The sequence below is a fragment of the Bos javanicus genome, chromosome 2 (assembly GCF_032452875.1).
Source record: "Bos javanicus breed banteng chromosome 2, ARS-OSU_banteng_1.0, whole genome shotgun sequence".
Classification (NCBI taxonomy): Eukaryota; Metazoa; Chordata; class Mammalia; order Artiodactyla; family Bovidae; genus Bos; species Bos javanicus.
Window position 1 is genome coordinate 89585668 of NC_083869.1, and position 144179 is coordinate 89729846.

The following is a 144179-nucleotide window of genomic DNA, read 5'->3' on the forward strand; positions in this document are numbered from 1 at the left end:
AACAGATGCTCAACATCACTCATTATTAGAGAAATGCAAACCAAAACTACAATGAGGTATCACCTCACACCAGTCAGACTGGCCATCATCAAAAAGTCTACAAACCATAACTGCTAGAGAGGGTGTGGAAAAAGGGAACTCTCTTGCACTGTTGGTGGGAATGTAAATTGATACAGCCACTATGGAAGACGGCATGGAGATTCCTTTAAAAACTAGGAATAAAAACCACCATATGACCCAGCAATCCCACTTCTAGGCATATACCCCGAAAAAACCAAAACTGAAAAAGACACAAACATGTATCCTAATGTTCACTGCAGCACTATTTACAATAGCTAGAACATGAACGCAACCTAGATGTTCATCGACAGATGAATGGATAAAGAAGTTGTAGTATATATACACAATAGAATATTCAGTTCAGTTCAGTTCAGTCGCTCAGTCGAGTCCGACTCTTTGCGACCCCATGAATCGCAGCACGCCAGGCCTCCCTGTCCCTCACCAACTCCCGGAGTTTACTCAGACTCATGTCCATTGAGTCAGTGATGCCATCCAGCCATCTCATCCTCTGTCGTCCCCTTCTCCTCCTGCCCCCAATCCTTCCCAGCATCAAAGTCTTTTCCAATGAGTCAACTCTTCGCATGAGGTGGCCAAAGTACTGGAGTTTCAGCTTTAGCATCATTCCTTCCAAAGAAATCCCAGGGCTGATCTCCTTCAGAATGGACAGGTTTGATCTCTTTGCAGTCCAAGGGACTCTCAGGAGTCTTCTCCAACACCACAGTTCAAAAGCATCAATTCTTCGGCGCTCAGTGTTCTTCACAGTCCATCTCTCACATCCATATATGACCATTGGAAAAACCATAGCCTTGATTAGACGGACCTTTGTTGGCAAAGTAATGTCTGCTTTTGAATATGCTATCTAGGTTGGTCATAACTTTCCTTCCAAGGAGTAAGCCTCTTTTAATTTCATGGCTGCAGTCACCATCTGCAGTGATTTTGGAGCCCCCAAAAATAAAGTCTGACACTGTTTCCCCATCTATTTCCCATGAAGTGGTGGGACCGGATGCCATGATCTTCGTTTTCTGAATGTTGAGCTTTAAGACAACTTTTTCACTCTCCACTTTCACTTTCATCAAGAGGCTTTTTAGTTCCTCTTCACTTTCTGCCATAAGGGTGGTGTCATCTGCATAGAATAGAATATTACTCAGCCATAAAAAGGAACATATTTGAATCAGTTTTAATGGGGCGGTGGCGGGGTGGGGAGGGGGGGAATGAACCTAGAACCTATTATACAGAATGAAGTAGGTCAGAAAGAGAAAGATAAATATTGTATTCTAACACATATATACGGAATCTAGAAAAATGATACTGAAGAATTTATTTACAGGCAACAGTGGAAAAACAGACATAGAGAATAGACTTATGGATATGGGGAGAGGGGAGAAGAAGGTGAGATGTATGGAAAGAGTAACATGGAAACTTACATATGTAAAATAGATAGCCAACAGGTATTTGCTGTATGGCTCAGGAAACTCAAACAGGTGCTCTGTATCAAACTAGAGGGGTGGGATGGGGAGGGAGATGGGAGGGAGGTTCAAAAGGGAGGGGATATACGTATACCTATGGCTGATTCACGTTGACGTGACAAAAAACAAAATTCTGTAAAGCAACTATCCTTCAATAAAAAATAAAATTTAAAAAATCTGCTTGTCAACATAGAAGACAGGGGTTTGATCCCTGATCTGGGAAGTTCCCACAGGCTGCAGAGCAACTAAGTCCTTAATGCCACAACTATTGAGCCTCTGCTTTAGAGCCCAGGAGCTGCCAACTACTGAAGCACACACACCCTAGAGTCTGTGCTCTACAAGAGAAGCCACCGCAATGAGAAGCCCGAGCACCACAACTAGAGTAACCCTCACTCGCCATAACTAGAGAAAGCCCATGTGCAGCAACAAAGTCCCAAAACAGCCAAAAATAAGTAAATAATATTTTTTAAAATAACAACTTTTAAAAAAGATATTGAAACAAGAACACAGTAGACTGGACATAGATTTGCCCTGAGAAAGACTGAAGCCTAGTTTCAAATCAGCTCAGTATCGGATTGGATTAAGATGATCTGTCTTTCCTCTATGTGGATACCTAGGAGATATTGCTGGTTTGGGTCTAGACAACTGCAATAAAGAGAGTACCATAATAAAGCAACACACACTAATCTTTTGGTTTCCCAATAGTGCACATACAAACTATGTTTACACCATAGTCTATTAAAGTGTTCATTATTATTATGCCTACAAAGCAACATACGTATCTTAATTTTATAACTTTATTGCTAAAAATAAGGCTGTATATTGTCACCTTGCTTATTTAACTTGTATGCAGAGTACATCATGAGAAACGCTGAGCTGGATGAAGCACAAGCTAGAATCCAGATTGCCGGGAGAAATATCAATAATCTCAGATATGCAGATGACACTACCCTTATGGCAGAAAGTGAAGAACTAAAGAGCCTCTTGATGAAAGTAAAAGAGGAGAGTGAAAAAGTTGGCTTAAAGCTCAACAATCAGAAAACTTAAGATTATGGCACCTGGGCCCATCACTTCATGGAAAATAGATGGGGAAACAGTGGCTGACTTTTATTTTGGGGGGCTCCAAAATCACTGCAGATGGTGACTGCAGCCATGAAGTTAAAAGACGCTTACTCCTTGGAAGCAAAGTTATGACCAATCTAGACAGCTCATTAAAAAGCAGAGACATTATTTTGCCAACAAAGGTCCGTCTAATCAAGGCTATGGTTTTTCCAGTGGTCATGTATGGATGCAAGAGTTGGACTGTGAAGAAAGCTGAGCGCTGAAGAATTAATGCTTTGAACTGTGGTGTTGGAGAAGACTCTTGAGAGTCCTTTGGAGTGCAAGGAGATCCAACCAGTCCATTCTAAAGGAGATCAGCCCTGGGTGTTCTTTGGAAGGAATGATGCCAAAGCTGAAACTCCAGTACTTTGGCCACCTCATGCGAAGAGTTGACTCATTGGAAAAGACTCTGATGCTGGGAGGGATTGCGGGCAGGAGGAAAAGGGGATGACAGAGGATGAGATGGCTGGATGGCATCACTGACTCGACGGACATGAGTATGAGTGAACTCCGGGAGATGGTGATGGACAGGGAGGCCTGGTGTGCTGCGATTCATGGGGTCGCAGAGTCGGACACGACTGAGTGACTGAACTGAACTGAGGTGGCTGTGCCAATTTCTTAAACCAAGAAAAGAAAGTTTACTGCATCAATTCACCCTTCCTTTCATGAAGGACTTCTCTGTATCAACCAGTGCAGTTAAGACAGTATTTTACCCAGTGTTACCAGAACTTCTTTCAAAATTGGAATTAATCCTCTTAAACTCTACTAGTCCAACAACTAAATTTATGTAATATTAATATCCTGTTGTTATATTAATAGCATCTCCACCAAGAGTACGTTCCATCTCAAGAAATCAGTCTCTTTGCTCACTGAAAAGGAACACCTCCTCATCCATTCAAGTTGTATGCGAGGCTGCAGCGACTCAATCACTTCTTCAGGCTCCAGTTGATTCCCTATTTTCACCACATCTGCAGTTATTTCCTCCACTGAAGTCTTGAGTCCCTCAAAGTCTTCCAGAATTGGAATGTCTAACTCTTTGATTTTTTTACCTCTTCCCATGAGTCACAAATGTTCTTAACAGTATTCAGAATTGTGAATCCTTTTACAGGTTTTTTTTCCAATTGACTGTCCAGGATTTATTAGAGGAATCACTATGACAGCTGTAGCCTATTACTTCTTAAATAATAAAAAGAACTAAGTTGAAATTACTCCTTGATACATGGGCTGCAAAACGGATGCTGTTAGCAGGCATGAAAACATTAAATTTCATTGTCCATCTCCCCCTCAGCGCTCCTAGCTGTGTTGTCAATTCTGCTATTGTGCTAAATCGCTTCATGTTGTCTTGACTCTTCGTGACCCTATAGACTACCAGGCTCCTCTGTCGATGGAATTCTCTAGGCAAGAATACTGGAGTGGGTTGCCACGCCCTCCTCCAGGGGATCTTCCCAACCAAGGGATCAAACTTCTACTGCATTGGCAGGTGGATTCTTTACCACTAGCACCACCTGGGAAGCATTGTCAATTAACAATACTATTTTGAAAGGAATCTTTTCTGAGCAATCAGGTCTCAACAGCAGGCTTAAGTTTCAGTAAACATGTAAACAGATACGCTGTCATCCACGCTACGTTGTTCCTTCCATTTACAGAGCACTAGCAGAGTAGATTTTAGCCTACTTAAGGACCTGAGATTTCTGAAAAGGAAAAATGAGTTAAGTATCCTAAAACCACCACAGAGAATGGCAGCTTTTACTATTTACATGGTACCACCCAGTGTAGGTACACTGCTACAAACTCAAAAGAAGTGAACTTGAAAACTCTTGAAAAAGACTTAGCAGCATTACTATGTAATTTTTACCCCAGTTCCTTCTGAAATATTTGTATTTAGTCTGTCTTTGCCCGGTTCATAGTTGTCTTTATCATATTTTTTACAAAAGCCCATTTGAAAAGACTATGTATGTGATTCCAACTATTCCAATGATTCCACATTCTAAACAAAACAGTAAAAATAGCAGTGGTTGGGAGATAAACGAGTAAAAATAGTGGTTGGGCAAGGTTAAGGAGGAATAGAGCAGATTTTTAGAGCAATGAAAACACTTTATATCCTATAATGCTTAACACATGAGGGATGTGGATAATGGGAGAGCAGGGGAGAGGCTACCTATGGGTGAAGCAAGTGGTATACTCTTTGTTTGGCTAATCACTAGTTCTTGGTATTCTATAACTTGGTTTCATTACATTTGGTTCAGAGAAGGAAGGTGTAAGTTCCAATGCTGGCAATCCCTAAAATGCAAACAAAGCCAAACATTTCTAGACTTAATGAAAACTCCAGAAAGATATATACACCCATTCTTATAGTAACAGAACATGATGCTAAAAATGAACTCTACAGCTTCATATAAATTTCATAAATATAAGAAAATTTATTCTAAATAATCATTTTATACAGTTAATTACTGAAAAGGACATTCATTACTTTACTATTTACTTAAATGATCCAAACAAAATAAACATAGCAATACAAAATTGCAAGAAATTTACAAAAGCTGTACAAAATAACTTAACATTTAAAAATGGGACTGATACAGTCCATATGGTCTCAAGGGAGCTGTACAATTACAGATTTATGTAGCTTTTTTAAGGGGGTAAAAGAAAGGATGCTTTAAGGCTTCTTTAAGAGTGATCCTTTTAGCTGGTTCATACTCCAACATTTTCTGAATAAGGTCAAAGAGAAGCTCATGTTCAGCATCTTGGGAAAGCATAAATTCCTGAAAGGAGAAGAAATACAGTCAATAGCCTTTTCTACTACCATTTATTTTATTTACCCACCATGAAAGAAACTCAAGGTTTTGATCATTTAAGCAAAGACCCAGGCTTACCTTCAGAGGTTTACAACGCCTTGAAACGTATCTGCCAGCAGAACTATGTTCATCCCAGTCTAATCGATCATGATGGAAATATTTACGTTTCCTAAGAATAAATTGATATCCATTCATGTTTATAATGTTGACAATGAAAACTTAAAAAACATCTAGCAAAGGTGACTGACTGATGGCACCTTTTCTTAAACATACCTGGTTTTCTGTATCATATGTTTTGGTAAAGGCCCAAGAATCCTTTCCATCATTGCCAAATGTTCCTTACTATCATGCGTCTAAAATAATAAAGAAAAGTTATTAACTACCTCTACTTGCACATTGTGTTTTGCTCTTATTTAACAGAGCTGCTCAATTTTTAGTCAATGGATAATTACAGGTCACCAAAGAATGTGATCTCTAAATCAGATATACTTATAGCAAGTTATAACTTACCGGAAAAAAAAAAAAAGCCTACAGAGTACATTCACCATATATTTCTTAAAGATAATTATCTGTAATATTCTTAGAAAAGTTTTAAATAAAACAAATTATGGAGGAAATAGTGTCAGAATTACACATAAAAAGGAAAAAGTGTTACCTAAAATGCACGTATACTTTGTGTTAAAGTGTCCATTCATATAAACAGACAATTTACTTTGGCAAAGCTATTGAAACAGATCATTGTCACTTACTGGAAATACTGTAAATCCAAGGTAATATTCAATAAGAATACATCCTATACTCCAGACATCACATGGCTGGGACCATCCTAAAGCTGCAAAGAAAAGCAAACTGTTGATGAAAAAATTCTCAATATTTCTTACTGTCTTTGATATTTGAGCTGGAAAGATCCTAAAGCAATCACTTAATCTAAGCTTAAACATAACACAATAGCATAGTATGTTAAGAATCCCGGCTCTGGAGACATCTGGTTTCAAGCCCTAAATCAGGCTTACTTTTTTGGAACAGACTTGGGGAAGAAAATTTTAGTCAAAGTCTCCATTTATTAGCTAGTAAAATGGGAGCAAGCTATACCATGCAAACACTAACATAAACTGTATGGAATATAACAGGCACTAAATTATTATGTTTAAAAATCCCATCATGTATTATAAATGTGAAAACTGAAATCTATCAGAATTAACAAATCTCTCAAAGTCTTAAAAGAGTTGACTATTTGGAGTAAATTTAAAATCCTTAATGTGTTTTATTATATTAACCCTAAAATGGAAAGAGAGTCCCACGAACACCCAGAACAGTAAATCTTAAAGTTGGCTTCAAAACAGGTCTCAAAGCATAGTTAAGAAATTCTTACCTAATATAACTTCAGGTGCCCTATAATGTCTTGTAGATACCAATGTACTGTGATGTTCATCATCATATGTTGCACTTCCGAAGTCTACAACTTTAATATCTGGATTTATTAAAGTACGTTCATCACGTTTCTGAAAATCATAAATGATGGTTAAGAAGGCATGTTAAGGAGGCATAAAATATCAATTTCGAAGTATGAATATCAAAGACTTACCATTTTGGGATTATATGCCTCTGTGTAGTCAGACTGTACAAATAAGATGTTTTCAGGTTTTAAGTCTGTGTGAGTCAACTTATTACTGTGCAAAACTGAAAACAAAACAGAAAAAGTTCCCATATTATAAAAACCAAAAATCAAACTCCAAAGCTCTGCAACAAAAATTCTCTGATTTTCATATGTCCAAAGAAGTGGTCAACATTCAATTGCCTGTTAGAAAACCATCAGGGACTAAAACCTACTATACCTTTCTAAAGTTAGTTCACTGAAAACCAACTGTTTAAAAAGTGAAGTAGTATACTGTTGTCAAGATGGTGAGATTTGTCATTCCTTTATTTTTAACCCAGTGGTTCTAGATTATCATTTTTAGCAATCAGAAAGGCTAATCAGTGTTATACAGGATAACATGTTATTATATGCTGGACAATATGCTTATTTACTGAATGGTATGCAGTAAACTGACCAACAGCTTATTATCAACTGTATCTTTCTCCTACCTACTCTTAAGGCAGTCTACCAAGTAGTGTAGATTTTTTTTCAAATATCCAAATTGGTCATTAAAATCAGTCTCACTCTGGAATGTTAAGTGCTTACAGTTCACAGACTTGCATATCTGGTATGCCATCCTCCTGATATGATCCAGTCGAAAGGGCAGAAAACCATTTTCCTTAATAAAGTCATAAGTACTAAGTCCCAATAGTTCAAACACAATGCAGACATGACCATGATGCTCAAACCACTCCAACATCTGGACACAGCGGCTATAAACATAGGAAAAAACAACTGAGTACAGCCTCTCACAATTCCAATCCACCTGAGGCCATTTCCTAAGTTCTATTTTGATACTTACAATGTACTGCTAGGGTCTGTTGTATTTAAGTGTTCCAGAACTTGTATTTCTGAGCGAGCTGCTTCACAATATCTATCCACATTTTTAACTATTTTTACTGCTACATGTCTACCTCCCCTGTTAAGAAAATTAAGTCCACATTAAAAAAAATAAAGATATGTCCAATTCCATTTTTTACCACTCTTCAAAGTGTCCCACTTCTATTCTGAAGCAGTATTTTGTTTTTCCAATTTATGGTCTGGCATTCAGTTGTCTAATTACATGTAATTACAGACATATAGTTATGTCTAATTATATGTCCAACTTCAACTCAGTGTAAGCAACTAGAATGACCTCTGGAAATATGATAGGGTTGATACAAGTTGCCTGACAAATTTTTTTTCATTAGCCCATCTAACTCATGTGACCTTTTTTTTTTTTGGGGGGGTCTTTTAACTATGTACCAACAGTTCTAATTTAACAATACTGTGACATTATCACCTCAATTTACATTCCAATTAAGACATAAAACAAATATACATGGAGTAGTTTTCTTCCTATAGTACCAGTCACTGCCTAATCTTCATTTGGACCAGGTTGCCAAAGAAGTTGGGAAATAGTGGCAGTAAAATAAAAGAGTGCTAGTTCTTAGAACCTTACCAACCAATAGCAGGAAGCCTCCCCTAATAATTCATTTAGAAAAGCTTTGTCACCCCTAAGGAGAAAGAAACTCAAACAAGAGACAAAAGAAAATTTCTACCGTATTTCAATCAATTGTTTGAAGGGCATGGATAAACTCATGACATTAACCTAGAAAGTGTTTTTAGCCCTAGCTTTTGTTATCAGTATCAGATATGTTACTTTCTAAAAACACAGATTCCTGAAGACTGGTTCAATATCTGGGGTAAGAAGTCTCCAGACTCCTAACATGAAACCAAGGCTAAAAACTAATCTAGAAAAAAACACAGAACTGTGCCCAGTGGGACAACAAAAAAATACCTCTGACACAATAAAAATCTATTCTCAGCTTGTAGAAGCAGCTTACATGCACTATAAACAGCTACTGCTTAAACACAAAGGGCTAGCAACTTTACTGAGCATTTCCTGTATCTAAGATTAAAAAACCCTAAGCTAAAAGGGTATAATGACAACAAATGATTCATGGTCAGATCATATCCTAAAACTAAATGTATTTTCTGTACTGTTCACCTTCCCAAGTCCAATTCCAGATCAAGAAACTTACGCTTTATGATCAATGCACTCCACAACTTTTCCAAAAGCTCCTTCACCTAAAGTATCAACAATTTCATCTAAAAGAGACAAATAAAACTCAGTTATACCAAGAAATGAAAAGAGTTTACTTATAATAAAGGCTATCAAATGCAGATTATTCTAGTTGATGCTACAAATTTCCTTATCACTAGATAGTTCATTGGTCAACACTGCCAAAAAACATATATAACTATTTTTAGATCTAATTTCATTCTTAAGCTACTTTCATTAACTTTGATTTACTGTTTTGGAAGTTCTGTATAACATTAAATTTCTAAAGAAAGCAAAAACACAACCCCCCCACCAAAAGAAATGGAAAAAACAAAACAAACAAAAACAGAGAAAGAAAAAAGATTTCCAAATCCCTGAAATCTTAATCTATAAATAGATTATGTTATCTGAAAAGTTAATAAGTGTTGAAAAATATTCTATACATCTTGCACTTAGTACGTCTCCACTCTGACAGATCAGGTGACCCTCCTCATCATCCTCTACACTCCTGGTTCTTTTCCTTCGGTGACTCTTCTGGAAACGTCAAGTGCGCGGCACCAAGATCATCCAGCCAATCAATATACCCGAGTGAATTCAGGGCAGAATACGAAATTCATTCAGCGGGGAGATATTCAGGCATTCAGATACACGCCAGGCCACAAACGGTTGGCAGGAGCAATTTCAAATTCAGTCCCCAGAAATTCACAGGGCACATAGTTTATGTTAACAGGAGAAAAACATGGCAAGGAACAGATTTTCAGATAAGATACTCAAAGTGGCAAGGTAACAAAACATAATACAATTGTTTTTCTTAAAAAAAAAAAAATGCTTAGTTGTAGCATTCACTGAAACATAAAACTTAAGTTTCTAGTGTCCTAATTTAATGTTGCAAAATTGTAGAATGTAATTATTTACTTGTCAAAAGTAGACTGTGGCCAAATTATAATTTCCTAGCTAATCTAAGAAAACAAATATCGAAACAGTAAATAAAATAAAAATTCTAATGTTGGGGAGAAAAAAAAATTGGCATACAAGAACACTACAGTATTTAAAATGTCATCTGAGCTTGAGCTCCAAATTAACACATAACCAACCCATAATGTTCAAATCTGTTTTTTAGTGATAAAAGGATTAGCCAGAACAAAGGCAATGCATAATCCTCAATCATACAAATATAAAAACCATACTTGTAGGTAAGACTTTCATTTATCAAAGCAAATCAAATTTCTTAAAGTACCATAAAAATATTTTCAGAATATCTTGTAATCCCTGCTATAAGCTAATAGACATTATCTACACTATTTCACAAGAATGACAATTAGTTGCCAATGATTAATAAAATGTTACCATACAATTAAACATGTACTGTATTTCAGGAATTTCCTATCCAATGCACAAAGAATCCTGTAAGTTAAAACTGAGATGACTTCATCTTAAATAGAACTTTCTCAAATGATCAAACACAATTTCAAGTTTTCCTGTTCCACATGGGAAATAAAATTTCCAAAAAATTTAAAAGAGCTCATACCCCATGTGAACAATGATAGGAAGTGCTGTCGTGAATTCTGTGTTTGCTTTTATAACTACTTCTTCCACTTCTACCAGAGGACTTGCTACTATGGTTCTGATATCTGCTTTCATAATCTTTATGTCGATGTCCAGGTTCACATCCTTGACTGTAGTCATTTCTGTATTCATCAATGTAGCGTCGACTATGATAATCTTTCTCATTTAAGGATCTGCTTTCCAGGTAATAACTAGAAAAAGAATTTGTTTTTTTCAATGCTTTTATGTTAGTATCAAATATCCTCAAATTTTCAGTAAATCTCTTAAAATAGTACTCATTAAAATTTTTTTCCCACCAAAAAAAGACTTCCAATTTTACAACCATAGCTGAAAATGGCAATCCATCAGTTATTTTAAGTCAATTCTAGTTTTAATAATGAAAATGTATTCCCCACCAGTTTTACTGAAATCAAACTGACATGTTAATATTGTAATGAAAGTATTTTCCTAAGAACCCTCCTTACCTATCAGATGTTTTAGAGTAATTATATCTGCAGCGCTTGTTCTCCCGTGCACTGCTATGCGATCTCTTCTTTCTTTTATGACTGCCGCTGCTGCTCTTCCATTTTCCATAATCCCAATCTTTTTCATCCCAATCAGGACAGTAACTTCTTTTTGAGTGTCTCATCTACATAAAAAACAAGTTTTCCCGGTTAAGGTGTATCCCACATGTCAACATTTTAATAAAACTCGTCCTCTAAAATTCATCCGAGTTGTGACGTTTCAATTGTTCTTTTAAATCAAAGCTCAAAAGTCATTATTACTCAACTATGAGGGAAATCCTTTCCTGCCGAAACTACAAATTCCTAACAACTTGAAAAAGACGTTATACAAAACGACTTTTCATCAACTACCGATCATACCCGTACTAACACCTGGGCTCGATTCCATACAAAAACAAGCGTCGAAATCAAGACGCTCCAACTGTTCCGAGAAGGGGCGGCAGGAACACCACGCCTAAAAGGCCCGATCACCCGACTTCTCACAGGCTCCTTCAACTACTCCATATTATTCCTGTCTCCTTGAGTTCCTAAACCTAACTTTTGCTTTCACCACTGAGGGCAGACACTCGCCATTTTCCCTCGAGTCGCCTTACATCGGGTCAATGTGTTCTTTTCTTTAAGAACACAGATCCTCAGAAGAGCGTGACTGAGGCACATTCCAGGACCCAAGTCATCGCCAACTTCCCCCACCCCACCCCACCGCCATCTTAGAGCCCGTCCGAGGCCAGCCGTCGCAGACAACATGGCGGCCGCGGACGCCCGAGCTCGGCCCTCCCCTCTTCCTCTGAACGTTCTCTCAAACGTTCGAGAACCTCTGCCCGCCCAGCGAACTCTTCGTTGCGGATCACACAGAAAATCGCAGCGACGGCCTGGACAAAGCTTGGAAGACGAGCGAACCATCTTTCTGCAGCTAGGGGAGAGGAGCGGGCGGCGGAGAAGAAAAGATCACCGCGCCAGAGACTGCGGGCGGCCAACAAGCCTGTGGGAGAGCTTCACGGGCGTTCTCAAGACACAAAAGGGGGTCCCGACATCTAGCCCGCTTCTCCCTGCGTCTTACCGTGTTGGCCAAAGAGTCCAAGCCTAAGGAGGCAATGCTTGCAACACAACCACGGAAAAAAACCAGCTCGCTGCGACAAGCTCCCACGGCAGTATGGAGCTAACAACCGCAGCGTCTGGACGTCTGGAAAACAAGATGACTAGGCAAGCGCGTCTCCGCCTCCGGGTGGGGCGGGGCGTGCAGCCGTGTAGGGCTGAGCTGGTGAGCCTTATGCGCAGGCGCTGGGTAGGGAGCTTAGAGACAATAGGTGGACCGAGGAAAGGCTTTGTCAGCGGCCATTTTGGCCCGCTCTCTGTTCTCTGAGAAAACATTGTGTTGAGTAGAAAAGACTTGTTCATCCTCACTAAAAATTGTGTTCGTGAACACTAGAAATGAAGAAAAGTGGGGGAAGCGGGTACAAAGTAGCGTGTGTCCTGATTGCAACCGCTTAAACTGAAAGATTACACCATTTGCATCAAGTAGCCCGAAATTAGGAATTGTCTGGATTTGGGCTTTTGTTCTGAGACATTTTTAAAACTAGTTACATCTTACGTGACTGAGACCCACGCTCACTGAGGTTAGATTGTAAAGATTTTTACCGAGGTTTTAAAAATCCAAATGTGAGAGCAAGAGCCTGGAGACAGGAAGTGGGAGTCCACAGGTAAGCAACATTTCCGCGTTAAGTGAAGTTTCTAGGGTGAAAAGTTGAAGTAAGCTGAAAGGGGAAAATGGAAGGTTATTAGAAGAAGACCGAATTATCTGAAAACAACTTCTGAATAACAGAAATCAAGCTGCAATTTGAGAGAACAAAGTAACTGCCTATCCTGATCGCCGCCCCTCCTCCAACTTGAAAAAAGAGTTCACGTTACTCCTTCTATACTTAGTGAAACACATAAAATCATCACGCATGAAGATGGAGCATACTTGTGTTTTTTGCACAGGAGAGCAACGTAGATAACCTGCCCGTTACAGATGCAGTACTGTAGGGTAAAGTGATGAAAATGAATACACAGAGGAATTCCAAAAAACCTATGGTGGTTTGCATTTCTTAAGCCTTTTCTCTGAAAATGCTTTAAAATCGTTAATACCTAGATTTCTATATGGGATCAGGATTACTAAATTTAAGGTTAGTGTTTCGCTTGTGAGGGAGAAATTTCTCACAGTAACTTGTGAAATTTGCTGTGAAGTACATGCTTCTCAGCACATTTAAATGTTAACCAAAACATAGGGAATCCCATTCTTTGGAGTATAAGTGTTAATCACATTGTGTTAACACTGAGCATAGGTTCTCACTTAATCCTAACAGCAATCTAAATATGGGTATTAACCATATTCTGCTAATACAGGTCAAAGTTGCAGCAAATGACTGTGCAGAGAGCAAGTTGAGTTCAGTTCAGTCGCTCAATCGTGTCCCACTGTTTGCGACCCCATGAACCACAGCACACCCAGGCCTCTGTGTCCATCACCAACTCCTAGAGTCTACCCAAACTCATGTCCATTGAGTCAGTGATGCCATCCAACCATCTCATCCTCTGTTGTCCCCTTCTCCTCCTGCCCTCAATCTTTCCCAGCATCAGGGTCTTTTCAAAAGAGTCAGCTCTTCACATCAAGTGGCCAAAATATTTGAATTTCAGCTTCAACATCAGTCCTTCCAATGAACACCCAGAACTGATCTTTAGGATGGACTTGCTGGATCTCCTTGTAGGCCAAGAGACTCTCAAGAGTCCTTTCCAACACCACAATTCAAAAGCATCAATTTTTCTGCACTCAGCTTTCTTTATAGTCCAACTCTCACATCCATACATGACTACTGGAAAAACCATAGCCTTGACTAGACGGACCTTTGTTGGCAAAGTAATGTCTTTGCTTTTTAATATACTGTCTAGGTTGGTCATAACTTTCCTTCCAAGGATTAAGCATCTTTTAATTTCATGGCTGCAATCACCATCTGCAGTGATTTTGGAGCCCAGAAAAATAAAGTCAGCCACTGTTTACCCATCTATTTTCCATGAAGTTATGGGACCGGATGCCATGATCTTCGTTTTCTGAATGTTGAGCTTTAAGCCAACTTTTTCACTCTCCTCTTTTACTTTCATCAAGAGACTTTTTAGTTCCTCTTCACTTTCTGCCATAAGGGTGGTGTCATCTGCATATCTGAGGTTATTGATATTTCTCCCAGCAACCTTGATTCCAGCTTGTGCAAGTTAATATGTTTAATTTCTTTAGGAGAATTCCTCATTGTAAAATTGCTGGGTAAAAGGTGAAGAAATCTTGTACTTGTTTTCCAAAATGATTTTAAATTTAACAGCCCATATCTAACCAATTAGTGATTTGAGATATACCCAAAGTTTCATTAATTAAATTAGCTATTTTAGTGTTAATGCATGTTATGGGCTGTTTGAAGGCCTGTGTCTCCACCTCCACACATATTCATAATTTTAAGTCCTAGCTCCCACTATTTCAGGATGTGACTATAGTGTCAACTGGAAAAAATGCACAGTGTAAGAGTTGTTGTTCAGTTGCTAGTTTGTGTCTGACTCTTTGTGACTCCCATGAGCTGCAGCACACCAGGCTTCTCTGTCTGTCCATTGAATCAGTGATGTCATACAACCATCTCATTCTCTGTCACCTCCTTCTCCTCCTGTCATCTTTCCCAGCATCAGGGTCTTTTCCAATGAGTCAGCTCTCCACATCTGGTGGCCAAAGTATTAGAGCTTCAGCATCAGGTGACCAGTGGCTCCTGGGTGGATGATTGGCTCCATGGCTGACAGTGACTCCTGAGCATCGGATTGGCCCCAGGGCAGTCAAAGGCAGCAGTGAGTCCAAGGTGCTGGACATCATCCAACATCACCTCCAGCCTTCCCCAGACCCCCTTCCCAGCCACTCTAGTAGGGCCTTTGTCTTCACTCCTGGCTGCACGTTGACTGACACCCAACAGCCAGTTAAGGTTTAAGCAAGCTCAACAGACACCAACAGTGGGACAGCCAGGGCACCAGGCATGTCATCCAGTTGTGTTGAGTGGCAGAAGGGCATGTCTGCTAGTTAGGACCGGACAAAATATGGTCCACTGGAGGATGGAATGGCAAACCACTTCAGTATTCTTGCCTTGAGAGTCTCATGAATGGTATGAAAAGGCAAAAAGAGAGTTGTGAGTTAAGTTTTATCTGAGGCAAAATACCTAGAGACAGCCTCTCCAGTAGCTCTTAGGAACTGCTCCCAAGAGGTAGGGAGAGAAGTCAGTATTACATATGGTTTTACTGAAAGGAGTTAGTGCCAGAAAGCACGTATCTTGGCAGAAAGTTGTTGCTAGTGACAGAGAGGCAGATGTTTCCATTAATGATTTTAGTGCTTTTCTACATATGAGAAGATGCAAGAAATTGAGCTCAAAAAGTATTTTCCTGAAAATACCTATTTGAAGGTCTGTTCTGCCAGTTTCTCCCAAAGCAGACTCCTTTCAAGGTCAGTGACTGCAGTGGCTAGTGACTTCATTCTTATACTGTAGAACCAGGTGGAAAGCAGCATTTTTCAGTTGGCAGTAAATAGTGTCTTTATAGAGATAATTAGGAGTAAATGAGGTCATCAGGGAGTGGCCTAATTCAATTTAGCTGGTGTCTTTCTAAAAAGAGACTAGGAAACACACCCAGAGGAATGATGAGGTTAAGAAAGGAGATGGCCATCTACAAGCCTCAAGAGTAAACAACTCTGCCCACACCTTGACCTCCCAACTTCTAGTCTCTAGAACTTTCTAGAAAATTTTCTGTTGTTTAAGCCACCCAGTCTCTGATACAGTACTTTGTTTTGGCTGCTCTTAGTGCATAACATTAAAAATTGTTATGTTGGTGGATACTGAACTTCTAACTTTGGTTTCTAATTAGTGAGGTTGAACATTTTCTCTTTTCTCTTGTGACTTGCCCATTCATATCTATTCCTTTTTTGAATGTACAACTCTCTTTTGTCCTATTTGCATTCAGTTAAACCCATTTCATCTTTGCCTTTATCAAGTTTGTAAACTGAGGAATTCTTTGAAATGTTTTAGGTTTTTCTTGTGTATTCTTTAAATAGGCAACTCTTTTACCTATCTGGAATTTTGGTATATCATGTGAATTCTTTTGCTTTTCTCTGTGTCATTTACCAGTTACCCTAACACAACTTATAGAATAACTTCTCTTTTTTAAAAAAAATGATTTTGGATCTTGCTTTTTTAAAAATTTTTAATATTTATTTATTTATGGCTGTGTTGGGTCTTCGTTGCTGTGTGTGGGCTTTCTCGAGTTGCAGTGTGTGGGCTTCTCATTGCAGTGGCTTCTCTTGTTGCAGAGCATGGGCTCTAAGGTGCATGGGTTTAGTGCTCTGAGGTATGTGGGATCTTCCCAGATCAGGGATTGAACCTGTGTCTCCTGCATTAACAGGCGGATTCTTTACCACTGAGCCACCAGTGAAGCCCCTGGATACTGCTTTAAATAAACTATGTATACACTGTTAAGTTTCCCAACCAGGGATTGAACCTTCCTCCCTGCATTGGAAGCATGGATTCTTAACCACTGAACCACCAGGGAAGTCCTACACTATTATTCTAGCCTCATTCCTCACATCTTAACACTTTTAATATTTGCTGCTTTATAAAAATTGGGATTAATTCCTTTTCATATTTTTAAATTTTTCTTATAAATTTATTTTAAAATTATTATATGGAGTTCCCATCACTTACCTGAACCACAGTTGATACAAATTGAATTGAAAAAATGCATCAGTTTTCTTTTCAACCCATTGGTGAAATAGTAACTAATCTATCCACTTTACTAAATTGATTAATAAAAGTTGAGTTCTATGTATAAAAATTTATCTATTTACATGTCTGTTAGCTTCACAGACTGAGCTCCCATGGAGTATGCACCTTTGTCTCCAAACCTGGAAGAAGCTTAATGAATGACTAGTTTTAGTAATTAAACAAATCTTCAGAAATACCCAACATAGAAAGTATAAATGTGTTACTAAATGGATCTGGAAATTTCCAAGTTCAACCAAGATATAAATTTTAACTACTCAATTTGCCATTAACCAAAACGAAAGGTCTGCAAGCCTTCTACTCAAAAGAGAACTCCAAACCAAGATCTAACAGGACTGAGGAATTCTAATGAATTCAGGTACATTTCTACAGCAGAGAAGGTTTCGGGCATAGTTTGTTTATACTATCCCTTGGATTCATCCTACTTCTCTGCTGTGAAACCATGATTATCTGGCAACTGCTGATAGTCTGGGTCAAGGGTTGGCAAACTGTTTCTGAAAGGACTAGATAGTAAATATTCTAGGCTTGCAGGATATTTGGTCTCTGTCACAGTCAATCAACACTGCTGCTGTAGAACAAACAGCCAGACTCCCTGCATAAACATAGGAATGGCCAAGTTCTAAGAAAATGTTACTTGCAAAAACAGGTGCCCAGCCCAAGGGCTGCAGTTTCCCAACCTCTAGTCTAGATGGGGAATCATGTTAATTTCATTTTAAAGAGAATTTGGGTTGATCAGCAACATTCTAGTCTTCTTAGTAGTTTACGGGCTTCCCTGGTGGCCGACAGTAAAGGGCCTGCCTGCAATGTAGAAGACCCAGGTTCGATCCCTGGGTTGGAAAGATCCCTTGGAGAAGGGAAAGGTTACCCACTCCGGTATTCTTGCCTAGACAGTTCTATGGACAGAGGAGCCTGGTAGGCTATAATCCATGGGGTCACTAAGAGTTGGACATGACTGAGCAACTAACACTTTGACTTTCAATATACGGAACAGATATCAATCACCCAACTGCTAATGTGATCAGTAAACCAGTTAATTCAGTGTGAGTGGACAGAAATCAATGTTCTGAGTTTTGATCCTCGCTACCTACAGGAGGCCCATGGGTGCTGTCAATATACTTCCTTATCTGAGATCTTATGGGTACAGCTGAGCAGACCTAAGAATGAGTTCAAAGAACCCAGAAGTTACCATATTGGCAACACTAAAAAACAATGGCACAGTTTGGAATAAAAATTGAGGGAATGTCAGTCAGTACAAAAACATCCTGACAATCAGTAAAATACTCTTAAGGGTGGTGACAAAATTCAATGATATGTTTGGAGAAGAAATATATCAAGGGTAAATGGATTAAGAGACTGTCATACAGAATAAAGTAAGTCAGAAAAAGGAAAACAAATATTGTATATTAACACATCTATGTGGGACAGTGAGTAAAAGCAGAGACCTGATTTTCCCAGTCACATGCTTGTTTGAGGGGTTATGTCCTTAAGCAGGGGGACAAAAAAAAGTCTTATCTGATCTACTGAAGACTTATTTTTCTGTATTCTATCAAATATCTTATAAACAAAGATGTTCACATTAGGTTTACTCTGACAGATGAACTCTATGTGAAAACAGGGTAAAGAAAAAAGAAATTGATAAAATAATATTTTAAATACCAGGTTTATGGAAAGACAATCACTTCAGATTGTGATTGATAACTTATATTCTAGGATAATTAGACTGACTGAAATCAAATCACTGTCTAAACACCTTACAAAATTCTATCACAGAGTCAGAAGAATTCAGACTATTTCATCATTACATATAAACAAAGCTGCAGAAAAATGCGCAAAGACATTTTCTCATTGTATGAACAATGTGAGGTCTTACTGGTCATAGGTTAACTATTTGGTGTATTTTATATTTTGAAATTGCCACAACATTCCTATGGGAAACAACATAGCCCTTATTTTTGTGGTTAAAAGAGAAAAAAGATACAAAGTATAAGAAGTGGCAAACCAAATTCTGACCCAAAAAAGGCCTTAAAACTAATTCTAGAAACTAATGATTAGATTAAAAAGTTGAAACAAAAGTTGAGGGCACTGATATAACTGGCCACTCAGTTTATTGGAACGTACAGGAGACATCAATAGTAAAAAGAGGATAACTGCAAGCTAACTCCCAAACTGCACTTAAGAATCAAAACATTAATTAGATTAGCCATCTGCAGAAATGATACAAAGAAATGTTCTGCATCATTTTGAGGAATACCCAAAGTCTAATCCAGGTGATCTACACAGTGAATAGGACATAGTTCTTGATCAAATCAATGGTATAGTCTGATAAATGACTGATTAAATGAGAAGCCTGATATGGTTAAGAAGGCAGCCTCCATTTATTGGCTACAGAACACTCCTCCACACCAGAAGCTTTACACACACTGTGTCATTTAATCCTAACAAGAGTCATATGGAGGATTGTTTATGAGAAAATTAAAGCTTGGAGATGTTAACTTGCCTAGTTAATAGTAGGAGGCAGAGCTGTGATTCAGACCCAGACCAGGACTCTATAACTAGTTGTATTTTCCAAATGGATCATCTGTAAAACTCTTATCCTGCGTTTGTGTATTCCTTCATTTTAAAAAATGATACACTTTAAAAAATGTTCGGATACCATTTCACACCAGTCAGAATGGCTGCGATCCAAAAGTCTACAAATAATAGATGCTGGAGAGGGTGTGGAGAAAAGGGAACCCTCTTACACTGTTGGTGGGAATGCAAACTAGTACAGCCACTATGGAGAACAGTGTGGAGATTCCTTAAAAAAATGGAAATAGAATTGCCTTATGATCCAGCAATCCCACTGCTGGGCATACACACTGAGGAAACCAGAAGGGAAAGAGACACGTGTACCCCAATGTTCATCGCAGCACTGTTTATAATAGCCAGAACATGGAAACAACCTAGATGTCCATCAGCAGATGAATGGATAAGAAAGCTGTGGTACATATACACAATGGAGTATTACTCAGCCATCAAAAAGAATACATTTGAATCAGTTCTAATGAGGTGGATGAAACTGGAGCCTATTATACAGAGTGAAGTAAGCCAGAAGGACAAACACCAATACAGTATACTAACGCATATATATGGAATTTAGAAAGATGGTAACGATAACCCTGTATACGAGACAGCAAAAGAGACACTGATGTATAGAACAGGCTTATGGACTCTGTGGGAGAGGGAGAGGGTGGGAAGATTTGGGAGAATGGCATTGAAACATGTGAAATGTCATGTATGAAACGAGATGCCAGTCCAGGTTCAATGCACGATGCTGGATGCTTGGGGCTGGTGCACTGGGACGACCCAGAGGGATGGTATGGGGAGGGAGGAGGGAGGAGGGTTCAGGATGGGGAACACATGTATAATTTTTTTTAAATTAAAATTGAATAAAATTAAAAAAAAAAAAAAGTTCCATGGGCAAATCAGTTAGGGAATTCTGAGTGTTCACTGTACTCCAGGACTTCTCTGGGCCTTTACTATAAACACCAGAGGAAATACCTAATGGATTGACTGGCCTCTCTAGGCTATCTATTTACCTTTCCTCTAACTGTACAAAGTAAATAGTTAATGGAAATATTTCTAGGATGTGGAGTACGTTAAGGCTGTATCTTGTCACCCTGTTTATTTAACTTTTATGCAGAGTACATCATGTGAAATACTGGACTGGATGAAGCATAAGCTGGAATCAAGATTGCTGGGAGAAATATCAATAACCTCAGAGAGGCAGATAACACCACCCTTATGGCAGAAAGCAAAGAACTAAAGAGCCTCTTAATGAAAGTGAAAGAGTGAAAAAGTTGATTTAAAACTCAACATTCAGAAAGCTAAGATGATGGCATCTGGTCCCATCACTTCATGACAAATAGATGGGGAAACAGTGGAAACAGTGACAGACTTATTTTTTTGGGCTCCAAAATCATTGCAGATGATGACTGCAGCCATGAAATTAAAAGACACTTGCTTCTTGGAAGAAAAGTTATGACCAATCTAGACAGCTTATTAAAAAGCAGAGACATTACTTTGTCAACAAAGGTCCATCTAGTCAAAGTTATGATTTTTCCAGTAGTCGTGTATGGATGTGAGAGTTGGAGTATACAGAAAGCTGAGTGCCGAAGAATTGATGCTTTTGAACTGTGGTGTTGGAGAAGACACTTAAGAGTCCCTTGGACAGCAAGGAGATATAACCAGTCTACCCTAAAGGAAATCAGTCCTGAATATTCTTTGAAAGGACTGATGCTGAAGCTGAAACTCCAATACTTTGGCCACCTGATTCAAAAAGACCCTGATGCTGGGAAAGACTGAAGGCAGGAGAAGGGGACAACAGAGGATGAGATGGTTGGATGGCATCACGGACTCAATGGACATGAGTTTGAGTAAACTCCCAGAGTTGGTGATGGACAGGGAGGCCTGGCGTGCTGCAGTCCATGGGGTCACAAAGAGTCAGACATGAATGAGCAACTGAACTGACCTGAATAGGATGTGGACTAGATATGGTAGGAGTATGTAATTAGGGTGCTCAAAAATGCCTGGATTTGACACTCAGCATTTAAAAATGAATGTTTATATGAAAATACAAAGTTAAACACAGGGTTTTTTTTTTTAATTAAAGAAATGCATTAGATAATATTCATAGAATATGCTCTAAAAATAGGACTAAATACTGTTTGGCCCCTCTTGGTACCAGCAACTCATAGACGATCTTAGTTATAAACAAGCTACAATCTTTAACATAATTAAAACTGAGTAAACCATAATAGGTGTGTTCCTTGAATAGTTAGCCAAGTATTTGTCCAGGTCTATTATAGCTACTGGGCAAATGGGTTGGCATGAATAGTTATGTCCTTAATGTGTACATCATTAAGAGGTCGATATGTCTTCTCGTTTACAGGTAACTTCTCCAGTTCATCTAGAGTCTCCAGACCATCTATCACCCTGAAAGAGAAACAATATAATGTTTGAAAATTTCCTACAATTGAAACATAATATCCAAACACCTACAACAATTACAGTCTAAGAGAAAAAGACCAAGTCATACAGTTTTTTGAGTTCCCTTGTTGAGTATATAGTAAGATATTGCTTTGATTTTCTGCCATAAGTAGGACCCCAAATTCAGAAACAAAAATTCATGTTTATGCCTTTAGACAAAAGTAGCAATGGGCGGGAATATTCCCATCAAAGTACCTAAATGATGTATTCTGCCTCATTCACATGGATTAGCTACAAATGGGGCCAATACAACCAGTCAGAAGGTTTTCTTTGCTATAGCAAAAGCCTGGAGAAAGTATGTAAGGATGACAGTTATTATGAGTATTGCCCTGCACTGAAGGTTCTGAAGTAGGTAGCTCCTTTGTACTTTAGTGTTTAAACGTGGTGTTTTTATTTTTTGCTTTTAAACAACAAAAAGAAATATTGAAGAGAAGATCGACAGCTAAGCCCACTTCATGTTTCTATCAGAAAAAAAAAAACAAAAAACAGCTGTTTTTCTAATATGTTCTAGAAACTTAGTCTACTAAGACAAAGTGGCTTTTTAGATTATACTTCCTGGTGCAATTTGAATCAATTCCTAAGACTTAGAGTAGGTACTTTAAAAATAACAGATTCCCATTTTATTTTACATTTCCACTAAAATGTTATTATAGCCAAAGCCTTTTGATTTTACGCCCAAAGGTAGGCAGTTAAGGTCTTTAAATTGTAAGTTTTAAAGGCTTTCCCACCTTCTGGGTCAGTAAGAGAAAAAAGAGGGTGCAGGAAAAAGATTCCAGGCCAAAAAGGGCATGTAGAGTTGAGGTAAGTTAAGTATTTGGGAATGGGTACCTTTGAGAACCAGCAAAAGCTATGAACCATTTTCTCAGAAAAATGTGTGTGCATATACAGAAAAGAGTTCCAAGGAGTTACTAGACTAAAGGTTAAGAATACTTGTTCTAAATGCTACAGCGTTTTTTAACCAATTCAGTAAGATAAGTCCTACTAATTACTAATCAATAATTCTGAATGGTGGGTTAGGGAGAATATAAAAGAAAGGGAGTATAAAGATTATCCATAATACACACAAAAACTACTAAAGGCTATAATATTCCTTTTCATCAAGTATTAATCTATAAATTAGACATGCATATGGAATGAAAAAGAAAAGTTGTAGACTCTTGTATTTTTAATTAAACTAGCTTGGCATCCAAACTGTTAAATAAAACAAACTATAGAACTCTGCCTTGGTTTATTGAACACAGTAAATAATTTGTTGACAAACTGACTTCCTGTTGATTTATAAAAGCAATTCCCAGGGATACTGTATCTAATGGACTTTCTTGCAGAGACTGCTAAAAGTCTCCTCAGGATTCCATTCCCCTTTCTTCTTATTTATAGAGGCCTGATTTTATTGAGATGGCAATGTATCTAGCTGAAAAACATTTCCTACCCTCTCTTGTAAGTAAGGTCTGGGTCTTCCAGGAAAGTTCTTTAAAAAGGGACTGATTCAGCTGGCAAGCACTTTTTGCCTTTCCTCCTTCTTTCTGCTTGGAACACAAATGTTCTGACTGGAGCTTTGCTGTCCAAATTATAACCATGAGGTGAATTTCAGAATGAAAGCTAATGATGGCTGAGAAAAAAGAAAGGCACCTGGGACATCAATGACATACTAGAACCACCATCCCAGTTCATCTTGTTTAAGCAACTGTTTTTCAGATGTGTTGATACAAAATGCTATTCTGAATGAAAACAATACATACTGTTAACTTGCATAAGATCCTGGAAAAAAAAAAGAGCTGGTGCCTCTTTACAAAATAACTGAGGGTGAGAGAGGTTGTAAATAACTCAAGGTCACATGGCTATTAAGTGGTGGGTGTAAATTTCAAGTACATTTAGCTCTCATACTGCTCTTTGAATACTAGTTACGCCATGATCACAGCCACTCATGCATCCTTTGCAGTGAAATTCCAAACCAGAATACTCACTTGCCAAATACTGTGTATTTCATGTCCAGATGTGGCTGCTTCCCATAGGTGATGAAAAACTGAGATCCATTGGTATTTGGGCCATTATTAGCCATAGATACAACACCTCTAACACTGTGCTGAAGAGGACAGACCAAAGTATTAATTGTTTTTATGTAAACATTCCAAATATAGGACTGAAACAAGACATACACTCTTTACCTTCCCAATATTTAAGAGATCAAGAAAACATGTAATCAGTTTCCATCAGGGCTAGTCCAAATGTTCAGTTTCTGTATGATCTGTATCTCTGGAAACTTGTATGTAAATTGTTTATATACCAAATCATACTCTTCAATTTCATCTTTGGAGAAGTAGAGCCACGAACACTTTCAGCAACACCAATGTATAATAGAAATAATCCTTACATTTATATTAAGGAACAGTGTGCTGGCATGAAACCATCAGGCAGACAACAAAACCAAAATCCCCACAATCTCTTCACATATACACTGGACTCTGGCTAGTTTCTTTATCTGTAAAACAAGGGAGGTTGGACTAGTTCAGGGGTTTTTTCATAATTCAAATTCTCACAAGGGTTCGCAGATAATAAATTGATAATTGGGCAGAATGTAAACATTAGGGAATGGTGGAATCTGGCAAAAGGAATAGTGTATCTCTTGCCTCATGACATTTATAATGTTTTTAAACCAATGGCTGTAAAGAATGAATCTGTGGGTCTTCCACCTATGGGCAGTCAGTTCATAAACCCAGGACTGGATGATCTAAGGAAGGCCTTGTCTAATATTCATTACACTGTTATACAAGGGAATGTGTACAGGAGTTAAAAGGACTTTATCAATAAGATTAAAGACAGAACTGTCTTACAGGGAGATGCCCAAATATAAAATATACTAAAAGTAACTCCAATGATTACTCTGTCTGATGCTATTCATCAGCAGACACTAATGAGACAAACCACAGAGATGCAACTACATAGATATTAATGCTTTACTGTCTCCCTAAAAGGTGACTACCAATTAAATGTATTTGATGCATCATAAGAATATATGTACTACTTACAGTATAATAAAATAAGCAACCATTAACCTGTTTTCAAGCTTTAAGAATTAAAATTTACCAAATTGTTGCATATGCCTATACGCTCCTCTCAGCTATTACTTCAGCCTCTCAAAGTGGTAACTAGTATTCTAATATCTTTATAAATGCCTGAACAATATATTGTTTCCTTTTGCTGGTTTCTGAGTTCTATAAAATAGTTCATACTATTTTTAGTCTTCTAGAAAATGATTTCTGCAGTTAACATAATGTTTCTAAGATTCATACATGTATTATACATATTTCTTTCACTGTATACTATTTTACTACTGAATATACTACAATTTGTCCACCCAAAGATTGATGGACATTGTTTTTCGAATTTTGTTATTACAAGTAGTACTCTAGGGACACTCTTGTACGTTTCCTAGTGCACATGTACATGAATTTCTCTAGGGTAAATGTGTGGGAACGGAAGTTCAGGGCTAGAGTATGTGACTATTAACACATCCTTAATTCTGGTATGTTAGAAAATAGTTCTTAACCTTGTTTGTGTGTTTGCGTAGGAATCACCAGGGAACCTTAAAATATAGTCACGGTCCTAATCAGTTCTCCTGTTTTTCTCAAGATTTAGGGAGGTAAGGCCCTACTCTTTTTTTTTTTTTTAATTTAAAACTTCTACAGGTCAGTCTGTTAGCAGCGAAGTTTGAAAATCACTGGTATAGGATGACAGATCAGTACCATGGAAACAGTTATTAATTAATGCCTAAAAAACTGTTTCATTTCCGATTCAGGAAAAGGGTGACTTTTTAAACAATTTATCACCTCCTAATCCCAACTTGGTAACAATATTTATTTATGATAGAAAAGCAAAAAGATAAATTATTCCTAGTCACCATCCAGAGATAACACTGAAGTGAATATTCTTAGAAGTTTTGCTGAGTACATTTTACTGTAACTTCAAAACAATATACTAAATTACATATTCAGATTGAAAGACCACACAATAAATTATTAACTGATGTCATCTCTGGGAAATGGAACTTTTTTTTAAATGAATATGTACTAGTTTTTTAACTTTTAGAAAAAAGAAAATTCTTTAGAAAGTTTGAAAAAATACAAAGGAAATATAAGTATCTAATTTTTCTATGCTGCAGATTTATTTATGTGCACTTCTCTGAGACCTAACTGAGATCTACCATACACATTAAGTGAAATTAAAACAAATATTCAAATATCTAAGAGAAGATGATAAAAAGCCGGCGACTGATAATAGGCAATATTGCAACCAGAAGGTCTGACAGTCTCTCCTCCCCACTCTCAAAAAAGACCAATGATTCATGTCATTCAACATGAATTTTATAGTGAGACATGAAGCCCCACAGGTATATTACTGATTAAACATTTCAGATTGGACCGAAAGATGAGCTCACTTAATGTCAAGATTCATGTGATGGTGAGATTCCACTATATATTAGGCTAGAATTGACATTTATATTTCCTCTCGACATCACTTATCAAGAGTGAAAAACTACAAAAAAAAGTATATTTACTAATTATTTTAACCTGTATTATTACAACATATGTATCCGTTTCCAAGTGTAAACACAGCATGAAAAAATAGATTCTGAAGTATTTTGGATATACCTTAAGATATTCACTATATTCGTCTTCAAATTTCTTGCCCCAGATACTGTTACCTCCCCTTCCAGTACCTATATTACAAGACAAACAAATGAAGTATCTAATTAAACGGAGAAGGCAATGGCACCCCACTCCAGTACTCCTGCCTGGAAAATCCCATGGACGGAGGAGCCTGGTAGGCTGCAGTCCATGGGGTTGCTAAGAGTCAGACACAACTGAGCGACTTCACTTTCACTTTTCACTTTCATACACTGGAGAAGGAAATGGCAATCCACTCGTGTTCTTGCCTAGAGAATCCCAGGGACGGGGAGCCTGGTGGGCTGCCGTCTATGGGGTCACACAGAGTCGGAGACGACTGAAGTGACTTAGCAACAGCAACCCTTTAAGTACAAATAAAATCTGATATATCCTTTCTTTCTTCCCCAAAATGAACTTTAAAGAACATAAAAATAAAGTATATCTACAAAACCCCCCAACCCTCCTTATCAGTATTGTTCATATTTTAGGGCTTGATGCCAGTAGCTTCTGCTTAAAAATTTCTTGCTAAGGTAAGTTATAAAAACCCCACATATTTTTATTTTTCTATTCTTTATCTAGTCTCTTCTTTACACTATATATTCAATTCCTTATGTATTACTGGAATCACTTACCTGTTGGATCTCCCGTTTGAACCATGAAACCCTTGATATTTCTATGAAATATACAGCCGTTGTAGTAATTACTGGCACAAAGAGCCAAGAAATTCTGGAGAGTAAAAATAATAATTGAGAAATGTAGCAGAAACATATTTTAGATAACAAATGAATTGTATTTACTGAAAATACCGCAACAACCTATTTAAACAATGTCTTTGAGGCATTACTTTGGATAAAGTCACTGACTAAAACTCTCCAATAGCTTCCTTCTGTTCCTGAAAGAAAATACAAAACCCTCAGCAGAGCCTAGCAAGCCCTGCATGACCTAGCCTACTTCTGCGTCTCATGATAATCACTCCTTCCCTGCTACTTACTGTGTTAACCCCATCAGCCTTCTGAAAGTTTATTCAAAAAACACAGGCTTTCACACCTTGAGGCCCTGTACCTATTTCTATACCTGGAACGTTCTTTTTTATAAGTCCTTCCACGGAGATGCCTTAATTACCTTTCACACTCAGTTCTTAAAGTGCAGTACCACTTTCTTGGCTAGCCTTGCTCTCATCTCTTTTAAATAAATCCCTTCCCATTATTCTCCATCTCAACACTTTATTTCCTTCAAGGCATTATTTCCCTCTAGAATTACTTTTTTTTCTAGAATGAAATTTCCCCCTGCCTATCAGGTAAATATTAGCTCCACATGAGCAAGGAATGTCTCTTGTTCATCACTGAAGTTCCAGATGCTGGCAAGATAGCTTCTTATAAGCAAAATTGCTGAATGAATGAATATATATAGCTGACTCTCTTTTTTTCCCTTCTTGTATTTTTTTGGCCATGCCACGCTGCTTATGGGATATTCGTTCCCCAACCAGAGACTGAACCTACGTCACAGGAGGGAAAGCACCAAGTCCTAACCACTGGACGCCAAGGAACTCCCTTTTTCCTTCTATCCTTGTTATTTAAACAAGTGAAATAATATATGGAACAGTTCCCCTATATTTCTTGAGAAAAATGAGCCAAAAGAAAAAGATACCAGCCACAGTATGGTAAGAGAAAAATTATCTACCCTTTCTTTAATTCACTTTAACATCAGAAAAAAAAGTGTAGGACTTCCCTGGTAGTCCAGTGGTTAAGAATCTGCCTGTCAATGTTGGGGACACAGGTTCAATCCTTGGTCTGGGAATATTCTATATGCCTAGGGGCAACTAAGCCTGTGTGCCACAACTACTGAGCCTATCTGCCAAGGGCCCATGCTCTACAACAAGAGAAACCACCACAAAGAGAAGCTGCTGCTGCTGCTGCTGCTAAGTCACTTCAGTCGTGTCCGACTCTGTGTGACCCCATAGACGGCAGCCCACCAGGTTCCCCCGTCCCTGGGATTATCCAGGCAAGAACACTGGAGTGGGTTGCCATTTCCTTCTCCAATGCATGAAAGTGAAAAGTGAAAGTGAAGTCACTCAGTCGTGTCCGACTCTTAGCGACCCCATGGACTGCAGCCCACCAGGCTCCTCCATCCATGGGATTTTCCAGGCAAGAGTACTGGAGTGGGGTGCCATTGCCTTCTCCGCAAAGAGAAGCTGGTGCACTGCAAATAGAGAATAGCTCCTGCAACCAGAGAAGCCCTACATGCAGCATCGAAGACCCAGCACAGCTAAAAATTAAGTAATTTATTTAAAAGAAAACAAAGTATAAATTAGATCAGAAATTATGATTGATGGTTTTTCTTGACAATGGTTTCATAGAAAAGTTTTCTATTTTTCTGGGGGGAATGCCATTTAAGTTAGGTGACTCGATTTCAAAATGGTTACCCTACTGAGTTAACTCATCTTTTATGCATACATTATGGTACTCACTTCACATGTTTTGGGTGTCCTTTCACAGAAGACTTCTATTTTAATATCACCTACATCTGTATGCAATGTCACCGACTAAAAAGGAGAGAGAATGTGAGAAAAATGAGATTTCTTCAGGTGATTTTGTGCATTGTATCATTTCCCTAACTAGATAATAAAGATGACTATCTGAATAAAAACAGAAACACCATTTCAGAGATGATCTATCCATACAATAGCTCTTGAGAGATAAGTTGCATTTCTTCAAAATTATTTCAGCAGTAAGAAAAAAAAAAAATTCCAGAGGAGAAAGGTAAATGTTTAGGTAAAATGGTATCTATGCTAAAAATTTGGGAGCAACTACTATGATGGCTTCCCTGGTGGCTCAGAGGATAAAGCATCTGCCTGCAATGCAGGAGACCTGGGTTCAATCCCTGGGTTGGGAAGATCCCCTGGAGAAGGAAATGGCAACCCACTCCAGTATTCTTGCTTGGAGAATCCCATGGACAGAGGAGCCTGGCGGGCTACAGTCCACGGGGTCGCAAAGAGTTGGACATGACTGAGCGACTTCACACTCAAACACACTATGATGGAAATAATTATCTTATTCGAATTTTTCATCAATAAAAACGATTTTTATGTTAGCATGACTGACTTAAATAAGCAATTCACTAAGTCATTAATATTTATTGAAAAATAGTAGGAAAAAGACTTTTACAAACATAGTTTTTTTTTTTTTAACCATTTCCCTTATATAATTGTGAGAGTTGAAAAACAATTTCTTTCTCCACTAACGACATCAGACATAAAAAGCATCTGTGTTTTCAGATCCTAAATGTGCAGAGGTAACCAGAGTACTCTCTTACTTGCCTTTTTGCTTCATCTGTTCATTGGTAGTCAAAATACTCCTTTTGTTACCCCATTCCAGAGAGGCTAGAAAGCTTCTTAGACTTCTTTTTTAATTTGTCTTTTTACAATAGTATCTAGCAGTCAGAGTATGACTAAGTTGAAGAAAGAAGGCAGGAATGTGTGTGTGTGTGTGTGTGTGTGTTGGTGGGGCACACTGCTTTCTTTCGAGATATCTCCGACTCCAGTGTCCACCTTAGACCAAGAGCAAAAGGATCCAATGAAAATGATCACACCTGACTATGCTCTTCTGCAAGAAGCCCTTTCCATCTCTATCTGTCTGGTATCTTTTTCCATATAAAGGTAAATTCTGTGTTGTTTAAGTGAAAGACATAATTTAATTTTGCCTTTGCTGGTTTTGTTTAGAATCATTTTACACTTTATAGTTCTTCAGCTTATTATTTCTGTTTTGTCACTGAAATTTCCATGCAGTTTTAATTCCCTTGATTTTCTGAAAAAAAATTTTTTTATGAAAGACATTCATAAGAATTCCATAAAATTTACCATTTTCTTTCTTGATGGTTTCAGGAAGCACTGTTACTTTCTCAGAGTTTATTGAGAGAAGTTCAAGAACGAGCCTCTATTTACAAAATAAAAAAGAATTAAATTCATTTCCCTCTCTTGACTCACACAAGCTCAGTTTTATGGCATATTTAAAAGAAAAAGTGTCAACGAGTACCCATTCTACCCAAGTAATAAAAATTCGGTTATGGAAGCCATCAGGCGAAACTAATCGACTCCAGACCCTCAAACTCCTCTTTCCCTGCTCACTTCTCAAGGGCCGAGTACATTCCCGCCTTTGGGTCCAGGCACTGGGTGTTCCCCTCGCCTGGAACATGTACACTCAGACATCTGTACAGCTAGTTTCCTCACCTCCAAATCTCTGCTCAAAAGTCTGGTTAAACCTGCCTTAACGATTTCCTTTTCTCACAGCACTTACCACTAGTATACTACATGCTTTACTAGTCGTCACCCTCCCCGCACAGAAAAAATACTAACTGTAAGCAGTCCAAGAACTAAAACACACAGCGCTCTGCAAGCACGAGTTGAGCTAATGAAACAATAAGTGACGTTACCCCATACTTACTTAACTTACTTAACTTCGATTAGCACAGTTGTTGTTAAAACAGCAAAGATGCAATCGTAGGTGCCCCCACGGGTCTGTAGATTCGAAATGCCACCGGAAGTCGAGCAAGAGACCCATTAGAGAGAATGCCCCTAGCCTGTTCGCGTCCTCCCTTCCCCTCTCCCTATCTGTAACCCAAACGAGAAGAACTAGGGAGAGAATGTAGGATTTATTCCCCACCAGGAACACATCTGACCTTGAAAGGGGGCTCTTTCAATAATTACACTAGGACAAGAAGCGTTAATTCTGGGCAACTTCTAGGATTGTCTTGGGCTCAGACGTAAAATGGAAGTGCCTCTTCCGCCCGGCTCCTGCGTCCCGCCTACTTTCACAACACCAGGAAGTTCCGCGCAGGACCGGAAGTAGCTCTTGCGGAGTCCCGGGACTGGTGAGTCTTGGGAGAATTAGATTCCGGCGTGGGTAGCTGAGCCTTCGGTGGCGGGCTGTGGCAGCCCCCTGATAGCCACAGGGCAGAGGTGGGCGCAGAAAACCGGGTTGCCTCGAGATAGGATAGGGTTCTAGAGGGGCCGGGGCCCTGACTCTCAGGTTTACGGCCTTGCAACCTGCTCTCTTCATTGTCCTGGAAAACGTCAGAAGTGGGACTGAAAAAAGAGGGGCGCAGTTTGCAGGCTGTGAAGTGGCCCTGCTAATGATACTTAAATAGCGCTGACTCTAGGCCAGGCACTTTCCCGCAGCTTTACGGTTAAATCTTGCAACAACACTGTGAGCTGGAAACTATTATTTCTATCCTTCAGATGTGGAAACCGCCAACAGCTGTGGCTCTGGGAATCAGGCTGGTTTTAGAGTCTGTGGTCTTCAGCAGGCTGGGCCGCTTCCCATTCTTGTTAATTGTGGCTTCAAGCTACGCAGCTTCGTTGTGAATGGGGAGTGTTTTGTTACCTTTAAGTCCTACAAATTTAACAGTAAATAAATCAACACCGGCGTGGTAGACCACTAGAGCTTCACTTTAGCCCTTGCCAGATTTAGAAAAGTCTTTGTAAAGTGGAGTAATTAGTATCCGGACCTGGAATCTGGAAATAGGAAGAGGTATGTGCTGTGGTGTGCGACTCTTTGTGACCCCATGGCCTGTAGCCCACCAGTCTCCTCTATCCATGGGGATTCTCCAGGCACGAATACTGAAGTGGGTTGCCATGCCCTCCTCCAGGGGATGTACCCAACCAGGGGTCGAACCCAGCTCTCCTGCATTCTCCGGGATTGCAGGCGGATTCTTTACCAGCTGAGCTACCCGGGAAGCCCGCAAGTGGTATAAGGACACTTAGAAGATCTTCCAAGACCCCAGTTCAAGGGTTTGTGGAGGTTCTGCATCACTCCAAACCATATTTTGAATAAGTGCATTAAATATTAAATATTCTTTGTGTACAAATAAAAGTTTAAAAAATTGTTTCCGAAGTTAACAAGTTACAAGTATTTCAAAATTTACAGTTGACTGCTTTCTTGCTAATTTGCATACCATGAAATGCTTTTCTTCAAAAAAGTTTTCATAGATACTCAATTTAAGAATTGAGCCAACAGTGTTACCTTTTGTATTGGATACAGGTGTCTAGAAGGGTTTGACAGACTCTGCGGACAGAGTACCCTACATCTTCACCTCGCCCACCTCTTGATTCTGGCCTTTGTATGGCACCAAGGTATTTGTTCAGGGGCAGCATCTCCTGCCCCTTTCCTGCCTTGACCTTGCCCATTCACAGTGACCCACCTCTGCATCTCATGGTTCTGGCTACTGATAAACCACTTAATTTTTTATATATGGTATCATTACTTTTTCTTGATAAAGCACCTTTTTTTTTGGTCATGCCCCACAGCTTGAGAGATTTCAGTTCTCCAACCAGGGATCGAACCTGAGCCACAGCAATGAAAGCCAGAATCCTAACCACCAGGCCACCAGGGAACTCTCTGATAAAGCACTTTTTAATGTCAGTATATACCACCCCAACTCCAAAGTCTGCTATGATAGGGGAAGGGAAACTGTGTCTATGTATAGTAAGCATTTAGTGCTGGCCAATATTGGAGATACTGAGATGCAGAAAAGATAGTTCCTGTTCTCTGGTAGCTTTAGGGGAGACCAACAGGAATATAACATTAATTAAGAGAATGTCTGGAGCAAAAGGGGAGACACTGAAAGAGAAAGTTTGTCAAGAAAAGCTTTATTTAGAAAGTCGAAGTGGTCTTGGAAGGAAGTGTAATATCTAGAGAAATGGAGAACGATGGTTGAAGGGTGAGAAGACTATGAACAGAGGGTGTGTGGGGGACAGGGAGGAGGGGATGAATGTAATTGTGTGTTATGTACCAAGCTTGTGCTCTGGAGAAGGGAATGGCTACCCACTCCAGTATTCTTGCCTGGAGAATTCCATGGGAAGAAGAGTGTGGTGGGCTACAGCCCATAGGGTTGCAAAGAGTCAGACACGACTGACGGATACATACACACACACACACACACACACTCCAGGCTTGTGCAAGGTGACTTAAACATATTAATCCATTTACTCCTCTAGATGACCTATGAAATAAGTTATAGTATCTCTGTTTTGTAGATGAGAGAACAAGCTCAGAGCACTTAAGTGACTTATCTGTGATACCAGTGCTGGTAAATGATAGAGCCAATATTTGAACTCAGGTATGGCTTCCCTGGTGGCTCAGCAGTAAAGAATTTGCCTTCATCGCAGGAGATGCAGAAGACATGGGTTTGATCCCTGGGTCAGAAAGAAGCCCTGGAGGAGGGCATGGCAACCCACTCCAATATTCTTGCCTGGAGAATCCCATGGACTGAGGAGCCTAGCTGACTGTAGTCCAGTGGGTTTCAAAGAGTTGGACACAACTGAAGCAATTGAGTGGGCTTCCCTGATAGCTCAGTTGGTGAAGAATCTGCCTGCAATGCAGGAGACCCTGGTTCGATTCCTAGGTCAGGAAGATCTGCTGGAGAAGGGATAGGCTGCCCACTCCAGTATTCTTGGGCTTCCGCTGTGGCTCAGCTGGTAAAGAATCTGCCTGCAATGCGGGAGACCTGGGTTTGAAGCAACTGAGTACGCATGCCATCATGTTTGGTTTTTTTTTAGTGTAAGACTACAGCTCTTTTGCTCATATACTTTGCTGTCTAAAAAGGTTTGAGTCTGTAAAGTGTATATGTGCTCCATAGTCTGTGTTTGACTTCAGATACTCAGTTTTGCCTGACTTCTGCATGTTGTCATCTCGTGTACGCCTGGTCACCACGACAGCCCGCCTGGTGCATTCCCTGATCTACAGTTCTTCCCGTTCCTTCATGGATCTGAAGGCTCTCCTTTCCTCCTTGAATGACTTTGCATCCCTCTCATTTGCTGAGAGCTGGGACAATGTTGGATTACTGGTGGAACCGAGCCCACCACACACTGTAAACACGCTCTTCCTGACCAATGACTTGACTGAGGAAGTGATGGAGGAGGCGCTGCAGAAGAAGGCGGATCTCATCCTCTCCTACCATCCGCCTATTTTCCGACCCATGAAGCGCATCACCTGGAAAACATGGAAGGAGCGCCTGGTAATCCGGGCACTGGAGAACAGAGTTGGGATCTACTCTCCTCACACCGCCTATGACGCTGCTCCTCAGGGAGTCAACAACTGGCTGGCTAAGGGGCTTGGTGAGAAGCCTCTTGTTCTTTCATATCTAGTTTTTTCCCTGTCAGTGCTTTGGAATTTTATAGAGTGTCTTTTCAGTAGTGTTTTAACCTCTTTAGGGATGGGGACCATTATTCTGTTTTTATATATTTTAAAATAATCTTGCTGAAACCTGACAATTAAATTATATTTAAAAATGAAATTATATTCTTATTGAATAAAGACCACATTGGAAATCTTCATTTTTGGCTGAGCTTTGTGATTCCTTACTCAAGTGGCACAGTGCCTAGCACTCAGGCACTCCAGAAAAGCCTGTTGAATTGAATTGAAAGCTCAGGCCTCTCCAGAATATACTTCATATATCAGTCAGATAGTTTCACTGGATTAGTACTTATGCCCAGCACAATGAGGGAATTCAGTGTATGTGTTTTTAGCTTTATTTTTGGTAAGCCTTTTTAGTTGCCTTGTGCTGGGCTGAAGCTTCTGTGATAATATAATCTGGATTAGTGTGGTCAAGTGGATTATGAGCTTTGTGACCTGAATCATAGTTTACACAAGTAAATTTAGTAAGCAGTCACAATTCTATATGTCATCAGAAATTCGTGAGTCAGTCTTGTCCAACTTTCTGTGATATTTAAGAGTCTTCTGGAAAATAGTTCTGAAAAGAAATATGATTCTGTATGACCATACGAAATCCTTAGGTTATGGGGGCTATTGGGTGTATATATAAGGACCATGTTGTGTGTGTTTATTATAGAAGCATCTAAGAATGAATCTTTTAAAGAATACTCATTTCTTACAGTAGTAGTTTTTCTTTTTAATTTTTAAAAAACCCCACAAAATCTCTTTTAACTCCTGACAATTTTTTTTTCTAGGTGTTTGCACCTCCAGGCCCATCCATCCTTCCAAAGCTCCTGACTACCCCACAGAGGGAACTCACAGAGTAGAATTCAGTGTTACCCACACCCAAGACCTGGACAAAGTCATTTCTGCACTGAAAGAGATTGCAGGTGTATCTGTTACTTCTTTTTCTGCTAGGTACAATATATTTTCCTCTTTTTGTGTATATGTTAAGAATCTTTCTTACAAATTCTATAAGCCTGCTATTTAAGTTTACAACAAATCATTTTCCTCAGATGGAATCATTTTCCTTCGGTAGGTTTACAAAACAGCATTCTTCTCATTTGCTTATGGGTCCCTGAGGAGGAAAACTGATACAATACAGTAAATAATGATAACGCTTATTGACTATTTTCTATGCAGGAAGGACTATACCACACATCTTACAGTATTTCTAATCCTCCTGACAGTGTTGAAAGGTATTTTTACTTTAGGGTATGTAGATAAACCCTTGGAGAAGGTGATGGCACCCCACTCCAGTACTTTTGCCTGGAAAATCCCATGGATGGAGGAGCCTGATAGGCTGTAGTCCATGGGGTCGCTGAGAGTCGGACACGACTGAGTGACTTCCCTTTCACTTTTCACTTTCACACATTGGAGAAGGAAATGGCAACCCACTCTGGTGTTCTTGCCTGGATAATCCCAGGGACGGGGGAGCCTGGTGGGCTTCCATCTATGGGGTCGCACAGAGTCGGACATGACTGAAGCAACTTGGCAGCGGCAGCAGCAGATAAACCCTAGTGATATGCTGATAGTATAGGTTTACTTTTATCAATTCCCAGGAAATGATGATTCCTAAACACTTGAAAGGAAAAAATACGTTAAAATGCCTCTCAGAAATGCCAATCATTTATTTAATTAGATCTGAGATACCAAAAAATGTTGGGACTTACTTACGCTGCTGCTGCTGCTGCTGCTAAGTCACTTCAGTTGTGTCTGACTCTGTGCTACCCCATAGACGGCAGCCCACCAGGCTCCGCCATCCCTGGGATTCTCCAAGCAAGAACACTGGGGTGGGTTGCCTACTAAAGCATTGTAAAAGGCACATAATATAGAGCTAGGACTTAATAATTATTAAAAAAAACAAAGATAAATATAGTGGCCTTTTAATAAAATGGAAATCTGTTAGCAGTAATCATGCCTTGGGTAAATCTCACTGGCTGTGATACTGCCGTTGTGCAAAGCTAAAATGGAAATCCATATAGGCTACCCCAAAAATGACTCTTGGGTGAGTGGTTTTTATGTGTAGATACATTATACTAAAGCCATAGTGAATGTCCTATAATAGTATTGGGGGATTTCAAGAACCTTAAGAAAAATTATTTATAAGATTTTGCATAGATTTCAGTCATAGATATCTTTTACCATTCTGCAATACTGTGTAAACACTGAAATTAAAATTATGCCAATAGAGCATGAAAACTTCAAACAATACCAAAGTCCTCCTTGTCCCTTCTACTCAGTCCCAAGATCTTCAACTCAAGTTGTCTTTTCTTTTGTTTTCGGAGAAGTGGGTATCTTTCCAAACATGTATAGGGACATGAAGAAATGTATAGTTTTCTTTTAGTCATTGTTTTTTTAAAATTAAATGGTATGCTGTATTTGCCTTTTCAACTTGTCATAGTAATCTTTCCATGTAGATTTCTTATTATGAGTGTACTGTAATTTCTTGAAGCATTTCGCTTCCTAACTGGTGGACCTTTTAAAGAACTGAAACACCTTTAGTTTGGTTCCAGTTTCTCCACATCACAGGTAGTATCTGGGACTTAACAATTAGACTGGGGACCGGGCATTGTTTTTGCTTTTTCGTTTCAAATCTCTGCTGATGGTTCCAGTGTTGAAACTCCACTTCCACATTATCTTGTAAGGTATCTTTTAGTTCTCGAATTCTGTGATTATATTTAGAGTTTATGGTTAAATACAAAACTTTCTTGATGTTAGTTTTTTTGGAGGCTCTCGGATATTCCTTTAAAAAATTTTTTTTGGCCATGCCCCATGGCTTTTAGGATCTTAGTTCACTGACCAAGGAGTGAACCCAGGCCCTGATAATAAAAGCACCTAGTCCTAACCACTGGATCACCAAGGGATTCCCAAGGGTATTGCTCTTTAAAGGGTGATTCAGGGACCCTCTGAATCATACGCATAATGGGTGCTTTTGAAAAATGCATCACATTGTGTGGCAGAAACCAATGCAATATTATAGCAGAATTATCCTTCAATTAAAAATAAACAAAGAAAAATGAAGATTTTTTGCTTTATCCTAGATCTGTGTAATTAGAATGGGATTTGCCTGAGAATCTGTCTGGGAAATTCTTGTATTCAATGATGTTTGAACATTAACTTTTCTAGGGCTTTAAAAAACTTGTTTGCCCCAGCCCCATTCATAGATGTTCTGTTTCATTGAGTCTATAGAAGAGTCCAGCAGCTGTTTTTTTTTAAGAAGCCAGCAAGAGATTTCTGATGCACCACCAGAACTGAGAACAGTTCTAGAACAGGGGTTTCAATGTGAGGTCCCTGGACCAGCACATCAGTGTCACCTGGAACTTGTTAGATAAATTCTCAGCCCCCACTCAGACCTACTAAATCAGAAACTCTGAGGGTACGGCCCAACAGTCTGTTTTAATAAGGCCAGGAGATGATTTTGATGCATGCTGAAGTTTGAGAAACTATTCTAGAAAACAGTTTGGAATTAAATCCTAAATTCCATATAAATCTAATCTCCTATTACAGGAGGTTGTAAACTATGGATTATTTTAAATATATAAATTTATATATATGTATATTTTTATAAATTTATTTATTTGTTTATATTTATCCTAAACCAAGTGACTTTTTTTTCCAGGACTGATGATGAAGAACAAACACGGCTCAGTCTGAATTGTACTCAGCAAGCTTTGATGCAGGTGGTGGCTTTTCTTTCCCAGAATAGGCAGTTTTATCAGAAGACTGAAATTCTGTCACTAGAGAAGGTAATAAAAGATATCTTATGTTACAGTGCAGTTTTGTTTGACAAATTCATATGTAAATTGTTAGTTTAACAGGTTATTAACTATTGCCTAGAGTAGCACAAAGTGGTGATGAAAGCATGTTGGGCCCTGGAAAGTTTATTGAAAAGGGGAGACGTTTCAGGAATACAAAAATGTAGATATCTTAGTCCATTCAGGCTGCCATAACATGTTTGGACTTCTATAACAGAATACTATAGACTGGATAGCTTATAAACAACAGTCATTTATGTATCACAGTTAAGGAGGAAGCAAAGTCCAAAATTGTGGCACTGGCAGACTCCGAGTGTTGCCGGATGGGAGCTCAATACATGCTTCAAAGATGGTGCCTTCTCTCTGTGTCTTCACACAGTGAAGGGGACATGGGATCTCTCTGGAGCCTCTTTTCTAAAGCACTAATCCCAGTTGTGTGGCTTCCAACCTCATGATCTGAAAGCACCTCCCAAAGGCTACACCTCCTAATCTATAGGTTAGGATTTCATCCTATGAATTTGAGGGGGCCAGAAACATTCAGACCATGATGGTACTTCTTCATGATTACAGACTCAGTTACAGATTCAGTCTCTTATTTTATACCCTCTGCTTGGACCATTTTATTCATTCCTTTAACTTGACATGATGATCCCTATGTCTTTACTTCCTGTCTCAGGATGCTTTTTTAAGGTAAAAGATAAAAATTTTTTAAAAATATATTTGCAGCCATTCTGAACATTTTCCACTTACAGATCTCGCAAGTATTTAAAATCCAATATATACAAAAACTGACCTTATCCACATAGCATGTTTTTAAATACGAGTTTTTTTCTGTTTTATCGGGGATCCTAAGAGCTGTTTTATTTGCAGGTTTGCACAACTCTCCCTTGCTCCCATATATCCAAGCCCTGTTGATTCTGTCCATAAATCTACAAGATGTTTCTCCTGTCTGTTTGCTTTGCCACCACAGTAGTTGAAACTCTCATGTTCCCTCCCTTGGGATGTAAGACGCAGTAAACTCCTGAGCGGGCACCTCCAGGAGATAGTCCAGGCTTTTTGGCCTTTCATGACCAGCGAGGAACCCTGTCTCCAGCTTCTTCTCCCTCCCCACCCTTGCTCTGCATGCAGGCTATACTGTCTGCTTTTAGATCTTCCCTGTGTGCTCTCTCACACCTTGGCACCCTTGTACATGTTCTCTCTGTTTAGAATGCCTCAATAAATAAATAAAAAGGAAAAAAGAAAAAAATGGAATGCCTCACCACATCTCACCATATCTCTAACCCCCCACCCTGCACTTGACATCACTCCTTTCTTAACTCCTTTCTGGTTTGTCTTCAAGACCCAAGTCCTTGCAGAAGCTTATTTTACTCCCCTTACTTCAAGTACACACCTTCCCGCCACCTCATCTGTTTTGTCACTCTTTTGTGATCCCATAAAAAAATAGTACCTGTCTTGGACTTCCCTGGTGGTCCACTGGTTAAGACTCCATGCTTCCAATGCAAAGGGCAGAGGTTCAATCCCTGGGCAGGGAACTAAGATCCCACATGCCACTCAGCCAAAAAAAAAAAATAGAAAAAGAAGAGAAAACTACCTTCTCAGGAGACTGAGCTCCTAGAAGTCAGAGAATGTTTTTGTCAGGTTTGCATTCCTAAATTTTAGCTTGGAGCTACTTTTTAAAAGCTTTATCTATTCATTTATTTTTGGCTGTGCTGGGTCTTCAGTGCTGCATGGGCTTTTTTCTAGTTGCTGTGATTGGGGGCTACTCTCTAGTTGCTATGCATGGGCATCTCGTTGTGGCGGCTTCTCTCCTTGCAGAGCACGGGCTCTCGGGTGCAAGGGCTTCGGTAGTTTCGACTCTCGGGTTCCAGAGCACAGGCTTAATAGTTGTGGTGCATGGGCTTAGCTGCCCTGCAGCATGTGGGATCTTTCCAGATCAGGGATCGAATCTGTGTCTCCTGCATTGGCAGGCAGATTCTTTACCACTGAACCACCAGGAAAGCCCTGGAGCTAGTTTTATAGCAAGCTCATAGTACCCTTGTTTTGTTGATCTCAGTATTTGCTCTTTGCTCTATGGGATTCTTTTCTAGGACTTAGGATGTCCAGTTTTCCTAATTTCTGTTTCTCTACAGCCTCTACTTCTCTATACTGGGATGGGACGGTTATGCACACTGGATGAGTCTGTCTCCTTGGAAACTATGATTGAGCGAATCAAAAGTCACCTAAAACTATCTCATGTTCGCCTTGCTCTTGGAATAGGGAAGACCTTAGGTAAGTATGTCTTCTATATTTGTCCAGCATACCTACTGATAATATTGGGCAAAAATGGAAACTTTTGGCTATATCAATATGATAGAAATGTGTTAGCAGCTCACAGAAGATGACTGGTTTACTTTATCGGTCAGAGTGGACAAGGTTATGCTGTGGTATACAGCCCATCGGCCTAAACAAGATTTATTTCTCATTCACACTCCAGGTCCATCTCAGATCAGCAGGGGAGTCTGCTCATTGTAGACAGGTCTTGAGGAGGGTCTTAAACTGCAGTTAAACACTGTAGTCTGGAAATGATACATATTCTGTTCAACTCATTGTTCAGAGTCAGTCAATCCAGGAAGAGCATGAAGTGCAGCCCTACCACATTCCAGGAAGACAGCTAGAAATCGTGATTGCTCCAATTACAATGCAGATCTTAAGTTTTACAATACTGGTGATAATTTTTAGTAGGTTCTGCTATGCTTGGTGATGTAATTGCGGTTTCTGAGTTTTGTAGCCACTGCCTTCTCTCTTGGTTTTCTCCTGTACTTTGGGGAACAAAAGGAATGAGCAGAACATTTATTGGGCCCCTGCAGTGAGCCTAGGACTGTTCAGAGTGTCCTATGTGTGTGTGTTTCCTTTGCGAAGGCAACAAGCGGAGTGCAGTTGTTATGAGTGTGGAGTCGGATGCCGTGGATTCATGTAACAGTCATGTCTGCTGCATGACTTTGGCAGACATGGAAGTGGTGATACAATTCACGTGGCTGGCCCATGTTAAGTGCACTGAATGCTAGCTATTCTTAGATGTCTGGAAAGTATTGATTTTCCTGTTGTATAGGTGAAAAAAATTGAGGTTTGCAGAGGTAACTGACTTAACCAAAATCCACAGTTGGATCAAACAACTCATGAGTGCTCGTTTTCAAAGAAGGTGGGTGGCAGAGATGGAATAAGACTTCTGACCAGCTCCATTGCCCCTTTTGTGAAATACAACTAATGAAGTGTCCATTCTAGAAATTAAGTGCTCAACACTCGTTGGATTTTGTCTTGAAAGTTTCTCTATTTCACTGTCCAGAGGATGCTCTTTTAGGAAAATACCATATTAAAAAAAAATGTCAATTAACAATGTTGTGTTAGTTTCAGGTATACAGCAAAGTGATTCAGTTATACATATGTCTATTCTTTTTCAAATTCTTTTCCCATTTAGGTTGTTACATAATATCGAGCAGAGTTGCCTGTGCTAAATAGTGGGTCCTGGTTGGTTATCCATTTTAAATATAGCAGTATGTCCATGTCATGCCCTAACTATCCCTTCTCCTTACTTTCCCACTGGTAACTATTAGTTCGTTTTCTATATATCAACTATACTCCAATATAAAATCAAAAGTTAAGAAGATATGTGTCAAATCCATTCCATAGCATCCTCTAACTGGCCTGTTTAGTTCCTTAGCTTCCTTACCTGGGGACAGAGACAAACTTGCCTGCCTTTCACTGTCACCTGGAGACCAGGTGAGGTTGCTTAACTGAGCAGCACTGTGGTGAAGCCTAAAACCTAGTGCTGCTGCTGCTGCTGCTGAGTCGCTTCAGGCGTGTCCGACTCTGTGTGACCCCATAGACGGCAGCCCACCAGGCTCCCCCGTCCCTGGGATTCTCCAGGCAAGAACACTGGAGTGGGTTGCCATTTCCTTCTCCAATGCATGAAAGTGAAAAGTGAAAGTGAAGTCACTCAGTCGTGTCCGACTCTTAGAGACCTCATGGACTGCAGCCCACCAGGCTCCTCCGTCCATGGGATTTTCCAGGCAAGGGTACTGGAATGGGGTGCCATCACCTTCTCTGAAACCTAGTGCTAATAGTGGTAAATACTATTCAGAGGTGCCTTATGTGGGCTTGTGCAATAGCGAATATCCAAAGGAATAATAATCCTGCCTTGAAAAGTAAAAGTTAAGTCGCTCAGTCATGTCCGACTCTTTGTGGCCCCATGGACTGTAGCCTACCAGGCTCCTCTGTCCATGGGGTTTTCCAGGCAAGAATAGTGGAGTGGGGTGCCATTTCCTTCTCCAGGGGATCCTCCCGACCCAGGGATCGAACCCGGGTCTCCTGCATTGCAGGAAGATGCTTTACCCTCTAAGCCACCAGGGAAGCCATCCTGCCTTAGGTTAGCTCTGTAATACCAAGGAATAGTCTGTTTGCTTATATGAAGATATGTTTTTTTATTTTTTAAAACTTTTTACACAAAATTCACATACCTGTGATAAGACTGGGAGAGAGATCTGTATTACATATCGGATTCTTGGTACAGATTGTAATATTAATATGAAGGGGAATTGTAAAGTGTTGGTCTCTTGTTTTGTTTATCATAAAGAGTCCCCAGTCAAAGTCGTGGCTCTGTGCGCTGGTTCTGGGAGCAGTGTCCTGCAGGGGACAGATGCCGACCTTTATCTCACAGGTAGGACAGCCTTTGGATCTTTCTTGTACCCTTTTCTTGTGTATCCCTTCCCTACCTTGGTTTGTTTTTTACAAGGTAAAAATTAACAGATTTTAGGACAGCATCTAACATACAGATGGATCTAATAAATGTTTTTTGATCCTGAACTAAATAAGAACTATGTCAAAATTGGGGACATACCACATACTTTGTGGAAGGAAAAAAATAATCATCTAATAATTAGATTATCTAAAAAGTGATATTCAACATTTATTTAACCTATTTTCATAGGTTAAATAATAAATTCCTAAACATGATTTCTCTCAGATTTCACGTAAGTTACTGGAACAATTTTTACCTGTTGCCTTAGGTAGAAAATTGTGCCTCTTACTCGGCCCTGAAGGCAATGATCACTTTCTCTCAGTTCTAGCTCCAAAATCTTTCTATTTTTCCCCTTATCTCCGTCCAGGCATCCCCTACCTAAAGTACTTCATTAAGCCTCTAATCTTAATCTTCCACACTCCCCCAGAACTAACTTTCAGAAGTACAAGTGTGATGGTGTATAATATTATCATGGCTGAAAACCCTTCAGTGATTTCCTCCATGTGCCCTGGTGAAGCCTGAACGTCCCACCTCTTTCATGCAGTCTTGGCTCATGCTGTTTTCCCTGGCTAGGATGTCTTTTTTTTGCTTCTTTCTTATACTTCTAGTGATAAGCTCAAAGATACCTCCCCTGAGAAACATTTTCTTGACAGTGTCAGGCTCCTGCCCCTGATGATCATACCTTCCTCTCCCAATTCCTGTCACTTTTTTCTTAATCTACAATACACATTTCTTTTGGACAGAAATTGTTTGACTCCCAGGCTCTATACTCTGTCCTTGTGGGTAATACCTAATTGATAACATGGCCCATCATTCCTCCAAGGGAGTTGGAGGCACTTTGAACACTGCTGTTACCAGCTGCATTTCTACCTCTGGGCCTCTTGAGGGTTAGGAGACGGGCTTAAGATTACTTTACCCACTTCCAAAACTAGACTCAAGGGTCTTAAGCCCCTGGGCATTCGTTTGGCGTTACTAGACCGCTCCTGCCACTGTACGCCCGTGCCTTATTATCTAGCATACTCCCTTACAAAGACTGCCGCACTTGAAATAATGTCCTGTCTCTGAGAATAGGGGCAGCATCTTAGGAAGCCTGATGTATTGCTTTGAACCAATTAAAAGTGTATATGACCATTGTCTGTTTTCTTTTCCTTCCTTCTAAAGAAGCAAGGGTTTTATTTGGTGGGGGTGGGGGCGGTTATTTATTTATTTAATTTTTGTTGGAGTATAGTTGCTTTATAATGTTGTATTAGTTTCTGATGTACAGCAAAATAAATCAGTTATATATTCACTCTTTTTTAGATTTCCTTCCTGTATAGGTCACATAAAATGTAAGATTTTTATAAGCCCTCAAATTTATACCAGATTGAAATAAGCTTTCAGTGTATAGACAGTTTAACATGTTATAACATGATGTTTCTATTTTAAAATTTAACATTTTACTTTGAAGGAATTTTAGATCTATAGAAAAGTTGCAGTAAGAATAGTATAATCAACTCTTATATACCCTTTGCCTACATTACTAATGGCTGTTTTTGGCCACATTTGTACATTCTGTCTTTCTATAACATCATATATGTGTGTATATATTTGTGCATGCATAAGTATTCGGTTGATGGAAAAGTAATTGTGTTTGACTTTTACACCAACCTCAATTATTTTTGCACCAACTGCAGTTACTTTTGAACCTCAATTGCTTTTTCATCAACCTGAGTTAACTATTACTTTTGCACCAACAATTAGTTTTGTACCAACCACAGTTACTTTTGCACCAACCTAAAATGTATTTATGTTTTCTCCCAAACCATTTATAAATAAATTACAGATATGATGACCTTTTACCTTCAAATACCTCAGCATTATATCTCCTAGGAGCGAGGACATTCCCTTATATGACCATGTTATAATGACCAAATTCAGGAATTTAATGTTGTTAATTGATCAAAATTTATAGTATTTCTTTTTCAGATTGATGCTCAATTCTTTTTTTAAATATAAATTTATTTATTTTAATTGGAGGCTAATTACTTTACAATATTGTAGTGGTTTTGCCATACATTGACTTGAATCCACTACGGGTGTACATGTGTTCTCCATCCTGAACCCCGCTCCCACCTCCTTCCCCATACCATCCCCCTGGATCATCCCAGTGCACCAGCCCCGAGCATCCTGTATCATGCATCGAACGTGGACTGGTGATTCATTTCATATATGATAATATACATGTCTCAATGCCATTCTCCCAAATCATCCCACCCTAGCCCTCTCCCACAGAGTCCAAAAGACTGTTCTATACATCTGTGTCTCTTTTGGTGTCTCGCATACAGGGTTATCGTTACCATCTTTCTAAATTCCATATACATGCATTAATATACTGTATTGGTGTTTTTCTTTCTGGCTTACTTCACTCTGTATGCTGCTGCTAAGTCGCTTCAGTCGTGTCTGACTCTGTGCGACCCCATAGACGGCAGCCCACCAGGCTCCCCGGTCCCTGGGATTCTCCAAGCAAGAACACTGGAGTGGGTTGCCATTTCCTTCTCCAATGCATGAAAGTGAAAAGTGAAAGTGAAGTCACTCAGTCGTGTCCAACTCTTAGCGACCCCATGGACTGTAGCCCACCAGGCTCCTCCATCCATGGGTTTTTCCAGGCAAGAGTACTGGAGTGGGGTGCCATTGCCTTCTCCTCTCTCTGTATAATAGGCTCCAATTTCATCCACCTCATTAGAACTGATTCAAATGTATTCTTTTTAATGGCTGAGTAGTACTCCATTGTGTATATGTACCACAGCTTTCTTATCCATTCATCTACTGATGGACATCTAGGTTGCTTCCATGTCCTGGCTATTATAAACAGTGCTGTGATGAACATTGGGGTACACGTGTCTCTTTCAGTTCTGTTTTCCTCGGTGTGTATGCCCAGCAGTGGAATTGCTGGGTCATATGGCAGTTCTATTTCCAGTTTTTTAAGGAATCTCCACACTGTTCTCCATAGTGGCTGTACTAGTTTGCATTCCCACCAATAGTGTAAGAGGGTTCCTTTTTCTCCACACCCTCTCCAGCATTTATTGCTTGTAGACTTTTGGATCGCAGCCATTCTGACTGGCGTGAAATGGTGCCTCATTGTGGTTTTGATTTGCATTTCTTTGATAATGAGTGATCACACACTGCATCTGTTCTAGTTCTCAACTTTGTTTTTAGAGCATTGGCATTTTTGAAGAGCATAGGCCATTTGCTTTTTTTGTATATCTCTCAATTTGGAATGTCTGATTGTTTTCTCATAAATAATAACTTTTTAAAATTAGTTTTCATATCACAAAGCAGTATATACATAAGATAAATTCACACAGTTCCAAAATGTTAAAATGTCCTCCCTTGGGGAGGGGGGTGGGAGGGGGGTTCAGGAGTGGGAACACGTGCACACCCATGGCGGATTCATGTTGATGTATGGCAAAACCAGTACAATATTGTAAAGTAATTAGCCTCCAATTAAAAAAAAAAAAGTCCTTCTTACATGGTTAGTTGGGGAAACAGAAAATGTCTTATCCAGCTTACTTTAGATGTCTGTACTCGGTGAGGCATCACTTTGAATATCACTTCAGAGATGGGAAACCCCAGCCAAAAGACCATTTTCATCACCCTTCCTTTGAGCTTTACATATTAGGTCATAAAGGGCAGTATCCTAGGAAGACCAGCAGATGGCAGGCTTGCTCCTTGGAAATATAAATTGTATACTAGTCCAGACAGCCAGACTGTCTTTCCCAAAGCATGACTTCTAACTGGGCCAGTTAGTGTCTTTTTCTCCTTTCACTTTTTCCTCTGCTATTACTTAAATTAAGATATTTTAAAAGGTGCTTGAGTAGAAACTAGTCCTTACAATGAGGGCTTCCCTGGTGGCTCAACTGTTAAAGTATCTGCCTGCAATGCAGGAGACCTGGGTTCGATCCCTGATTTGGGAACATCCCCTGGAGAAGGGAATGGCTACCCACTTCAGTGTTCTTGCTTGGACAATTCCATGGACAGAGGAGCCTAGCAAGCTTCAGTCCATGGGGTCTCAAAGGGTTGGACACGACTGAGTGACTAACACTTCATAATGAAATGATGCGTATTTGGCTAGGGGAGAGTGTGGGGAATTGAAATTGAGGGCTTTTTTTTTTTTTCTTTTCTTAAGAACTTTTTTTTTAATGCCTTTATGTCTTAAGTATATTTCAAAATTGTGCTTTTTATGAAAAAGCCAAATATTCTTGCTCTTACATCAGATTCACAAAGTGTTTTTTAAAAATTCAAAACATTTGAGTTTTCCCAAAATCTTTCCACAAAAGATGAGATCCTCTTCTACCAGTAACTTCAGAATTTCTAGGTGTTTGCGTCAATTTTGAGTCAAAGGAAAATACCTTGTTTTTAATTTAGAAATAACCTTAAGCTCATTTCATTCTTATGAATTAGACTACAGTTGATGCTGAGAATTTTGGTATTCACAAAGTATAAGGGGTTTCCCTGGTGGCTCAGATGGTAAAGAATCTGCCTAGAATGTGGGAGATCTGAGTTAGATTCCTGGGTCGGGAAGACCCCGTGGAGAAGGAAATGGCAACCCACTCCAGTATTCCTGCCTGGAGAATTCCATGGACAGAGGAGCCTGGCGGGCTATAGTCCATGGGGATAGAGAGAGTCAGACATGACTGAGCTACTAACACTTCACTTTATTTCACAAAGTATAAAGAAGTCTTTGGTGGGTAAGCAGTGGTGTTTTATTTTATTGTGGAAACCTTTTGAATGGGTGTTCCTACAGGTCAGTTCTGGCGGTATTAGATACTGTTGGGTGTGTGAATTTGGATACTTGCCTTGCATTTACCAAGGAGAAAGAATTTGGAATTCTCAGTGGGATGGTCTCTCTTTTTAAATTGGAGGACATGTAAGAAACATGCATATAACTTTCTAGATTCATGTGTAAGTTCTGCTGTATTACGTTTGCTTCATATAGGATGAAAACTTGGTATTTCTGCTGTTATGGTTCAGCACAGAACCACAGACTGTGTCTAATATTTAACTATTTGCTCTTTCTTTTGTTGGCAGGTGAGATGTCCCACCATGATGTTCTGGATGCTGCTTCCCAAGGAATAAGTGTCATCCTCTGTGAACACAGCAACACTGAACGAGGCTTTCTTTCTGATCTTCGAGATATGCTGGATGCTCACTTGGAGAATAAGATTAATATTATCCTGTCAGAAACAGACAGGGACCCTCTTCATGTGATATAAGGCCTGCAGGAACAGCCAGATAACACAACATAGAAAGCAGGTGGCTCCCAGTGTGAATCCATAACATGAATCAGTGGGGTTGGTATCCTTCCAAACAATATCTTAGAAGGTACATTAGCATTTCTGGTTTCTTAATCTGCTTCTCCCGATGTTCTGTAGCTCAGTAGATAAAAACTATAATGTAATTACCATTGAAGAATAAATATTATAAAGGACAAATTAAAGAATATACTGTGGAATATAAATTCATTGTAACTCTAGGAAATATGGAGTAAACCTGTTTGTTTAACATTCTTGGGAAATAGCTCAAGTAATCATCTCTTTAACTCAGTTACAGATGGGATGTGTCATTCTAGATCTCTCTGTCCTTAGTTATTTTAAAAATATAGCTTTTCAGAAAAGTTTGTCTATATATGTATTCTTTTAAAACTTCATATTAGCTCACCTGTATCTAGGTAGTAACCTTTGAAGGGTAGTAAGGTCTGTCTTTCGGAGAAGGCAATGGCACCCCACTCCAGTACTCTTGCCTGGAAAATCCCATGGACGGAGGATGCTGGTGGGCCGAAGTCCGTAGGGTCGCTAAGAGTCGGACACGACTGAGCGACTTCACTTTCACTTTTCACTTTTCTGCACTGGAGAAAGAAATGGCAACCCACTCCAGTGTTCTTGCCTGGAGAATCCCAGGGACGGGGGAGCCTGGTGGGCTGCCGTCTATGGGGTTGCACAGAGTCGGACACGACTGAAGCAACTTAGCAGCAGCAAGATCTGTCTTTATGTTCTCTTTCCTAGATCACTGATCTCCCACCTAAATTTCAGAATCAGGATGAGATTTTGTTTTTTGGCCTTGAGCAAACTACTTAACCTTTGTTTCAGTTTTCTCATCCCATGTGGCATGTGGGATCTTAGTTCCTCGACCAGGGATCACACTAGTGCCTCCTGCAGTGCAAGTGTGAAGTCTTAACCACTGGACCTCCAGAGATGTCCCTCAGGATGAGTTCTGCTTTTTGTTGTAAATATACATGATCATTATTCATGTTCAGTTCAGTTCAGTTGCTTAGTCCTGTCTGACTCTTTGCGACCCCATGGACTGCAGTACGCCAGGCCTCTCTGTCCATCACCAACTCCTGGAGTTTACTCAAACTCATGTCCGTTGAGTCGGTGATGCCATCCAACCATCTCATCCTCTGTCGTCCCCTTCTCCCCCCACCTTCAATCTTTCCCAGCATCAGGGTCTTTTCAAATAAGTCAGTTCTTCGCATCAGGTGGCCAAAGTATTTCAGTTTCAGCATCAGTCCTTCCAATGAATTTTCAGGATTATTCATGTAACTATTGCTTTTTGGGTAACTCACCTTTCATTAAAGAGTTTTAACTTTAAAAATAATACTGGTGAATACGTGTACAGTATTAATTTTGTGCCAGATCCTCTACTATGTGCTCTATAAACACTTTCAGTCCCATATATGCAAGTATATAGGTATTGCTACTCCCATTTTAACAGATGAGGAAACTGAGACAGAGGTTATGTAGCTTGGAAGTGATGGAGTTAGGATATAAACTCAGTCTGGCTCCAGAGCCTATGTGCTTATTAATTGCAGTGGATCTTAATCAAATATGTTGATGGTAGGACTGATATAAGAGGTATGGAAGAAATCCTGAAGGGAAAAAAAAAAATCCATCTTAACTGCGATCTTCTCTGGGTGGTATGATGAGAGGCTTTTAATGCTTTTATATTTATTTCCAATTTCTACACTGAGCATGTGGCAAAAGCAATCTTTTAAAATACTATTGTCTAAAAGTGAGAAAGCATAGAATTGAGTATTTGTAGGATCCTTTTCCTACCCATCTTCTATCTCCTGGAGGATTTGGGATCCTAACTTAAAAATTATTCTTAATTTTTAAGAATACAGTGGTTCACCTGTAATACTGATTCACTACAGAAATAGCCAACAGGAGTGAGCCTTATGAAATGCCCCCCATTAAAAGTTGTAGGAACCACCAGGAAAGGTGAGAGGAGAACAGCTAAGTGTCAGAAGCCAAGAACTAGAAAGCTTCTATGAGATGGTCAAGTTTGTCAAAGCAGAATGAGATAGCAGCTTTGCGAGACTATCTTAATGGTATTTGCTTCATTCATTCACTCACTGGTTGCTTTCTGTGTGCTGGACCCAGAGAGTATGTGGAGAGGATATGACAGAATTTGGTTAATGATGACAGTAAACTCTTAACTATGAAAAAGGCAGGCACAGGATTTATAGGGAAGGTCTTATGGGGGACAGCTTAAATACATGCACTAAGTAGAGAAACAGCAGAGCCCACTGAAAAAGCCCAAGTAATTAATTCAGTATTGTCAGGGTGGAAAGAAGGCAGGAAAGGTATGGTCCAAGGTGATGATGAAGAAATAGCCTGCGGCCAGTAGCTCTCAAACGCTCCTTTTTTTGTTAGAGCACACTTAAGGCGTGGTATGATTTGGCCTATGACTCATGAAAGCAGACAGGATCTCAGAATTGACAGTTGTGGATTAATCCCTTTGGGTAGAGTTTTAGGAGGGGTTAATGAATCAAAGAATTTGTTTATGATTGACACACTTATTGCCAAATAATATTATGACTGTAATAATTTTCAGCCTACTTGCACTTCTGAATAACTAAAAAAAATACCCCAACACATCCTATGTAGTTTATTTTTTTCTTCCTATGCAGTTTAAGAAAAAATAAAGTATCACTCAAGATTCCTTACTTTCAGCTGTCAAATTTTCCAAACTGTTAAAGATGCTGAAGTATTCAGGTGACCTAAATACTTCAGAAAGACTTGAGGCCCAAGTGATACATGCCAAAATAATGAAAACTTGGTAATAAGTTTTATGCTTAAAAGTTACATTTTTCGTAGCATTAGTTATTTCAAATTGACTTTATTCAACACATTAAGGATACTGTAATTTTTAATGCTATTAAAACCTCAACTAGGTATTTCATATCACATCTTGATTTTCTCAGCTGCCTAGAACAGAGCTTTGTGCATGGTAAGTTCTCAAAAAACATGAATTAACATGGCTTAACAGCAATTTGAAAAATTAAAGTGTGGGAGAATCTCCCAAGGGAGAAATCAAATAATTACAAAAAGCCTGAGAAAGTCATGTACGTGACTATCCCTTGGTTTTCAGGAAAAGACACACATCTGTAATGAGGCAGACTCTCATGACTTGCTGTCATCTCTGACAGCTACTCAGGACTAAGCCAAAAACCTGGAATGCAGAAAAATACATTCTGAACATGCTACTGGCTCCAGGTTTGGAAGCTGAGAACTGGAGCTGAAGTACAGTTGAGCCTTGGACATCGTGGGGGTGCTGACCTTCTGCACAGTAAAAAATCCAGCTGTAACCTACAGTTGGCTCTGTGTATGCTTGGTTTCCCTTTTTACATCCGTGGGTTCAACGGACCATGATCATATAGTACTGTAGCATTTACTATTGGAAAAAATCTGCACATAAGTGGACCCACACAATTCAAATCTGTGTTGTTCAGGGTCAACTGTAGACTTCTAAAGTTTTGTTAGTAATTTTTTTAAGTTAAGCAAAATCTATAAACCATCCCTCAAATTGCCTGATCTTTTATAAGAATGAAATATTCATGTATTAAAATGACAAATATGATACTAAGAAAGTTGCTTCTATTAATGGAATAACACAGGAACTCATCTAGAACTCTCTGCATACGGAATTCAGTATTATGCCGAGTTTGCATAGTACAAATATCTGTCCTGCATCCTCTGTACCTTTTTAGCCCTGTTTCAGCCATTTTATTAAGAGAAGCCAGAAGAATCTTTCAAGGTTTCACGTCTGTTTAATATTGCCAGAAGCGAGTAACAGCAGAAGTTTGGAGCCTTAGCAGTCAAACTGATAGAGCTTAAGCTACACTGATGTTGAAACAAGTTAGTGAAGAGCATATAATTCTGCCAAGATCACTATCAGAGCTGTAAGGTGCACTCATAAAATTTTTGAAGCACTTCAAAATATTTTTAGTAAAAAAATAGCACTTTATGGGACTTCCCTGGCAGTCCAGTGGTTGAGACTCTGTGCTATTAATGTAAGGGGTACAGGTTCTAGCTCTGGTTGGGGAACTAAGATCCTACATGCTGTATTGCATTGCCAAAAGATGGGGAAAAAAAAAGTCCCAGAGAATCTGGGAGTTGGAAGTAACAAAACAGTACTATAAATGAAGGAAGAAAAAAAGTTCTATCCAAATTGCTTTATTAATAGTAGACTATTCACACATATTGCTTGCAAACAGTATAGACACAAAAAATATAAAAATAAACCAGTAGATAAATTTAAGGGCAAATGCAGTTTCACAGTAGGTCATTAAAGATTCTGTATATGTTTCTTTATATTGTAAGTTATTATAAACTAAATATATTAAGCAAAAAAAAAAAAAAAAGGTGCAAACCAGCAAGTATCATATGCCACCATTTGTGTTTTTAAAAGGAGAAATATAGACAAATACCCTTAGATGTGCATAGAATACCTCTGGAAGAATGCTTAAAATGCTGCCAATGGCTGCCTAAGGGACTGGATGGGGGAATGGTAAGGAAACTCACTTTTCACTGAATATCCTTTGGTACAATTAAAAAATTTTTGAATCCTATTCATGTACCAATTTGTTTAAATATTGATCAGTAATTATGGTTAAGACTAACCCCCCTTATACATGGGTTTAATATAAAATTACTTCATTATATGACACGAAATGATTTTAAAAATTCTGGGCATTTGGGGAAATATTTTCATAAAAGGGGTTTACAAGATAAGAAATGAGTGAGAAATGCTGATGCAGTACAGTGACAGAGAATTTAACTTCCAACTATGAAACATTTCAGGGAGTATATAAAGACTATCTGCTGACTCCAGTGGTCAAGGTTAGCCTTTTTTTCTTTCCTAAGAGAAAAGGGTTGTGTATTTAGGAGGCTTGAAATTGTCACTTTAAGAAAAAACTGAAATGTCTTACAGTGAGTTTTAGGTGGGCCACTTGATAAGAGAAATCAAATTAACTTAAAGCCAGCCATTAATAAGCTATTCATCTGCATGTTATTCAAGAAAATAAAAAAAAGTATGTTGATATACAATAATTAAATATTTCTGTTGCCTTGGGAAAAAACAACTAAAATACACTTTCAGGATTGTGTTTCTCTAGTCTGGCTTCTCACTCATATCATGAACGTGATGGCACAAACATTAACTGTCTTGAGGAGCATGATCTGTTGTCGTTGATGTGCTTTCTGGGATGGGCGTACACCCTGTACACTTGATACGTTTTTCCCACTTTTCCCAACTGAATAGCATCATGCTCCTTCCTCTATCAGCATGTAGCCTAAATCCAAAAGGAGAAAGCTGAAAATCACCTACTTTCCCCCAGTCCCATAGCTTTTATTAAGCTATTTCAGAAACAGTAAAAGGATGATCTGCCTACTCCATTATACTCTTCAGTTCTGACACGCGAAATAGCAAATAAAGCATTTATGCCACTGTCTGTAACTTTCACACTCTGGAACAAGCACATTTGCAAATACAGTGATAAAAGGCCCTCAAAAAAATTAGGAGCATCATCTCTGGTATAAAAGAATTCAAAAACATCCAGTTCCAAAGAGTCCCTGAGCACTGTTCCTTCCAGCAAGAAGTCTCCAGAGAGGTAATGAATGAAAGGCACGTTTTCTCCATTTTGAGGACCGCTGCATAGTACTAGGATGGTATACCAGCCAGGCTAATCCCGGTTCTAGGTGACGACATTACCCCTCCCCACCTAAAATCTGTACACTGACGAGTCTAATGTTGGATGTAAACACAACACTTTAGAGGAGTGGCAGCTGGGGTATAGCTCTTCCACGGAAGATTCCAAGAGTACACGAGCGCTTTATAACTCCTCTTCTTCGTTTTCCAGGAAATCAGTCAGTATTCCATTGTCAACAGGAATTAATAAATATTCTACTCCATCAGTTCCCTAAAAGGTGTGAGAATACCTGAATGTTAGTCATTTGTAAGAAATGTATTTGAAATGTTAAACAAAAAAATGGACTTGATTTCATTAATAGTTCACATGAATAGAGAAGTATAAAAAACAAGGGCAGCCAGGGGACACAGAGGGATATATAGCTATTAAATACACCGAGTTTATAGTTAAACCACGTTATAGTGGAAAAGAAGACTAAAGAATGAGAAGGTGGGTATTTCCTGCTCTAAAACACTACACCACTGATATCTCTGTTCTTTTATACCCCTTTCAACCAGATCCTTCCCATTGGCTACAGGTTCAGGTATCTCCAATTACAAAACAACCCTCACTAGACTCCTCATTTCTCTGCAACCATCATAAAACCATGGCACCTTTCCAGAAGAGCTCTCTATAAATAGTGGTCTCCATTTACTCACTTTTTACTCAACCCAAGCCAACCTACCTACCACCATCATTATCATGTCACACCAAAAGAGCTTTTGGTTAGGCCACCAAGGAATCCCATTTTCCTAAATTCATTATGTATCTTCAGTCTTTGTCTTTTTGGCCTCTCGGTAGCACCTGACAATCCTGACCTAAAAATATGCTTCTCTTCTTGGCTTCTATGACATCTTGGTTTTCTTCTTGGCTCTCTGGCTGTTCCACCTCTGCAGGCTTATCTTCTACTTGGCCATTAAATATCACACTTCTAGGCCTAGTTTCTGGCCCTCTAATCTCACTATATGTTCTCTCTCTAGACTGTCTCACCAAAGCCTGGTTTCCATTATAATATAAATAGGTAGGAATCATAACCTTTTATCTCTAGCCCAGATCTTTTCTCTGGTATCTTGTCCCAGGAATCCAAATGCCCAGCTGACATCTCCACTTGAAAATGTCCAGAGAACCTCAACTGGAGTAAGTCCAAATATACTAAGACCATGAACTCATGCTCTGTCTCCCCAAAATGTTGCTCTTTCAGCTTCTCATCCAGTGATCCCACCATCTCTCTGGTTATGGAGGAAAGAAACAGGCCAGAAACCAGGAATCACTCTTGACACTCTCTTTTCCTTTGGTTCCCATATCCAGTCTGTCATCAGTTCTTGTCAATTTTGAGTCCCAACCACTTTTCTCTTTTTAACCTAGTCCAGATTGCCATCATCTCAGCCAGGCTACTAATACCTTCCCAGCTGGCCTCTGTGCGCTGAGGTTTCGCAGTGCCCACCTTACGCTGCCCCATCCCACTCTCCATACCATTGTCAGAACAATTTTCTCAATGACTTCTCATTATTTCAGAATGAAACGGGATTGTGTCATGCTGGCTGCTGTTTTGTTCCAGAGCCTCTTTACATGCTGCTCCTGCCTAGAATGCTCTTCCTTCCCTTGATGACTGTAAATCTCCTAGTCTTCCTTTAGGTCTCAGCTCAGTGGTCTCTTCTGATACACATAATTAGGTCAAATCCACCTACTGTAATATGTTCTTTCAGAACCATGTCCCTCCTGATCATAGGACTTAACCACAATTTAAATGTTACATGTATGTGATTATTTGACAAATGCCCATCTTCTCCATTAAGACTTTAAGCTTTATGAGAAAAGAAATTAGGTTTTTGCTTAACTTCTGTATCCTAACGCTTTATATACAGTTAGTGCTCAATACACATAGACAGGATTAATGAATAGAGAAGGGAACATGATTATCTGACTCATTTCTAATGGCCTGTTTGTCACTCTGAACTAGAAGTCGTAAGTCTTCTGCTCCATGCTGAAGTGGAGTATTTCTACCTTCTTTCTACAGAACTCAAATGGCACACTGCCTAAATGGATCCTTGTGACACACCAAGGCAACCTCAGTTTCATAACAGGCATACTTGTCCTTAAGTAAACAAGAGACACTATTCCTGGCATACAATGTTATACAGCAAAGTCTCACCTTCTTTGTTCTTATAAGCTTGTGGTCCCTAAATTCAGTTAACTGGGCCCGTAGTGTCAGATCACTATTGACAAGGAATGCCTCCCGACACTGCTGGTAAAAGTCTTGAAAACAAAGCCCTGGAGAGTTCAAAAGAAGATGTGAACATAAGTCAGTATTTAAGACATGACCCCACATATGCATACCCATGCTGAAAAAGACAGGAAAAAAGTGCTGTTACCCGAGTATGTCAAAGCAGTCAGTAAATGCTGAGTAAATACCTCTCGAAGAAGCAAAACTAGAGAATACTTAGGTGTTACATACTGTGGCTTACATTTTTTTAATGAGAACTGATTGGCTGAAAGCAGTCAACTGTGGCCAAGGATAATATAATCTCATGGGCAGTTATAAACAGTGTGAGTAAAGTTGACTTTTTTAAAAGAGGGAACTAGTAAGTCAAGTGCGAGCTGAATGATTTTTAAAAAAATATATTTTTTTTCAAAGTCTTTATTGAATTTGTTACAATATTGTTTCTATTTTATGTTTTGGTTTTTTGGCCACAAAGCATATGGGATCTTGGCTCCCCAATGAGGGATCGAACCTGAAACTCCCACAATGGGAGGTGAAGTATTAACCACTGGACCACCAGGGGAGTCCCCTAAATGATTATTAAAATGTGTGTTTAACAGATTATTTTCACTCAAGTTAAAGAAAATCTAAGTTGCCTAGTATATGAAATATATGTAGCTGGTAGACACACATTCATAGTTAACAGAGGAAATTTAAGAAGTATATTGGATTTGTTTTTCAATTTGTATTGACAAATAATACAAAAAGCCTGCTCAGCAGTGTATCTGTGGGGTTGCTTGAAATTTTTCAATATGGCAAATACAGTGATCACGGAGCAAACCATTTATTTACTGCTGTGAAATACTGCAGTGCTATTATTAGATTCCAGGAAAAAGAATTTATGGGATGAAACAAAGGTCACACAATTTAATATCATAAATATTGGATACCAGTGTAAGAAGGGTTATCCTGGTTATCCAGCTGATACTTTATTAGTAGCCGGAAAATTCCCCTAAGGAAAAACACAAAAACAAATTGAAATCCAGAATGTTAACATCCACAGATAACAGTTAATAGTCAAGTACACAGAGACTGTGAAACACTTAGCCCATTTATATTACCTTCCTTTCCTTTTTCAAAGAACACCATACCCTGGTCTACTTAAAAAGGAGAAGCATTTTTACCTCCTTTTAAAGAAAATCTAGGAATACAGCTGACCCTTGAACATCATGGGTTTGAACTGCATGGGTCTACTTACATATGAAGCCTGGCATGCAGTCCATGGGGTTGCAAAGAGTCAGACACGACTGAGTGACTGAACCTGAACTGAACTTACATATGCATATTCTTCAACTAAACACTACAGAACTACATAGCCCCAGTTAATTGACTCTGCAGATGCAGTGGATTATGGAGTGCTGACTATGAAAAGTTAGACACAGATTAACCCCCATGTTGTTCAAGGGTCAAATTTTTTTAGGCTAGAGATTAGTTTACTATAGAAAACCTGGAATATATAATAAAAACTAAAGAAAGAAAAAAAAACTAAAGAGAAAAATATTAATTCCATAACCCTAAAATTATAGCCACTAACATTTGATGTGGAGATCATATTTGCATATGCTGCTGTCTCAAGTCTTTGTGGAATGAAGTACTGTGAAAACATAAATTCATGCATTTATATATGGTATACACCATTTTAAACCTCACTTTTTCACTTATTTATTTTCCCATGTCTTAAAATTTCTTCCTTAACAGTTTTTAATGCCTGCTCATTTATCATACCACAAACTTACCATTTTCCTACTGGTTTTGGATGTTCACATTACTTACAATTTAAATTAATAAAAAATAACACATTAAATAAAATCATAATAAATATTCTTTCATTTTTTGGAACTGTTTCTGTAGGAGAGTGTACCAGGTAGAATTACTAGGTTGGAAGCAGTGTTATACAAAACTAAACTTCCCAGAAGTCCCTGGATGTGGCAAAAATTTTAAACCTTTGCATTTTCATCTTTATTACAGTCTAGAAGATAATTTCTATAAGCACATTTTGGATCATCTCAATGATCACTTTATAACTTAGTACACCGCTGAATTTGGTGAAGATTTTTTGATCAATCACATTCATACCAAGTAAAGACTAAATGTGTATTGGAGTGTAAAGGATGAACCAAAGACGCACTGGAGGCTAGCATATAGACATTTAGGTATGGCAAACTAAAAATAATTGCTTTAGGGCAGTCAGCGTCATGTTGAGAATATCTGCATTGCTGGATTCCCAAGTTTATATGTAGTAACTTGCAACAGTCCATTAGGAGTAAGCATAATAGTAAAATTGAATGAACACTTTTTCTATTCCCAATTCCATCAAAAAATTTGATTAGATACCCATTTAACATATGTGCTAAGTTGCTTTAGTTGTGTCTGACTCTGTGACTCCATGGGCTGTAGCCTGCCAGGCTCCTCTGTCCATGGGATTCTCCAGGGAAGAATACTGGAGTGGGTTGCCATTTCCTTCTCCAGGCGATCTTCCTGATCCAGAGATTGAACCCACGTCTTCTGCATTGGCAGGTGGGTTCTTTACCACTGAGCCATCTGGGAAGCCATTTAATACATATTTCATTGTTAATGCAATGATAATCTTTAAGTGTACAGAAACAGCTTTAAAGAATAATACAATTCATTAAAATTAGCACTTGAGGGTTGACATCACAAGGGAGTCTTGTGATGATAAAGATGCATATCTTGACTGTGGTAGTAGTTACACAAAGTTTCACATGACAAAACGGCACAGAGCTAACACACATACATACAAATAAGTGCACGTATCAAAAGTGAAATCTGAATGAGCCCTATGGATTGTGCCAGTGTCGGTCTCCTGGCTTTAACACCGCTCTGTGGTGTGAGCTACTGGCAGGGGGTAGTTGGGAAAGGAATGCTCTGGACCTCCCTGTACGTTTCTCTGTGGCCTCCCTGTGAGGCTACTAAAAAGCCTTTTTCAACAGCTTAATTACACAATTTATTTTTTGCTGGCTTATGCTATATACAACTTTTCTTAGCCTTTATTAACTAGCTCTTATTAATTCAGATACGCATCTTGGTTAGGCTGCTGAAGGGTTTCACTGGAGACACTATATACAAAGATTTTCAAGGTTTAACAATATGAGCTTTGGAACCACATGGATGGAATCAAAATCTCTGTGCCCTTTACCATCTACCTTAGAGTGGTTATGAGGATCAAAAAAGTTATTTCGTGTAAAGGGCCCTGTGTCTGAGTCATAATGTTCAATATGTAATTAAAAATAACTATCATATGTAAGTAAAATCCATGAAAACTCTGCTGTTTCCTCAACGATGACCACTGAGATGTTCTTACTCAGAAACATAAAAATCTATTAAAAATGCTGGTACCCCTGCTGTATTATTGGGCAATTTGAGACTACTACTGAGTAGTCTACCCAATGCATAACCCAGTACTAGCGACTATTATTACCATTGATAATACTTCTCTGCAAACCTAGAAAGGACTTTAAGTACTGCCAGTCAAACCTAACAGGGCATATCTTAAAATGTGTAAAGTTTTTTTTAAAAAAGAAGCAATAGTTTTCATTCTTACCTTGCATTAGGGGTAAGGCTTCGTAAGACATGAATTAGGGAACTAAGTGGTAGTGATCCAGACTGTTTAACCAAAAGAGAATTCTCATAGGAGGTTTCTTCAGTATAATGACTGTATGTAGTAGTTTCATACCAGAGCCAGTTATAAAGACTCTGCTTTGCATGATCCCACACTAGAGTACATGATCAAAAAAAATAAGAATGACTAATTATTTTCATATTGTCCTGTTACTAGATGCCACTCTAGGAAAGAACAAGAAAGCATTAAATAAAGTGAATTTTTATTTCACCATCAAAATCAGTACCTTACAGTCTAATTTTACTATCAATCACCATCTGAATCTTTATGTGTATATTAAATGCAGGTTAAAATATATTAACACTACCAAGGCATTCTTTTAAAAAATTTAATAATTCAGCATTTTGTTTTACAGGATTATCACAAAGTCTCTGAACTGAAGGCATAAAATAAATATTGCAGTATCACAAAGAAAAGTTAGAAAGAAACCCAAATAATAGTTGGGTCTCCTCTTCTTCAAGAAACTTTACCATAAAACATACCCTTTACTATCAAAATTTTTATTTCCAAGAATTATGTTCTAAATCAGATTGAGGACACCTATATTTTTGGCAACTGTGTTTTTAAACATGGAACAAAGGAAATGTATACGTAAAAACAATAAAAATGCTGTGACTTAAAACATTAAGAAAAGTAATTTTCAAAGACTGTTATCTCAAGAAATAAAAACAGGAACATTCAACCTACTGAGAGGAGCATTGAGGTGATCAATAGATGCTATAAGGTATATATTACGTAAAGATGATAACTGTCCAATAATTTGCTGGCTTTTGTCTCCTCTCAACATTTGGCTATCCAAGTTGTGAATAAGAAGAAAGAGTTCTAAAGAAGAATCTAAAAGGAAAGAGAAGTCAATTATTATTTTCAGTGAGTAGTTGTAAAGTCCCCACCACATGCAAGGCTTATGTACTGAAGAACATATCAAGGTAATACAGGGCAAAACAGCTATTGTTAGGGGTATGCAATTTATTTGAGAAGACATGTCAGTCACTCATAAAACAGGCAAGACATTATTATACTCTTAAAAAAATGAAATTCACTGAAAATCAGTAGACTCTGAAGCAGTTAAAGACAACTGGAATGGTTAACACTTGAATCAATCCATGAAGTAACCAGTTTTAATAAGGCAAAATACATATTAGATTGGGAGGTGAATCTGTGGATGTTGAACTGCAAGGGGGGATGGATCCCCATCCCTAAAAGAGTTCACATTAAGCATTAAGAGAGAATATAGAAAACCTCCATTATCATAAAAGCCGAGAGACAAAAACAAGAGAAGGGGAGAGGACTAGGATATTCCTCAAGGCACGAAGAAGGTCAGAGAAGTAAAATATAAAAGTCAGTGAAGGTAAAATTTGGATAACATGCATATTATAGAACTAAAATATTTATGATTTACATAATTATAAATATATTTAATATAAATTATAGATTATGTAATATGTATTTATTATAGATTATATAATACAGATTATACACTACATATACACATTAAAAATGACTCAGGCACCTATTTTAATGAGCATACAAATAATATCAAAATCATCTATTAAATTATTAAGCATAACCAATTACTCCATTTAATTGTTAGTCGCTCAGTCATGTCTGACTCTTTGCCACCTCATGGACTGCAGTCTGCCAGGCTCTTCTGTCCATGGAATTCTCCAGGCAAGAATACTGGAGTGGGTTATCATTTCCTTCTACAGGGGATCTTGCCGACCCAGGGATCAAACCCAAGTCTAGTTATTGCAGGCATATTCTTTACCATCTGAGCCACCAGGGAAGCTCCCAATTAATTGTTAAGCAATGACTAGGACATTTGTTAGCCCCTAAATAATTTTATTTTTATTTTTCTGAAATGCTCATATAACCAAAACACTCATACCAAAAGAACAATTTTTTTTCCCATTTCTCAGATTTTAGTATATGAAATTATTCAAATGCATTGATATTTCCTCAGGATAAAGAAATAATACTTTATAAACATATTAAACAATACAAAACTGTAAGATACAGATGTTCCAACTGGCTGGAAGCACTTTACACTAGCCAAACAAAACTGGAAAATTATTCTGAAGTAAAAGGTTTTAGGGAAAAAAAAAGGGCTTTGGCTATTTAAGTTCAAGATAGCAGGAGCAATTCTTTCCTGTTAGTTAAGTGAAGTTCACAGAAAAGGAAAGGAGAAATTATTTTAAAGAAATCTAAATCAGCAATGAAAGAAATATCATTATTAAAACTGTCCACATTTTTGTGTACACTAGAACACAAACAAGTAGACGTGCATGCTTAGCTTCACCCTGTAACTACAGAACATCTTCTTCACGTTACCTTCCTTAAATTTATTTGTTATCCACTCTAGCTGATCCAGCACGCTGCGGAAAGTACCCACATGATCAAGGACTTCTGTTACAGAATTCAGGACCTATGTCATAAAAGCACAAGAGATATGTCAGTTATAACTTATTCTGTCATGTAGGATAAAAACAACCAGAAAGTCAAGCCTTTTTTTTTTTTAATTAATTAAAAATAAATTTGGATTTCCCACCAAGTTTGAAAAATTACTTCAAAAGTCCTACTTTTTAAGGTAAGTAGATCTAATTTGTTTTTTTTTGCATAAGTTATTACTAAAAGGAAATGGGGAAGCAAAGGTATAAAGATAATATAAGCAGGGTAGTAAAAATATAAAACAAACCCAACAATGTGAGAAATATAAAACTATAGATTTATCAAATGAAAGAGGGTCCAAATATTTAGGACATTTTTAAAAAAGGAGTATTACATTGGTTAATATCCAGAGCCCAAAAGGCTTAAATTCATTTTCAAATGATGAAGAGAAATGAGCATCTGGTGTAAAAATGATCAAAGAACGAGATACTATTACTTGAATTTTTACTATTTTTAGAGTATCAAAGTGACATAAAAGCATAATAAAGTTGAAGTTTTCCATAATCCTATCCTTCAGAGAAGTACTGTAGATAGTCAATGTAGTAAACAAAGCTAACATTTCCCTAAGATGTAATACATTCTCAGTTACCAAATAGGAAATTCAAGGAGGGGGATTCAAAGCTAGGACCCTCTGAGTCCAAACACGTGATCTTAAGCACTATGCAATCCTACTAGTGTAAAAACTAAAAACAAAAGATGAATGCTTCAGAATATGAAATAGCATCGTCTTTAACATGACGGTATGGATTGGCAGGGGATATAATGTTACTCCTTTTTTAAAACATTTTTAAAACTTACTGATTTCACACTGATTCCAGGGAAGAAGCCATTGATGACAATATGTACGCAATCCTGCAGCATGGTGGTTCGAAATCTTTCTAGTAAATCTCTCTTAGAACCCAAACCATAAAGCACAATGTTGAACCCAAGGCTGTAAGAAAAACAGCACGCATGAAATTAAAGTTCAGTTCTTACTGCCAATTTTATAATCAACCAGTTTCCTTCATTTAAGTTTATCAAGAATACAGGAAGAACTGGCATGGCTAAATAACGATTAATATATTGATTCCCAACATACGTAAAGAAAAAGCACAATTTTCTTATCTGTACACCAAGCTTGTAGTTCCAACTTTCAGTAGCTTTCTCTCTAGCTCCTATTGTGGTTCAGTTGCCAAGTCATGTCTGACTCTTTGCGACCCCAAGGACTGTAGCACACCAGGCTTCCCTGTCTTTCACTATCTCCTAGAGTTTGCTCAAACTCATGCCCATCGATTCGGTGGTGCATCCAACCATCTCATTCTCTGTCACTCCCTTCTCCTCCTGCCCTCAATCTTTCCCAGCATCAGGGTCTTTTCCAATGAGGTTGTTCTTTGCATCAGGTGACCAAAGTATCAGCGTTTCCTATAACCTTTCAAGTAATAGGAGGAAAGAAAGAACAAGGCACTAGGTATAAGAAACTAAAAAAATTTTAATAGGCTGCTAATTGAGAGATTAAACTGGAAAAGTAAGCAGGGGCCAGATCACAAAAGGTCTTGTTAAACCAACTAAGACATTAATTGGATTTTATTCTAAGGAATATGATCATTTAAAGTTAGTAGTCAGGTGTTAGGGGAGCCTGGTGGGCTGCCAACTATGGGGTTGCACAGAGTCGGACACTACTGAAGCGACTTAGCAGCAGCAGCAGTCAGGTGTTAAGTGAAGGGTTTTAAGTAGGAAAGTAACATGATTTTTTTAGAAAGATTATACTGGCTGAGCTGGGGAATGGATATGAAGGAGGGTAAAACTGAAGACTATGGACTTGAATTAGGTGTCATGGAGAAAAACAAGGTGTGAAGAGCTTTATGGATCAAATCAGTTGGATTTGGAGAATGATTAGACATGGAAGATAAGTGAAAAGGACTATTAAGAATAACTCAGTTTTTTGGCATTGGCAACTATATGATGAAGTGATATGCACTACCCTAGGTAGTTGGGGCAAGTGGAAATGATGGGTTTAAGATAAGTTAAATTTTATGTATAATGAATTAGTTATGGAATTTCTACATGGACACTTTCAATATAATTCATGTCTGCTGCTGAAGTGAATTTTGGCTGGGCTAGAGATACAGTTATGGGAGTTATTCACATACAAAGAGCAACTCAAGCCAAGAGAGTGGATGAGACAACCCAGAACATCAAGCATGAAGGGTCAAGTTAAAGTTCAACTCCATGATTGTTTATGGAGGTCAATCAGAAACAGTATTTATGAAATGCTCTGCAGCAATGCAGGATAGCCTAGAAATAGAAGAAGAGAAGAGATAAATCCCCAAAGGTGGAGATTAGCAAGGTAAAAGCAGCAGGAAAAACCAAGCAAGGAAACTCAGAGAACTAGCAATTCTACTGAAGTAGCTGACTATGAGGTCTAGACTGGGAAGCAAAGCAAATCAAGTTATCAAAGTAGACATATGGGAAGAAAAGAATTGGTGGGCTGTGGGGTAGGATTAGAGTGAAGATCTGCTATATAAACGTATAATGAACAGATCCATACATAGTTACTCAGAAAAGGTAAGGTCCTAACAGGGAAGAAAATAATTTTCTTACTAGCATAATCCTTTGATTTATTATTGGCAAAAGAAAACCAGGATCAACTGGGGAAAACTGTGGCAATTTCTATGTTCTTACTGTATTCACATTTTAGCATACGTTTTAAACACTTCCTTATACTAAGTTTCTTTTAAATACAAATATAAAAATAATTATAGAAAAATTTTCAATATTTTAATTTTTACCATTCTAGGTATTTTAATGAAAGTTTAAAATTTTACCTTAAGTATTTGGGAAATGATAAAATATTCTAAAAAAACAATTTAAAAATGGTAAAATAATATTTATAGAACAGATCTCATGAAATTTGAAGGTCTATAGTACATGTAAATAGAATGGGATTAAAAGAAAAATATATATTCTTTCATTTTAGAAACTTGGCTGTGAAAAACTGAAATAAAATCTGATATATTTATCAATCTTGACAAATTATATTTTCAAATATTTTTATAAGTAATAATTCATAATTCTAAGAAAGGGTATTTAGTTTATAAAAGCTTTCAAATTTGATTAAACTTAGAAAAGACACATTTTTTGTAAATTGGAATTTCTGAGAAGAGTCATATAATAATATGACATTTCTACATTTGGGTCATAAAACTGGGAAAACAACTATTTTTTTCAAATTTTTACACATAAGTAAAAATGCATATCAAGGTCACTGCAAAAAAAATTAATGTCTAACTGCTTTGATTTTAACATAGACTTATGTACATATATTATTATGTAAATATATTTATTTTACAGAGGTTTGCAATGACAATAGTACTTACTGTAACTGCAACATCCATTTATGAAATAACTGTTCATGCTGTTGATTTAGTTGTTTAAGTTCAGCAGAAAAGGAAGGAGAAACCTTGCTCAATAAGTTATGCAAAGTTTGCTTTAAAAAAAAGGAAGAGGGCAGGAAGAAGATCACTCTCAAGTCACATACATCAAATCAATTCAAAGTAAAAATATTCCCTTACAGGTCGAGGTTAGAAGAGGTTATTAGTGGAAATATTACTTTAATCAGGTTTGGTTATGAGTGCCTCTACTGAATATACATAGTATTTCAATATTTGTTTTTGTAAAATGTGTTATATACTCTTACATACAAACATGTAAAACAGTAATGAATTTGTTAAGTTTTGTCTAGAACCATTTACATGACAATGAACTCCAAATGTAAGGCTTTAATTTCTAAAAAAAACTGTTACCATCATGAGATGATTAAACCTGCCTCCCAGTTTTGACAACAAATCCAGACATTCTGGTGACTAAACACAGCTCACTTCTTGAAATGAAAACAGGATCAAAAAGCTGTATATCCCTTTTTACCTTGGCACTACTGTGTTTTCATCATTCTATCCTTTAAGTAAAATATTCTTTTAGTACTGAGGACTAGTGCAGCAATCAAGATTCTAAACACTCTAGCCTATAGTGTGTATTTTTTGCTAACAGTTTTTATTTATTCACATACTTAAAGAGAAATAGGACAAATTCTAAGTGAAATGTTAAGCAGGTAGCTTTAAAAAATCTCTCTCCATCTGTGCAGAATTACATTACTAGCCCCAGCACTTGCTGCCCACCTATCCATACCCTTTGCTGTGTGACTTTGCAATCCCTCCCACTAAACAAGTGAGTCTAGTCCCCTGCTCTTTGACTTTGTTTTCAGCCACGTGATTTACGGTGGCTACCAGAATGAGGCAGAAGTGACAGAGACAGTTTTGAGCTCAGGCTTTACGAGGTCTTTTTTGTTTTTTCACTTCTGTCTCTGACATTGTCATGAGAGGAACATGCCTCTGGTAACCTTCCAAGGAAGGTTCAATAAGGAAGACAGATATGTGGAGCAAATCCTAGATCAGCCAACTCCCAGCTAACTGGAAGACATGAGATATAAATTTTCTTGACATGTGCTACTAAGACTGTATCCATCAGCTATGTCCGCAATTAATGAAAGACTCTCCTTTCTTTCATTATCAGTAACAGGTGTTTCTTTCCTTCTCTGAGAGATCTTTGTCTCTAGGTCCCGTGAAGTCCTACTTTGACCCTAGATCCACTTCCCCCCACCCCCATGCTGCTTATATAAAAACAGATGTGCTAACAAGATGTTAGTGCCATCTCTTCCTTGGAACAATGTGGTTTCTTGACACATGTTTTCAGCTAGTCTCTGATTTGAGTTGCAATACCAATGAGCCAGGTAGAAAGAAACAAAACACCCAAAAAAAAAACAACCACACAGCACCATGTCATCCAGGTCACAGTGGTTTACCCAATAATCTCCTCTCTCTTTTCTATAGCTTGAAAAGTATGTCAAAAGTCCTGTATACCTTAGGAAACTGCACTGAATTCTACTTTCAGAAAATAATAAAAGCTTGATTCTCTGAGTCAATAACAATGTCTTATTGACTAAAATTATCAAGCCCACTTTCTAATCAAACATTTTCTTATTCAGATGGTTCTGCGTCTCTGTGTCTTGTCTTAGTGAGGTATGAATAAAAGCCCTGGGTATAACTGCATGGCATTTTTATATGACACACTGGAACCATAGTATACAGTAACCCTGTTACCTTACTGTACTGGACAGGCTTTCCATAGTATCAGAAAGCAGAATACCCACTACATTTTGCAAGGTTTTTAACTCAGAATCAGGTCAGTCAGTGTTTTATGACCAATGTGAGGTTCAATGAATATATGGACTAAATTAACAATAGAGATTAATGGTACATGGATTTCAAAGAAACTATGACCCTACACAGGGAACTATATTCAGTATCCTGTGATAAACCATACTGAAAAGAATGTGAAAAAAAAATATATATATATATAACTAAATCACTTTGTTGCACAGTAGAAATTAATACAACATTGTAAATCAAGTATATATATATATGTCAATAAAATAAAAAAAGAAACTATGACCCTGATGATTACTGTAGGTCCTGAAGAAATGATAAACAAGAGAAAAACATAATTACAGTACTCTTCAGATTTTGCTGCTTATATAGTATATATTTCAGATCACAATAAGAAAAATTTAGAAGTAGCATTCATTGCAACATACCTGATCCAGTTTAGCCCTCTTTAGTTTCTGCAGTGTCCTATCAGAGGTTAAAACTTTAGAACTGCTGTGGGCTTCAAAATATTTTTCTACTAAGTGACTCTGAAAGTGGACAAAGCAAAGTCAGTTCTTAGTTTCAGATATTTGTTTTATATCAAAACTAGATAGTAACAGCAGTGTAAAACAGGATAAGTGAAATTCTTTATTTGGCAGTCAGTATTTTCTTTTTGAAGCAACAACACTTTGATTAAGGACCAAGCAAAATTAATTCCAGTGATAAAACTGAGTAACTCTTAGGATCATAAAAGTTGAAGAAAGTGACTAGTTTGAAGTAGTCTGTCCAAAAATGATTCCTAAATTCCAATATATAATTCCCATCCAGACTTACAGAAAAAAAAGGTTTTATATATCAGGACCTTTGTTTTGCCTCACACAGTCCTAGCAAATTCTTTAATAAGTGTGGGTGAAGGACTGTGAAAATGAGAAAGATATCAACACCAAGGGTTAAAAAAAAAAAAAAAAAAGACTTGCTTACTATTCCAGTAAGATGACTGACCACGGGTTCTACTGATGTGGGGCATGACTGACCTCTATGAAAGGAAGGAAGGAATGGAAAGCTATCAAGCAGTAGGCTCTGCTCTGAGTCTTTACAGAGAACGAGAGGATAATTAGCCTTTTCTCAGGCCATGATGTGTGGAGTGTTCCCCAAACAACTCAACCTGGATCCAGAGTCACTGCATTTATTATATACTTACACTAACCTGAATACATCAACAGTGGTACAAAAGAAAATTATATAAAAAGGTATATACTAAGAAGTCTTGCCTTCAATTATCCAACTAGTATTTATTGAAAAGCTCTTTTTCAAGTCAACTGAATCGCCACCTTTAGCATATGCTATGGTATTGATATATGGATATGGAGAAAGAGAGAGGCCAGGATACAAAGTTCAGAAATATATATGTGGGAATTTATGTGAAAGGCTAAGAAAATGTAGAAAAGTGAAGTAAAAATATTGTGCTGATCCTCCCATTTGGATCTTTTAGGTTGCTTATCTTTGAGATATTACTAATTTTTCTCTCAGGTTAAAGTTCTCTCTTCACTTACTGTTTTCTCTCTTTTCATTTTCTTAGAAGGGGTTTCTCTGAAAACAGGAGCTGAAACTTCTCTATTCTGAGCTTGAATCTTTTGGCTCAATATGTCTTCATTAGTGTCCTCTTCATATTCCTGTGCGACCCCTTCATCATCCTCTGAGTTGGAAGCTGAATAGTCACTTTCACTGTCAGAATGAGACCGTGGAACTATGGGGGAAGAAGTAATTGGGAAAATTGGACAGCTTGCCAAGAGAGACATTGTAGGGTATTAGGAAGAGTGTGGGCATTGAAGTAAGAGATTGTGACTTCTGATTTTGTCATTACATGATGATGATCTCACCAGAGCTAGTTTTGTAAGTTTTATGAGCACCAGTTTCCTCATTTATCAAATGAGGCTACCAATGCTTAATTTAATAAAACAATGTTTTTAATAAAACATTGTGAAGATTACACTGAAATGCATATAAAGCAACTAACAATGCCTAACACATAGGAACTGAGGCAGAAATTGTCAGTCATACCTAATATGTTCTTTCCTTCTTCCTTGCTAATAGAATTCATTGTAAAATGTGGTAATGTGCTAAGGAATAAATAATCACAGTAAATTTAACTGTCTTTTCCTTTGCCCAATACATGCTCTCTCAGCCTCCTTTACTACCAGAGTTGGCTACGTAAACATTTAACCGATGAAGGAAGATTTGCTGGAAGCTTTTTGGAAAGATTCTCCTCAGTTAAGAAAGGAAAACCCCTTGGTAGCTCGGCAGGTAAAGAATCCACTTGCCAACGAAGGAAGACGCAGGTTTGATCCCTAGGTCAGCTTCCTCTGGAGAAGGAAATGGCAATCCACTCCAGTACTTTTGCCGGGAAAACTCCATGGGCAGAGGAGTCTGGTGGGCTGCAGTCCATGGGGTCCCAAAGACTTATACCCATAGCTTAAAGCTATGGAAGCCATTTTGCAATATAAAATATCAAAACTAAAGATGAAAAATGCCAGCGATAAAGCAAAATGACAGGAAGAACAGGAAGATCCTTCATGACACTGTTGAGTCACTACATTAACCACCAACTGTGTATCTCTAGACTTCTTATGATGTGAGACACTTCAATGTCTGTGGCTTAAGCAAGTGTTATAGAGTTTTCCATTGCTGCCCATTGAAAATGCCACTCAATATATGACAGTCACTACTTTAAGTACTACTAATACATGGGCACAATCCATCCCAGAGTTGATATAAAAGTTATATTTTTAAACAAACCATAATGACCCTAACCACTCTCTAGAAATAATAAAACCAGTTTTATAATCATAAAGTAAGGATAAAACTAGTTTTTACACTCAATAAATATAAAACTATCATAAAAGGTTAAATTCCAAAAGAAATAATTTTAAGCAAATCACTATTTATTTTGAAGAGTAGATACACTTCAGAATATCCAGTCAGCATGTAACAAATATAGATACTGAAAAAGAAAAAAAAAAAAGGCTTGATTTTGTGGGCATATATAGCTTAGAAGATTCAGATTTGTGGTGATTGCTGCCCATGGTAGATGCATGGGTTAGAAGTGGTAGGAGGTACCAGACAATGTCTTTATCCTATCTACATGAATACATCATACGTGTTGGTGTATTTATTTGATGGTTATTGAGAAGGAAAAGGATGTTCACCTTCTCTCTAAAAAGGATTCTTCTGTGGAGTAAGGAGGAAATTAAGATGTGGGATGTATTTGACATAAAATAATAATAACAATTGCACATATCATCTTTTACTACTTCAGATATCCACTAATTTAGTATTATAAATTTTATGTTGATTAAAAATGTAGCATCAACTTTATACCTTGAAAAGAACGGCTATGGGGCATGGACTTAACAATGTCAGCTAATATTGTTAAGGAGTCAACCCAAGAAAGGTGCTGATATCTTTAGGAAACCAAGGTCAACAAGAAATTTGCCCCAAAGTTAAACATTTAAAAACCCCAAAACAGGGAGTTCCCTGTAGTTCCAGTAGTTCGGGTTCCATATTTTCACTGCGGTGGCCCAGGTTCAATCCCTGGTCAGGGAATTAAGGTCCTGCAAACCATACAGTGCTGCAAACAAAACAAAACAAACAAACCAAAAAAACCCAAAAACACTTTTAATTTCCCCAAAGGTGGGACTCATGTTTGTTTACTTGGCTTTGTTTAGTGTTCAGTATAACTGAATATTTTGAATTATTTCAATATAAAACTTCTAAATAAATCAATAGAACCATTTCTAACACTGTCTTTGGCAAATAAACCAGAAAGCATGTGATTATATTGAAGAAGAATTTTAACTAACCTTAATATCCATTGACTGTAATGTCAAAGACATGGTGCTAAGGGTTAAGAGTTAAAATATAAGATATAGTCCTTGCCCTTAAGGGATTTACAATTCAACTGAAGATGCGACCATATCCTTTCCATCATGAAAAGAAACAGCAATAAGTAGTTATAATAATAAAAGATGATAATAGCTAACGCCTGTTAAGCATATATCGTGGTCAAGCACTACTAAGCACGGTTGACATTCTTTATTTCAATTAATCTCAAAATAACTCTGAGGCTGGTACCACTATTGCCCCTATTTCACAGATGAAAAGAACTGAGACATAGAGAAGTCCCTGTGACAGACCAAAGAAAAAGCAAGCATGCTAAGGCTAGAACCTGTCCATTTAACCATTATTGCCTCTTGTTTAGATGCTTTTTTTTAATTAAAAAACTCAGTGTTAAAAGAAATACACACCTATTAATCTCTTCCTTAGCCCACGAGGTGCTGTTGACAGAAATTCACTTTTATCATTGTTCTGTTCAAAAATAAAAAAGCAACATAGTTTTAAATAGTCAAATAATAATGATGACATGGAAATTAATGATGGATCTGGGTGCAAGAAAGGCTGGAAAGAAAAAAAATATTTTGTTTTCAACAGATGACATTAGAACTAGAGGAGCTACTTCCTGGAACTAGAAGACAATGACAAATGACTTTGTTGGGGGGAAAAAAAAGACTATAACAACATAAATGATACAAACAAATTCCAAAGGATTCTTAGAGTGATACTGTAAGTTGTATTCCAGACATCTGTGAAGTATGGACTTCTATTATTATGTAAAGAAAAAGCATAAATTTATCAGTGTTTGAACCATTCTTCACCTATCAGATTAGCAGACTTTTTTTTTTTAAAGAGGTAATACTGTTCAGTGATGATCAGTAAGCAAATGGGATTTGCTTAAATGGGATTCCTATACTTAGGGCAGTGGGCCTTTTAATGTACAAAAAATTTACTGGTGTTAAAGTAGTCTGTGAGGAATCTTCCCTGGTGGTCCAGTAGTGAAGAAATCTGCCTTCCAAAATGCAGGAGACATGGGCTGCACCCTCTGTGGGGAACTAAGATCCCACATGCTGCAGGGCAACTAAGCCCGCATGCCCCAACTAGAGAAGTCCATGCGCTGCAACTAGAGAACCTGTGTGCCACACCAAAGACCCAGCACAGCCAGAAATAAAAAACGGTCTGTGAGGACAGAAACAGATTTCTACTTTTACTTCTGTATTTTTAATTTTTTAAACATTTATAGCGATATAACATGTTTTTCTTTTCTTGACAAAATCTAATACTTTAACACCATTCAATTTCTGCACAATAAAATGCCTACGGTTGTATACATGGTAACAGTATTGATAAAAAGATAAAACACCCTTTTTTTTTGGCAACATGAATATATGACACAAAATATAAGTCTGCTGTCTTGCGATAAGTCGATGGCACTAGTTATAAATATTATAACTAAATTTTGATTCAGGATATTAATAGTAGTATTATAATAGTTGATCTGATCCATGGGTTTATAAAATATATCACAGTATAATTTAAACTTTTTTGATACAGATCCTTAATTTTTTTAAAATATTTTGCCACCCTGATCCAGTACACATGTGCATATATAACTGAGTTAAATTATAATAATACTCATAAAATAGAAATTTCCTGTTTTATCCTATTTCATTTTTTAAAATTGTAGATCATGACCTACCAAACTGATTTCTGGATTGAGAACTGAGACAACCTATACCCACAGAGCTTAATTATCAGGTCTGAGAACACCTGTGTCAAAATAATCATTTCAGAAAACTCTTGCTCAAAAAGGTAAGGCTAAAAAAAAAAAAAAAAAGGTAAGGCTATAAACTAGTAAATAACTTCACTGTTTTCTACAGAAATTTCTGCAACTAATTTATCTTGACAGTTTGCTCATCTGGGCAATCTATTCTCCCATTAGGATAGCAGATTACTAACCAGGGCAAACAGCTTGCTTACTTGTTTACTTATCAAAACTCAAATTTTGATAAGTAAATTTCAATTACTGTCTGCTACCGTAGACGAAACTCAGTTTAAAACCCTCTCCGCACTGTGTCCACTAATCCTAAAATACTATGCCATGAATTTTTGTCTAATACAGATCAGTTTCCCATCTTGATAGATGTGCCTTAAAACCCTCGAGTCCAGATCCCAAAGCCCTATACATATTCTCTCCTGACTGACCCCTTCTAAGATAAAACACTAAGATTCTCTTAGGGTGATGGTCTCTTATTGTGGTGGGTATAATACCACTGATTAACAGGTTTCCTGATCGTGTTTTAGGGAATCAACAAGATCCACTAAGCTGTGATCCATAACTTGAAAAAGAATGTGCCAATTTATCTAAAACATTGACTGGATTGTGAAGTGAAGTGAAGTCACTCAGTCGTGTCTGACTCTTTGCAACCCCATGGACTGTAGCCTACCAGGCTCCTCCATCCATGGGATTTTCCAGGCAAGGATACTGGAGAGAATGAGCTTTATTCTTTTACAGTGATACAAGATATAATATGGGGGGAAAAAAGCATTATCAAAGGCATGGAAGGCTCTGCCATGTCTAGTCTCACACCTACACTTGCCTAAAATAGGACATTCCTGCACAGGCTATAACCATGGCCCTGAATGTCTATACTCAAAATTTTATGAGGGGTTCCCAGAACTGAGCCTGTACACAAGTCCAGACATGTCTAAATCTATAGTCACCTAGGCCTGGAAACACCACTCACATATTCATTATCCTGGATTCATCCATGCCTACCTGGGCTTGCCCACATCTAGGCAGGGCCACTTGACAAAGTATTATGAAAGAACAAAACCACAAAAACACAAAGGAGAGGATAAACTTTTCATTACTGTCTGCTACCCCGGAATGAATTTACCAAGCCAACTTAGGTTTCAAACATAAATGATAAGGGGATAGATGAATAGATTTAGTGTATTTGGGGATTAATCCCACCCCCCACCAAAAAAAAACATTATATATAAAAGCAACACCAAACCAAACCGTAAAATCTCCAAGCCAACTCTACTTGATGAAAATACCCAGGGATAGTTCTGACACAGAAGAGGCAGAAAAATTGGGGCCAGAAAACCTGGCTTCATTTTCCAGCTTGTTCCTTTCCTGGTTTGGTGAGTTTAGACAAGTCACTTCACTTCTCTGAACCTCACATTCTTCATGTGTAAGTTAGGTATTTACTTAGCAGATACTTGTAAATGATAAAGTACTATCTAAATTAACAGGTGAAATGCTCATTTTTCATCATGTCTTATTTTGTAACACTGGTTTTTGCTTATTTTTAGTCAACTGCTTACCTTCAACTGAGATTTGTCTGAAGAAGAATGCCCTAAAGAATGAAACAAAAAGCCATTACTCACTACAAATACTTTGTTCCATAAAAACCTAGTTTCATTAAAAGCAAAGTTGCAAGTTCTATCCAGAAGCCACTATATTACTGAATTCTCAATTAATTACATCTCTACTAGAGGCTGAACTGTTCTTATTAATTTTATGATTGCTCCCATTAGTGACATTTCTGTAGCATTCATGTAACAAGAAAAACTACATCTTTTCATTGTTTATTTTTATTTATTTTAGCCATGTCATGTGTCTTGTGAGATCTTAGTTCCCCAACCAGGGATCAAACCCAGGCCCCAGCAGTGGAAGTGTGGAGCCCTAACCACTGGACCATGAGGGAACACCCGGCTCATTACTATAATAGCACACTATTTAATCTAGTTGGAGTGGGTTATTCAAAAACAAGTGCTCCACAATTCTCCACAAACTGTAAGACTTACAAATCCCCAAAACCTTATTTCAAATAGTATTTGCCAAAGCAAATCTTCCACAAACATTTGGCTAACTTAGGCACATGACAACAGTATTTATTGGCTCTATCAATTTGTACAAGTTCAACCCGCACAGATCTTTTTGCCCTTTACTTTTTGTATTTTTGCTAAATACGCTAAAGCACATAGGTTGGGGTATTACCTGCATCTACCGAATGCCTTTTCAGAACAGAAAAGAAAATATATAAACATTCACTTAGACCAAAAAAAAAAGTAGTATACTATAATTTGAAGCAACTCTGAAAACTCTCCTTAAACAACTGAGGTAGAATCTTACCCTTGCTACACTGAGGAATGTCTATTGTAATTTTAGGATCATTCTTCATATTGAGCGAAACACTTTTTCTTGGTGTTTTCGCTAGTTCGGAAGCTGTAAATAGACAAAAGAAATACATAAAATATATTTTTTTAAATGTATAACAGATTAAGAGGGAAAGTATCTTTATTTCACTTACATAAATTAAAAAAAAAAAAAAGAAAACGAACTTGCTGCTACTATTATCAGGAAGATAAATAAGCCTAGCCATGTTAAGAGTAGAACTGCTTTCACCTTTACTCACTGTTTTCCAAGCATCTTCAAGTCTTCCTTCAAGGTCTTGAAAAAAAAAAAAAAACCAAAACACAAAAACAAACAAAGAGCTAACTTTGACCTTGCTGGTTTCTCTAATCATCATATTCTCTCCCTCTCCTCTCCACTGACAGGCTTACAGTTCTTCCATTTCTCTACCATATATACTTGAGGAACATCTTTGCAGGGGCATAGGAAAGAATAGCCAGAAAGAGGGATCAGAAGTTAAAACTGTATATGTTTAAAATTATACTAATTTTAAAGCTCTTAAATCTCCCCCAAAGCATGGTTTACTTTATTACTTATGTCTAAAACTCTATAACACATATTAATAATCTATAAAATATGATATAGCATTAAACAGGGCATTTCTTCAACTGAGCATCAGATGAAATACCTGGCTTCTGAACAGCAGGGGCCATTTAAAATAAAAAATACAAACGTTAAAGATGCTCACGTTCTCTCACTGTAATAGGCACATGGGAATTGAAGGAATAGATTTACATTTCCCTGATAACACACACTGGAACATTGTTCACTGAGGAAAAAAGTATACACTACTTAAATTATCTTTTTTTTTTTTAAAGACAAAATATAGTTGGATTTGTTAGGTTAAAACCATCTTACTGACTCAAACTCTTTTTAACCTAATTTACACAACTTTATCCTCCAATCTTGGAACTGACCCAAGATATCTATGCAGTCCCCACGAATGCACTGGCTACTTTTTTCTTAACCTCCTAGGTCCTCTGTATCATTCATTACAGTTTACAAAATGTTTCTTTGAAATTATTCTTCCATCTGGGTTCCATGGTATTATCCTGCTCCCTGGCTACTGTTGGTAGCTATTCCATCTCTTCTTCACTGTCCTCATCCTCCCAAGCAATCTACCTAAGGCTCAGGCCTTGCCGTCTCTTTACACCAGAAAAGTAGGCCAAGTTTGCATTAAAGGCTGCTGATCCACAATATAGGAAAAAAAACCTTCATGTCAACAAAAAGCCACAAAAGTACAAAGTAATTTAGATATTTTTGGTTTTAAAACATAGAATTTCTCTGCTTTTAAATAACTTTAAATTAAAAAAGGAAAAAGGAAGAAAAAGGAAGAATTAAAGATGAAAAGGAACAAGAGAGTCACCCATGTATGGATATTAATTTGCATAACAAAAAACTGGGGGATATATTTATTTAGTTTTCATTTTTCTTATTCATTTGTACTGTATATTTACACAACGAGTGGTCTGCAACATAGTCAAAATTTTAAAGTAAAACTTCTCTTTGGGACTTACCTGGTGGCGCAGTGGATAAGAATCCACCTGCCAAAGCAGGGGACATATGTTCAATCCCTGGTCTGAGAAGGTTCCACATGTCCCAAAGCAACTAAAGCCCATGCACCACAACCACTGAGCCCACACACTAGAGCCCTTGAGCCCCAACTACTAAGCCTGCACACTCGAGAGCTTGTGCTCTACAAGAGAAGACGCCGCAAGGAGAAGCCTGTGCACTGCAACTAGAGAAAGCCCGAGCACAGCAATGAAGACCCAGTGCAGCCAAAAATCAGTTAATTAAAAAAATAAAATATTAAAAAAATTCCTCTCTGCCTAAAAATAACTTCTCATCAGATTTTATATGACCAAACTAATTTCACTTTCACAAATGTTCTCTGTAGCTCACAAAGCCTTCTAAACTAACTCCTAAAAAAAAAATAAATAAATAAATAAACTAACTCCTACTCAATTTCTAGCCCAACTATATCTTGGTTAGTGCGATTATACCTAATCATCTTTTATACTCAGAGTAATATCGATTTTCTAACTGATCACTTATTTAAAAATATGAAGGCATTTTATTTTATCGATATGTCTGGATGTAAACCCAATTAGCAAAAATAGTTAATGAGTCAAAGAGCATCATAACTAAACACAGGTTTTTGGAAAGTATGGTCAGTCATATTATCCAAAAAACTACCTTTTCATGACTGCATATTTCTTTCAGATGTGGTGAGAGAAATGCCTATCATAACAATACTTAAGTTCCTCACAGTGCATACAGATAGAAGATGTGTATCACTGCAGCTTTGTGGATGTTGAGTACACACTCAGGGAACTTCTACTTGATGATTCCACTGAGGTTCCATTATTCTTTTCACTATTAGTTCTCCTCTTTCTCCAATGCCCCACTGGCCTTAGGGTTTCATTTTGGCTTTGGTGTCTATCTGCTGCTGCTGCTGCTAAGTCGCTTCAGTCGTGTCCGACTCTGTGCGACCCCATAGACGGCAGCCCACCAGGCTCCCCCGTCCCTGGGATTCTCCAGGCAAGAACACTGGAGTGGGGTGCCATTTCCTTCTCCAATGCATGAAAGTGAAAAGTCCAAGTGAAGTCGCTCAGTCGTGTCCGACTCTTCGAGACCCCATGGACTGCAGCCCACCAGGCTCCTCCGTCCATGGGATTTTCCAGGCAAGAGTACTGGAGTGGGGTGCCATTGCCTTCTTTGTTGGTGTCTATCTGATCTTTCCTCTAATAATTATTTCAGGATTTTCCTCTGGTTTCTCAGAGATTCAAAACAGAATTCAGTCATTTTTACAGATCAAAAAAATTTTAATTTTTTATTGAAGTACAGTTGATTTAAAATGGTGTGTTAGTTTCAGGTACACAGCAAAGTGATTCTGATTTTTTTTTCAGATTCTTTTCACATACAGGTTATTACAAAATATTGAATATAGTTTCCTGTGCTATAAGTCCTTGTTGTTTATGTATTTTCTATGTATTTGTGTGTATCTGTTAATTCCAGACTCCTAATTTATCCTTCCCCCAACTTTTCCTTTTGGTAAACGTAAGTAGTTATCTATTTCTGTGAGTCTATTTCAGTTTTGTAAATAAGTTCATTTGGTCTTTTTATTTTTGACCACCTAGGGTCTCCTAGAACCTTAACTGTGTATTTAACTTACATCATGAATACTGCAGAAATAATTTTACATACTTATGGTCATACTAAGTTTCCCTTCACTGCACCTGGCTTGCTGGCAAGGATGCCCCTGAGGATACTCAGTATTTCCTCTACTATAGGTTAGTACCTATTTTCTTTTCATTTTTTTGGCCTAAAGTTACAGCATGTGGGATCTTAGTTCCCCAACTAGGGATGGGAATCTGTGCCCCCTGCATGGGGAGTGCAGAGTCCTAACCACTGGACCACCAGGGAAATAATAAGTTTATTTGTATAAATTTTTTTAAAATTTCTTGATGTAGATAATAAACTCTAAGAAAAACATCAATTAGTGTAAATTATTATATGTGCCATGTTACATTCAAAATTAATGATCCATGTAGTATCTTTCAGAAAACTGAATTTTGCAAATGTTTAAATTTTATTATGTTCAGAAACACACATCTTACCAATATAATTACTTTTTATATGTCCCTCATCAGTTTTAACACTCAACATGGGTGATATTTTTTTTAACCTTGAATGTTTAAATGATCATTGGTTACAATGACTATATAAAAATATGCCACCTAAGACATATATATATATAGGTGTTCTACAATTATAGATTATAAGTCTTTTTATATTAATACAGACAACTACATTTTGCCAGGCAGTTAATTATTAGCCCTTTGCTCTTAACTTTTTGGTATTCTCAAGCTTTCATATACTTATGGGACGCCTTAATTTTAAAGTGCTTTCACATGTTATTTCCTTGCCTCAAAACTGTCAAAACTGATGATCCCTCATGCCACAGGATCTAACTATAGTTCTCTGAAACTCAGTAATTCATGTGTAATTAGTATAAGTGGTAACCTGGGTAAGAAAAATATTAGAACAGCTCATTCTTAACAATTTTATACAAATAATTTTCTCTAGTACAAACAACATTTTTCTTCTACATATAGTGCAAAACTCTTATTTTCAATAAATTCAGAATATTTCTGTGCAACTTAAGTCACTCACTTAACAAAAGAAGTAAATGTTAAGAACCTGTGCTAGATGTTGTGGGAAGTAATCTAAGACAGGGTTTCTATAAGCTTAGAACCTAGCTAAGAACAGAAGACATGTGAGTATGAAAAAACTAATGACTTTAAGTATGCTTGAATATGTAATATAAAATGACATTCCTCATCATTCTTTTAGTGAAAGCAATGGGGTGATAACTGTGGGAAATGTGGTTAAACACACTTTCTTAGAAAAGATGAATAAATCAGAAAAGCAACGTACCTAATTTAGCCATCTTTTCAGGGTGTTTTCTATTCTGAAAAGGATAAACTTTATTCCCACCATCTGTAGCAGAGCCATTTTTCAAGGATTCTGAAAGAAAAAAATGCAACATAAAAAAAGAATGCAAGAAAAATGGGTGAGGTTAATTAACAGAAAAAAATGGTAAAATTTTACCTAAAAACTTAGGATATGTACCCCTCACTGTCTTGCATAAAGGTTCAACAATATGTGTTTATAAATAAAATGTTTAAAATACACAATAGACCATGATACTGTTTAAATTTTAAAACACAGAAAACATGTTATTCACAGATACACAAAAATACATTCAAAAACAGTCATATTATAGAAGTTCTCTTTCTCTCAACAAAGACCTTGACTTAATTTCATTCTTTAATTTTCCCTTTAAAAATAACAACTGCTAAAAGTGTCAACTGTCTAGTTAGGGACACTTTTATGACAGTCTACCCTGCCTGCTAAGCCTACTGAGGGGTAGTGGTCATTTTTTGCATCATGTCATTTAACACTGGGAAAAAATCCAAAAGCAGTATCACTCAAGAAGTGACAAAAAGGTCAGGAGTAGTCACAATGACCACTTATAAGTCAAGTATGAGACAGTAGAAGACATGTACATTAGGGAGGCAGGAGGCATAGACAGAACAGAACTGACACACAGAGATGACATGAGGGAGGCCGGAAGATCCAAGGTAGCAAAAACCCTGCTCCTAGATCCAATGTCCCTAGTGCCCAACAGTACTGATTTTGTTCCTTGATCTTAATTTTTTTTAAAGTCAACTTAAGTAGGTCCGTGCTCCTTGCACTGTAATCTGTGCTCTTTGAGTCTTAAGTAAATTATAATTCAAGCCTAACATTTTTAAGTAAATTTTAACTTACTTAAATTTTAAGTAAACATTTTTAAGTAAATTATAATTTAAGCCTAACATTTTTAAGCATAATCTGGCAGGAATCTGGCTTAGGTATAAAAAAACGTAACATTAGCATGCCTAGTTGGAACATATTACTTCTTGGAATAATCCTTCTATCTATTTCTGTAAAGATGATCAAGGTTAATAATATAGTGACTTGTTTTATGAAATTATTTCAAATTAGTTAAAAGTACAAATACCTTTTAAAAAATATATTTAGAGTGCTAGGTCAATAGATTCTATCTTTCTTAAAGTAAGAACAAGACTAGTTGTTTATTAAAAAGTCTATAGTAGAAACTCAGTGTTTCAATCTTTCCAGCTGCAGAGAAAGAATCTGAAGGAATGTTTTTCTGATGAGAATATAGCACGCCAGATAAAAAGTGTTTTGGAGGTGGACAATGGTGATGATAGCACAATATTATGAATATATTTAATATAATTGTACACTTAAATTGGTAAAGATGGTAAATATTGTTATTAATGTGTATTTTATAATTTAAAAAATTGAAAAAATTGTAGCAAAATGCTACCTAACCAACAGGACTACTTTTACATAACCTGCAAAGCAATTTCAGCTACCTGCAGAAATTTCAGGGTACATTCCCAACTCCACCACCCCTACCCTGCAAATACCTTGAACATCTTGTCCTAAAACTTCAACATAGTTATGATCTTTTAAAACTTCTTGGTCATCTTCCTCCAACTCATTTTCTGGCTTCTTTATTATTTTTTGTGTGTTGACCAAAAGCTGGGCTCGCTCCTTTTTTATTTTAGGTCCTATATAAACATTCAAAGAATTAGAACATGACAGGTATAAATTCTTTTAAATGTAAACATTACAGCTAAATAAATAAACTACACTCTTTCATTGTCATTATTTAAAAGCTGAAAAAAAATTCGGTGTTTTCTCTTTGATTCAAGAGAAATCACAGTTTGTGTAAGTTGGTATAAGTTAAAAAAAAAAAAACCTCGAAATTATATATTTTGGGGGCTCAAAATAACTATACATTTTCATTACAGTGGATGGTTATCTTATCACTTAACACCACTGCTGAACATTTCATATGAGGTGAGGTTTTATTATTTTTGTTTAATTTTTTTTTAATGTTTGTTTTAATTTTTTAAATTTGTGTTTTCTGGATCTTAGTTCCCCAACCAGGGACTGAACCTGGGCCCCCTGCATTGCATGGTAGAATCTCAACCACTGGACCATCAGGGGAGTCCCCTATTTTTAATACATTTTTAATAGAATAAACTAAAAATTAAGGTAGTATTTATTTGCAGTCTTACTAAATAAAATACTTTGTGCTATATTTTCAAAATAGACGATTAGATTTTGAAAAGTGAAATACATAATCATTAAATAAACATCCCTTCCATTGTATAATTATTTAGTACCTCCTTCTCTATCAAGAATGTGATTAAGAACATCATCATCTCCCACAAATTGAACTTTCAGCATCTTGTCTGCCTTTAATTCCAGCGTGCTCGTCATTGCTAACCTAAACAGAAGCAATAAAGTACTCAAAAGTGATGAAAAATTCATATCAACAGACAAACATTCACATAATGAATCCATATATTTGCATAATATTTTTAAAGTCTGTAAGTATGAAGGACACATTCATTATTGTATCAATATTATGTTTTTGATAATAAGTAACTCAATTCTTTATCTGAAAAATGGAAGAGATGACAAAGTGCCTGAGATTAGGAAAAAGCCAAGCCCAATCAAGGCAACTGAAATATGATGACAGGAAAACAATTCTGTGGGTAAAAAAACTCTAACCAATTTATAGGATAACAACAGAAGGGGGAAGATTAATACATGAGCTTAGAAAAAGAGCAGCCAAATAAGGAATGATACTTTGGTGGATTTTAATATCTGTTCACTAGAAAGATACAGTCTATTGGGGGAAGCCTGTGTACATCACTGTGTCCAAACCTGGATCAAATAATCCTCAAGGACCTCCCTTTACTATTAAATTGCATGTTCCCCAAACAACTTTATAATTATGAATATGGCTTTCTAGGTATCTCAGTAACTAAACAGTAAACATGAATCCTTCCAATACTTTATAGTCAGTTCTTCACTGAATAAATTTCAGAGTTTGGCAGGCAAAAGTTTGATCAACTCTTACTTCGTTGACAAAATTTAGTTTCAGAACTTAAAATGCTACTTATTGCCTGAAACAAATTAATAACTCCACCTAGCTGCAGTTAATCAGCAGTTTACTCAAAAAAAGACTTTTTTCTCTCTTGTCTCTGATAAATCCTATTTATATGCTTTTCCCTGACAAAAGGATCACACTGCTGTGTCCCCCATGAGTCAGTTCTTTGCATGCAGATAACTGCCATCTATGGGGTTGCACAGAGTTGGACATGACTGAAGTGACTTAGCAGCAGCAGCAGCAACTTACTAAATATTGCCAAGTTTTCTTTTGTAACTAGCACACTTAAATGATTTTGTCTCAGTTTTCATTTACCTTTAAAGGTACTACATATTCTTCAGCTGGAAAATTCAAGTACAGTCACCTGTTTTGGGAAAAAGACCTCAGTCAGGCCAGCAAACAGGAAAATGAGAGCAACCAAAGAAGTTCATGAGTTTTTACAAACAAGATGAATACAGGCAGATCTTACAAAGCCAAAGTTACTATGACGGCATAGTAAAGGGCAAAATGACCATTACCATTTTGGCCAGGAAGCCTCGGAGACTGAGGAGATCTAAATTGCAGGAGCAGGTGGTGAAGAGAGGCCAAAATTTTGAGTAATTACTATGTGCTAGACAAAATTTTGAATATTCTATATGTATTCCCATTTCATCCTCCTAACAATTCTATTAGGATCATACTTCGTGTACAAAGATAATAAGGTTGGAGACAGATGGGCCCCCAGGCTGGACAGCTGGTATTTGTCAAATGGAGTAAAACTGAAGTTTTGTCCTAAGCCAAACAAGAACAATATCTGATCTCTTTCTCCATCGAAATGGAGCAAATAAACCAGCAGTGGGGAATTTGTTACAACAGAAATGGAAAATGTGATTTTTTTAATGCTAACAAGGGAAACGAAGTAAACGGCTATAAAAACCCCCAAGAATAGGTCCGTGGGAGTTAAGCAATCCTGGTTTTACTTCAGCTGTTTCTAATCTATAGTGCCCATAACAAGCCTTGTCCTTCACAAAGTAATTCCTTAGTTACTCTCTATGTGAATTATATCTTGCACCTGGCCTCCCCGCCTCCTGCCAACATCCTTGTAACACTCCCTTGTAGCATTCTTCATTTCAGAAAGGTCATAAGCTGATAACCTTGGAGGACCAGATCCAGTGTTGAGGCCATTTGAAACTTTGCAGAAGAATGCAAGACTGCCTTAATCCTTATCACATACCCCTGACCATGAGCCCTGAAGACCTCTCCTTATTCCCCAGAGAAGGGGGTACAGTTGTTGAGATGTTTCCTCTTTGCCTGGCAAAGAAATAAAGCTATACTCTTTCATTCAAAATTCTGTCTCCGTATTTCTATTTGACATTGGTGTACAGAAAGCTAGTATTTTGGCAACAATAATATTTCACCTATAATTTATATGACCATAGTAATGGTAGAGACCTAGTAAACATGGAAGAGATCAAGAAGAGACAGAAAGAATACACAGAAGAACTGTACAAAAAACATCTTAATGACCTAGATAACTACGATGATGTGATCAGCCACCCAGAGCCAGACATTCTGGAATGTGAAGTCAAGTCAGCCTTAAGAATTACTGCTGTCAATAAAGCTAATGGATGCGATGGAATTCCAGTAGAGCTATTCAAAACCCTAAAGAATGATGCTATCAAAGTGTTGTACTCAGTATGTCAGGAAATCTGTAAGACCCAGCAGTGGCCACAGGTCTGGAAAAGGTCAATCCTCATCCCAGTTCCCAAGAAGGGTAGTACTAAAGAATGTTCAAATCATCGGACAATTGCACTCATCTCCCAAGCTAGTAAAAAAAAAACAAGTGCTCAGTCGTGTACGACTCTGCAGCTCCATGGACTGTAGCCCACCAGGCTCCTCTGTCCATGGGATTTTTCCAGGCAAGAATACTAGAGTGGGTTGCCATTTCCTTCTCTAGGGGATCTTCTTGACTGAGGGATCAAACCCTGGTCTCTTGCATCTGCTGCATTAGCAGGTGGATACTTTACCACTAGTACCACCTGGGAAGCCCCCAAGCTAGTAAGGTCATGCTTAAAATGTTGCATGCTAGGCTTCAGCATTACATGAACCAAGAACTTCCAGATGTCCAAGCTGGGTTTAAAAAAGGCAGAGGAACCAGAGATCAAACTGCCAACGGATCATAGAGAAAGCAAGAGAATTCCAGAAAAACATCTACCTCTGTTTTATTGACTATGCTAAAGCATTTGACTATGCGGATCACAACAAACTGTGGAAAGCTCTTGAAGAGACGGGAATCCCAGACCATCTTACTTGTCTCCTGAGAAACCTGTAGCGGGTCAAGAAGCAACGGTTAGAACAGTATGGAACAACTGATTGGGTCAGGACTGAGAAAGGAATATGACAGGGCTGTCTGCTGTCACCCTGTTTATTTAACCTATATCCTGAGCACATGTTGGGCTGGATGAGTTACAAGCTGGAATTAAGACAGGCAGGAGAAACATCAACAACTTCAGATATGTGGATGATACCACTCTAACGGCAGCAAGCAGAGAGGAACTAAAGAGCCTCTTGATGAGAGTGAAGGAGAATGAAAGAGCTGCCTTAAAACTAAATATTGAAAAAACTAAGACATAGCATCCAATCCCATTACTTCATGGCAAACAGAAGGGGAAAAGATGGAAGTAGTGACAGATTTCCTCTTCCTAGGTACTAAAATTACTGCAGATGGTGACTGCACCCATGAAATCAGAAGACAATTGCTTCTTGGCAGGAAAGCTATGACAAACCTAGATATTATGTTGAAAAGCAGAGACATTACTCTGCTGACAAAGGTCTGCAGAGTCAAGGCTATGGTCTTCCCAGTAGTCACCTATGGCTGTGAGAGCTGGACTGTAAAGAAGGCAGAGTGCCAAAGAATTGATGCCTTTGAACTGTTGGTGCTGGAGAAGACTTCTGAGAGTTCCTCAGATGGCAAGGAGATCAAACCAGTCAATCTTAAATACTCAATGGAAGGACTGATACCGAAGCTCCAGTATTTTGGTCACCTGATGTGAACAGCTGACTCACTGGAAAAGTCCCTGATGCTGGGAAAGATTGAGGGCAGAAGGAGAAAAGGGCATCAGAGGATGAGATGGCTGGATGGCCTCACTGATGCAATGGACATAAACTTGGGCAAACTTCAGATGGTGAGGGACAGGGAGGCCTGGTGAGCTGCAGTCCATGGGGGTCACAAAGAGTTGGATATGACTGGGCAACTGAACAACATCAATACAGAGTTTGGCAACAATAATATTTCACCTATAATTTATATGGCCATTGCCAGTAGAACATATTCTTTTGTTCTTTGCCAACTTTCTAGTCATAATACTGCTTCTTAGTATGGGGAATTGGATGTATTAGAGAAAAAGTTTAATGCATCTATGTGACATTTATATAAAATTAAGAAATATTTTCTTTTATCTGTACAAAATAGCTTTCTGAGGGGCTGTTTGTCAGGCATTGTATAAGGCACTTTTATGCACACCAGATCAGTAAATCCTCAGACTCCCTGAGGTAGTTAAAATATATATAACTCCCCCAATTTACAGATGAGTTAACTGAGGTTAAATATTAAATTACTCACTAAAATTCACACAATTAGAAAGTGTATTAGGGCCGAAACCTAAGTTTGACTAATTCCAAAGACCCAGATCATTTTATTAAATGACACACTTCTCCTGCCATTAAATACAAACCTGTTATCCTAAATGCTTGTCTTGACCTCTGGAAACTATTCACAACATGTGTAGTCATTTTTCCACACAGTGGTTCAAATATCCAAGGACTGCTACAGTTCCTCTAGGTTTCCAATTCACTACGTTAAACATCGGAGAAGGCACTGGCGACCCACTCTGGTACCTTTACCTGGAAAGTCCCATGGACGGACGAGCCTGGTAGGCTGCAGTCCATGGGGTCGCTAGGAGTTGAACACGACTGAGCGACTTCACTTTCAGTTTTCACTTTCATGCATTGGAGAAGAAAATGACAACCCACTCCAGTGTTCCTGCCTGGAGAATCCCAGGGACAGGGGAGCCTGGTGGGCTGCCGTCTATGGGGTTGCACAGAGTGGAACACACCTGACGTGATTTAGCAGGTTAAACATCAGTAGTTCTATCAAGCATGCTTTTAAGAGCAGCATTCTGTTGTTTAGTTGCTAAGGCATGTCCAACTCTTTAAGACCCCATGAACTGCAGCAAGCCAGGCTTCCCTGTCCTTCACTATCTCCCTGAGTTTGCTCAAACTCATATCCATTGAGTCAGTGACGCCACTCAACCACCTATTCCTCTGTTGCCCCTCCTCCTCTTGCTCTCAGTCTTTCCCAGCACCAGAGTCTTTTCCAATGAGTTGGCTATGTTGTACAGAGGATTTGAAGCAATGACAATAAACAATGCAATAAAACAAATGATAAACTATAAATACTAATAGGGAATCTGGATCAGGGAAAATAAAAGAAAAAGAAAGCGAGAAATTAAAACCATACAAAGAATTTTTAGCTCTGAGCTTCCTCGCAATCAAAAGGATTAAAGGTCAGTTACATAAATCTTATTAGCAAAAGTTTAGTAGTTCCTTCAGCGGGGGGAAAAAAAGATTTTCAACAAAAATTTAAAAACAAATATTGTACATAACTGAACAGTCTAGTAAAGGCTATGGTTTTTCCAGTGGTCATGTATGGATGTGAGAGTTCGACTGTGAAGAAAGCTGAGCGCTGAAGAATTGATGCTTTTGAACTGTGCTGTTGGAGAAGACTCTTGAGAGCCACTTGGACAGCAAGGAGATCCAACCAGTCCATTCTGAAGGAGCCCTGGGATTTCTTTGGAAGGAATGATGCTAAAGCTGAAACTCCAGTACTTTGGCCACCTCATGCGAAGAGTTGACTCATTGGAAAAGACTGATGCTGGGAGGGATTGGGGGCAGGAGGAGAAGAGGATGACAGAGGATGAGATGGATGGATGGCATCACCGACTTGATGGACGTGAGTCTGAGTGAACTCTGGGAGTTGGTGATGGACAGGAAGGCCTGGCGTGCTGTGATTCATGGGGTCGCAAAGAGTCAGACGTGACTGAGCAACTGAACTGAACTGAACTGATCCCAAGCAGTTTCCCTATGGTATTTAATGTAAGAATTGTCTGGGCAGAGGCAGCCTAACTCAGTCTTGTCTGTAGCCAAATGCATTTATACGAAATTCCCTTTTCTAGATTTTAAGGCATCTTATTATATAGGACAGAATCACAAAATTGAAATTTCTACAGAAACCTTGAAATAAACCTTTCCTTCCTTCTTCTCCACAATTTCTGAATACAAAAAACCCCAGTACAACCGAATAACATGAAATTATCTGGTGACCATTTACTCTTCAAGACCCTATCCTGATGTTTACTTTAAGTGGATTTTTTTCAAAGGAGTTAACACCAAAAGAGCATTAACAGCTTACACTCTCCATTGAGAGTAGATAAAGCATTTGCTAAATTTTTTTAAAAACATAATCCTTTAAAAAATAGTGGTTTAGTGTTATTCACCGATTTTAATATCAGATAAACCTGGCTTCTGATCTTAAATCCACACAACTGTGTAACTTAGGACAAAGTTGATGATTAAATGGGATCATGTGCTTGGCCTATGAAAATGCTAGCCAAGTTCCTTATTACAGGTATTTTTACTTTAAGTTTCAACTTAACTGTGCAGATCTCTTGTACAATTCCATATCCCAAATAACATCTGATGAAAGTTCATATTTTATGGCAGGACGATTTAAACATAATTTAAATATAAAATTTTTCTTTACCTACTTGGGCCTCCTCCCTCCACTTTAATGTGTTGTGCATCTGCATTAACCAGACTTCTTTAGAAGATAACCTTCCTTCTTAGTCTTGTAAGGGGCCACAATGACCCATGACCCACTTATATGCTTCCTACATGTAGATTTGGATAGTGTAAATTGTCAATAATATGTCATTTAATTGAAGGTACAGCCCACAGTCTCAAAAACATATAACTAAAAAAAAAAACAAAACCAAAAAACACCCCACATAACTGTACTTGGACCTCTAACAGAACAGTTCTTACTGACTGATTTTCGTCAGCACATTAAAGAGAAACAGTGCTCAATAAGAGCTGAATGATGTCCATGTAATGTGCAGGGCCATCACACAAAGGTGTGGGCCCATGCTATTTTTCTTCAGATTGCAATTTAGCTAGAGGAAGGTGTAGTGGATTTCAGATGTAAAGCGAAAAGTAATGCATCAGCATCCTTTTAACTTAAAAAGCTCTACCAAAGGAGCCTGGTTTTGCAACTGCTTTACAACCCTTGGCCCAGGGTGACTGTGTTCAGTTAGGATTCATTTGGTGCTTCCAGGGTGGGATGACATCAAAGCGTTCCCGCTCCAGTGGTACTTTTGGAACAAGATTCCTTCCTCTTCAGCCCTCACTGTACCTGCTCCTGTCCCAGGACACCTTACTACTTTCTTTACGGAATTTTACAGTTCTCTCTGCAAGCAGAAGGCTCCTCATGCCGGGAAACAGATATTCTGGTAACAGACATCCTCTGAACACTAGACCCATCACTGCTGGAAGAGGAACGGTCTTTAAAGAGGGAGCCTTTCACCCCAACAAGTATATACTGATTTCGCTCTGGGCCTAGGCAGTCTGGGGAGCGCAGAGAGGGAGGCGCAGCCACCTCGCCCAGGGTGCTCAGGCGAAGGCTGGGGACTGGGTGCACCTGGACTCACCTCAGAAGCCCTGAGCAAAGCAGGAGAGGGAGGCAGGCTGTCCTGCCGCCCCACTACGCACCGCCAGGTCTCCACCAGGAGCGGCTGCAGCCGCCTCGTGCCAGCCGGACGTTACCCGGCTGAATGGTCGCCGCTGGGAAGAACGCTTCAGCCCTAGCAAGAATGCCAAATTCTTGTAGGCAGTGCAGGAGCAGAACCGCAGGGTCGCAGGTTCGACCTGGAGAGCTCCGGGAGCCAGAAGGGGGGGATGGGAAACTTCCCTGCGGCACACCAAATCTCCCGCCCTGCTCAGGAGGCGGAGCTCCATGTAGCCAATAGCACGTAGAGTCGGCTGAGAGCGACCGTTCTGCTCACCAGTCAACGCGGGTCTGATGGCCTCGCTCACAAGAACACTGAGGAAAACGAATCCCCAAGCTCTGAGTTCTGGGGTTTGCCTTTGCTCTTTCCGTTTCCGGGGAAGGGAGTAGGAAGCACTGCTTAGATTTGAGGAAATTGAGTGAGCTCTGTACAAACGCAGTCTTCAAAGTGTCATTGGTTTCTCTGGATACTTTGTTTTGAGGGAAAAGATAATGGAATGAATTTGGGTTTATTTATTTTTAAACTTAACCTCATTTGGCGTGAAAGGTAGGACCCCGTGCATCTCAGGGATTTGGGGTAGGGAGGAGGGGAGCAGTGCTCTCTGGTATGAAGAGAATTAGGGTTGGGGCACTGCCGATAGGACGAAGAGAGGAGGAAAATGGAAGGAATGGACGCAGAGAGAACTAATGAGGAAAAAGGTAATGAAGAAGAAAAGGAGTGAACCTGCTGGAATAACAGTATTACCCTCTAACTACAATTTCATTTTGATTCATGCATTCATTCAAAACAAAACCTGCATACCAGATAATAACGTTACACTATGCTAGCGGAGCCTGCTCTCTGTGCTCACAGTAGCCCTTATAGAAGATACTGAATATATGGGGGAAAATGCTGCGATTTTGGAAAGCCCAGTGTTTATCAAACCACTGGCAGAATTATCTAATTAAAGGAGAGGATTCAGAAAAAAATTTCGTTGGAGGAAGAAATATTTAAACGGAAACCTGCGGACTGAATAGATTTAAGCCAGACAAAAGGAGGGGTAAAGTTTTCCAGGTGGAAGGCCCAAATCAACATAGTGGGTATATAAAGGGTCAAGAGGCAAGCCCCGAAGTTGAATCTGCTTTTCTGAGGGCTTTGGCCCTTAGGGCACTAGTCACATTTGTATTGAAAGATCATTCTGGATAAAGGTAGTAAAGAATGGAGCCGAGGGAAGGAAGAGACAGAGTTACATCATTTTGGAAACTGTTTAGGAAATCTGATTGGGAAAGAGAAATAGTCATAGCCTGGATACCTACCTTAGTATTCCATTTTGGTTAGCAGAATTTAAGAAAACAAAAGAGAAATTAATTTTCTCTACATTGGAATCAAAAACAGAATTTGGGGGTTGAGTTGGGAGAAGAAGCAACATAGTCAACAGTTAACACTGAAGTGCTTGAAGAGTTCTTAAAAATGTGAAGATCTGATAATACTCCTCAACTAATAAGTTATGTTTCTATGATGGAAACTTTCTCCCTCTCAAATCTTCACTGCTGCTGCTGCTGCTGCTGCTGCTAAGTCGCTTCAGTCATGTCCGACTCTGTGCAACCCCATAGACGGCAGCCCACCAGGCTTCCCCATCCCTGGGATTCTCCAGGCAAGAGTACTGGAGTGGGTTGCCATTTCCTTCTCCAATGCATGAAAGTGAAAAGTGAAAGTGAAGTCACTCAGTCGTGTCCGACTCTTTGTGACCCCATGGACTGCAGCCTACCAAGGCTCCTCCATCCATGGGATTTTCTAGGCAAAAGTCCTGGAGTGGGGTGCCATTGCCTTCTCTGCAAATCTTCACTAGTCTTCTGCAGACTTAGTGTGAGTGGTGGGTTTTAATTGTTTTTATGGTATATGTGTGGGAAATGGGACTTCTCAGGTGGCATGGTTGGTAAAGAATCAGCTTGCAAATGCAGGAGATGCAAGAGACTTGGATTCAATCCTTGGGTCAGCAAAATCTGGAGTAGGGAACAGCATCCCACTCCAGTATTCTTGCTTGGGAAAATCTCATGGACAGAAGAGCCTGGTTGGCTACAGTCCACACATCACAGAGTCGGACATGACTGAGCACACTCAAACGCATGTGTGGGAAAGAGAAGGAGCTGAGTTTCCCTTCTAGATTGGTACTGGGATAGATAAAAACAAAGGGTCATACCATTCAGAATGGAGATCTAGAAGTCAGGAGTGGCAGGAAGTTGAAGATAGAGATGATTATAAAATGGCAATTTCCTCATGTATTCCACACACAGTTTGGGTAGAACATTAGACCTTTCCAAGAGGAAGGTAAGACCAAGCCAATTTTGAATACATCTTAAGTGGGTAGAGATGCCAGCAGCTAATTGGGTTATAGTTTGAAATTTATGGCCAGGTTTTAAAAGTCTCTGAATTTAAAAATCTTTTTTTTTTTTTTTAGTTGTTTCCTAATATCCTTTTTCTGTTCCAGAATTCCATGCAGAATACCACATTACATTTAGTGATTTTGTTGTTTTAGGCTCCTCCTGGCTGTGACAGAATCTTAGACTTTTCTTGGTTTTACTGACCTTGACAGTTTTGAGGAATACATTGTAGTCATGTATTTTGTAGAATATCCCTCTACTGGGATTAATCAGATGTTTTCTCTTTATGAGTAGATGGGGTTTATGGGTTTGGGGGAGGAAGATCCCAGAGATAAAGTACAATTTTCATCACATCATATCAAGGATACATACACTATGCACCATTGTTAACTGTAATCAACTGGCTGAGGCAGTATTTGTCAGACTCCTCTACTGGAAAGGTACTCTGTTTCCCATCCCATGCTGTCCTCATTGGAGGAAGTCCCTGAGGAATGAGGAGTTACGGTCCATCTCCTTGAGATAAATTATTTGAAATTCTTCTGCAAGAGAGATCTGTCTATTCTCCATTTATTTATTTATTTATGCAATCAGTTCTTATATCAGTAAGAATACATGCGTGTTCTTAAAATTCTAAAAATCTTTAGAATTTGACTGAAGAATCTGCCTGCAATGCAGGAGACCCAAGTTCGACCCCTGGGTTGAGAAGATCCCCTGGAGAAGGAAATGGTAACCCACTCCAGTAATCTTCTCTGGAGAATTCCATGGACAGAGCAGCTTGGCGGGCTATAATCCTTTGGGTCGCAAAAAGTTGGATACGACTGAGCGACTAACACTTTCACTTTTCAGAATTTGATTAAAGATGGTGAATTGAATACTGTCTTGAAATGCCACTAAAAAAAACAGAGTCAAAGGAAAATTTTAAATATAAACATACAAACAGGAAAAGAAGTTAAATAATTTAATAAAAGTTTGGAAGATGTATAGTGATCAGGGAAAGCAGAGTAAGCTGAAATGCGGGCCAGGAAAGGATGATGACAGTGTCTATTCCTGTCATAGAACTCCAGTTAGTCTCAGCAATTAGTCTGTCAGTTCAGTTCAATTCAGTCGCTCAGTCATGTCCGACTCTGCGACCCCATGAATCGCAGCACGCCAGGCCTCCCTGTCCATCACCAACTCCTGGAGTTCACTCAGACTCATGTCCATCGAGTCAGTGATGCCATCCAGCCATCTCATCGTTTGTCGTCCCCTTCTCCTCCTGCCCCCAATCCCTCCCAGCATCAGAGTCTTTTCCAATGAGTCAACTCTTCGCATGAGGTGGCCAAAGTACTGGAGTTTCAGCTTTAGCATCATTCCCTCCAAAGAAATCCCAGGGCTGATCTCCTTCAGAATGGACTGGTTATAGGAACCTTTAAAGTCAGAAGAGCAGACTGGAACTGAGAGCCGGAGGACTGGTGAAAGTCTGAAACAAGGACCAATTAGATCCTAGATCTCTTGTCATACTGAGCATAACAGCAGGAGTTTACAAGGTGAACCAGAGGATCTGGACTCAACAGAGTAGAAATGAGAAGGCATACTGAATTTGGAAGGTGTATCTGGACAGATTATGTGGGACACTAGGAATCTCCTTATTTGGCTCCCAGAACACTGGCAACTGTCTTTATTTAAACATTTCTTTTTCAGAAGACTAATCAGAAGAGGAGACCCCAATTGAAAAAGCCAGTTCATCTACTGATCCACCTTGAAACCCACCAGCTGATAATCCCTGCCCCTGCAGGCAGAGTTTCCAGTCAATTCTGGCTTCACCAACTTTTGAATAAAGCCTCAACTCTGAAAGAAACAAAACAAATAGACCAGGAGCAAAAAGACTATTTGGGAATCAGAAGATTTATTCCAAACTGTAATTAAGAATACCTCAGAGACAAAGATTTTATATCTGTAAAAGAAGGAATATAAAAAGGAATGTCGGTCATCAAATTTAGATTCTAGAGAAAAAATAAAGTTTTAATTAATATTTAGACAGCAGATTGCAGCATCAAGATGTCAGCTGCACATTTTTCTTCACCAATGATCTCATTTGTCAGCACAGCAAATCAGAATGTCTTTATAAATTCCTTCCTCAGTAAGATAGTGAATTTTAAAATGTGAAATTACTTTTTCAAGTTTTAATTATTTTCATATTCAAAGGTTTTTACCCAAACTATATTTTAAAAGATCAAAATATGATATAAAATGACCTAGATGCTATGCATTAAACACACACTTGATAAGGGTACAATAGGTCTAGAATGTCAATAGCAGATGCCTCAGCAAATAATTTCTACCCAGAGATTTTTAAAAATATCAATAATGCTCAGGAAACAAAAGTGATTGTCTATCTTAGAATCCAGAGAATACAGTAACCAGAAGCTATTTTATCTCTAGTATTCTCTTGAACCTGGGATAATGAGGTCTTCATAAACCACACACAAATTAGCAGTGAAAGATTTGGCAGAGTAAGCTCTCCAAAATGTGTACATAGTAATTCATGTTCTGAGAAACTAAAGAATATAACCTTCAATTCAGAAAGAATTTCACAGTGTAAAATCATTATTTATAGCACTTGATAATGTCTATAGATTTCTTAAAATACTGTGATTAATCTCTTTGAATGGAACTGTTTTTTAGCTATAGGTATTTCAGAACATTAAGTCTGTACTGATTAATATAACCTAGCCATAAAAAGTTTTCATTCCTGATGTGTATTAAACATTGTTCCCTAAGATAAAGTGCCAAAACTAATTGGCCCTTCATGTTTTAGAAGTCATTATCACCCCTTTCTGATGTAACATTTGGAACAAAACTAGGGCTATTACCACAGATTACATCCAACCTATTTGAATTATGACCTAGGGCCACATTTAGATCTTTAGAGGCCCTAAACATGAAAGACTTTATTTCTACCCTCTCCCATGCAGTTAAAAATAACAGTAAATTACAAATAATTGCAAGTAAGTCCAACTTCCTAAGCCGCTTTTTCCCAGGGTGGTTGGGAGGAAGGAATTAAAATTTTTTAAGTTTTGTATTTGGGGAGATTCCTCTTCTTTATGAATGGTCTAAACCAGCTTTTCTCAACTGAGGTTCCTCATATGAACCATAGAAAGACTTTTTTCTTGTTTCTCCAGTCACATATGCACTCCGGAGAAATAAGAATGGGATATAATTAAGGACCGTAGTCAACTAGAAACATTATATTGGATTGGCCAAGGAGTTTATTCAAGTTTTTCTGTAACATGGAAAAACCCAAATAGACTTTTCAGCCAACCCAACGTATATAGGAGAAAAGTTAATTTATAACTATGGATATCTAGGGTATGAGGACTTGATTCTTTCAAGGGTTTAATTTGCCTTTTAGTAATCTAGCTCTACTGAGATCCAAACTCCCCTTCCGTCCCAGCTTCCACAGGGCCCTTGGCCTCAGGCAAGTGAGAATAGTAGCTGAGAACAATCAACATTGTATGAAGCAGTATCTTGATGGTTAAGTGCACAAGTCTGTGAGCCTGAATGTCTTAAGTGTCTCTGTTCTATCACTCACTAGCTCTGAGACCTTGTTGTTGTTCAGTTGCTAAGTTGTGTCTGACTCTCTGCTATGCCATGAACTGCAGCAAGCCAGGCTTTCCTGTCCTTCACTGTCTCCCTGAGTTTGCTCAAACTCGTCAACTGAGTCAGTGATGCCATCCAACCATCTCTTCCTCTGCTGTCCCCTTCTCCTCTTGCCCTCAATCTTTCCCAGAATTAGGGTCTTTCCCAATGAATCAGCTCTTCACATCAGGTGGCCGAAGTATTGGATCTTCAGTATCAGTCTTTCCAATGAATATTCAGGATGGATTTTCCTTAGGATTAACTCATATGATCTCCTTGCTGTCCAAGAGACTCAAGTCTTCTCCAGCACCACAGTTTGAAAGTGTCAATTCTTTGATCTTCTTTATGTCCAACTTTCACATCCATAACCTGATTACTTGAAAAACCATAGTTTTGACTATACAGACCTTTGTCAGCAAAGTGACATTTTTTTTTTTTTTGGCTTTTGCTTTTCAATATGCTGTCTTGGTTTGTTATAGCTTTTCTTCCAAGGAGCAAGTCTTTTAATTTCATGGCTGCAGTCACCATCCACAGTGATTTTGGAGCCCAAGAAAATGAAATCTGACACTGTTTCTAGTTTTTCCCAATCGACTTGCCATCAAGTGATGGGACCAGTTGCCATGATCTTTGTTTTTTGAATTTTTTAATTAATTGGAGGCTAATTACTTGGTTTTTGCCATACATTGACATGAATCAGCCGTTTTAAGCCAGCTTTTCCACTCTCCTCTTTCACCTTCAAGAGGCTTAGTTCCTCTTCACTTTCTGCCATTAAAGTGGTATCATCTGCATATCTGAGGTTGTTGATACTTCAGATGAAATTTCCTTTTTTTTACAAAGGAAGAGTAATAGTACCTACCTATTGGGGCTTCTCAGGTGGCTCAGTGGTTAAGAAACCGCCTGCTAGTGCAAAAGACACGGGTTCAATCTCTGGGTTGGGAAGATACCCTGGAGAAGGAAATGGCAATACACTCCCGTATTCTTGCCTGGGAAATCCCATGGACAAAGGGGCCTAGTGGACCAGAGTCCATGGGGTTGCAAAGAGTTGGACACGATTGAGTGACTACACCACCATCACCACAACAAACAATACCTATCAGACACTTGTATTAACTGAGAACTGAATAGCGGTATTTTCTGTAAAGTGTTTATAATGGTGCTTGGCACATCCTACCACTGAACAAGCATCGTTTTTAATTCATCCTTGGACCATAAAATATTGTGTCCTGGACCAGAGTTGTATTTGTGTGGAAGGATACTGCCTCCACTACCTTATTAATATTTACTATTACAGTACCTTAAAGTGACTTTCTCCTTTGTACTTTCTCTGTATTTTCTAAGGTTTTCAAAATGAACAAGTAATATTTTGATACTTAAAATTTAAAAATTAAAATTTTTTTTTCCTCAGGCCCTGCTGTGTGGTATGGAGGATCTTATTTTCCCAAACAGGGATTGAATCTGCACCTCCTGCAGTGGAAATGCAGAATCTTAACCAATGGACCACCAAGTAATACATTTTTAATGAAAGGAATACTGAAACTGTCAACTGGTAAAACTCATTCTTCCTAACTAATGGAGAACTAGAGTTGAGGGAAATAATAAGGTCTGGTGAGTTGCCTTAAACCACTCTTCTGGAACTGCTAATCTATACCAGCAATTTTGCATTAAGGCATAACAAGATATAAAAGGGAAGAGAAAGCTTTGGCTCATAAGCAAGGAATACCAGGCATGAGGAAAAAAGGTACAAAAGAGATTTTTCTAGAAAGTGCATGTAAAAGGAAAGGAAAAGGCAGCCTGGGGCTCAGGCCTTTGTTAAATCCATGTTCTAAGAGGTTAAAGTATCTTTAGAAAGACAATGTAGCATTGATCAAGAAGTTTAATGCTAGAGAATGAACTGCTGGTAGAGTATGAGAAAAGCACTTTCATACATTACTGAAGAGTGTAAACGGCACTGTAATAATGGTGGCTCCTCTTGTAAGGACCCAGAAAAGAAAATTAGTTCTAATGTCTCAGTACTAGAAACAGTTGTGCTTCACCTGGGAAACTGATTTATCTTAAGGATATCTCAAAATCACATTGTTAATCTCTCTCTTTGGCTGCTTTAAAGTTCAGAGATAAATATGTACCTCAACAGTAACATAAATGTTGACACATGTTTTATGTATTAATTTCACTCCTGCCTACATGTTATTTCTTATTTTGGGTGCTATATGTAATTTTATATCTTGCCTAAATTTCCTTAACAGGGTATCGTATAAATTAAAAACTTCAGACATACATGAATAAAATTGCATGCTTTGAAAAATGCAATGAAGGACCATTTTAAGCTATGAAACTTAGGTATGATATAAATTAACTCAGGAAAATCCAGTCAAAAGCCAAATAAAGCTGTATTTTATACTGTACAAAAGAAAATTTACATCCTTAATGTAACTAGATACATCTAGGGAAAAATTACACATTTCTCAAGAAACACAATATTTAACATCTTAGATATGTTTCTGCATTGCAGACTGATAATGAATTTTATACATCTTTATTTATAATTTAAAATATTTTTTCATCTCTGGCAGATATTTACAAGGTCAACAGTGACTACATTTCACATTTCAACAATCAACAGCATTAACTAGTTCAGTAAGACAGTTAAGATAATGGCTTACATGCACCAATAAATATGATCTTAAATGTGCATTTCTTCTTCTTCAGCTCTGAAAAAAATGTTTTCACTAGTCCTAGTTTGAAAGGACATCAGTCAATAGAGATCATATTTTCTTCCTGACTATCATATTTAAATTTTAACCAGCACTATTCTCTGAATACTTGGCAAGTTTACACCAAGCTATATAGGTTGATGCTGGTTAAGAAACAAAAACATAAGAGCTGACCTATTCAACCTGTAACCTTTTTGAAGCAAACATATGAAAGTTGGATATTTCCTGTATACTTGTCCATTGTGACAGAGATCAGATACATGATGTTACAGTAGTAAAAAACTCTTTAGAAACTGTAGGTCAGGAGAGTCAAATTATGATGACAAAGTGGGAAAATTATCTTTGCACCATAAAAACTGTTTCACTTAACCAGTTAAACTGAATGTAAAGCCAGTATAAGTTTTAGAATAAGAATCAAAAAACCACCACTGTAACCACTGTAAAGCAGTTAATGAACTTCTTACAAATATTTTAAAACAACACAAAGAACATTTAGTATATGTCTCAGTTCAGTTTGGATGATAAAACTTAAAAAAAAAAAAAAAAAACATAACCGACGTTCATAATTGTTAGAAAGCCAATCTTTTCTAAGATAGCAGATCAACACATTCATTACTTTTTAACTTCTATCTGATATAAAAAAAATAATACATAGAGCCTGTTTGGGACATCAGGTAATATATAAATTCATATCCCCCCAAATCATTATTTAACAGTTTAAGTAAATTCTTTAGTGCTTACTGAACTATTTTAAAAATAAGTGTTTTAACTTTTCTTAACCCAATCGTGTTTTTCTGAGAAGAAAAAAAATACCCAGAGTGATCGAGTACATAAATTATGTAAACAAACATAGTTTTAGCCAATATCATACTTACTAGAAATAACTGACATTGCTCACTTAAAATACACATTTCTATAATTTACCCTCAATTTTTTTAGGAAGTCAAAATATTATACAGTATACCAATTACAGGAATTCTTTTCTCTCCCCCTTTTATTTAATACTGATGAGCAAAATCCTTAATTTGAATTAAGGAGACATGAAAATTTGCCATAAGAAATAATATTTGGACTTGACCCTTAACTGGTACTTTTGCTGGAAGTATAAATGTTGACATTTTACCAACATGATAAGAAAACCTCAAATGGAATCTTGTAGGTTCTGTATATCTGTTCCATATGGAAGAATATTTCCTCCAGGGCTAGAAATCAATCTTTCATGTTAGAAGGGGCCTCATTCCTTAACAGTTAGGTACTTCAAATTTTATATTTGGTTGATTCATTTTCTTTGGTAACTTTTGTAGTTTATGAAGGTGTGAAGAATTTCCTCTGATATCATTAACACTACACTTTTGACATTCAAATACAGCAAACCAGATTGATATGAATTCTGTAGTTGGGGATGGACTGTCCAGTTAAGTTCATTTTCTTTGAAAACAGAAGACTTTCTTTACTAAACCTACCTTCAGATACACAATTCTGAAAAAAAAGACTCATTTATACTTTAAGCTATGCCTAATTCTCATTTTGGGTGTAAAAATCTGTATTAAACAGAAGAGCATAATAGCAGACATCTGAATATGACTTAATTTGTAAACATTTTCACAAAATCCAGAAACAAAACATAGAACTTATGTACCTGTACTATGCTGCCAGTTATTTCACATCATTGCCAGCTACCTGCTAACTTCTATCCTCAACTGTTTGCTCTTCTATTTCTCGTGTGACTAATGGCTAAGATTATAAACATACTGAAGAGACTGAAGTTAAATTTTGTGGTTATGTGGTCAGGTTCAGAAGCAATGTACCTACATGGGCAGGGGAAGGTTGGATGATTATATGACTCCTCTAATTCTAATGGGTTGGGATCACCACACAAATTTCTGGCACCACCAAAAATCCAACAGTTTAAGTGCACATTGGTTGACTCTACAAATAGTATTTCCTATATATGTTCAGTGCCAATATGATATACCCATTAGGTATACAATGTAGGTAATACTAAAATTTATGTCTTACATTATCAACACGACCACCTTGGCAATGGAAAGCTGTATCAATCTGGTGACTCTTGGTTTTTTTTTAGCACTGTTAACAATTTTATACTGCATCCCATTTTATAATCTGGCAAATATTCTAACATTTAGAGTTTAAGCTATCAATTATTTCTAGCTGATTTTCAAACAGCTTGTTTCTAAAAAGCACTTTTTAAAAAATTAAAGTATTTTTACAAATAAGTGTCTCAACCGACTTAGTGGTTTGAAACATGACAATAATCATTCAACTTGAAAGATAAAAAGTCTCAGGTTCAGACTGTTTACATAGCCATAGTATAGAAAAAATTGCTCTAAAATTGTTGTAGATTTTCTGACCACTGTCATGACTTATTAAACATTTTTAAACTAAAAAACAAGTATGTAACTGAAATACTGATTTTTAAAAAGCAAAACCATAAAACTTACTTTGTAATTCCAAGATCAGAAATGGAGAGAGCCTCCTTGCTAGTGTCTGTATAAATAGTGTACTACCCACTGAAGATACGTACTAGTATTTTTATTTACAGATGAACATGCAGAGAATTAAATGAGACTTACTGATTGTCAACAATTAAAAGTACTCAAAAATGGACCCATATTAACTCGTCCGAGTAGGAAAAACACCCCACTTCATTAAAATATTCACAAAAATGGTGCAAACAAAACTTAAAAGGAGTTATTCTCAGTACTTCAGTAAAGCTACCAAGTGGAATTTGAAAATGTAGGTTGGAAATATTGAGCTTATATAGCTGGGACCATCGCATTTAAGACATTTTATACCATATATACACTTTAGATGACATGGGTCACCATTCTGTTATGGAACCATAAGCTTCACTATAAATCTTTTTCCATCACAGAAGGAAATAATTGCTTGTTATCTATCTGGTCTGAGCACAAGGTTCAATCTCTTTACATGAGAAATTATGGAATCAAATTTATCTTTACTTTGCAATACTACACTGTGCAATACAGTTAACCTGCCACCTAGGTGACTGTGAAAGCTGGCTGATTCAAAAATTTCTTAAGATAGCTAGAAACACTGATTAAAGTCATTTTCGCTGGGTTTATTTTTGCATTTAAATAAATTCCCCAAAACATAATAAACTATAAAATGGCAGCATACAATTGTTAAGTGGCAGAAAACAGTAAGGCATAAATTAGAGTAAGAAAAATGTATCTATCCTTCCCCATCTATGTTTATTACTCTACATTTTTCTCTGGATTTAATACTTTTCTTAATGTGCTATATTCACCACTACTAGACCCAAACTGTAAAGAAATTGCAGAATTGGAGTGTGTTCCATAACCACACTCACCATATGATGAGTGAAAGGAGGCAGTGGGGTGTTAATATGCATTTGACGGGAGACAGGAGTTTGACTCTGGCTCTGCTTCTAAGTTATGTGACTTTGAGCACATTACAACCTTTTTGAGCCTCAGTTTCCTGAGAATGGATATGAAGGAGTGGGTGCTGGGAGACTCCTAGATTATCTCTATGGTCTCTTTAGAACAAAAAAATTGACTTTATAATAAATAGGCACAGGAGAATCATTGGGAAGGTAAGACTAGTGGTAATGATCAGGATTTCAAATTACAATCATCATGCTCCCATGCAGCTTCTCAAAATATTTTCATATTTAAAAATCTTACTACTAAGCTAGCTTTCACTTTACACTTGATTTGTTCTAAAATATATATGTGTTCTAGTAACATGATTTCAAATTAACATCATAGAGAAGAATTCTCAAAACTTGCAGATAATTTCCTTGTATTTCTTAATTGAACCTGGCATAGATAACATCAAATTGTTTTATTATAGAAAACAAGTATTTTCACCCTAACTAGCTTGTCCATAAATGAAAGAACTTTTTAAAATGGAAGTTAGGAAGTATAAAAACAAAAAGTTGTTAAAGGATAAAGCGTGAATATTGCTGGCATATATTTGTAACAGTTGTATATCTGAAAATTATTTTACATTAAATGCAATAATGCAAATGAATATTTTAAAAATCTCTTAGAAAATGTGACTATGGTTTATGACTGACTCATTCCATTTTAACTATATCTTGCACAGGAAATCTGTTCTAAGACACCAAATGCAAAATTTGAACTAAATGAAATATTTCTTCTTTGGGGCCAAATTATACCACTTAAAAGAATGGAACACAAATGTTAGAGGATCATGAAACATTAATGGATATATGTATGTACAAAATATATATGAATACACATAGATACATGAAATCCTTTAAGTTGAAAGTTTTTCAAAACCAGCTTTTCAAGTGTAACATAAGATTTCTAACAAATCAGACAAAGGGTTTATTATGTCTTTTACAGTTTTTGCTGTAAATTTGGTATTATTTGGGGTTTTTTTTTGTGCTATAACTATAAGCATGCTAGATTTAGGTGCCAATAAATGTACAACTTGCTAAATTAAAAACAACCCTTCAGCCTCTTAAATCAACCAGGCAGTTTTACCATAAAGTGACTGATCTCCAGCCATGGTCAAGATCTTACCTCCTGTTAAGTATAATGCTCTTTTCTTTTCATACCTGAAACTTTGCTTTCCTTATTATGTTATATATCTTTACACCTCATTTATTTGGCTGCTTTTAATTCATTTATCTGACATCCCTTAGTTAAATTAAAAGAAAAGATATCTAAAATATGTCTTTGTGATATATACATATACACACCATATATATACACACACATACACACACACATATATATACACAAATCAATAAATCTCTATTTATCAACTTTTAGCTTTTCTTCAGACTTTGGCAATGTTATAGGTAATAGTTCAGGTCCTAGTTTTCCATTTTCATATGAGCTGAAAAATATTACACACCACCAAATTCAAACAAGCATCTCACTGTTTTCATAAAGATTCTAACAGAAAGTACCTTACAAAACCCCCCAAAATAAAAACCTCTTACAATAAAAAGGAAGGGGCTGGATTTTAAGATGTGAAAAAATGAGAAGCATTTTTCTGGTTATTTTATCAAAATCTATTGGAATTTTAATCAGTAGAGGTAATATTTCAAACTTTGTTAATTAGGAGAATACTTGCTTTCTGTAAATTCAGTATATTTTTCTTTTACAATAATAAAATAAGAATGTCTAAATGTACAAAGTATTCATCGCTCTGAATATTGTGTGGAAGAATGTATAGCAGTTCAAGTCATGATACACTGATTTTCAAAAACCAATATATTTTCTTCTATTTCAATCAAGCATTAGAGCCTGGGACCCAGATGAGTTCATAATGAAATCTTATCCAACCAAATCAGAACTAAAAAAAAATAATTTCTAAAAAAACCAATAATGCATTTTCATAGCCTCTTAGCACAGTTACCAAAAGCTACTTACATACATTCAACATCTAGCTTACTGGCATGATTTCAAAGATTTATAAAAATGAGAACTTTTGCAGATATATGATTAGAAGGTACACAAATTGCATTACATTAAACACAAAGGCAGTGTGGTCCTTGTAGGAGAAATCAAGTCAGTACCCCCTGGTAGAAATGCTCTATAAAAATGTGTCACATTGAAGCGTCAGTGTTTTCAGCCAATTATCTGTCCCTGATGTATTTCCTTGGAGTATATGACCTATCAGGACTTCAGGTTTCTTAATCCAAAATATCTGACTGAATTTAGGTACATCTAGAAAGCAGCTGAAAGGGTTTCTCCAATAATCTGACATCATAGAAAGTGGGTTGAGAAATCCCTCTCTTTACCTGAAGACGTACTTGTTCTACTTCAGTCATCATCAGCTCACAAAGAAAAAAAAAAAAATCAAAACTTCCCCTCACACAAACAATTCCACACAATCTAAACAGAAACTGCCCCCTCCCCCCATAAAACCCCAGCACCGAAGTGTCAATCATTCCTGGGAAATAGAACAAGCCCCTTGGATTCTCTGATTTATTAGCTGTTCAAACTCAAAGGACAGAAATGACCTTATGTCCCTGTGGGGAGGAGGGAAGACATGTTAATAATGACTATAGAGCCATTGAGAAAGTGCATTATCTATTACACAATCAACTTAGAGCCCTGTCCTCCAACAGAGGTGGCCACAACTTGATTCAAATGCCTCAGTAATTGAACATTGTATCCTCGAGATAAAGGAGATGGGGGAAAAAAAGAGCCACCCTCATTTTAATGAAAAAGTGCAGCAGTCTACCACCTTTCCCCATGCTTCTCAAGAAAATGATTGCACAGACTCAGAGAAGTCCAAAGTCATAGCAGAATCTCTGAGGCACTCCTGGTTAAGAGAGAAAAAATATGATCCAGTTATCTTCATAGTTCTACAGATTATGAGAACAAACCCGTTTTTTTTTTTTTTAAACAAAAGCCGAAGTATCATTCATAGGGATCATATACACCATTTCCTCTAACATAACCTCAGTCTCACAGTGTTGAAATGGGACCGATCAGCCTACGATGGATTGCACATCACCCAAGGAGAAACGAAGGTGTGGAAAACGCGAACATTTTCTACTGCTTCACAAATACGTTTACAAGGAACAGGTGAAGAGACGATATAGGAAAGAGAGAAAAGAAAACCTTATTGCTGTTTCCATACAAAATACAGTATGAAGATACCTAAACTAAATCAGATCTGTTTATGATTACCAATGTTTTCACAATATGGGATGAAGTGTCTTCTTGCACAATGAAATGTTCAGTCTAGAAGATAAGCAGAAAGATGAGAGAGAGGATATCAAGACTACACCTGGGATATTAGCTGCATATTGAAACTTGGGGATCGAGACTGCTTGGTTAAGGGAGCTCCTGGGCTGAGGAGCTCTTTACCTTCTGTAGCTTGACCTAGCCGGTCTTCCTGTAGACTGACCGTTGAATATCGATTAGCATTGTTAGCTGCTAGATTAGTAATACCCTCAGTGCCAACCCCAATGCTGGTACTTGCTTGACTGCCATTTACATAGTCAAATGATTTACTTGAGGAAGCACTGGCTGTCCGGATTAGATTAATGCTATTAGTTTTTGGCACCACCTGGCCAGCAGGCAGGCTCAGGTGTTTCTTCATCGGTGTCAGCTCAATTGAATCTACACTAAGATCAGTTGGTTGCTGTACATACTGCCTGCGAACTACTGAATCTCGAGGGCTCTCATTGGATTTGATGGCAGAAGTTGTTTCTTTATCCTTGGCTGAACGCCCAGTTGCTACTTTCCTTAAGCTTCCCCTCTGAGAAGAGGAGGATGGTTTGGTCCCAATTGGCTGGCTGCTGAGGGAAGCCCCTGATGAAAATCCTTCATCTGCATCATTCAGGTTTACCGACTCCTCTCCTCCATTTATACCCTCAGCACCTAAAAAACAAATCAGACAGACTCAGCAATAGCTAAATTAAATAAAAAGCAGCCGTGAATAACAACTCAACTGACCTTTTCTCCTAGGTAATGTTTGCTATAGGTCAGCAATGACCCTTGCTACAAACACTTTCCCTAAATAATTTAGGGGAAGGAGCCTCAATCTATACAGAATTCTCATGTTATTTATTCTGTTCATTTAGCTTTAATTAGGCTAGCTTATGTAAAACTATTCACGAGCAAGTCTAGCGTACTATTAGTATCAATATTTAGACACACAACTGTAGGTAAAATAGTGATCGTAAATCTTTATGATACACCTTGTCAATTTGAGGTGAGCATATCTGTCTAAAAAAACAAAAATTTTCCTATCTTCCTTAACCTGTCATAAAATAGGAGACCCTTCTAATTTCAGTCACCCAGAATAATGTCAAAAACCCATCCCCAAACCCCTTTTAACTACTATGAAATTTTATATTTAACAGCTAATTGCTTCTAAATAGCTTTAAAATCTTTAACATGGAACTAGTACATTTTCTAACTCTAAACTAAAAATTCTACATTGCTTCTAGTAACTTCAGTCATATTTTGTCTTATGAACATGCCTACTCACTGGTTTCCATATTTTCTTGATCAGTTAATGTGAAAATATTTGATTAACAGAGAACAAAGGTAAGAACCAACAAGGATACTGAGGAAGAATTTTTTACTATTTTATAATATAATAAATAATATATAATAATTTTATGTTATATATTTATATAATATTTTAGATTTTAAATATTGAGATATATTATTTTGGGATCACAAAATACTTATAGTATTCCATTAAGTTTCATGCAGAAACTGTAGTTAACAAAAGAATTCTTATCTTAGGATTTTGTAAGAAAAGAAGCATGTATTCAGTTTGGGTTTTCAGAAAGCCCGATTCCTTTACTGAAAGTATGATCAACACTCTCTTAGAAAATAGAACATTTGCTTTTTTCAAAAACTGACAGAAGTTTGCTACCTTTAAAATATGTTTACCAGATTGTAAGAAAGTTCAGTCTAAATCTATATTCAGAAATCAATATTTTAGCTAAGGTAAACTGTTAGGACAGAAATCCAAAAAAATATCACTTTGAGATACAAGTTACCTAAGTAAAATATACACAAAATACTTAAACACAATCTTTATTTAACATAGTACTTGGAAAAATATAAATATTTTCTCATATGGATTAGTTATTTCTTTCCTTCAAAAGAAGAATGAAATAGGCTATCCTTAAAGCAAAAGGCATCTTCTTGTTATATCCAGCAGTTTAGTAATCTTTATTCATCATGCAAAGCCATATGAAAATGCAGCTGACACCACTTCTCTCAACCCCTTCCTCAAGAACAGTATATAGTGTACATCAAAATAAAAACTTTAAATTATATTTATATCACATCTAAGCAATTTATTTATAATTACTATGAAGAACTCCACAATGCCCAGGAAAAGATAGTTACTGGTTCAGAATTAAGATCAGTAATATAAAACTAGAAGTGAACAGAAATATGTCATTGGCTATACATATGGTTAGGAAAAGAGACTGAGAGACTTAGTGCTAGCTTCTGAATTTTGCCACATGCAGATCTGATGCCCAAGCAATATGGCCATAAAAGAGATATGACAATGTAGACACCACCATGCAAGAGAACCTACTGATATTTTATATACTAGGAAATGCTATTTCAGTATAGTGGAACACTGAATATACTTTAATCACAAGCACGGTCCTCAGTTTAGTAATAATTTTAAATACAGCTTTAAAAGTCATAAATGTTACTTAACAATCAGGATAAAGGTAGGTGATGAATTCTCTCTTCAATTCCAACACGTAATAAATACAACTTTAACTGTAAAACTATTTAAAACCTTTAGAAAACATGTTTTCTTTTTTCGTTTGGTTGCACCACATGACTTGTGGGATTTTAGTTTTCTGACAACTGACTGAACCTGGGTCCTCAGCAGTTGAGAGAGCAGAGTTCTAACCACTGCAGTGCCAGGTGAAATTCCCTTCTTTTTCTTTTAGAAGGTCAATTATTGATGCTAAACCAAAAGCTCCAGCAGACTTCAGAATTACCGAAACTTTTCATTAGTTTTAATAATTTCCATATTTCTGTCTAAAAAACTTCAAGGAATAAAAAGGCTATTATGTCTAATAACATTTTCCTTCTAATTTTCTCCTTGGGTGATAATACTATTCATGAGCCAAAGATGAGACAACCAAAAAGATTTTTAATGAACTTTCCTATTTATGTTTGCTTTTCCTTAAAAATTAGCTTTTACTAATACTCATTTAAAGCTACAATTAAACTAGATTAAAAGGCGAAATAACTTAAGAAATTTCGAACACACCAATGGGATTCATTCCTTTTCTAAATGGCCATACCCCAGCTTCACAACCTGAAATTTTATCAGTAATAGGAGATATTAAAACAGGATGTTTTAACATTTAATAGGACATTTTAAAGGAATTATTATTTTTTCCTTTTTTCAAAGTGTATGACTTATGATTAATAGGAAAAAATGATTCTACCCAATCCCATACTTAAATTTCATCAATGTTAGTGATTATTGTACTACATTTAGCATGGATACTCCAATATTCTAACAATGGCAGTAGATACACTTCAAGTGGCTCATTTAGTCATCAAGAAAGTGGAGAACAGATGTTGATCAATTTAGGCCAACTATGAATTTGACATCTATTCATATACTTATTTTTACGCCTTATACAAGACACAACTGACTCCCAGGAATAACATAAAGAGATATAGAAAAAATGAAAAGGAAAGGCTGTGTCCTTCACACGGTTCTCTTCATAGTACCAACTTCTTTGGGTCCCTAGATCATGCACATGCAACACTGTTAAATGAAGTCAGGTCACTCTGGGCAAATGGGCAAGGGAACAGAAGGTAGATTTAGATTCTTACTGAGCATGCTCAAATTTTTAATGCACCAAAAAGCAAGAGATTTTCCTAAGGTGGAATAAATAAAAATAAGTAACCTATTTTAAAACTACTTGCTATATTTCATAAATTAGTGTACAAGTTCCACAGCAGCAATACATTAAATAATGAAAAAACTATTAGGCCACAATATCCTCTTTTATAAAACCGATTTCTATGGCATTACATGTTAAACAGCAAATAAATACTTTCCTATCAGAGAGAAGTGTTCTTTTATAGATAATGGTCGTGGCTGTGATGGTGGTGGAGGGGTAAAAAAAAATTCTCATTTGAGATACCCATACTGTATAAACAAGGATCTATTAGGATTTATGACTTCTAAATAATACATTTCACTTCTGTTTGGGAGCTATATAAGATAATCATTTTTTACAATAAATGATAAAAAGGTAGTGTGCACCAGGAGAGTACATTTATAGAGGAAAGATGTCAGTAGTTCAGACCCAGGCAACTTGATTTGAAGATTATAAGAAGCCAATCAATACTGGTTTATTCTGTCAAAGAGATAAGAAGTTTTTGTTAATTGGCCACCCTGGGACTAGAGACCAATCAGCCAGCTCCATTTCAGTCCCATTTCTCAAAGATAATGTACTAAAGCTTTAAAACTCTCCTCACCTATTTTCCAAATAATACATTATCAACTAAATGAAATTGATACACATTGAATAATAAGGCTCAGGTCCATTGGGTGCATTTTTCCTTTCCTGATGTTAGAATAAACATGCTCAGTAATGAAGAAATCCCAAGCATTTGCAGACCTTTTGGAGATAGGCCTCTCCCTTGTTAGTAGCCATGCCAAGCTGCTCTTTAATACACAGGGATGCAGACTCCAGGCCAGCACAAATGGTAACTAAAGATTGTACCTGACCTGGTGCTAGCATATAGGGGGGGTGCGCTTTGCAAGGAGAGTCTAATACACCCTGGGGTAGTGGAAACACACACTAGAATGGAAAGATGTTCTGCTTGGGGACAGAGAGCCAGGATCCTTCTCCAGCAACTGCCTCACTGACTTCTGCCTCCTCATCTCTGTCCTACCCTCTGTTGTGGCTGCTGCTGAGTTGGGCTCCGGTGAGCCGTGCTCAGGAGTCCTGTGCACCAGCACCTCCCCCTCTTGCACACGTTTGATCCCTAGGTCAGTGGAGCCGTGTTGGATCGGGGAGCCAGGAATACTCGAGTCAGCCTCGTTTGAGAAGTCAAAGCCATCTGGGATTCAACATATAAAATTTTAGTGCTTTTTTGCTGCTCTATTCTTTTCTGAGCATTTTGACCCAGGCAGATAAGAGAATGTATATATGGATATGACATAAACACAAACATTATTTATATAGTTACATGTGTGTGCACAGCATGCACACACATAAGGCAGCAGATGAACAATGTGAGGTTTGCAAATGAATAGGAGAAAAAAATAGAGATCATTAAAATGGCAATTAATCTCTCTTAGGCAAGACAGCTTGACTATTCAAGTAGCATATGCCTATGAAATACTGCTGGACTCAGCACTTACAAGACAAGGAAAAGAAAGATAAAAATCAGTTATTTTATGTATAGCTTGTATTATACCATTAGTTTGGCCAGTTATATAATTTTCTCCCACACTGCTCATACAGGTACCTTTTTTCAGAAACAAGCTTAAAGAAATTTTTTTTCTATTGTTATTACTAGTTAAAAAAAAATTAACTTGATCTTATTTTCTGTTTCAACATTCAGAGAGCAGTTTAAATAACATCTTTCTACTTTATAAAATATATATACATATTTATATTAAAATGAATTCAGGTATACAAACCACATTTCTACTGCTATTTTTAACAACTAAACAATTTTACTTTAACTACAAGAGTACTATAATATCATGTGTAAATATAGTCTGTAAAAACAGTGATAAATTTACTTTAACCCATGAGCGGGCTATAGGGATTTTATATTCACCTTCTCTCCTCCATCTATGGCGACGGATTGAAGCTGTTGTAATCGCACTCCGAGAAATCCTCGGCACTGTTGGAGTGACTTCGACTTTAAGTACTTTCTGGCCTTCTTGTGAAGAATCAGGAGCATCAAATGGTAATGAATTTTTCATGGCATTGGCAACCTAAAATGATAAGTCTATATGTACTTACATCCAATATACAATTTATGCTTACTGCACATTTCATGTTTCCATACTTTCTTGAATATGTATTTAAAAGTTGCTCTACAAAATAGAAAAGTATAATGTGTCAGAAATGTTTATATTTCCACTGGTCTGTATTCTTTTGGGTAGGCTTCTAAGATGAGAATTCATTTAAAAATATGAGTCACACACCCTCATGGACTCTCTGAAGTTGCTGGCTTTCAAGGAGAAAATAGATTCCAAAGAGTTTTAAACATATGAACCCTGATACAAGAAAATTTGGAGTAAGTTTCTTTCTGATTCTTCAGATGATAAATAACATGCAAAATTTAATTTATAATTAAAAAAATTAGCTTTGTTTTCATGAGGAGACATCTTTCCTAAACCCATCTGGCACTTTGTTCCATCAAGTTCTGCCCTCTGTGGAGGAGAGTGAGGTATCTGGCTGGAAAGTAATAGCCATTGGCTGCTCCATGTTTTCTGACTGAGTAGTGCTGACCTAGCAAAGATCTTGAGCTAGAGGACCATCTTTCTCCCTCACTCTCCACTTGGACAGGACAAGTGAAATGGAGCAAGCTGGATACCCCTGCCTGCTCTGCCAACTCAAACCTTCTCTCCCAACTCAAACCTTCGCTCCAGTGGGCTGTTTCAACATCTTAACTAAAGGGTAGGGAGTGAAGTCTTTCAATCTCACCTTAATCAGCAATAAAGATGGTACTTGTTTTTCTATCTATCAACTATTTTATCTATTTATCATCTGGCTCTGTTTTTGAATACAGAAAAGGAATGTCATTTCCTGGGTCCCTTGGAGACCCATAGCAATAAAGGATTATTCTAGAACTATAGATTATGAATCTCTTTACCTATATTGCCTTGGAAATGCCACTTCTACTTAATTTATAAGACAGGGATGAAATTATAAATTTAAAGAGTCTCGCAAATGCAAGGTGTATTATCAAGGTGTAATTTTTTTATCTTCTTGTCCACTTGTTTTTTGTTTTTGGTCACACTGTGCAGCTTGTGGGATCCTGGTTCCCCAACCAGGGATGGAACTCTTGCCCTTGGCAGGGACAGAGCAGAGCCCTAACTAATACTGTCAGGGAATTCCCTATGCAATCTTTTTTTTTTTTTTTTTTACAGTAAACTTTAGGGTAAAATTAGGGATGCTGACATGAGGAAAAAAGAAAATTCAAATATGACAGAATTATATAAATGTCACTTCAATAAATTTATATTTAGCTTAAACTATAAAAAAGACATGAAAAAATTACTCAAAAATTATACTCTTAAATTGTTGCAAGTAAAAATACATAAATAATTTTAAAAATACAACTATTTAAAAAAATATACAACTCTAAAAATACTAGAAAAAATTTAGAAAATACAGAAAATTGCAAAGAAATAAAAACTATCCAGCTGAATCACCTAGAGAACTATTAACATTTGTTATGTTTCCTTTGTCCTGTCTAGATTAAAAAGAAAATAGCTATATACTACTTTACTACTAACACAGCTAGCATGTTTCCTTAATATTAATTTTCAAATAAATAATTTCATCAAGTAAATAACTTAATGATTCTCTGTTGTAAAATAATGTTTAGAGTTCAGATTCCTTTGCATTTAAAACAAACCTTGATCTAGTGTTCACAATACATTAAAAAAAATTTTAAGTAGTTTCTTGGGAAATGTTGGTAAAGATGGGATAGTAGCTCAAAGAAAACACATATACATTACCAAAAGGATGTGCAGAGTTATGTCATACTGTTACTGGTAACAATAAAAAATGCCCCCTCACCCTACTACTGGACGTTCAAATTTAGTTTTTTATTGACCATCTTACCTTTTGGAGATATAGTTATTTTTGGAAGAGTATGAAATTTTTATGTAAAACTAAATATTAACTTGCTTTTTTTGTCATGCCTGTTGATAACTAGTTCATATTAATTTTGGTTTTAGAAAACTGATGGTTTATGGACTTCCCTATAGGTCTAACGGTTAAGACTTTGTGCTTCCACAGCAGAGGGTACAGATTTGATACCTGGTCAAGGAACTAAGATCCCACATGCCATACTGCATGGCCAAAAAATAAAACAACGCCCCCTTCCCCCCTCCAAAACAAAACAAAAAACTGATGGTTTAGAATTTAGATGTTTATGTAGTTAAAAAAAATATCAACCTTTTTTGGTGATGTGTTCAGTCACTTAAATATAGATAGCCTTTCCTTCTCCAAAAATTTGAGCAAATATTTATAGCCTCTCTTCTTTCTTTTCTTAAAGGATTTCAAGACACTTAATTCTTTAATTTATTTGAACTTTATTTTGCTATGTTGTAAAATAAGAGGATCTAAAACAATTTTGTTTCCTTTCCAACTGTTGGTATGGAATAAACCTGTTTTCCCCCTCCAATGATTAGTACTGCCTCATACATTACATACTGAATTTTATACCAGTAGTACCCTTTTACGGAAAAGGCAATGGCACTCCACTCCAGTACTCTTGCCTGGAAAATCCCATGGACGGAGGAGCCTGGTGCGCTGCAGTCCATGGGGTCGCTAAGAGTCAGACACGATTCAGCGACTTCACTTTCACTTTTCACTTTCATGCACTGGAGAAGGAAATGGAAACCTACTCCAGTATTCTAGCCTGGAGAATCCCAGGGACGGGGGAGCCTGGTGGGCTGCCGTCTATGGGGTCGCATAGAGTCAGACATGACTGAAGCGACTTAGCAGCAGCAGCAGCAGCAGTACCCTTTTTAGGCACAGGAAAGTTTAACAAAAAGTAAATATAATAACTTACCAATAGTGGTTGAGAAAAGAGTTCTAGTTGAGCTCTATAGATGATGTCATCAAGGACTTCCTGGCCAAGGTCCCATTGTCCATTATACCTATGGAGAAGCAGATTACAGTCTCTAGCAAATATCTCTCATTTTCAATAACAATTTTTTTTATTGCTCCAAGTCCTATTATTTTGGTTCTGTAACAAGATTTTCACATTAATTTTTGCATCATGAATTTCTAAACTATCCCAATTTTGGTTATAAGAACAAAAAGAAAAATTTAAATATTAACATTTAAAATATTTCACAGATATCTCTTAAAGATAATTGGATTTTATCATGTGTTGATATCTGGGTTATCTATTTGAATTCATGAAAATCTGGGTTATGAACTATGTGACAGTATTCAGACTTCAGTTTCATGACTAGTTATATTTTAAAAGTACTGAAAGGGCTATGAATAATTATATGTCAACAAACTGGACAATCCAGAAAATGGATGAATTCCTAGAAACATACAAACTACCAAGACTGAATCATGAAGAAATAAAAATCTGAACACACCCATCACTGTACCCACAGGAAATTGAATCATTAATCAAAAACCTCCCAATAAGTAAAAGATGGTCCCAATAAGGACCAGATGGATTCATGAGTGAATTCTATCACACATTTAAAGAAATAATATCAATCCTTAAATTCTTCCAATAGTGAACACTTTCACAGTCATATCATGAGGCCAGCATCCCCCTCATACAAAAACCAAACAAGGACACTATAAGAAAAGAAAATTACAAGCCAATATACCTCTGAGAAACATAGCATAAATGCAAAAATCCACAGCAAAATATTAGCAAACTATATTCAACAACTGATCACATACCACGATCAAGTGGGATTTATCTTGGGATGCAAGGATGGTTCAACATCTACAATTTAATCAACTGTGTGTGATACACCATATTAACAAAATGAAGGATAAATCCATCATAATAGCAGATGTAGAAGAAGCACTTGACAAAATTAAAAACCCATTCATGATTAAAAAAACCTCTCAAAAAAGTGGGTACAGAGTAGATGTACTACAGTATAATAAAGGCTGCATATGACAAGTTCATAGTCAATAACTACTTAACAGTGACAAATGATTAAGAACAAGATCTCTCTAAGATCAAGAATAAGACAAGGATGCCCACTCTTGCCACTTTTATCCAACACAGAGCTGAAGTTCAAGCAAATAAAAAATAAAAGAAGTAAAACTGTCTCTGTTTGCAGAAGACAAGTTTACCTGTAAACAACATAGATTCAAACTGCATGAGATCACTTATATGTGAATTCTTTTCAATAAGAACCAACTACTGTAATACACAATCTGTGGTTGATTGAAGCCATGGATATGGAAGGCTGACTATAAAGTTATACTCAGATTTTCAACTCTGCAAATGGCACCCAAACCCACTCATTGTTCAAGAGTCAACTGTAGAAAACTATAAAGAATATACCAAAAAAACTGTTAGAATAAACAAATTTAGTAAAGTTATAGGTATAAAAACAATATATAAAAATCTATTGCATTTCTATGCACTAACAACAAACTATCAGAAAGGGAAATTAAGAAAATCATCCCACTAAGTAAAGTCAAGTCGCTCAGTCACATTTGACTCTTTGCAACCCCATGGACTATACAGTCCATGGAATTCTCCAGGCCAGAATACTGGAGTGGGTAGCCTGTCCCTTCTCCAGCGGATCTTCCCAACCCAGGAATTGAACCAGGGTCTCCTGCATTGCAGGTGGATTCTTTACCAATTGATTCTTTACCAACTATCAGGGAAGCTACTAGTAACAAATTATCAGAAAGAGAAATTAAGAAAACCATACAGGTCAATACAAAAAACCAAGTAATCCAATTAAAAATAGGCAGAGAATTGAATAGACTTTTTCCCAAAGAAGACACACAAATGGCCAACAGGTACCTAAAAAAGGGCTCTACGTCACTAATCACTAGGGAAATGCAAATTAGTATCATCTCACATCTGTGAGAATGGTTAGTATCAAAAAGACAAGAAATAACAAATGTTGACAAGGATGTGCAGAAAAGGGAACCCTGTGCATTACTGGTAGAAATGTAAATCGGTGGAACAACTATGGAAAACAATATGGAGATTCCTAAAAAAATTAAAAATAGAACTACCATATGATCCAGCAATTCCACTTCTATTACACACTGGAAGGAAACTTAATCACTATCTCAAAAAGATATCTTATACCCCCATGTTCACTGGAGCATTATGTACAGTAGCCAAGACATGGAAACAATCTAATTGTAAATTAACAGATAAAAGGATAAAAAAAATATGGCCTATATGTATATGTAAGTATGTATAAGGATTGCCAGAAGAAATATCAACCTCAGATACACAGATGATACCACTTTAATGGCAGAAAATGACGAGGAACTAAGTGCCTTTTGATGAAAGTGAAAGAGGGGAGTGAAAAGGCTGGCTTACAATTCAACATTCAAAAAACTAAGATCAGGGTATCTGGTCCTATCACTTCATGGCAAATAGATAGGGACAATGTAGAAACAATGTCAGATTTCATTTTCCAGGGCTCCAAAATCACTGTGGATGGTGACTGCAGCCACAAAATTAGAAGATGCTTTGCTCCTTGGAAGAATAGCTATGACAAACCTCAACAGTGTATTAAAAAGCAGAGACATCACTTTGCTAACAAAGATCCGTAGAGTCAAAGCCATGGTTTTTCCAATAGTCATGTATGGATGTGAGAGTTGGACCATAAAGAAAACTAAACACTGAAGAATTGACACTTTTGAACTGTGGTGCCAGAGAGCTCTTCAGAGTCCCCTGGACAGCAAGAAGATAGAACCAGTCAATCCTAAAGGAAATCAACCCTGAATATTTATTGGAAGGACTGATTATGAAGCTGAAGCTCCAATACTCTGGCCACCTGATGCGAAGAGCTGACTCACTGGCAAAGACCCTGATGCTGGGAAAAATTGAGGGCAAGAGGAGAAGGGGGTGACAGAGGATGAGATGGTTGGATGGCATCACTGACTCAATGGACATGAGTTTGAGCAAACTCAGGGAGATAGCTATCAACCGAGAAGCCTGACGTGCTGCAGTTCACGGAGTTGCAAAGAGTCAGACATGACTGAGCAACTGAACAACAAATATGTATTAGACAAACACACAGATGAACGGATAAAGAAAATAAGGTGTGTGTGTATACATATTTATTATACACACACATATTATATATACAATTACATACACACAATAGAATATTATTCATTTAAAAAAAGGAAGAAATCCTAGGACTTAAGACTCCACACTTCCAATGCAGGGGGCATGGATTTGATCCCTGGTTGGGGAACTCCCGCATGACACATGGTCAAAAAAAAAAAAGGAAATCCTGCCATTTGTGACAACATGGATGGATCTTGAGGGCATCATGCTAAATTAAATAAGTCAGACAAAGACAAATGCTGTATAATCTCATATACATGTGGAATCTAAAACAAAACAAAACAAAAAGAGTAACTGAACTCATAGATACAGAAAGATTGGTGGTTGCCAGAGGCTGGCAAAAAGGGTACAAAAGGGTTGGTTCAAAAGGTACAAACTTCTAGTTATAAGATAAAATCCTGGGTATATGATGTACACCATGCTAACTATAGTTAACAATACAGTACCGAATATTAAAAAGTTGTTGAGAGAGCAGATATAAAAAGTATAATTCATTTAAAACTACTAAAAGAAATTCATATTAGAAAAATAAGATAATGGGTCCATCATGGAACAAAATATTCCATGTTGTGAAACTAATAAGGAAAAAGGGAAATATTAAGTTTTAAAAGACTAGGAAGAATCCACACAATTTCACAGTACATCTACTTACATGGCATAATAAACTCCTGTGAGAAGCTGCACCATAAATTCGGGATCCAACACTATTCGACCACAGAGTTCTTTCCACTGTTTTTCATGTTGCCGTGGAAACCCACTCACACAAACCCTAGGAAAATACATTATTTAAGTGTGATTTGCTGATTCATTAAATAAAATATTTTTGTGTTCATAAGTTCACATATTCAACACTTACTGAAATATTTTTTAAGTACTTGTTATGTGTCAGTCACTATCATGGGTCTATGCATACAGTTGTAAATAGGTAAAAAGATAAAAAAAAAAATCTATGCTCTCACAAAACACACATTCTAGTGGACTATAGCAATAAAAGCAATGAAAAAGTGAAAGTTGCTCTTTGTGACCCCACAGACTATAGCCCACCAGGCTCCTCTGTTCATGGAATTCTCCAGGCAAGAATACTTGAGTGGGTAGCCATTCTCTTCACCAGGGGATCTTCCTAACCCAGGGATCAAACCTGGGTCTCCTGAATTATAGGTAGATTCTTTACTATCTGAACCACCAGGCAAGCCCTCAAGCAACAACTTTTCTCAAATAGGTATCTCTTTCATAATTCTCCTTCTCCCTCTTCACAAAAGAAATGCATAACTTTCACACGTCCCAAATTTTATCAGGATGGATTAGTGGATGATACAGAACTCTCAAAACAAATTTAAAGTGTCATAAACGATCCTCTATTTTCCATCTCATTAAAATATGCTTCCAGAAAAGTTACGTTTAATAATTAGCAGAGATGTTATATACCTCTATTATTTTAATAAAATAATTTATCAGAATAACTGCAATGGTGAGTTCAGAAGAAATTTTTTAGTGTTTAGTGCATTTTGGTCTCTGGAAATATTTTTATATTTTTAATTTACATATTTTCTTTGTGGCAGAGGTTTATAATTAGTTGATCAATAAAAGACCTTTAAGTATAACAGCACTATATTAGGATAAAATTTATGTGGATAAAGTGCAATACACATTCCATTTTAAGGAGAAAGACTACTAAAGAAAGACTATTTTTCATTTATTCCATATATGGATGATGGTATCATGGTATCAATTAGATCACTGTGTATTTACATTATATACATTAAAAATAGCAATTAACAATTATTTGTTTTATTATGTTAATATTTACATGCTGGAAATCATATAAAAAAGAATAAAAAATTTAAATGTTAACTTAAAAATGTATAAAGGCTATCAAGTTTTTCAAAATTCATCAGGGGACACGTGAGTAAAAGTTTGAGGATGGAGATCAGCCCTGGAATTTCTTTGGAAGGAATGATGCTAAAGCTGAAACTCCAGTACTTTGGCCACCTCATGCGAAGAGTTGACTCATTGGAAAAGACTCTGATGCTGGGAGGGATTGGGGACAGGAGGAGAAGGGGACGACAGAGGATGAGATGGCTGGATGGCATCACTGACTCGATGGACGTGAGTCTCAGTGAACTCCAGGAGTTGGTGATGGACAGGGAGGCCTGGCGTGCTGCAATTCATGGGGTCGCAAAGAGTCAGACATGACTGAGCGACTGAACAGAACTGAACTGAAACTCTATCATCATTTGTTATTAAGGAACTCTGTAAGATGCCATACTAAATGTTACCAATTAGAGATATAGCAAATTTGTTTAATTGAGCCAAAAATAGTCATCTATAAATAAATTGATCTGTAGATATGCAGTAAGTGCTTAAACAATATACTCTCTTGATAAGAACATCTAGGTTAGAATAGTTACATGTATACGTATGGCTGAGCTCCTTCACTGTTCACCTGAAACTATCACATTGTCTGTTAATCAGCTATACCCCAATACAAAATAAAAAGTTTAAAAAAAACAAACAACATGTAGATTAGAGACAAGAATTCTGTTAGTCATTAATCTTGTTTTTATACACGAGTGGAAATAATACACTTTAAAATAATCTACAAATTTATAAATCAAATTAACAGCTAATTTAGACTGGCCTACCTCCAATTAGCAAAAGTGAGTTTTGTTATAAATAGGACCACAGTTTCTTCTCAGTAATACACCAGTATGAACCTGTGCAAAGCATTTGTAGTAGTGGCTGGGGGTGGGGCATGTGGGGCTGATCCTCATGATACCTTCCTGGTATTCACACCCTGTGTCATCCCCTCCTCTTGAGCATGGGTGGAACCTGTGATTTGCTTGTAACATTGAAAAGGCAATACCATTTTCATGCATACATGTACATGATTATGTGATTATATTACATAAGACTGTAGTGCATCGTCTCTTATTCCTCTGCTTTGAAGAAGTGAGCTGCCATGCTGTAGGCTGCCTAAATTGGGAGGCTCACATGGCAAGGAACTGACACTGGCCTTCAGCAGACAGTCCATATGAAATTGAAGCCCTTAGTCCTACAACTATAGGAACTGAATTCTGCCAAGATAAGTGTATAATTCCTCAAATGAACCTCAGATATGATGGCAACTCCAGTGGACATCTTAACTGCAGCTTGTAATACCCTAAGCAGAAGCCCCAGCTAAGTGACACTTAGATTTCTGACCCACAGAAAACTGAAATAATAAATGTATGCTATTTTAAGCAACTAAATTCATAGCAATTTGTTATGAAGCAATAGAAAAACTAACATAGCATTTAACTTTCAGGGGGTAGAGAAGGCTTACCCTTTTTATTTGTGCTTCCTCAAATAAAAATCAACTGGGCAGGATAAACTGAGTGTTCCTTCTATAATTAAAATTCCCCTCCTCTGTCTCCAAACCAATTTATATTAATTTTTTTTCAATAGCGGAAATAAAAATTTTAGCCCAGGTCTATTCATATTATTAGACATTCTGGTTTGGTAACGATTAGAATATACAACTATAAATGAGACATACACATAATTGATGCTAATCTTATCCAAAGAAGAGACAGTTATTTGTGGGATACAGAAAGGAAAAAGTTCACATTTCTTTACTTTCTCTATACAGAACACTATTTATTCAAAATACTCAAAGTGACTTATAAAAACTGGCATCCAGGCAGTGATCAAGTATACCAATAAACCACCTTGAACCTAAATCATCTTGGCTTAGCTTGATGCTGAGCTACAAAGTACTTCTTTAATACCGAAGTACTTTCAAGAAATCATGATGTATGAGGAATGATAGAAAATTCCTATAGGAATATAAGTTTCCTGAGTTTTGTTTACTGCTGTATCACCAGGGGTTAGAACAGTGCCTACCAGCGAGAATGTGCTCAATAAAAATGTATGAAATAATGATAAGTATTCTGCTTACCTGGAGCCCATTCGGCAAAGAGACTGGTAAGATGAAGCAGGCATATACACGATAGCAGAATTATAACATAACATAAGAAAACTCAGGACTTCAAACCTAGAAAAAACAAAAACAAGGAGAAAAAGATCACAAATAATTATTTCTACTTACAGATTGTAGTAAATGATTTCTTTGTTGGATGGTTATAACAACAATGCCTTAATATTGATTTTCATTATTTCTCAATCAGATCATTGTAATATCCTCCTCAATAATTTCCCTATTTCCATTTGCCTTATTAAAGGTCAGAGTACTTGCTGCCATCTATATTTTCTTCCTCAAAAATCCCCTATCATGCTTGAATAGGTCTTTACAATGAGTAAAGTCAATAGTGACAGACTATTAATCTACTGTTACTATTAATCTACTGTTACTATTGACTGCATCGTAAAGACCAAACTCATCAAGGCATACAAGGTCCTTTAAAAATCCACCCTCAACCTACCTCTCCAACCTTATTTCCCTCCACTGTCTACCACATACACCATGATATTATAACAGTTTTCTTATATCATTCCATGAATAATGCCATAATCTTTCATAATACCTTGCCTTTTTTTTTTTTTTTTTACTGATGTTACCCTTTCTTACTACAACACTTTTCACTTGGAAAACTCCTACTAAAAGGTTTCAAATCCTGGCTCAAATTTTAATTTCAGACATAAAGACATTCTTAATTCTCCCAACTAAAATAAACAAAAACTGTTCACCTGTATAGCTCTAATACACTATTTATCCCACTAAATCAGTTCTCTGTCTCTACCTCTGTTTTATCCATTCAGTAATAAGCAACTTTAGGACAGAGACCCTAATTTACTCATCTCTAACTCTAGTGTCAGACACGGTGTTTAAAACATTATTATTGCTCAATTAATTTTTATTGAATGAATAAATGAATGCTTTCTTAACCTGTACAATAACTAACAAAGTGGCTCCTAAGCCTGAATGCACATTATAGTTATTTAAGGACATTCTGGAATAATATATTCCATGTCTCAACACAGACTGACCCAATTAGAATCTCTGAGGGCAGGACCCAGGAACACAGTACTTCTAAAAAGCTTGCCATAGGTGGTGAAGAGTATATTGAAAGTCTTTGTGCTACTTCTGAAATATTTTTTTTAAGTCAGAAATTATTTCAAAATGAAAAGTTAAAAACTGAGTTCAAAGTATGACACAGAAGCAGTTCACATCTTCAGATCCTTTCTCCTTCTCTATGCTGCTAGGTTCACTGAAGATTTATTTTCTGAAACTGAAGACTTATTTTCTGAAAGGATAAAAGAGAAGTTTCTACCAGGGAACCACCAAGCACAAGTGTGGTTTGGGTTGGAGTGGGGAGGATGGGAAGTTACTGAAAATAGAAAACTTAAGTAAAATGGGTCTTACTGGATACTGATACCTCAAGTTTTCCTTCCCCACTTGGCCATCAGAATGCTAGCAGCCCTCTGGTTAAGAAACTAGAAGAGTTTTCTTTAGAGAATTTGACCACCCTAAGAGTAAAGACTTAAAAATATGGACTTGGGAAGTTCACCAAATGAATGGCCCAGTGAGAAATTGTGAAGTTCATACTCAATGAGCCCCTACCAACATGGTCATAGCTTCTCATTTTTAAAAATTCCCTGCTCTTACACATAAGTATGGAAAAATGGATTATCAGACATCTGATGAACTTCATTAATAGGAAAATGAGGTCAAAATAAAGAAACAGGGGCAGGGGAACACAATTTGGGGGATATAATAAACATAAAAGAGAAAACAATAACTTTAAATAAAGCAAATTATCATTAATATTCTAAAAAAAGAGATGCTGTTTCAAAAATAAAAAAACAACAAAAATCCAAATATGAACTATTTTAAAAGACCATTCAGAATGTACAAAATATGATACATTTTGTCCATATCTTTAAGTCTTTCCTCTTAGGGTGGTCAAATTCTATTCCAGATATACAAAATATGATGACAGAAATTAAAAACTCAGGAACAGAACTGGTGGATGAAGTTGAGGAAATATCATAGAAAGTGAAGCCAAAGGAAAAAGATATGGCAAATGGAAGAGGAAAGAGTACCACAACAAGAGCTCCAAATAAAAGCTCCACAAGAAAGACAATAAAAGACCAAATAAATAAAGGACAAATAATAAAAGACTAGATAAGATGGAGAGGCTAAACTAATTAACAAAAAATAATTAAGCAAAGTTCCCGGTCTGAAGGACATGAGTTTCCAAATCAAAAAGGCCCATGTACTGCTCAGCACAAACAGGAAATAAACCCACACCAAGAAATATCACATGGAATTTCAGAATACTAGGAACAAAGAATGAGGATCTAGGGTGCAAGAAACGGTGGATCCATCCACACAGGAAAAAGACAAAGGGAATTCCCAGGGTAACAGTGAGGGGAAATACCAAGATAAGAAGTATACACCAGGCAAAGAGGGAAACACAGTCCAGATTGCAGTAAGTCAAAAAAGGCTCTGGGAGCTCCTTTATCAGGAAGATAAAATTGAGAAAATAACTGGTATAAACAAAGTTTTGGAAGGCTATGTAGAAAACCGATAGAAAATTTACAGGGCTAAATTTACAAAGCACATAGTAAACAAAGAAAACAAAAGGTCAAAGATGAACTTCAAGGAAAACAAAAAGATAAACAGGAGAGGAAAAGTAACCAGTCACAAAGCTCAGCTCTGAACAGTTCTGATGAGCAATGTTCATTCAAGGGGTTTCCCTGGTGGTCCAGTGGTTAAAGACTCCACAGTCCCAATGCAGGGGGCATGGGTTAAATCCCTGGTTGGGGAACTAAGACTCTGCATGCTGTACAGCACGGCCAAAAAAAAAAAAAAAAATCATTCATAATAATGAGAAATTTAAATAATGAATTCTCCAGAATTACAAGATAACTATACTGAGAAGAAAGGACGAGAGAGCTAACAACCTAAAGTTTTATCTTTCATAGAGATAAGTTATTAGATAATGCCCCAAAGTGAAAAATTTTTAAAGCAATAAATTACTACGAAGATGGTAAATATTAATAGGAAGATTTTTCAACCTCAGCACTATGGACATTTTGGCCTAGATAAGTGACTGTTGTGGGGCCCGGCCCAGGCGTGGTAGGATGCTGAACAACACCCTGACTTTTACACTTGAGATGCTTGTAGCAGTCTTCCCTCCCACTTAGTTGTGACAATCAAACAAGTCTCCAGATGCTGACAAATGTTCACTGAAGAGGCAGAAGTGCCCTGGTTGAGAACCACTGGTTAAAAGTTGTTACATCTAGGAAAGGAGAGTGGAAGGGACAGGGAGACAGAGACTGCAGTTTTTTGTAATAAACTCTAGAACTAATACATGTTTAACTTGGAAAAAAAAAAGTGTGTATTTCTGACATAGCTGACTGTACAAAAAAGTAAAACATATAGCAAAAACAACAGCACAATGAGATACCATTTTTCATACTCACTAAGAACAGATATAATAAAAAAGATGGAAAAAAAAAAAAGAGTAGGTAAAGATGTTGAGAAACTGGAACTATCATACATTGCTGGTGGGACTGCAAAATGGTACACAATTCTGGAAAACAATATGTCTCTTCTTATACCAAACGTGAACCAAAGTAATTATAGCTAACTATTAAGTCTAAATTAACAATTTTAACATCTACAGTTTTGATTATTACCGGTTTTGTGCAGTGAATGTTTCCCTCTGAGGATGAAGATCACTGTAAACAACCCTGATGAGATCATGCTGACATAATGCCCCTTCTGTCAAGGCCATGGATCCAATCGTGGAGGGCTATAAAAATAAGGTAAAGTATGAGATTGTGTCTTTAAAATAAAATAAAAATCTGTAACGTGAGAACATTTAATTCTGCTTCAACAAAAGGCAGTTTCAGACCATTTCTTCTTCTCTTTCAAAACCTCTTCAATTTTTCAATTATATATGTTCTATAGCTCCTTTTAAAACATATATACAATATATAAAACTAAAAATACACTGCTTTGGTTTTTGATATATTATGGAATGAATCTATATTTAGGACACAGAATAAGAAAAGTTGCTTAAAAGAATAATAATTAATTTGTTTGTTTCCAGAACTCAGAGCACTCTTGGGGACTATACATTCAAACCCAGAGGTTTATCTAACTTCAGGGAGGCTGGTACTCTCATTAATCTTACATTAAGAAAGCAAGGTGTTGGAAGTTATAATTGTGTAATACAAACAAGAATAAATACTATGATCAAAAGTCTCTTTAACAGTGACATAATTGATTTCATGTTTCTACAGTTCAGTTCAATTCAGTTGCTCAGTCGTGTCCGACTCTTTGCGACCCCATGAATCGCAGCACGCCAGGCCTCCCTGTCCATCACCAACTCCCAGAGTTCACCCAGACTCACGTCCATCGAGTCAGTGATGCCATCCAGCCATCTCATCCTCTGTCGTCCCCTTCTCCTCCTGTCCCCAATCCCTCCCAGCATCAGAGTCTTTCAATTTGTAAATGTCTCACTATCCTCCATTTTATTTTATAACTTGATACACAGAACACTGTTAAAATCTAATGTTTAGAAATGTTCTATGCTAAAATCAGCCTTGGTTAAGTAAGAGGCATTCTAATGAAAAACAAAGTCCCAGGGGAATTAATTAAAAAATAGACAGCTGCATTGAGCTATGAAGCAACTAGATACTGCTTGCTGTTAAGAAAAGTGAATCTAATTTTTAGACTACTAGTGAATTAGTTAATTTAAATGCTTTCCTCACAACTTAATGCACTAAAGGGCCAACAGACAAGAAGCTTGATTTATGACATATATCCTTAAAGAGAGCAGGCAGGAGTTCAGGTCAATAGGAGCCATCTACCTACATAATTATCAGTGTTCTCACAATCTTCAACCAAATAAATACTGGAAAAATCAGAAGTGTAAGGTTATTGAATATCTAGAATGCATCAATCAGACTACTTTAAATGGAAATAAAATAATTACTGTGTTAATATTCTTCTAAGTAGTTATTTTCCTAAAAAATAATAAAAAGTAAATCAATCTAACATAGATCATTTCTAATTAATATAGATGACTTAAAAAATTTAAAGGAACATTTCTAAAAATTCATATAATAAAAAAGACCAGCGATGATATTGGTAGAAGAATAAAAAATAAACCAGAACTAGAGGAAAACTGTCCAATAATTAATTTCTCTCTCTCCTGACAACAGCTCAGCTTTATATCACTAATAACAAACATCTACATTTAAAGAAACAAATCCGTAAAGATGTGTTAGGAATAATTTATCTCTAGTAAGAAACTGACTTTTGCTCAATATATTGATAATTTTTAAAAATTTTACCTCTCCAATCTTACTTACCTCATGATATATTGACGGCTTGGATAAGGAAGGGATGGTAAAAGACAGAACTTTATTGTTTCCATCTTTATCAGCAATTTCCTATGGTAGGAAAATGAAATAGTCACACAACTCTATTAAAAGAAATAATAATTGCTTTCTTAATTTAACAAATATATAATTGGCAATTGAGGAAGACTTTTAGAAATGGTAATAAAAATATTACCACCCTTCTGTATCTTTAACCAATTAGCCAATTTGTACACTTTGGTAGTTGAAGTCCTTTGGGAGACATTGAGAGATATAATAATACAGTTAATCAAAAATACCATGACAGTAAAGATATGAAATAGGCACACATATAAATCCTCATGATAAATTTGCAGGACAGCCATGGAGATTACAAGTAATCACATCTTTTAGTAGAAACTAGGTGAGTGGCAACCCACTCCAGTATTCTTGCCTGGAGAATCCCAGGGACAGAGGAGCCTAGTGGGCTGCCGTCTATGGGGTCGCACAGAGTCAGACACTACTGAAGCGACTTAGCAGGAGCAGCAGCAGCTGAGTTTAAAAGATTAATGGAAAGATAACACAGACGATTAGCATAGCCCTGGCCCTAGGATGACATGCAAATTTGTGAAGTGTTCCACATTTTTGGAATAGGAGAAAATATTTGCAAATGATGTTACAGATAAAATATACAAAAGCTCATACAACTCAAGAACAAAAAAACAAACAACCCAATTGAAAAAAGGGAAGACCTTAATAGACATGTCTCCAGTGAAGACATACAGATGGCCAGTAGGCACATGAAAAGATGCTGGAAGTGCAAGTGAAAGTGCAAGTCACTCAGTTGTATCTGACTCTTTGCGACTCCATGGACTGCAGTCCATGGAATTCTTCAGGCCAGAATACTCGAGTAGGTAGCCTTTCCCTTCTCCAGGGGATCTTCCCAACCCAGGGATCGAACCCAGGTCTCCGGCATTGCAGGCAGATTCTTTATCAGCTGAGCCACAAGGGAAGCCAAAGAATACTGGAGTGGGTAGCCTATTCCTTCTCCAGCAGATCTTCACAACCCAGGAATCAAACCAGGGTCTCCTGCATTGCAGGTGGATTCTTTACCAACTGAGCTATCAGGGAAGCCTCAAAATCATTAATTTTAGAGAAACGCAAATCAAAACTACAATGAGGTACTACCTCACACCAGTCAGAATGGTCATCATTAAAAAGTCTACAAATAACAAATGCTGGAGAGGGTATGGAGAATATGGAACCCTTCTACACTGTTGGTGGGAATGTAAGTTAGTAAAGCCACTACAGAAAATAGTATAGAGGTTCCTCAGAAAACTAAAAATAGAATTCCCATATAAAAGATTAAAATTAAAGGTCTTAGCCAAGACAGCTACACTTATTAAAAGAAAATCTTACAATTATTCAGTAATAAATTAATGACCTGAAATAAGCTACATATTAACATAATTATATGGTACTAGTCCAAGTGATTAATCATAAGTTCATACTTAATAGTTTTTACTGAACTACAGAAACATCCCTGTGGTTTTTAAAAAGCATTTTATCTTTCACTGAAAAAGTCATGGCATTCATTTCTACAGTCGTTGGCACCTCCAGTCTTCTACAGCTATCAGTAAAAACCTGCCTACAGACACCAGCAATTAGAGGGGTGAAATGCCCCTCCTGCACCAATCCTTTTGTCTATTGTCTTATTTTAATCTGTTTCTTTTAAAACCATATTAGTATACATGACTGGCATAAAATCCAGAGAGAGACTACCCTTAGTAGACCTAGAAGGAAGGTGGTCAGAGAGATGAGTGGTTGTACAGCATAAAAGGAAGAAACAACAATAAAAAACAACTATCATCACCAAAACACAAACCCAAAAGAACTTTTTTCCTTGAGAACCAGTTTCTGAGTTTAACATGTCACAGGAGAGTATCAGTCGCATGTGAACAAAGGCTATACCTCTAATTTTGGCAGGAAAGTGGTTTAAAAATCCCTAGAGAAATCATTTACCCACTCTGTAGTCAAACTAGTTACCACATCTGAGCCACAGTGTCTCAGAGAAAGTCTATACTAAGATCAATGGGCCTGATTTAAGTTAGGTGATAAAATTTTAATTTTTATCCCTAAATTTCAAATTAAGTCAAATACTTTTTATTTTTATCCATGTATATCTGTGGAGAAGGTGTTGGCTACTGTAGCAAGGGAGAAGTGCTGGGGTGAGAAAAGAAGAAAAAAGAGAAATGAATACACGCAAGAAATCCAGGGTGGTAAGAAAAACTGAGAACCACAGAGATGAAAGAACAAAGATATTAAGGGAATTAAAAGACGACAGAAACCCGAGGTTACATTTATGATACATAATTGAGTGTTTTTAAAATAGTACACTATTTTTAAGATACCAAAAGATAATTAAATCATAGCACCAACAAGTACTGTCAAGAACTTGTTAGGCATCCCCAAATTTTTTGCTTCATTTGTTCCACCACTGAAGTTTATTATACCAAACAATACAAATAACTTACATCAATAAACACTTACTAAGTGTCTGTGCTAAGCACTAGAGACATGATGATAGATAAAACAAAATTTCCTATTTTCAAAGAAAAATCAGGCAAGGTAGCAAAGTAATTTTATACCTACACCAGCTTTTCATTAAAACAACTCACCTTTAATTATGAGACCACTTCTATTACTACTACTACTTATAATAATAGTGGTAAACATTCAATAAACACCTCAGGCAACACACTGGGTACTTCTAATCGCTTTTAATACTACTATCAATGTTTTATTTGTTTTACAAATGAGGCAACTGAAATCAAGGTATGAATTAACTTGCTTAAATTTAAAATAGCCAGCAAGTGGCAGGGTCTATTTTTAAACAAAATACAAGTGACTTCAAAGGCCAGGTTTCTTCCTTCAGATTTCAATGATGGAAATGCTCTTTAATGATTTTTAAAGAGATAATGCTTAAGAGAAATGGGCACTGGTGCAAAAGAATATTTTTTGTAGACTCAAATGTTTTGTGAGGTACTTTAGTTGAGGTACCTCTCATCTACAAACATAGTTTTATTATGCAAAGTGTTTGTTTACAGGGAATACACAGAATACTAGGATTCAAGGGGCTGGAATTTCAACACCAATGTTCTAAACGGGACACCATGAGAAAAAAAACAACCAGAATGTTTAAGGTACCTAAGAATTCCTTAAACGAAAACAATTTCATGAACAATACAGTATCAGATACATAATGTTTTAGCAAATGATTATTAAAAATAAATTAAAAAATTTTTAATGTAAGGCATTACAAATATTAGTCAATTTAAAAATCAGAAAAATAAGCCATAAGTAATTTTATCAATTATAATAGTTTCACCTACTTTATAAAATGCATTACTAGCATACACTGAACACCTATGTACTCAATTTAATTAATTCAAATAAGTTATTCAACAGACATTTAAATTTCTTTTCCTCTAACTATTCTGTATTATTTCAGAAGACTTAAAAAAATATATTTGACATTTTCCAAACTATTACTTTCCACTTACCAAATTGTAAATTCCTAACAGAAGTGCTTCAATGCAACCATTACTCTGTCTGTCTCGGCTAACTGTAAGCCGTAAATAAACCCACATCAATTCTGGCAAGAACTGCAGTGTGAACCTCTTAAGTCGAACTTCAGAGCTACGATAGAGCTCAAACAGCTGGTGGCAGACAGGCTCCAGGAGCTAAAAAGAAAATAAAGTGCATCAGCTATTTCTATTTTTTTGGCTGTATTTTTTTACACATATATTTGTATTTTAAAAATAAATTATATGTTAATTTTTGCTTATTCGAAATCAGTGCAACCAAAACCTCAATCTCTATTTACACAGAGACGACACATTGAACTGACCAATTCTGTAACTATAAGAAGTCCTTCATGCCCATATAATATCAACATCTCTTTCAACACACTGTACTATTTAACTTCTTAGATAATCAGTCCTTTAATATACTAGTTTACAGTTAGTGAGTTTCTTTTTCTGTTCTTACCAACCCTTACAATCTTCCATTTTTAAATTCTGATTGGAAGAAAAGAATGTCAAATGATATTGTCGGAAATAAACTTAAAATTTCAACTTTCAGTTCAGTTCAGTTGTTCAGTCGTGTCCAACTCTTTGCGACCCCATGGACTGCAGCATACCAGGCTTCCCTGTCCATCACCAACTCCCAGAGCTTGCTCAAATTCATGTCCATCGAGTTGGTGATGCCATCCAACCATCTCATCCTCTGTCGTCCCCTTCTCCTCCTGCCTTCAATCTTTCCCAGCATCAGGGTCTTTTCAAATGAGTCAGTTCTTTGCATCAGGTGGCCAAAGTACTGGAACTTCAGTTTCAGCATCAGACCTTCCAAAGAATATTCAGGACTGATTTCTTTTAGTATTTACTGGTTTGATCTCCTTGCTGTTCGAAGGATTCTCAAGAGTCTTTTTCAACACCATAGCTCAAAAGCATCAATTCTTCAGAGCTCAGCTTTCTTTATGGTCCAACTCTCACACACATACATGACTATGGGAAAAACTATCTTTGACTAGATGGACCTTTGTTGGCAAAGTAATGTCTCTGTTTTTTAATATGTTGTCTAGGTTGGTCATAGCTTGTCTTCCAAGGAGCAAGCATCTTTTAATTTCATGGCTGCAGTCACCATCTGCAGTGATTTTGGAGCCCAAGAAAATAAAGTCTGTCATTGTTTCCACTGTTCCCCCATCTATTTGCCATGAAGTGATGGGACCAGATGCCATGATCTTAGTTTTTGAATGATGAATTTTAAACCAGCTTTTCCACTCTCCTCTTTCAGTTTAATCAAGAGGCTCTTTAGTTCTCCTTTGCTTTCTACCATAAGGGTGGTGTCATCTGCATCTCTGAGGTTATTGATATTTCTCCCTGAAATACTGAATCTCAACTTTAGATTATGATTTAAACAAATTATATACCACTTAGTAGATAAAGGCACTTTGCAATACATAATATTTGGACATCTAAAATGCTAGTGAGTATTTTAAATCAGTTCAGTTCAGTCGCTCAGCCGTGTCCCACTCTTTGTGACCCCATGATCTGCAGCACGCCAGGCCTCCCTGTCCAACGCCAACTCCCGGAGCTTACTCAAACTCATGTCCATTGAGTTGGTGATGCCATCCAACCATCTCATCCTCTGTTGTCCCCTTCTCCTCCTGCCCTCAATCTTTCCCAGCATCAGGGTCTTTTCAAATGAGTCAGCTCTTCACATCAGGTGGCCAAAGTATTGGAGTTTCAGCTTCAACATCAGTCCTGCCAATGAACACCCAGGACTGATCTCCTTTAGGATGGACTGGTTGGATCTCCTTGTAGTCCAAGAGACTCTCAAGGTTGTCTCCAACACCATAGTTCAAAAGCATCAATTCTTCTGCGCTCAGCTTTCTTTATAGTCCAACTTTCACATCCATACATGACTACTGGAAAAACCATAGCCTTGACTAGACGGACCTTTGTTGGCAAAGTAACGTCTCTGCTTTTTAATATGCTGTCTAGGTTGGTCATCTGCATATCTGAGATTATTGATATTTCTCCTGGCAGTCTTGATTCCAGCTTGTGCTTCTTTCAGCCCAGCATTTCTCATGATGTACTCTGCACAGAAGTTAAATAAACAGGGCGACAATATACAACCTTGACGTACTCCTTTTCCTATTTGGAACCAGTCATTGTTCCATGTCCAGTTCTAACTGTTGCTTCCTGACCTGCATATAGGTTTCTCAAGAGGCAGGTCAGGTGGTCTGGTATTCCCATCTCTTTCAGAATTTTCCAGTTTCTTGTGATCCACACAAAGGCTTTGGCATAGTCAATAAAGCAGAAATAGATGTTTTTCTGGAACTCTCTTGCTTTTTCCATGATCCAGCGGGTGCTGGCAATTTGATCTCTAGTTCCTCTGCCTTTTCTAAAACCAGCTTCAACATGTGGAAGTTTGTGGTTCATGTATTACTGAAGCCTGGCTTGGAGAATTTTGAGCATTACTTTACTAGCATGTGAGATGAGTGCAACTGTGTGGTAGTCTGAGCATTTTTTGGCATTGCCTTTCTTTGGGATTGGAATGAAAACTGACCTTTTCATTTAAAGACATATAAGTAAAATAGATTACTTTTATATTTTAAGACTGACTTAAGTCTTGCTAATTGTATTTACTGGAAAGACTTTGAAACGGAGGAAATATATAGAAATAGCTTTTCCAATGTTTAACTTGATAATTTTTCATATAATATCACAAAATATGACATAAGGAACTTTATAATCTTAAGAAGAAAATGAGCAGTTTAAATAAACCTCTTCCTTCCTCCTAAACTTGTACTGTTAATTTAGAATGGTGTTGCTTGAATAACTTCACAAAACTGCTAGACTATACAAAACTGCCTATGATCTTAAAATGCAGATAAAACACTGAGAGGAAACTATAAAATAATGTTTAAATTGAAATTTAACACCAGTTTTTGTTTTTTAAAAAATTTTTATTGGAGTATAGCTGATTTACAAGGTTGTATTAGTTTCAGGTATATAGCACAGTGAATCAGTTACACATATATATATACCCACTCTTTTTATTTTGCTGAATCCTTTTCTTGTATTTATTAACCATCTAAAATTTAAAGAGGGCCTACTTCATTCAAACTGTAAGATTTAGGAAGTAGCTTCGTGGTTTAAGAAGGATGAAACATACGATCTTGGCCCTTGGAAGTTCTCACAGAACTGTATTTAAATCAATTTGTTCAAGTTTGACAGACCTAAGGGATAAGCTTTGGCTTCCTTGGTGGCTCGGAAGGTAAAGAATCTGCCTGCAGTGTGGGAGACCCAATCCCTGGGTTAGGAAGGTCCCCTGGAGAAGGGAGTGGCTACCCACTCCAGTATTCTGGAGTTTTGTAAGAAGGAGGAGCCAGGTGGGCTATAGTCCATGGGGTCACAAAGAGTCAGACATGACTGACTGACATGACTGAGTGACTGACTAAAGGATGAGCTTAGGTGTAATAGTGGAAAAAAATTACTGGACTAAGTCAAAGGTATCATTTAACATACTAAAGGAGGAGTATCACTGTTAATGGTTGTCATGAGAGACATTCTTCAAATTAGACATTTTAACAAAATATCCACTATTTTTTAGATTCTTTTCTCATATTGGTCATTACAGAATTATTGAGTAGGGTTCCCTGTGTTATACAGTAAGTCCACATTAGTTATCTATTTTACATATAATAATGTAATAGTAGCTTTAAAAAAAGGAATAATTCAATAATTTATACACTTCTATTCTAAATGATAATATATATACACCCTTGTAAAACTGCTTGAATGTAGATATATATGTTTCTAATAATCTAACATTTCAGAATAAAGTCATTACTTTCACAATAGTAAATTCAAGTCAACAAATCCTATATTGATTGTACAGTTAATATTATTTAGATGACTTAAGCTTAACTCTTAAGAACTCTAAAGCTAAAAAAAATTTACATACTTTATAGTCTACTAACCACTAAATGCTTTATATGAAATCACTATCACAGGATTTAACATCTTAAAAAAATGCCAACTCTCCCCTTACACTGAAGTCTAGACCAGTCAGACAATTTGTCCAAGGTCACAGAAATTAGTGGTGGAGAAAGACACCAGAATTCAGATCTTTTGACACAGATGATGTTTTCACTATACGACTCTTCTTATACCAGAAAGGAAGTGGAGGAAGAGGTGAGGATTGCTTAATTTCAAGCAGTACAGTCTATGCAGTGCCAATAATGAAGTAATGAACTTTTGAAAATGGCCAACTGCTGGTAACTTTTTAAAGTACTGAATACATTCAGCTCTTTAGGGGAATTAAACATTGTTGCCTTCATAAATTTATGTATTAAAAATATATGTCCATGTTTTAAATCTACTTTCCTCTTTAGTAAGACTCTAAAATTGCCTTCTGTAAATTTCATTGGCTGTGGTACTATTATGATTTGTCTATGTTATAAAGACCTTATTTCCTGTCCTCAGTAGCAAGTACATTAGCATGTAGAGACTGTATTTTAATAAGCACTGCAAAGAAATATAGATTAACCAAAATTAGTACTTTTTTTGTTTAAAAGGAGGGCAGGGGAGTGACTGGCAATCTAGTAAATTTTCAGATACCACTGCAAATAAGACTATTAAAAACTTGCCAATGTACTGTTAAAATCTTTAATTCCAAGCATATGTATTATGCTATCATGTTCTCAGTTTCTCAGAATCAGAAATGACCTCCCCACAGAATTTGAAAAAGAGAAAGGTGCTTCCCTGGCAGTTCCCGTGGTCAGGACTCTATGCTTTCACTGCCAAGGGCCTGGGTTTAATCTGTGGCTGGGGAACTAAGATCCCACATGCCATGTGGCACAGCATATAAATACGTAAATAAATAGAAATATAGGTAGATAGGGTTTCCCTGGTGGCTCAGATGGTAAAGAATCCTCTTGCCAATATAGGAGATGCAGGTTCAATCCATGGGTTAGGAAGATCCCCTGGAGAAGGGGATGACAACCCACTCCAGTATTCTTTCCTGGAGAACCCCATGGACAGAGGAGCCTGGTGGGCTATAGTCCATGGGGTTGCAAAGAGTCAGACACAACTGAGCAACTAACACATACTTAAATGGTGCTATCACCTACAGCAAAAGATGTTAAGAATAATTTACACTTTCCTCAAACTTAGCAAATAGTTTTGACATGATAATTACTAAGAGGCATGCCATAGGATGAATGCATTGAGAGCAGTTTGGGTGGAATAATGGAGACTGAATCCAAATATGAGTGGGTAATGAAAAAATATGAGGAGAGGAAATGAGCACAAGTAGGCAGAGGCTGAACAGGGATACTATAAAGTTCACTGGGAAGGAGGACAGAAAAATGGTGTAGATAATAAAATAGGAGGCAAATCAAGGAAGGTTTTTTAAAAATAGAATATTGTCGTTTATCATATTCCTTTCATCAAGAAAGGAAAAAAAATCGACAGAAGAAAAAGAGCTGGCAATTGCAGGAGCAATCTTTGAGGTGGTTAGAGAAGATGAGATCCAGGCCCAAGTGGAAGAGATAGTTTTTGATACAATCTGAGACACTTCATCCACTAAATAGCAGAAATAGCAGGAGAGTCTGACTAGAGATGCTGGCAGAGCGGCAGAGTTGAGTAGGAAAATAGTTTCCAACTATTTCCTTCTTTTATAACGACACAGAAAGTAAACTGAAAATGAGGAAGGGTGATAAGTGTGAGGAAAAAGAAGGAATAAAATGAACAGTGGGAAAGTGTACAATGAAATATGCTCATTTTTAATTTTCAGTCCTGCATTTAAGTGGAGAAAGTCAACAAAACTGTTTTCTCCAGGTACGCTGAGTTGCTCAGGTACAGGCATGAAGTAGATGGATGGGTAGATTTTATCCAGTGTTGAGATTTTGCCCAAAAAAAATGAATTAAGGGAATGAGAAGCAAAGAAGCTGAGAATGTGTGCAAGGAAATGACTATAATGATGGACCATGAAAATGTAGCTAAGAAAAGAGGGAAGTGAGACATCTGCAGGGAGGCAGAAGAATAATTAAATCATAAAGAAGCAGTAGGGTCAATGGTTTTCTGGAAGCAGAAGAAGCAGAACTGCTGCAGTGACTAAGGGATCTGGAAGGAGGGAAAGCAGAAAAAGTAACATGTTGGTCTAGAGATTAAACAAGTTATATAGTACAGGTTGGCCATGATATGGAATATTAAACTTCTACAGGAATTTCCTGGCAGTCCAGTGATTAGAACTTGGCCAAGGAATTCCCTCCATGTATTTCACTATTCTTCTAATCAATATTTACTAGTGATAAAATACTACATTCTAGGGAATTAACATACATACATATATATATATATAAACAGGTATAAAAATATATAACCCCTGCCCATGAAGAACTTACAATTTAAAAATAAAGCATAAAACAAATATATTTTAATAAGCAAAGCTTCATGTTAAGACAAAACAAGGGAATACATACATTCAATATTCACACAGAATTCTGAAAACTCCTGACCAAGAAAGATATGCATATGTGTCCCTTATCATACCTAAAGTTACAAAACATTCAAAAATACACAGCAAGAGAAAAAGAAGCAAATGAGTCCTGCGGTTGCTGCTACAAATAGCAACAGATGCAAGCCCAACTGAGAGCCAATCCAAGTTTAGGAGATAGGAAAGAAAGAGGTCAATAAGCAAGCTTTTAGTGATAGGACAAAAATGAAGATGCACTTTAAGTTAAGCTGCTGGTTAGGAGATGATTACCTGAACTTCTTCAAACTCACTCCAGTACACAGCAGAGGCACTCTTGGAGGCTGTATCTGGGAAGATAAGAAGCTACTTTCCTGTGTGTTCCTTTCATTTCATTTTAAAGCATACATGAATCCAGTGGTGATAAAACTGTATGTCATACTATTATGTTAATGGAAAGGTAATGTGTGTATTTTGCATAAGTTAACATATAGAGTCAATAGCTGCACTTTTTTCCCCCTTCTAGCACAAGGCTAAACAACAGCAAACTCTTTTTCTAAGTTTATTTATTGTGATTATTTAGGCTTTCTCTGGTCATTTTCAAGCTAAGTTTACTAGCAGCAGCATTTCACATTACCAGTTTGACTGAATTCTCTAATTAGAGTGATTACACAGAGTTCTATATTGTCAATAGAAGGACTGCAAACAATACTTAAATAAATCTCAAACCGTGTATGGCTAAAATTTAGATTCCAGGAAAGGAAACATTCCAAAATAGGAAACAGAGTAAAGTTTCAAATTAAATAAATACTCTCCTAAGATGGTGGTCACTCAAACCAAGAATCAAAATGTATTGTCCTCAACCATAACAAATTTAATCAAAACATTAAAAAACATGGAGAGGGGGGTCATGGGGAAAGCCAAAGCAACTATCAGAATGAAAAACAGCAGAAAGAAAGTTTTCCAGTCCCATTGGAAGGATTAAACAAAACTTAAAGAAAACTACAAAACTTACATATATGTGTTTTAGTACACGTATTTCTTATGTAGTACAATAAAATCATTTTTCTTATAAACTGTCCTACCTCATTATTTGAGTCTTGAATAACTTTATAGAGGGCTGGTACCAGTGTTTTTTTCCGGTGTAAAGTTGCCGCATAATTGGTGATCTGAGTGTCAGGTAATGCCTAAAACAAAAATCAAAGGAAACTTAAAGTGAACTTAATATTTGAGAAGTCAAAAACTTAAATTTATGAGTCCTTCTCAAAAAGATTTATAACAGAGTCAACTAAGAAAAGTAAAAAATAATTAATACATGAAATAACCATGAGCTAATAAAACAAATAAATTAGGATGTTATACAATTCTTCTAACTAGTCAACCATGAGAAATGATTAGAAATCACGTATTACACAAGCTTTGCTGAAATGAATCACTTTAGTCTAAGAAAAAACAGTGTGGGATAACTTCAATTCCTGTATTTTATTTTCACAAAACACTTATATCTATAGTGTTAATAAATTATACAGTTTTTAGTCAAATTAATGAGTGATTTTTAATCACAGGAAATAAAAATATAAGGCACAAATTTGATTTCTGTGCCTTATTAAAGCTTGGAGGCTTCCCTTCTTTTATTGAATATATCTTAAAATTTATATATTACCTTATCAATCCTAACAACTAGATTCATTTTTACATATTATCTTCTGGCCATAATTCACATTTGTTGTTGTTGCTGAGTTGCTAAGTCATATCTGACTGTTTGTGACCCCATGTACTCTGCAGCACAGCAGGCTTCCCTGTCCTTCACTATCTCCCACATTTGTTCAAACTCATGTCCACTGAGTCGGTAAAGTCATCCAACCATCTCTGTTGCTCCTTTCTCCTCTTGCCCTCCATCTTTCCCAGCATCAGGGTCTTTTGCAATTATTCACATTAGTGTCTTTTTAAAGAGGTTTAATTACAGAAACAAGTTATTTCATATATTGCCATTCCCACTTTATAACTTTTGTTTCAGTTTCTCCATGAACATATATACACTGAATTACAACATACAAATCATATAACACATTCTCATCCTCAATGCAATTTACCTTGAATTCTGATAACCATTCTTCCACAACACCACGTTCAGATCCCAGCATCTTCTTCTACCTTCTATTCCTCTTTTCTGGAAGAAAAAAAAAAAAGCACTGAATTTGAGGACAGTGTTACTTACAGAAACTATCAAAGTAAATGATGTGTGCCTTTCATTTAAGGAGAAACTCATCTAGTGCATATTTTAGATAAGGAGGCTTACTTTTAGACTGCCTTCCTGGAAGTAGCTTCAGTCATGTCTGACTCTTTGCAACCCATGGACTGAAGTCTGCCAGACTCCTCTGTCCATGGAATTCTCCAGGCAAGAATACTCGAGTGGGTTGCCATGCCCCACTCCAGGGGACCTTCCCGTCCCAAAGACCGACCTGTGTCTCCTGCAGCTCCTGCATCGCAGGTGGATTCTTTACTGCTGAGCCACTGGGCAAGCTCCAGTTTCAGACTAGTGTTCAATTAAAACAAAACTGTTTATAAAGAAATAAGTTCTATCTTTAACGATATGTTTGAAACCTAATTTCCTAATGCTTTTATATTTTCCCCAACAACTATATTCCAAAGTAACAAAAGCTAGTTTACTAAGTAAAATCAAACTGCGTATTACCCAAGACAAATGTACAGTCCATGCTTAGTCACACTGTGTGTTTAGTCGTTCAGTCGTGTCCGACTCTTGTGACCCCACAGACTGTAACCTTCCAGGCTCCTGTGTCCATGGGATTTTCCAGGCAAGAATACTGGAGTCGGTTGCCATTTCCTTTTCCAGGGGATCTTCCCAACCCAGGAATCGAACCCAGGTCTCCTGCATTACAGGCATATTCTTTACTGACTGAACTAAAGGGAAGCCTTGCTTTTACCAAATACACAACTGGAATAAGTTATACATAATAGAATAAACAATGGGACAGATTTTTACAAAGGTAAAAAAGTTAGAAATCAAGGGTCATATATGTACAGCAAAATGATGATAAACATACACATATATACACACTATACAAAATAAGGCCATTGAAGAAGGTAGATTTATGTTTTCTAAAATGGAAAAATGTCCAGGTAGAAAAAGCAAGTTGTATAATAGTATATAAGTTATAATTCCATCAAAAATTATATAAATGTGAAAAGCTGGGAGGAAAAATATATAAACTACTCAGTGTTTACCTCTGAGGGAAGGATTAACTGAGGATATTCTAGTTGTCTAATTCTGAATTACAAAAATGTAACAATACATATGTATTATTTTTTAAGTGAGGCAGACAACAAAGATTTGGGGTTTTTAATTTATGACTCAAAAGGGTAACCAAAAGAAAAAAGAAATTTCTTGAGCAGGGAGGGAAATGTCTCCAAAGCAACTGAAATGAAAGTTCCTTTACTAAAAAGAAAATATTTCCTGAATGTGTAACATTTCATAATAAATTTCTATCCAAAAAAAGAAACTGGATTTTCTAATCCCCCCAACATTCCCTAAATACCCATATATAATGCACTGTAACAAGGAGTACAAAAAGGAATAAGAAATGCTCCTTATTTTCAAGTAGCAAATGCTTTTAAGATAGGCTGACAGATTTATTCAAATAAACTACAAAAGGAAAATGAGTGGATTAAAAGGGATGTTAAAAAAAATCAATAACCAAAATATGAATCTTATTTGGATTCTGATTCAAACATTAAAAAAGAGCTTAACATAATTGGAAAAGGTTAAACATGACTTATTGTATGACTTATTACTTAATACTGGATGATACTAAATCAAGGAATGATCAATTATTTTATATTTAATAATGGTATTTCAGTTAGGAAATTTCCCATACCCTTATGGCATCACCAAGTTAATGGACATGAGTTTGAGCAGACGACGGGAGATAGTGAAGCACAGGGAAGCCTGGCGTGCTACAGTCCCTGGGGTCACAAAGAGTCGGACACGACTTAGCGACTGAACAACAACAAAAAGTCCCACATATATTTGGAACTATTTATGAGCTGTTATTCCCAATTTTGTACCAGGACTATAGTATTTTAATTACTGTGGCTTTATAATGCACTTTATATACTCTATGGACAGGGAGGCCTGGCGTGCTGCAATTCATGGGGTTGCAAAGAGTCAGACACGACTGAGCGACTGATCTGATCTGATCTGATCTGATACACTCTATGGGGTCACAAAGAGTTGGACACGACTGAATGACTAACACTTTATAATAGTACATGTCCCATATTTTTTCCTAAAAATGTATTTCATTATTATTGCCTGCTTTATTCTTCCAGTTAAATATTAGACTTGTACTGTAAGTTTTTTTTCTATACTCCATCCTCATAGGAATTAAATTTACAAATTAATTTCAAATGACATCCTCACATCATCGAGTCATCCAATACAGAAGCATAGCATTGCTCTTTATTAAAAATCTTCTTTTTTATGCCTGTATAAATTCTGTGTTTTCTTCATACAGATCAGAACATTCAAATTAAGTTGATTCCTAAGTAAAATCTTCTCTGTTGGTTGGTTCCAGATCCACTGTGAAAACCAAAATCCAAGGATACTCAATTCCCACAGCTGGCCCTCCCTATCAGCATATTCAACCAACCATGTACCATGTAGCACTGCATCTATTTACTGAAAAAATCTGAGTATAAGTGGATTTGCTGAGTTCAAACCAGTGTTGTTTAAGGGTCAACAGTTTATAGTTTCTTGCTGCAACTGTGATTCTTTTTCATCATTTCAAACTAGCTATAGTTACACACACACAAATAAATACTTAAAAAAACAAAATGAACAAGTTTTTAGATAAATATTTAAAATACTGAAAATGACTTAAATTATGATTATTTATATGTTTTAGGAAATATCTATACTTTGACTACACTGACTTCTTTATAGAAAAGGAAAACAAAAAGCAACTACAATTAATCAAAATATTTTCAAATTCTTTACAAAGAACATCAACAGCTTTTAAAAATTAAAAAGAAAATCAAACATTATTTTTTGAAAGAAACACAAAACTTTTTAATCTGATATATACTGCACTGGAATCCCTAACTGATACAGGGCCTGGAATATACAGTTTGAAAAAGTTCCCCAGGTAATCCTGATGACTACCTTCAGTTTAAAAAAAAAAAGTATTACATCCAAGTTAAATTTCTCATTTTAAATTTCTATATGATATCTCCCATAAAAACAAATTTGCAATGTCAAATCACTTTGATTTCTATCAATACTGTTGTTTTTTTAATGTGACTGCAAGTTAATTAACTTTAGACAGAAGAATATAGTGGTGTTAATAATAATTATAACCAAAACATCATACTTACCTGATTTTATGATATTAATTTTAAGACAGTAGTTTATTAACAAATATAAGTAGAAAATAAGAAATAACCCTTTATTAAAATGAAACAAAATGCTTAACTAAAGGATAAGAGCACAAGCTTATCCATATAATCCCATAAGACTTTTAAAAATTATCCTTTACATTTCTGGCCACCTTTAGTCTCTTTACACTTGCCACATTCTCCTAGTTCTTTGTATATGGCTGTTCAATGTTAACCTCTTCATAGAAGTCCCCTGTGTCTATTTATACTGGCTGCCTCTATATGCTCTTCCCTCCAACCCTTAACACTCTGTCCTTTCCTTCATATCACTTTAGCAAAATCTGTAAATAATCTTTTTTTTTAATGAGGCATAGTTAACATACAATGTTCCAATTATTTACTTATTATTGGCTTTCCCACTAGAATTTGTACGTCACAAGGACAGGCACTGTGCACATAGCAGGCACTCAAACATCTGATTTAATTATCTGTGCTTATGAACTCAATATATTTAGCACCTTTGTAATGACACTTATTTTTGGTCATAACAAAACCTGAAATATCTTCTGCATTTTCTGTTTAATTAAGCTTAATAATTTTATTTTTTCCAAATTAAATACAGATGGAAGCTAAGAGCCTCTTTCAAAATCATCCAGAAACTTCTGACAGGCAGATATTCTCCCAGATGTAGGAGTCATTCATAGTAACCTTGCTCAGGTGTGAAATTAGAGACAGAGATCTGGCAATTTTGCCGTCTTTGAATTAACTGCCATGCGTCAGGCAATCTTCTACTGAGAAAATTATTACTGCAAAACTGTATTATACTGTGATATTTTGTAGACATTTTAAGTAACAATTAGGGGCAAAAATTCAGTTAACAATTCAACCCTATGTGGTTTACCTAAGATCAACTGAAATGATAACTGAATAAATGATTACACAAAGCTAAATTCCCAAAACACCAAATATGAATGATTACTGCTATTTCAAAATTACTTGCCTGGCTGATGAAAAGCATATTTGGACAATATACATCTTGATTTCAAAAATGTGAAAAAATGTGTCTTGAAAGTGAGAAAAAAGAAAGTTATCAGCAAGCCTTTTAAGTATAAACACTGTATCAGCTACTTTTTGGACTTTATCTGATTTAACGACAGGAAATAGAATGTAGTGGTTTAGACTCAATTTTTTGTCTCAGTAGACACTGTTTCACTCCTACATTTTATAAGCTTATTAATTCATTAAATTCAAGTTTATTACATAAATCCATTAAATTCAAGTTTATTATATAAGTCCATTACATGTTAACAAATAACATTTTAAAAAGAAACTTTATTTTTCCAAAACAAAAACAACTCTAGTGACAAGAACAGTGCTGTTTTACAATTTCTGCAAATTTTATACTTGCCTCTGCATCCAATCTGTTGCTGGAAATCTTCAAGGTATATTCACCAGAGAATGATGGTGAAGAAGTCAAACACTATCTTAGTATTAATATGAAAAATAGTTTTAACTCCACAGATCCACTTAAAGGATTCCCAGGACACATACTGAGCACAGACTCTGGAGCCAGATTAGGCTTTAGGTCACTAACTCTAGCAATGTTTATTTTTTTAAATTGAGTTATAATTAACATACAATATTATACTAGTTTCAGGTTTATGTCAGCAATTTGATATTTTTATACATTATGAAAAGATCATTGAAATAAAACCAGTTACCAACCCTCACCACACAAATTTGCTACGATATTATTGACTATGTTCCCTATGTGTGCATTACATACCTATGACC

General features: G+C 37.1%; 5 protein-coding genes, 1 long non-coding RNA gene and 1 other non-coding gene across 16 annotated transcripts in view; 3 read left to right on the forward strand and 4 right to left on the reverse strand.

The window, feature by feature from the left end:
- Positions 1 to 5023: 5023 nt before the first annotated feature.
- CLK1 (CDC like kinase 1) lies at positions 5024 to 12317 on the reverse strand. Of its 2 annotated transcripts, XM_061381308.1 has the most exons (13): positions 12232 to 12317; positions 11136 to 11299; positions 10634 to 10862; positions 9549 to 9639; positions 9086 to 9152; positions 7864 to 7980; positions 7608 to 7774; positions 7011 to 7105; positions 6798 to 6927; positions 6175 to 6257; positions 5699 to 5778; positions 5504 to 5594; positions 5024 to 5392 (listed from the first exon to the last, which is right to left on the reverse strand). In XM_061381308.1, exons 2-13 carry the CDS (start codon positions 11297 to 11299, stop codon positions 5249 to 5251), a joined length of 1458 nt encoding a protein of 485 aa, XP_061237292.1. In that variant the 5' UTR covers positions 12232 to 12317; the 3' UTR covers positions 5024 to 5248. The 2 variants fall into 2 exon arrangements, with proteins under 2 accessions (XP_061237292.1, XP_061237303.1); XM_061381319.1 differs by lacking the exons at positions 9549 to 9639; positions 11136 to 11299; positions 12232 to 12317 and having other exon boundaries at positions 10634 to 10712.
- A 9299-nt stretch (positions 12318 to 21616) lies between these two features.
- PPIL3 (peptidylprolyl isomerase like 3) lies at positions 21617 to 31496 on the reverse strand. Of its 3 annotated transcripts, none has more exons than XM_061381438.1 (7): positions 31462 to 31496; positions 30545 to 30620; positions 29156 to 29230; positions 27321 to 27414; positions 26674 to 26741; positions 23989 to 24107; positions 21617 to 21970 (listed from the first exon to the last, which is right to left on the reverse strand). In XM_061381438.1, the coding sequence occupies exons 2-7, from the start codon at positions 30545 to 30547 to the stop codon at positions 21844 to 21846; spliced, it is 486 nt and encodes a 161-aa protein (XP_061237422.1). In that variant the 5' UTR covers positions 30548 to 30620; positions 31462 to 31496; the 3' UTR covers positions 21617 to 21843. The 3 variants fall into 3 exon arrangements, with proteins under 3 accessions (XP_061237422.1, XP_061237432.1, XP_061237440.1); XM_061381448.1 differs by lacking the exon at positions 31462 to 31496 and adding an exon at positions 31363 to 31453; XM_061381456.1 differs by lacking the exons at positions 29156 to 29230; positions 31462 to 31496 and adding an exon at positions 31363 to 31453.
- On the forward strand, positions 31451 to 51411 carry NIF3L1 (NGG1 interacting factor 3 like 1). Its single transcript, XM_061381424.1, has 7 exons — positions 31451 to 31554; positions 34338 to 34798; positions 35651 to 35813; positions 38518 to 38644; positions 40783 to 40921; positions 43263 to 43346; positions 48495 to 51411. The coding sequence occupies exons 2-7, from the start codon at positions 34363 to 34365 to the stop codon at positions 48677 to 48679; spliced, it is 1134 nt and encodes a 377-aa protein (XP_061237408.1). The 5' UTR covers positions 31451 to 31554; positions 34338 to 34362; the 3' UTR covers positions 48680 to 51411.
- Positions 51412 to 52905: 1494 nt separating this feature from the next.
- ORC2 (origin recognition complex subunit 2) lies at positions 52906 to 90666 on the reverse strand. Of its 3 annotated transcripts, XM_061381387.1 has the most exons (18): positions 90336 to 90646; positions 83908 to 83956; positions 82820 to 82923; positions 82055 to 82198; positions 80496 to 80585; positions 75996 to 76088; positions 75185 to 75216; positions 72265 to 72325; positions 69514 to 69707; positions 68410 to 68508; positions 66137 to 66246; positions 63579 to 63711; positions 62664 to 62757; positions 61023 to 61169; positions 60258 to 60429; positions 57586 to 57647; positions 56588 to 56706; positions 52906 to 54666 (listed from the first exon to the last, which is right to left on the reverse strand). In XM_061381387.1, the coding sequence occupies exons 3-18, from the start codon at positions 82914 to 82916 to the stop codon at positions 54580 to 54582; spliced, it is 1734 nt and encodes a 577-aa protein (XP_061237371.1). In that variant the 5' UTR covers positions 82917 to 82923; positions 83908 to 83956; positions 90336 to 90646; the 3' UTR covers positions 52906 to 54579. The 3 variants fall into 3 exon arrangements, with proteins under 3 accessions (XP_061237371.1, XP_061237382.1, XP_061237393.1); XM_061381398.1 differs by lacking the exon at positions 83908 to 83956 and having other exon boundaries at positions 90336 to 90645; XM_061381409.1 differs by lacking the exons at positions 52906 to 54666; positions 56588 to 56706 and adding an exon at positions 58230 to 58289 and having other exon boundaries at positions 90336 to 90666.
- Positions 62776 to 75303, forward strand: LOC133227069 (uncharacterized). Its single transcript, XR_009729718.1, has 5 exons — positions 62776 to 62919; positions 70146 to 70264; positions 72449 to 72580; positions 73539 to 73663; positions 75173 to 75303. It is a non-coding gene; the product is annotated as an uncharacterized LOC133227069 (long non-coding RNA).
- An 8093-nt stretch (positions 90667 to 98759) lies between the features above and the next one.
- Positions 98760 to 144179, reverse strand: part of HYCC2 (hyccin PI4KA lipid kinase complex subunit 2) — a 64156-nt gene continuing 18736 nt past the window's right edge. For 2 of the 5 annotated variants that reach the window (XM_061381333.1, XM_061381353.1), the window contains exons 4-14: positions 139085 to 139161; positions 138077 to 138178; positions 130511 to 130690; positions 126960 to 127040; positions 125277 to 125392; positions 121570 to 121665; positions 118285 to 118401; positions 114387 to 114474; positions 111411 to 111570; positions 110514 to 110681; positions 98760 to 106481 (exon numbers count right to left, since the gene is read on the reverse strand). In XM_061381333.1, the coding sequence (XP_061237317.1) occupies positions 105880 to 106481; positions 110514 to 110681; positions 111411 to 111570; positions 114387 to 114474; positions 118285 to 118401; positions 121570 to 121665; positions 125277 to 125392; positions 126960 to 127040; positions 130511 to 130690; positions 138077 to 138178; positions 139085 to 139135 (1761 nt within the window). In that variant the 5' untranslated portion in view covers positions 139136 to 139161 and the 3' untranslated portion in view covers positions 98760 to 105879. Of the gene's footprint in view, positions 106482 to 110513; positions 110682 to 111410; positions 111571 to 114386; positions 114475 to 118284; positions 118402 to 121569; positions 121666 to 125276; positions 125393 to 126959; positions 127041 to 130510; positions 130691 to 137285; positions 137342 to 138076; positions 138179 to 139084; positions 139162 to 143385; positions 143450 to 144179 lie in introns of those variants that run through there. The other 3 variants (XM_061381343.1, XM_061381371.1, XM_061381363.1) reach the window with 3 other exon arrangements.
- LOC133236091 (U6 spliceosomal RNA) lies at positions 127490 to 127594 on the forward strand. The gene has a single exon (XR_009732727.1). It is a non-coding gene; the product is annotated as a U6 spliceosomal RNA (small nuclear RNA).

What these genes read in the sequence shown, in the direction of transcription:
- ORC2 (XM_061381387.1), bottom strand. Translation starts at nt 82,916, where the DNA reads ATGACGAGCACGCTGGAATTAAAGGCAGACAAGATGCTGAAAGTTCAA. An exon ending in TTTAGGACAAGATGTTCAAG is followed by an intron (nt 80,586 to 82,054) that starts GTATTTGCAGGG and finishes TTTTTCTTTCAG; the next exon opens with AATCCTTGAAAAATGGCTCT. An exon ending in TCACCTCAATGCTCCTCTCA is followed by an intron (nt 60,430 to 61,022) that starts GTAGGTTGAATG and finishes CATGTACTCTAG; the next exon opens with TGTGGGATCATGCAAAGCAG.
- NIF3L1 (XM_061381424.1), top strand. Translation starts at nt 34,363, where the DNA reads ATGTTGTCATCTCGTGTACGCCTGGTCACCACGACAGCCCGCCTGGTG. An exon ending in AAATTCTGTCACTAGAGAAG is followed by an intron (nt 38,645 to 40,782) that starts GTAATAAAAGAT and finishes GTTTCTCTACAG; the next exon opens with CCTCTACTTCTCTATACTGG. An exon ending in TGGAATAGGGAAGACCTTAG is followed by an intron (nt 40,922 to 43,262) that starts GTAAGTATGTCT and finishes TTTATCATAAAG; the next exon opens with AGTCCCCAGTCAAAGTCGTG.
- CLK1 (XM_061381308.1), bottom strand. Translation starts at nt 11,299, where the DNA reads ATGAGACACTCAAAAAGAAGTTACTGTCCTGATTGGGATGAAAAAGAT. An exon ending in TACTCTAAAACATCTGATAG is followed by an intron (nt 10,863 to 11,135) that starts GTAAGGAGGGTT and finishes TTCTTTTTCTAG; the next exon opens with TTATTACCTGGAAAGCAGAT. An exon ending in GATATGCAAGTCTGTGAACT is followed by an intron (nt 7,106 to 7,607) that starts GTAAGCACTTAA and finishes TTTTGTTTTCAG; the next exon opens with TTTTGCACAGTAATAAGTTG.
- PPIL3 (XM_061381438.1), bottom strand. An exon ending in GGACACCCAAAACATGTGAA is followed by an intron (nt 27,415 to 29,155) that starts GTGAGTACCATA and finishes TTTACTCTCCAG; the next exon opens with AATTTCTTGGCTCTTTGTGC. An exon ending in AATATAGTGAATATCTTAAG is followed by an intron (nt 24,108 to 26,673) that starts GTATATCCAAAA and finishes TGTCCTCTTCAG; the next exon opens with CACAGTGTTAGAGGTGTTGT.